Source organism: Bufo gargarizans, chromosome 11 (genome assembly GCF_014858855.1).
Source record: "Bufo gargarizans isolate SCDJY-AF-19 chromosome 11, ASM1485885v1, whole genome shotgun sequence".
Lineage (NCBI taxonomy): Eukaryota > Metazoa > Chordata > Amphibia > Anura > Bufonidae > Bufo > Bufo gargarizans.
The window spans coordinates 4,151,833-4,296,011 of record NC_058090.1 but is presented as its reverse complement, the minus strand read 5'-3'; the positions used below and the strand labels follow the sequence as shown (position 1 = coordinate 4,296,011).

Genomic DNA, 144,179 nt, shown 5'->3' with positions numbered 1-144,179 from the left:
AATGCTTACTGATCTTCAGTGGAATGCCACTGAACAGGAACAGTAAGACTGGTGTTATCCAGTATTGCAGAAAAATCCTAAGACAGGATTATTCTGCGAAGAGGGGAAGCTATGCATTCCCCAACACAGTGCTTCCATCTTAATAGAACATTTCCATGGAGTAGGACATAAACAGCATTGAGATACTCATGGGTAGGCCTTTCCCCACACCATGGGCAAGACGCCCCCTGGTAGTGCAGGAAGGGGAATTGGACCTGATCAGAGAGGAGTAATAATCTGATCAAGGTACTCAGTAAAACTGAAGAAAAAGTTGCTTGTAAGTCTCCTTCTCTTTCACAGGAACCAACCCATCCATTCCGGGTAAGCGACCAGGTGATGATCAAGATCTTAAAGAAGGGAAAGGAACCAGGAAGCTTCACCTACGGACCACCTACCGAGGTAGTCGCGATCACCAGAACAGCAGTCCTCACTGAACAGTCACCCACGTGGATCCACGCCACAAGGATTAAGTTGGTGAAGAAAAGAGAGGTACTAACGGGGGCAGACAGCCCTGACCTCCAACGAGGCCCAGAGGTACTAACGGAGGCAGACAGCCTTGACCTCGAAGAAGATACAGAAGGGGTACTAACGGAGGCAGACAGCCTTGACCCCCAACGAGATGACGCAGTCGGGAAATTCCTCGAGATGGCTGAAATATAGTGCCTTGATAATTGCAGTTTTGTGTCTCCTATTCATTGTCCCATGGCTGTGGAACAGACAGACATACCTGAAAACAGAATGCAGAGGGGAAGACAATCTGTGGAAGACAAAGGAGAACTTATGGCTGTACCTGGCCAAAACTCTGAACTTAACTGACTTGTCTCCGAACCACTATATCTGCATCTAACATTTTGGAGACATGTCTGGTAGCAGTCCCCACCCCAGTAGATGTATGGACGGGGCTCCTACGTTTCCAATGGAATGACACAGATTTGGAGGATCATGATGTTAAATATGGATATGTAAATCCTTATCATGCTTGTTATAACTGTCCTACATATGAGACTCTGCAAAGTAATATGATAGAAATAATTACAGGTCTTGTTACAGCCATAGAAATATGTTACAAGTTCTCCTGCGAGGAGAAACTATTGCCTCTCTGCATACAAGCAAAAATGCAGAATAAGACTAAACCAAATATTTGTGATAGAGATTTAGGTAGATAGTATCAGGAAAAAATATGCAATGTAATATTACAAAAACAGTACCATCCCTAGACAAACATGTACCTCTACCAACAGGATGGGTATTGGCCTGTGGGAATACTAGTTACACATACATACCGGCCAATATTACAGAGGGGCCCTGTACAATATCTAGGTCGACATTAGCAATGATACCACTATTCCCAGCAATGCAGACACGACACACGAGAGACACTTCCCTACAGTTACCAGAAAATTGTGATTATAATGTGAATCTCCTCTCTAGATCAGAATACATAAGTTTAGGGATGTCTTTGATAGGAGTACCAGGTTTGGCCATATATAACCACAGGACAATATCAAAACTTGCCTGTTTTATGGTAAAACAGATAAATGTCACTAGTGCAGTTCTGCAAGATATGCTGCTGGATATACAATCATATACAAAGGCTATCTTGCAGAATAGGGCAACTATTGACTATTTATTGCTCCAACATGGTATAGGATGCTCAGCGTTTGCAGGGATGTGTTGTTTCAATTTATCAGATCACTCCCGTGGAATAAAAGATAAAATAGGACAACTAGAAGAAATGATAAACAAGGTGGGTGGGACTGGCTTTTTGGCTGGATACCTGACTTTGGTCAAATAAGATATGTTTTAGGAGTGGTACTCGTCGTGATCGCTGCAATAGTGTGCCCTCTGATGTTGTCTACAGTGTGTGCCCTCCCTTCTTGCCATATGTAAAAATGTGGCCTAAAGAGGGGTACACTCAACATTCCTCTATACTCCGGTAGTGGTAGAAGAGGTAAACACAACCCCAACAAAGCCTGAGGATTATACTCCTGAAGGGTATATGGAATACCTAAAGGCTTACAAGCAAACCAAGGAAGAACAGTGAAAGTAAGAATTAGTCTTACCGGTAATGATGTTTCCAGGAGTCCGACATGACAGCACTACATGGAGGTTGTCTCCCCCGCCCACTATTGGGACAGGAAACAGAGAGGTTAAAAGCTCCCCCCCCCCCCCCCACCCACCTTCACCAGTGTTTTATAGATTATCACACAATAATGGGTATCATAGCACAAAAGAAACAAATTAACTAATAGGGAGGGAACTACCAGTGCTGTCATGTCGGACTCCTGGAAACATCATTACCGGTAAGACTAATTCTTACTTTCCAGGACGTCCTCCATGACAGCACTACATGGAGTAGGAATACCAAATTAATCCAATAACTAGGGAGGGACCGCAGCCTGAAGAACTTTCCGCCCAAAAGACTGGTCAACATTCCCTGACACATTTAATCTGTAATGCTTACAAAAGGTTTGGGAGCTTGCCCAGGTGGCCGCCTTACATATCTGTTCGATAGAAGCATTCGCATGCTCGGCCCATGAAGCCGAGACTGCTCTTGTAGAATGAGCCCTAACCTCTTGGGGACAGGGGAGCTCCTGGCTCTGATAGGCTTCTTTAATGACTATTTTAATCCATCTTGCCAATGTCGCTTTAGAAGCTTTCTTGCCTTTATTGCGGCCTGAGAATTGAACAAAGAGATTTGAGTCCAGTCTAAAAGTACTGGTAACGTCTAAGTAGGAAAGGAGGGAACGTCTGACGTCTAGAAGCTGGAACTCTTTCTCCCTTTCGGTCTTTGGATCTGTGTAGAAGGTTGGTAGTACAATTTCCTGGTTCCGGTGAAAGGAAGAAACTACCTTAGGTATAAAGGACGGGTCTAGCCTTAATATGACCCTATCTTCACAGATTGTAAGGTACGGCTCACGGATGGTGAGGGCCTGGATCTCCCCTAGCCTACGGGCTGATGTGATAGCTACTAAAAACATCATTTTTAAGGTTAGGTTTCTTAAGCTACTCTCGTGTAGGGGTTCAAAGGGTGGTTTTGTTAAGGCATTAAGCACTAGCGACAAGTCCCAAGGTGGAAACGGAGATCTTAGTGTTGGTCTAATCCGCGTGGTTGCCTTTAAGAACCTGCTTACCCATTGATTTTCTGACAGAGAGTAATTTAGAAACCAACTCAAGGCTGCAGTTTGCACCTTAAGGGTACTGGGCCTAAGACCCATGTTGAATCCTTCTTGGAGGAAATCAAGAATATCTCCCAGACTCGGGAGTAGGGGATTCTTCCCTCTCAGCGTCATCCAGGAGCAGAATTTCTTCCAGATTTTATTATAAAATCGCCGATGTCACCTGCTTATGGCCTCTCTGAATAGTGGCTATTACTTCGTCCGAGAACCCCTGTAATTTTAACAAGTCCCTTTCAGAAGCCACGCTGTTAACTTCAGCTTGTTTATTTCCAGGTTCCAGATTGGACCCTGATGCAGCAGGTCTGGTCTGAGAGGGAGAGGAATCGGTTCTTCTTGACTCAGAGAGGACAGGACCGGGAACCAGGCTTGTTTCGGCCAAAAGGGAGCTATGAAGATCACTTTGGACGATTCCCTGCTGATTTTTCTTAGGGCTACTGGAATCAGGGGGAAAGGAGGAAACGCATACGCTAGCTTCATGTCCCAGGACTGGGATAAAGCGTCTACTGCTGTGGGGTAATCGGCAGGGTTCCGGGAGAAGAAGGAGGTTGTTTGAGCATTCTCCCTTGAAGCAAAGAGGTCGATTTCTGGGTACCCCCATGAAGCTGTCAATTCTAGAAACACCTGTCTGTTCAGAGTCCACTCGTTTGGATCTATAAGGTGTCTGCTGAGGAAATCTGCCGACTGGTTTCTTGAACCCTGTAGGTGTACTGCAGAGATTGATAGCACATTCTCCTCGGCCCAGGAAAAAATTTTGTTTGTTAGACTCTGGAGAAGAGGGTATCTTGTACCTCCCTGATGTTTGAGGAAAGAGACCGCTGTCATGTTGTCTGATAGGATTCGTATGTTTTGTCCGCTTAGAAGATCCTGACTCTGTTTGAGAGTCTCCCACACGGCCTGAAGCTCTCTGAAGTTTGAAGACCTGTTCTTTATGGTCTGACTCCAGGTTGCTTGGTAGTAGTAGATTCCAACCTTTGCACCCCAACCCTGTTGGCTGGCATCTGTAGTTACTACGACGTATGGACTTAGATTCCAGGAGACGCCCTTTGACAGGTTACTTGATGTCTGCCACCAATCCAGGGATCTCCGAGCATTCTCCTTTATCAGGATCTTCCGGTCTATGGATCGGTGGTCACCGTCCCAGACCGACAGGATCATCTTCTGTAGGATCCTCGTGTGATGCTGACTCCACGGTACCGTAAATATGCAAGAAGTCATCAGGCCCAGGACGCTCATGGCGTTTCGGATGGTGCACACGGATTTTCCCTGAAACGTTTTCAATTTCCTGACAAGGTTCTGCTGCTTTTGAGGTGGAAGGAAAGACCTCTGTAGGTTCGAATCTAGCAGCGTTCCCAGGAAGATCTTCCTGGTCTCTGGTACTAGGTCCGACTTTTCCCAATTTATGATCCAGCCGAGATCCTGTAAGAGGGATATTGTTGTCTGTGTATGTGCTGCTAGAACTGGAGCAGAGTCTGCGGTTAGGAGAAGATCGTCTAGATCGGGTACAATCTTTATTCCCTTCAGTCTGAGAAAGGCCACTATCTCTATGACTAACTTTGTAAACACCCGGGGGGCTGTTGAAATCCCAAAGGGCAGGCACTGAAACTGATAATGGTTTACTTTCCCTGCTTCCCTTACCGTGAACCTTAGGAATTTTTGGTGGTCTGGATGTATTGGTACATGGTAATATGCATCTTTTAAGTCCAAGGTGCACATTACCGCTCCCTGAGAAATGAGGGGTGTTGTCGATCTTATCGATTCCATCTTGAAACGACGGTACTTTATGAAGACGTTTAGGGGCTTTAAGTTGATTATGGTTCTGAATGAACCATCTGGCTTTTTGACCAGGAATAACCTTGAATAGAAGCCCCTGCCTTCCTGACCCGCAGGGACACGAGTCACTGCACCCAGCTTCTTTAATTTTGTGACGTCTTTTAAAAGATTTTCCTGAGGTGTACCTCCTCCGTACCCTGTCAGCACAAATTTGTGTTGCGGAACAGACATAAACTCTATCCTGTATCCCTCCTGAATAATTTGGAGCACCCAAGGGTTCTGGGTTATTTGGCTCCATGCTGGGAGAAAAGATCTTAATCTTCCCCCGACTGGCCTGGCGTCATTGTTTGTCTTAAGCAGAAATCCTCTGCCCTTACCCCCTTTAGGATAGGACCATCTTCCCGATTTACCCTTATCTTTATACGTTTGGTTCTTTGGCTGAAATTTTTTCCGAAAAAAATGTGTCTTCCTAGTTTTTGTTTCAGGAAACCCTATCTTTTTATCTGAGGCCTTTTCAAGAATTTTGTCCAGGCTAGGGCCAAACACATATGATCCTGAAAATGGAATTGCACATAGTTTATTTTTTGAGGTGACATCACCAGACCAGTTCTTTAACCACAAAGCTCTTCTTGCGGTGTTTAGAAGGGCCCCACTTTTGGCTGCGAACCTGACTGACTCAGCCGAGGCGTCCGCTGTAAAGGCCGTTGCCATCTTCAGGAGTGGGATAGTCTCCAAGATGTCCTCCCTGGGAGTTCCCATTGACAAGTGATTCTCCAGCTGAGATAACCACAATAGTAAGGACCTAGCCACAGATGTGGCTGCAACGTTAGTGGAAATCAAGGCCGCAGAAGCCTCCCAAGATTTTCTCAGGAGACCGTCGGCCTTGCGGTCCATGTGGTCTTTCAGCTGGGAGGAGTCCTCAAATGGGATTGCTGTTTTCTTAGCTACCCTGGCGACCGGGGCGTCTATCTTTGGGATTTCCTCCCATAGTTTAGTGTCCTCTTTGTCAAAGGATGGACGACTTTTGAATTCTCTGGGAATAAAAAGCCTCTTTTCTACATCTTCCCACTCATCCAGGATCATCTGTTTTAGGCTGGAATTCAAAGGAAAAACTTTTTTCCGTTTAGTAATCAGGCCTGCAAACATTTCCTCCTGAATGGACCTCTTAGTTGGTTCGTCTGGGATATCCATGGTCTGTCTAACCGCAGTCAGAAGGGAATCCATATCCTCAGATGAGAAACAGTATTTGCGTTTCTCCTCGTGGGATGAGGAAGGTAAAGACTCTTCTTCCTCCTCCTCTCCTGAATATTCCATCTCTATAACCTCTGGGTCTGATTCCAAGGCTTCCCTAGGTCTTTTTATCCCAGTGGTCTGCTCAGCCACCTTAGGCGTTATTAAGGAGGAAACTGATGCTTTAACCTCTTCTTTAATGATGGCTCTAAGGTCTGTTAAAAGGGACGACTGTTCCTCTTTCATCATTTTGTTAATGCAATCCGCACAAAGTTTCTTTGTATACTACTCCTGAAGCCTTTTGCTGCAGATAGCGCATCTCTTAGGCTTCTTTTTAGCATCCACCTTTAAGGTAGGATCTTTTTCCCCCTAGGAGACATGATGATAGAAAACAGGCTATAATGCTTGCTAAACCTATCACCATACACCACCCTGCAGTGCTGGGTTTACTCACATGTCCCTGGGCAGGAGGGTCTGGGGACTGCTCTCTCATACTGGATGACTCCATGACTTGAGGGACTCACACTCAGCCCAACCAGACTTTAAATGCCACTGGCACTTACCCCTCCTGGAGTGGATGCTCCTCCCATTCCTTCCGGTCACTGCAGGGGTTCCGGATGGGACGCGAGGCCCAAACGCTAGGCCTCTAGCGTCCCTCGCCGCGGGGATCAAACACAGGGCGCCGCCATGCTGGATCCGGTGTCGGAGGTTACGCACATGCGCACTCCTTCACCGGCGCCTCGACGTCACTTCCGGATCAGCGCCGAAGCCGGAAGTAAAAAAAGGCGCTCCGGCTCCCGCGTCTCCCCTGGAGAGAGCATCCTGCAGCCCAGAGCCCCAGCGGGGTTGCGGCTACCATTCCCCAGCCCCTGCGAACCTCCTTCCCAGCAGTGAGCCGCATGACCCACAGGTACTGGAGGGGCTGGGAGGCTAAGGGACCCCAGCTTAAGGGTTTTAGCCCGGCGAGAAAAAATAGAAAAAGGGTTTAAAAAGGTCTGAAGAGAGACCCTCTCTCTGCCCTGTCCATTATTGGGACAGGAAAAAACACTGGAGAAGGTGGGTGGGGGGGGGGGAGCTTTTAACCTCTCTGTTTCCTGTCCCAATAGTGGGTGGGGGAGACAACCTCCATGTAGTGCTGTCATGGAGGACGTCCTGGAAAGAACCATATAGTATAAGGTATATATATAAGGTTCTAAAGAGGGGATTGATGGGGTATAAGTAACTCCATTTTGTCCTTTCAGCAACGTGTATTACGATTATATTTTGGCCAGTGCACTTCCAAAATCCCCCTTCCCCCCTTTGGAATGTGAGAAACCTCCTGTGCGGTTTCAAGATACCCATACATTCCTTAGTTCTTACCTTATAGGGTCATCTTGGCTCAAATGCACACTGGCCTATGTGTGTATACCTGATTGGTCAAATCCTGTTACTATGAGTCATCTAGTATGTTAATGCAGAGCTCATGTGTATTAATGCTATAGGTCAAACAAATGCTAACATATGATTGGATGTCAAGGAAGCTCAACCCCCTCTATTATAACTGTTTGCCAACTGTAAATAAACCATGTAACGGATCTCCTAGCACCCCGACCGGGTACCTCCGTCGATAGATGCTCCTAGTGCTTTCCGAGGACTCCAAGCACTCCACTTGACACCGTACGCACTGCAGACACCACAAACCGCCGAAGCTTGGTTGAGGTCTCACCGTCTCCTACCCACCCTGGACCTACGACAAGGCTCCAGGCTCCAGTGGGTGAACCTCTCCTAAAACCAGAGAGCAGGAACAGCTCTTACAAGAGCTAGTAGTAAAGCCAGGGGAGTATAGCAAATCTTCAGTATTGAGGGCTACCCGCCCGTATTTATGCAGGTGCCCATCTGGTGGACACGCCCCTAGGGGACCAGAAGGAAGACTGTGACACAGGACAGATACGTAGCAACTCAGGATACACAGACACAACACATCCCCACAATGGATCATGGTTTCCTCCTCTCTGCCCTGGAGACACCCGAGGAGCAATTCAATTATCTCTCAGGACAAAGGGAAATCGCCAATACACATGTGGAGACAACAGGACAGAAATCACCACCCAAACACACAATGTCACACCCCCACAGCAAACACAGACATTTAACATATCCCCAGATAGCTCAAGTCTGAGTGCATATCATTCGGTGAATGGCACTCAGACTACACGAATACAATAAAAGTAGCTATCTGGGTACCCTCACATAACAAAATACAATTCCAAAGACAGATTTAAGCTGTGTGGCCGGTCTGTCTTTTCCTTTAACCACTTCAGCCCCGCTAGCTGAAACCCCCTTCATGACCAGAGCACTTTTTACACTTCGGCACTACACTACTTTCACCGTTTATTGCTCGGTCATGCAACTTACCACCCAAATGAATTTTACCTCCTTTTCTTCTCACTAATAGAGCTTTCATTGGGTGGTATTTTATTGCTGCTGACATTTTTACTTTTTTTGTTATTAATCGAAATGTAACGATTTTTTTGCAAAAAAATGACATTTTTCACTTTCAGCTGTAAAATTTTGCAAAAAAAACGACATCCATATATAAATTTTTCGCTAAATTTATAGTTCTACATGTCTTTGATAAAAAAAAAATGTTTGGGCAAAAAAAAAATGGTTTGGGTAAAAGTTATAGCGTTTACAAACTATGGTACAAAAATGTGAATTTCCGCTTTTTGAAGCAGCTCTGACTTTCTGAGCACCTGTCATGATTCCTGAGGTTCTACAATGCCCAGACAGTAGAAAAACCCCGCAAATGACCCCATTTCGGAAAGTAGACACCCTAAGGTATTCGCTGATGGGCATAGTGAGTTCATAGAACTTTTTATTTTTTGTCACAAGTTAGCGGAAAATGATGATTTATTTTTTTTTCTCTTTTTTTCTTACAAAGTCTCATATTCCACTAACTTGCGACAAAAAATAAAAAATTCTAGGAACTCGCCATGCCCCTCACGGAATACCTTGGGGTGTCTTCTTTCCAAAATGGGGTCACTTGTGGGGTAGTTATACTGCCCTGGCAATTTAGGGGCCCAAATGTGTGAGAAGAACTTTGCAATCAAAATGTGTAAAAAATGACCGGTGAAATCCGAAAGGTGCACTTTGGAATATGTGCCCCTTTGCCCACCTAGGCTGCAAAAAAGTGTGACACATCTGGTATCGCCGTACTCAGGAGAAGTTGGGGAATGTGTTTTGGGGTGTCATTTTACATATACCCATGCTGGGTGAGAGAAATATCTTGGCAAAAGACAACTTTTCCAATTTTTTTTATACAAAGTTGGCATTTGACCAAGATATTTTTCTCACCCAGCATGGGTATATGTAAAATGACACCCTAAAACACATTCCCCAACTTCTCCTGAGTACGGCGATACCAGATGTGTCACACTTTTTTGCAGCCAAGGTGGGCAAAGGGGCACATATTCCAAAGTGCGCCTTTCGGATTTCGCAGGCCATTTTTTACACATTTTGATTGCAAAGTACTTCTCACACATATGGGCCCCTAAATTGCCAGGGCAGTATAACTACCCCACAAGTGACCCCATTTTGGAAAGAAGACACCCCAAGGTATTCCGTAAGGGGCATGGCGAGTTCCTAGAATTTTTTATTTTTTGTCGCAAGTTAGTGGAATATGAGACTTTGTAAGGAAAAAAGAAAAAAAAAGAAAAATCATCATTTTCCGCTAACTTGTGACAAAAAATAAAAAATTCTAGGAACTCGCCGTGCCCCTCACGGAATACCTTGGGGTGTCTTCTTTCCAAAATGGGGTCACTTGTGGCGTAGTTATACTGCCCTGGCAATTTAGGGGCCCAAATGTGTGAGAAGAACTTTGCAATCAAAATGTGTAAAAAATGGCCTGCGAAATCCGAAAGGCGCACTTTGGAATATGTGCCCCTTTGCCCACCTTGGCTGCAAAAAAGTGTGACACATCTGGTATCGCCGTACTCAGGAGAAGTTGGGGAATGTGTTTTGGGGTGTCATTTCACATATAACCATGCTGGGTGAGAGAAATATCTTGGCAAAAGATAACTTTTCCCATTTTTTTATACAAAGTTGGCATTTGACCAAGATATTTTTCTCACCCAGCATGGGTATATGTAAAATGACACCCCAAAACACATTCCCCAGCTTCTCCTGATTACGGCGATACCAGATGTGTCACACTTTTTTGCAGCCTAGATGCGCAAAGGTGCCCAAATTCCTTTTAGGAGGGCATTTTGAGACATTTGGATCCCAGACTTCTTCTCACAGGGCAGTATAAATACCCCACATGTGACCCCACTTTGGAAAGAAGACACCCCAAGGTATTCAATGAGGGGCCTGGCGAGTTCATAGAAATTTTTTTTTTTTTGCATAAGTGAGCGGAAATTGATTTTTTTTGTTTGTTTCTCACAAAGTCTCCCTTTCCGCTAACTTAGGACAAAAATTTCAATCTTTCATGGACTCAATATGCCCCTCACGGAATACCTTGGGGTGTCTTCTTTCCGAAATGGGGTCACATGTGGGGTATTTATACTGCCCTGGCTTTTTAGGGGCCCTAAAGCGTGAGAAGAAGTCTGGAATATAAATGTCTAAAAATGTTTACGCATTTGGATTCTGTGAGGGGTATGGCGAGTTCATGTGAGATTTTATTTTTTGACACAAGTTAGTGGAATATGAGACTTTGTAAGGAAAAACAAAAACAAACAAAAAATGTCCGCTAACTTGGGCCAAAAAAATGTCTGAATGGAGCCTTACAGGGGGGGGGGGGGGGGGTGATCAATGACAGGGGGGTGATCAATGACAGGGGGGTGATCACCCATATAGACTCCCTGATCACCCCCCTGTCACTGATCACCCCCTGTAAGGCTCCATTCAGACGTCCGCATGATTTTTACGGATCCATGGATACCAAAACACATGCGGACGTCTGAATGGAGCCTTACAGGGGGGTGATCAATGACAGGGGGTGATCAGGGAGTGTATATGGGTGATCACCCCTCTGTCATTGATCACCCCCTGTAAGGCTCCATTCAGACGTCCGCATGATTTTTACGGATCCATGGACACATGAATCGGATCCGCAAAACACATGCAGATGTCTGAATGGAGCCTTACAGGGGGGTGATCAATGACAGGGGGTGATCAGGGAGTGTATATGGGTGATCACCCCTCTGTCATTGATCACCCCCCTGTAAGGCTCCATTCAGACGTCCGTATGCGTTTTGCGGATCCATGGATACCAAAACACATGCGGACGTCTGAATGGAGCCTTACAGGGGGGTGATCAATGACAGGGGGTGATCAGGGAGTGTATATGGGTGATCACCCCTCTGTCATTGATCACCCCCTGTAAGGCTCCATTCAGACGTCCGCATGATTTTTACGGATCCATGGATCGGATCCACAAAACACATGCAGATGTCTGAATGGAGCCTTACAGGGGGGTGATCAATGACAGGGGGTGATCAGGGAGTGTATATGGGTGATCACCCCTCTGTCATTGATCACCCCCTGTAAGGCTCCATTCAGACGTCCGCATGATTTTTACGGATCCATGGATACCAAAACACATGCGGACGTCTGAATGGAGCCCTACAGGGGGGTGATCAATGACAGGGGGGTGATCAGGGAGTGTATATGGGTGATCACCCGCCTGTCATTGATCACCCCCCTGTAAGGCTCCATTCAGACGTCCGCATGTGTTTTGCGGATCCGATCCATGTATCCATGGATCCGTAAAAATCATGCGGACGTCTGAATGGAGCCTTACAGGGGGGTGATCAATGACAGAGTGGTGATCAATGCAGGGGGTGATCAGGGAATCTATATGGGTGATCACCCGCCTGTCATTGATCACCCCCCTGTAAGGCTCCATTCAGAAGTCCGTATGTGTTTTGCGGATCCGATCCATGTATCAGTGGATCCGTAAAAATCATGCGGATGTCTGAATGGAGCCTTACAGGGGGGTGATCAATGACAGAGGGGTGATCAATGACAGGGAAGTGATCAGGAAGTCTATATGCGTGATCACCCACTTGTCATTGATCACCCCCCTGTAAGGCTCCATTCAGACGTCCGTATGTGTTTTGCGGATCCGATCCATGTATCAGTGGATCCGTAAAAATCATGCGGATGTCTGAATGGAGCCTTACAGGGGGGTGATCAATGACAGAGGGGTGATCAATGACAGGGAAGTGATCAGGAAGTCTATATGCGTGATCACCCACTTGTCATTGATCACCCCCCTGTAAGGCTCCATTCAGACGTCCGTATGCGTTTTGCGGATCCGATCCATGTATCCGTGGATCCGTAAAAATCATACGGACGTCTGAACGGAGCCTGACAGGGGGGTGATCAATGACAGGGGGGGTGATCAATGACAGGGGGGTGATCAGGGAGTTTATATGGGGTGATCAGGGGTTCATAAAGGGTTAATAAGTGACGGGGGGGTGTAGTGTAGTGTAGTGTTTGGTGCGACTTTACTGACCTACCTGTGTCCTCTGGTGGTCGATCCTAACAAAAGGGACCACCAGAGGACCAGGTAGGAGGTATATTAGACGCTGTTATCAAAACAGCGTCTAATATACCTGTTAGGGGTTAAAAAATTCGGATCTCCAGCCTGCCAGCGAGCGATCGCCGCTGGCATGCTGGAGATCCACTCGCTTACCTTCCGTTCCTGTGAGCGCGCGCGCCTGTGTGCGCGCGTTCACAGGAAATCTCGGCTCTCGCGGGAGGACGCGTATATGCGTCCACCTAGAAGAGCAGGGCCGCCGGCAGGACGCAATCCTGCGTACGGCGGTCCTGTAGTGGTTAAAGTTAGTATGGGCCATAATCCTGAGGCAAGAGGCTGGTAAACAGGCCTCTCCAAAAACCCAGTGGCGAGGTTGGTTTCGCCACACATCTCCCCCTCCCAGGGAAGACTAACCAGATACCTGACCTCACGGTCAGTACCTGAGTTAGTCTGGCAGTCCAACCACAACCCAATACTGGACCTGTTGAATCTTGGGGCCTGGCTCTGTTCTGTATGTCCCCAGCTGTTGAGTGGGCATCTGCTACTCCTTGCTTCCTTGTTGCTCTCTAGCTTGGAGCTGTAGGTACTTGGTGGGCAGAGGCCGACTGCGCTCTGCCCCGATGCCAGCTCTTTCGCTGGGGTAGCCTGTGGAAAGTCAGCCTCTGGAGAAGAGGATAGGGGAGGGCAGAGGCCGACTGCGCTCTGCCCAGATGCCAGCTCTTCCGCTGGGATGTGGTCATGGAATCCTATCCCCAGGACCTTGTTGCAGATCGGCTGTGGAGAGGAGGAATCGCTTACCTCCTCCTCCTGGCATTCCTGCGGGGTTGGTGGGGGATCTGTACCGGCCGTCCAGTATCCCGGTAGGCCTGGTGCAGAGACTGCGGTCCCATCTGCACCATTGGAGTTAGGGGTGCTGTCCCCCTGTGGTTGGGGAGAGAGACCGGTTGTCTCCTCTCCCTTCAAAGTACACTGCCGCTGGGGCATGGAGACGATGCTCTCCTCTCCCTGCAAAACATACTGCCGCTGGGGAGCAGGACCAACTGTCCCTACTCCCTGAAACTCCGGCTGCCGTTGGGGATCTGGGCTGACTGCCCAGGATCCCTGTAGGGCCGGTGGAGAGATCTCGGTCCCATCTCCACCTGCCATATGGGTTTCCCCCCAGGACCAGTCTATGAGGTCCCCTACCTCTGTAGCTGATACTGAAGCAGGGGATACTTGAGTCGGGTCTTCCCAGTACACCTCCACAATATCCTTCCAGCTGAAGGGCTCTGGACATGGGTCTGACACTCTGCTCTCTCGCTGAGCCCTCTCAATGGAGTGGAAGAGATCTCGGTAGTCCTGCTCCAGTTCCCACTCCAGGGTTGCTAGGTGAGCCAGGTCTTTCTCTACCTCATGGGGGTCATCCCAATCCAGCCTAGCCTCCCTCCCGTAGAAAATGTTCTGAAGTCTGGACTGTGCAGGGCTCCCGAAGTCAGGCTCTGCAAAGGACTCCCATAACAAGCCAGGACCATAAAACTCCTCTCCCTCTGGCTTGTCATGCTCAGCTGCCCAGGGGGAATGTTGAATGACATGCCACCTTAGGGCCTGGTAAGCGTCCTCTAGCCAAAGCTCCTTACATACCAGGCTCTGGAGCTCTGTTACCCAGTCATCGAGGGGCTGCTCTCCCAAGAGACCCATCCGCATCGCCACACGCTTCTTTAGCTGCTGCTCATAACTGGGGAGACTCTCACCTCGCAGCCGCTAGGCATTTTCCAGGGCATCATACCAGACTTCCTTTCTGTCTGCATCCCTGTAGTCTGCGGCTGCCTCCTCCTCTTCGTCATAGAACGCTGTCCGAAGACTAGCCGATTCCATCCTGCTGTCGCCAGGGGCGCTGTACGGATACTAGCGTTGCCCTCAATATACTCCACGAACGGTGTCTCCGAGCTGCTTCTCCTCACACTAGGATGCCATCCCACTGCTTGCCACCAAATGTAACGGATCTCCTAGCACCCCGACCGGGTACCTCCGTCGATAGATGCTCCTAGTGCTTTCCGAGGACTCCAAGCACTCCACTTGACACCGTACGCACTGCAGACACCACGAACCGCCGAAGCTTGGTTGAGGTCTCACCGTCTCCTACCCACCCTGGACGTACGACAAGGCTCCAGGCTCCAGTGGGTGAACCTCTCCTAAAACCAGAGAGCAGGAACAGCTCTTACAAGAGCTAGTAGTAAAGCCAGGGGAGTATAGCAAATCTTCAGCGTATAGCAATCCCCCAGTGTTGATCAGTTACCCAAACACCAGCCTCAACATGATGAAGGATAAAACAGGAACACTTTATTGAGGGCTACCCGCCCGTATTTATGCAGGTCCCCATCTGGTGGACACGCCCCTAGGGGACCAGAAGGAAGACTGTGACACAGGACAGATACGTAGCAACTCAGGATACACAGACACAACACATCCCCACAATGGATCATGGTTTCCTCCTCTCTGCCCTGGAGACACCCGAGGAGCAATTCAATTATCTCTCAGGACAAAGGGAAATCGCCAATACACATGTGGAGACAACAGGACAGAAATCACCACCCAAACACACAATGTCACACCCCCACAGCAAACACAGACATTTAACATATCCCCAGATAGCTCAAGTCTGAGTGCATATCATTCGGTGAATGGCACTCAGACTACACAAATACAATAAAAGTAGCTATCTGGGTACCCTCACATAACAAAATACAATTCCAAAGACAGATTTAAGCTGTGCGGCCGGTCTGTCTTCTCCTTTAAAGTTAGTATGGGCCATAATCCTGAGGCAAGAGGCTGGTAAACAGGCCTCTCCAAAACCCAGTGGCGAGATTGGTTTCGCCACAAACCAGAATGGATTAGAACTAGACACGTGTTCAGTGTTATCTTATTCATTCTCCTGGTACCGGATAAGATTTAATTCAAGCTGATCACAGAAATCATGTGTCAGGGACACATTAGGCAAAGAGTCTATATTGCCTTACAATAAGGGGCACACTCCCACATGTATCCATAAACATACCGGACATCACCACACTATAAGGGGCACGCTCCCACATGTATCCATAAACATACTGGACAGCGTCACACTATAAGGGGCACGCTCCCACCTGTATACATAAACATACCTGACATCATCACACTGTAAGGGGCACGTTCCCACATGTATCCATAAACATACCTGACATCATCACATTGTAAGGGGCACGCTCCCACATGTATCCATAAACATACCGGACACCGTCACACTGTAAGGTGCACGCTCCCACATGTATCCATAAACATACCTGACATCATCACACTGTAAGGGGCACGCTCCCACAAGTATCCATAAACATACCTGATGGCATCACACTGTAAGGTGCACGCTCCCACATGTATCAATAAACATACCTGACATCATCACACTATAAGGGGCACGCTCCCACATGTATCCATAAACATACCTGATGGCATCACACTATAAGGGGCACGCTCCCACATGTATCCATAAACATACCAGACAGCGTCACACTGTAAGGGGCACGCTCCCACATATATCCATGAAAATACCCGAAATCACCACAAAAAAAGGGGCACGCTCCCACATTTATCCATAAACATACCGGACACCGTCACAATGTAAGGGGCACGCTCCCACATGTATCCATAAACATACCTGACATCATCACACTATAAGGGGCAGGCTCCTACATGTATCCATAAACATGCTGGACATCGTCACACTGTAAGGGACACGCTCCCACATGTATCCATAAACATACCTAACATCATCACACTATGAGGGGCACGCTGCCATATGTATCCATAAACATACCGGACACCGTCCCACTATAAGGGGCACGCTCCCACATGTTTCCATAAACATACCTGACATCATCATACTATAAGGGGCACGCTCCCACATATATCCATAAACATACCTGACATCATCACACTGTAAGGGGCACGCTCCCGCATGTATCCATAAACATACCTGAAATTATCATACTATAAGGGGCACGCTCCAACATGTATCCAAAAACATACCTGATGGCATCACACTGTAAGGGGCACGCTCCCACATGTATCCATAAACATACTAAACACCGTCACACGTATCCATAAACATACCTGACAGCATCACACTATAAGGGGCACGCTCCCACATGTATCCATAAACATACCGGACACTGTCACACTATAAGGGGCACGCTCCCACATGTATACATAAACATACCGGACAGCGTCACACTGTAAGGGGCACGCTCCCACATGTATCAAAAAACATACCTGACATCATCACACTGTAAGGGGCATGCTCCCACATACCCATAAACATACCTGACGGCATCACACTGTAAGGCCTCATGCACACGACCGTATTTTTTCACGGTCCTCAAAACAGGGTTCTGTTGGTCCGTGATCCGTTACCGTTTTTTCGTCCGTGGGTCTTCCTTGATTTTTGGAGGATCCACGGACATGAAAAAACAGTCGTTTTGGTGTCCGCCTGGCCATGCGAAGCCAAACGGATCCGTCCTGAATTACAATGCAAGTCAATGGGGACGGATCCGTTTGACGTTGACACAATATGGTGCAATTGCAAACGGATCCGTCCCCCATTGACTTTCAATGTAAAGTCAGGAGTCCCTTTTATACCATCGGATCGGAGTTTTCTCCAATCCGATGGTATATTTTAACTTGAAGCGTCCTCATCACCATGGGAACGCCTCTATGTTAGAATATACTGTCGTTTATGAGTTAGATCGTGAAACTCAAATCCGACAGTATATTCTAACACAGAGGCGTTCCCATGGTGGTGGGGATGCTTCAGGTTAGAATATACTAAAAGAACTGTGTACATGACTGCCCCTGCTGCAGCCCTTCCCCCCCCGCCCCCCTGTTTTTAACTCATTGGTGGCCAGTGCGGCCGGCCTCCCCTCCCCCCTGTAGTTAACTCTTTGTTGTCCAGTGCGGCCGGCCCCCCTCCCTCCCTTGTAGTTAACTCTTTGTTGTCCAGTGCGGCCGGCCCCCCCTCCCTCCCCTGTACTTAACTTGTTGGTGGCCAATGGGCCCCCCTCCCTCCCCTGTAGTTAACTCGTTGGTGGCCAGTGGGCCCTCTCCCCTCCCTCCTAATTAAAATCTCCCCCCTATAATTGGTGGCAGCGGAGAGTACTGATCGGAGTCCCAGTTTAATCGCTGGGGCTCCGATCGGTAACCATGGCAACCAGGACGCTACTGCTGTCCCGGTTGCCATGGTTACTTAGCAATTTGTAGAACCATTATACTTACCTGCGAGCTGCGATGTCTGCGTCCGGCCGGGAGCTCCTCCTACTGGTAAGTGACAGGTCATTAAGCAATGCGCCGCACAGACCTGTCACTTACCAGTAGGAGGAGCTCCCGGTCGGATGCAGACATCACAGCTCGCAGGTGGTAAGTATAATGGTTCTACAAATTGCTAAGTAACCATGGCAACCGGGACAGCAGTAGCATCCTGGTTGCCATGGTTACCGATCGGAGCCCCAGCGATTAAACTGGGACTCCGATCGGTACTCTCCGCTGCCACCAATGATAGGGGGGGGAGATTTTAATTAGGAGGGGGAGGGAGGGGAGAAGGCCCACTGGCCACCAACGAGTTAACTACAGGGGAAGGAGGGGGGCCGTACGCACTGGCCACCAACGAGTTAACTACAGGGGAGGGAGGGGGGCCCACTGGCCACCAACGAGTTAACTACAGGGGAGGGAGGGGGGGGGGCGGCCGCACTGGCCACCAATGTGTTAACTACAGGGGGGGGCACTGGCCACCAATGAGTTAACTACAGGGGAGGGAGGGGGGGGCGGCCGCACTGGCCACCAATGTGTTAACTACAGGGGGGGGCACTGGCCACCAATGAGTTAACTACAGGGGAGGGAGGGAGGGGGGGGCCGGCCGCACTGGCCACCAATGTGTTAACTACAGGGGGGGGGCCCACTGGCCACCAATGAGTTAACTACAGGGGGGGGAGGGAGGGGGGGGGGCCCACTGGCCACCAATGTGTTAACTACAGGGGGGGGGCTGCCATGTACACAGTTCTTTTAGTATATTCTAACCTGAAGCGTCCCCATCACCATGGGGACGCCTCTGTGTTAGAATATACTGTCGGTTCTGAGTTTTCACGAAGTGAAAACTCAGCTATGAAAAAGCTTTTATGTAGACGGATCTTCGGATCCGTCTGTATAAAAAGTAACCTACGGACACGGATGCCAATCTTGTGTGCATCCGTGTTCTTTCACGGACCCATTGACTTGAATGGGTCCGTGAACCGTTGTACGTCAAAAAAATAGGACAGGTCTTATTTTTTTGACGGACAGGATACACGTATCACGGTCTCGGCAGCAAAATGGTGCATTTTCCGATTTTTCCACGGACCCATTGAAAGTCAATGGGTCCGCGAAAAAAAACGGAAAACGGCACAACGGCCACGGATGCACACAACGGTCGTGTGCATGAGGCCTAAGGGGCACGCTCCCACATGCATACATAAACATCCCAGACACCGTCACACTGTAAGGTGCACACTCCCACAGGTTTCCATAAACATAGTTGACATCATCACACTATAAGGGGCACGGTCCCACATATATCCATAAACATACCTAACGGCATCAAACTGTAAGGGGCACACTCCCACATGTATCCATAAACATACCTGACATCATCACACTGCAAGGGGCACGCTCCCACATGTATCCATAAACATACCTGAAATCATCACACTATAAGGGGCACGCTCCAACATATATCCAAAAACATACCTGATGGCATCACACTGTAAGGGGAACGCTCCCACATGTATCCATAAACAAACTGAACACCGTCACACTATAAGGGGCATGCTCCCACATGTATCCATAAACATACCTGACATCATCACACTATATGGGGCACGGTCCCACATGTATCAATAAACATACCTGACATCATCACACTGTAAGAGGCACGCTCCCACATGTATCCATAAACATACCGGACAGCATCACACTGTAAGGGGCACGCTCCCACATGTATCAATAAACATACCTGACATCATCACACTATATGGGGCACGGTCCCACATGTATCAATAAACATACCTGACATCATCACACTGTAAGAGGCACGCTCCCACATATATCCATAAACATACCTGAAATCATCACACTATAACCCTGGGTTCACACCTGAGCGTTTTACAGCGCGTTCAAACGCGCTGTAAAACGCTTAAGACATGAAAACCAATGCTTCCCTATGGGAAGGGTTCACACCTGGGCGTTTTACAGCGCGTACGAACGCGCTGTAAAACGCCCGACGCTCAAACAAGTACTTGAGCTTCTTTGGGGCGTTTTGACGCGCGTTTGTGGCCATAGGACACTGCAGTCAATGACACAAACGCGCGTCAAACGCGCGTTTACTATTACAAAAAACGCGCATAAAAACGCGCGACAAAAACGCGCGCCCCAGGGTAAGGGGCACGCTCCCACATGTATCCAAAAACATACCTGATGGCATCACACTGTAAGGGACACGCTCCCACATGTATCCATAAACATACCTGACGGCATCACACTATAAGGGGCACGCTCCCACATGTATCCATAAACATACCGGACACCGTCACACTGTAAGGTGCACGCTCCCACATGTATCCATAAACATACCTGACATCATCACACTATATGGGGCACGGTCCCACATGTATCAATAAACATACCTGACATCATCACACTGTAAGAGGCACGCTCCCACATATATCCATAAACATACCTGACATCATCACACTGTAAGGGGCACGCTCCCACATGTATTCATAAACATACTGAACACCGTCACACTGTAATGGACATGCTCCCACATGTATCCATAAACATACCTGACAGCGTCACACTATAAGGGGCACGCTCCCACATGTATCCATAAACATACCGGACACCGTCACACTATAAGGGGCACGCTACCACATGTATCCATAAACATACTGGACAGCGTCACACTGTAAGGGGCACGCTCCCACATGTATCCATAAACATACTGAACACCGTCACACTGTAAGGGACACGCTCCCACATGTATCCATAAACATACCTGACGGCATCACACTATAAGGGGCACACTCCCACATGTATCCATAAACATACCGGACACCGTCACACTGTAAGGGGCATGCTCCCACATGTATCACTAAACATACCTGACATCATCACACTGTAAGGGGCACCCTCCTACATGTATCCATAAACATACCTGAAATCATCACTCTATAAGGGGCACGCTCCAACATGTATCCAAAAACATACCTGATGGCATCACACTGTAAGGGGCACGCTCCCATATGTATCCATAAACATACCGGACACCGTCACACTATAAGGGGCACGCTCCCACATATATCTATAAACATACCTGACATCATCACACTGTAAGGGGCACGCTCCCGCATGTATCCATACATAAACATACCTGAAATCACTACACTATAAGGGGCACGCAACCACATTAATCCATAAACATACCTGACGGCATCAAACTGTAAGGGGCACACTCCTACATGTATAAGCAAGATATTGTCTGCATTTGTGGGAGGGGAGGCTGATCACAAGGCTATTCATACGTACCTGTGGGCCCAGGCTGGCTGATTACTAGGCTATTTATAGGCACCTGTGGGCCCAGGCTGACGCTGATTCAGCTGATTTCACTACCTCTGAGTCAGCTCTAGGATACAGCAGCATGGTGTGGAGGCTCCTTACGGCTGGGCGACGGCAGAATGTCTCAGGAGAGCGCTGGTATTCATTGTAGGATCGGAGTTGTTTGCACGGGACCCACGCTGTGGTCAGCGACATGTAGCGCTCTGGGATGAAGCAGAGTTTGAGATCCTGGGGTCGGCAAGGGTAAGAAGCTGCTTCTCTGCAGCATGCAGTATTAGAGTCCGGCCGGCGGGGGGCGGCCCCCTAGGTGAGGGGGGGCACCCCCGCACCGGAGCACAATGCCAGGGAGCTGTGCGGCTACCCACGCGGTATGGGTGCCCAGCCGGCGGGGGGGGGGGGTCGGCTCCCTAGGTGAGGGGGGGCACTCCCGCACTGGTGCACTCTGCCAGGGAGCTGTGCGGCTCCCCACGCGGCACACGATTCAAACTGGCGGGGGGCGGGCCCCAGGGTAAAGGAAGGGCTCCCCCTGCCCCGGAGCACATTGTCAGGGAGCTGCGCTGCTCCCCATGCGGTACGAGTGTCCAGCTGGCGGTGGGTCGGCCCCTGGCTGAGGGGGGGGCTCCCTTGCACTGGTGCACTCTGCCAGGGAGCAGTGTGAGCTCCCCACACGGCTGTGTGTGAAGGTGCAGGGGACACCGTGTCCCCGCTCCTCATCTTCAATAAAGTCTGGTACGGGCCGCCGTGCCGTTAGTTAGGCAGGGATCAGGGGAAGGAGTACTAGGCTCGGTCAGGGGGAGCAGATCATAGGTGGTGGCTGGCTTCCTTCTGCCGGCCGTACATAAGGTTTCCAAGGGGGTTATTTAGGCACAGGGTGTTAGTTAGTCCATGCAGGTGATCTGCTTTATACCATGCTCTTCATGCTCATACTCAGAGCTGTGCCCATGCCATGTTTTTGGGCACCACTCGCATCCAGAGCTGCATGCACCCACTTGTTCTTGCATTATGTGTTGTACTCTGCTTCCACTTAAAGCTGCATTTCTTTTCATTGCTACATTATGATTACTCAGTATTCATACTAGGGCAACCAGCACACCGCTCTGGTGCTGCCCTTCCTATAGGTACGGCTGCTTTCTTTTCGGGCTTGCGTTTCTTTCCTCGGTGGTTTGTTGCATTCCATAGGTCTACTTTTCTGTTCACTTCGAAAAGGAGAGAGAGGAAAAAAATATAAAAAAATTTGTGGTGTTCTTTAGTCCTGCTATGCATTCACTTAGACTGGTCTCCTTTGCTTCTGGTTCGCGTTCACTCGGATTGGTCCCCTGCCCCAGTTAGCCAGATAGCTCCCTAGCGGTCAGTGGGCCAATAGGAGTAAGTTCCTACTATGTTTTCACAGTTGTTCATTCGTTTGTCACGACAAGGGTCTTCTCTTAGCGAACTGCAATGCCTCTGGCTCTTGTTTCTCTCCCATCTGTTTCAATTTCGCGGTTGGTTTAATGTTTCTTTCATGCACATGGTTCGGATCACTAATGTCTATGCATTTTCCTTTAGGTCTGGCTCATGTTGTAAAAGAAGAAGAAAGGAAAATCCAGTTTAGGGTTGCTGGGGTGGTAGGGTGTTTTGGGGGAGGTAGTTGTCCAGCAGGAAAAATAAATGCATTGACATATGTTAAAAAAACAAAACAAAAAAAAAACACAGCGTTTAGCCATACTTATACTTGGGTAGCAGGCTTTGGTTGGTGAGTGCAGCCTCCGTGTACTGTAGTATCGGGGGTGTTGAGATGAGCCACTTAGCGTTGGCGTCAGTCGGTGCTTACACACGCGTGGTTCAGTGGGTTACTTTCGTCATGCAGCGTCGGCAGGGGTTGTGAGGAGCGCTGTTAGGGTAGGGGTGCCGCAGCAGGGATACGTTTGGTCACCTATTTGTTATTACTTGTTTAGGTTTCAGTTCGGCCAGCTACTCTGCTGTGACACTGCTAGGGTAGGTTGCTTACATGGCCGCCAGGTGAGTTAGGCGTGATTCTCGCGTATGGGCTACCTTTTGTGCTTCTTGGGGTTGGCAGGGGTGGTTGAGGCCACCGTCCTGGGCATACGGATATGCAGCCCCACTTGGTGGCGCCTACTGTTGTGGCCACTGGGGGGGGGGGGGTTTGTAAAAAAATTAATAAAAAAATATATTTTTCTAGGCAGGTACTGCCAGGTCTGTCACATCTACAGACGCGTTATAAAGCCCTGCCACGACTGCAGGCATTAGTCTGTCACGACTGGAGACTCGTTATAAAGTCCTGCCACGACTGCAGGCATTAGGCCTCCTGCACACGACCGTTGTGTGCACCCATGGCCGTTGTGCTGTTTTCAGTATTTTTTTTGCGGACCCATTGACTTTCAATGGGTCTGTGGAAAAATCGGAAAATGCACCGTTTTGCAGCCGCATCCGTGATCCGTGTTTCCTGGCCGTGAAAAAAATATGACCTGTCCTTTTCACGGCCAACGGTTCACGGACCCATTCAAGTCAATGGGTCCATGAAAGAACACGGATGCACACAAGATTGGCATCCGTGTCCGTGATCCGTGGCCGTAGGTTACTTTTTATACAGACGGATCTGAAGATCCGTCTGCATAAAAGCTTTTTCATAGCTGAGTTTTCACTTTGTGAAAACTCAGAACCGACAGTATATTCTAACACAGAAGCGTCCCCATGGTGATGGGGACGCTTCAGGTTAGAATATACTAAAAGAACTGTGTACATGACTGCCCCCTGCTGCCCCCCCCCCCTGTAGTTAACACATTGGTGGCCAGTGGGCCCCCCCCCTGTAGTTAACACATTGGTGGCCAGTGCGGCCGCCCCCCCCCCTCCCTTGTAGTTAACTCGTTGGTGGCCAGTGGGCCCTCTCCCCTCCCTCCCCCTCCTAATTAAAATCTCCCCCCCTATCATTGGTGGCAGCGGAGAGTACCGATCGGAGTCCCAGTTTAATCGCTGGGGCTTCGATCGGTAACCATGGCAACCAGGACGCTACTGCAGTCCCGGTTGCCATGGTTACTTAGCAATTTGTAGAACCATTATACTTACCTGCGAGCTGCGATCTCTGCGTCCAGCCGGGAGCTCCTCCTACTGGTAAGTATAATGGTTCTACAAATTGCTAAGTAACCATGGCAACCGGGACAGCAGTAGCGTCCTGGTTGCCATGGTTACCGATCGGAGCCCCAGCGATTAAACTGGGACTCCGATCGGTACTCTCCGCTGCCACCAATGATAGGGGGGAGATTTTAATTAGGAGGGGGAGGGAGGGGAGAGGGCCCACTGACCACCAACGAGTTAACTACAGGGGAGGGAGGGGGGGCCCACTGGCCACCAATGAGTTAACTACAGGGGAGGGAGGGGGGGGGCACTGGCCACCAACGAGTTAATTACAGGGGAGGGAGGGGGCCCACTGGCCACCAATAAGTTAACTACAGGGGAGGGAGGGGGGGCGGCCGCACTGGCCACCAATGTGTTAACTACAGGGGGGGGCAGTCAGCAGGGGGCAGTCATGTACACAGTTATTTTAGTATATTCTAACCTGAAGCGTCCCCATCACCATGGGAACGCCTCTGTTAGAATATACTGTCGGATTTGAGTTTCACGATGTAACTCAAATCCGACGGTATATTCTAACATAGAGGCGTTCCCATGGTGATGGGGACGCTTCAAGTTAAAATATACCATCGGATTGGAGAAAACTCTGATCCTATGGTATATTTACTCCTGACTTTACATTGAAAGTCAATGGGGGACGGATCAGTTTGAAATTGCACCATATTGTGTCAACGTCAAACGGATCCGTCCCCATTGACTTGCATTGTAATTCAGGACGGATCCGTTTGGCTCTGCATGGCCAGGCGGACACCAAAACGACTTTTTTCATGTCCGTGGATCCTCCAAAAATCAAGACCCACAGACGAAAAAACGGTCACGGATGACGGAAAAACGGGACCCGTTTTTGCGGACCGCAAAAAAATACGGTCGTGTGCAGGAGGCCTAAGTCTGTCACGACTGCAGACTCGTTATAAAGTCCTGCCACAACTGCAGGCATTAGTCTGTCACGACTACAGACGCGATAAAAAATAAAATAATAATAAAAATAATAATAATAAAAAACGGCTATTCAGAGGCCTGGTGGGGCCATTGCATACAGTTTTAGGGGTAGCACGTGCTTAGAGCAGGTATGATTGTATGTTTTCTGATACCTGGTTTACATGCGGGGCGAGTGTCTGCAGTTGGCTCAAGCTATGCACGCTGTGTTTAAGTGATGGTAAATGTGGATCAATGGTCGATTAAAAAAAAAAAAAAAGCAGCACGTTCACGCCTGGGTAAACAGCAGAAGGTGCCAGGCGAATGCTGGCGCTCACGGTAGGATCGAACTTGCTGCACAGGACTCACACTGCGATCCGCGATTTGCAGTGTTCTGGGATGAAGGGGGGTGGGGCGCAAATAGTCGGATGTTAGTGGCTAGAATAGTTGCCCGGCCGTTTCGGGGCTTGGGGGGGGGGGGGGTATACGGTGTATATATAGGTATTGGTATGATAGATGCCTAAAATTAGGCAGGTATGAGCGGGGGAAAAAAATATATAAAAAAGTTGCATGTTTAACTGTCACCTGTTTTACATGTGGGGCGCACGTCCGCAGTTAGCGCCGGATATGCAAGGTGTCGGTAAATGTGTATCAGTGGTCTGTGTATGGGGGCACAAACAAGCAGATTTGGTCAAGGCATCTATAATTGAGTTCCGATGTTCTTGTATGTAAGTGTGTTTAATCTATGAACATTATTTTATGGGCAAGCATGTGTCAGCGGTTCCGTGCTATGTTTATAGGTGCACTATGTCTATCAATTGGCATTGCATCAGGGTTTATGTTCAACCATGTTATATCTTTCTTAGGCCTCATGCACACGACCGTTGTGTGCATCCGTGGCCGTTGTGCCGTTTTCCGTTTTTTTTCGCGGACCCATTGACTTTCAATGGGTCCGTGGAAAAATCGGAAAATGCACCGTTTTGCAGCCGAGGCCGTGATCCGTGTATCCTGTCCGTCAAAAAAATATGACCTGTCCTATTTTTTTGACGGACAACGGTTCACGGACCCATTCAAGTCAATGGGTCCGTGAAAGAACACGGATGCACACAAGATTGGCATCCGTGGCCGTAGGTTGCTTTCATACAGACGGATCCGAAGATCCGTCTGCATAAAAGCTTTTTCTGATCTAAGTTTTCACTTCGTGAAAACTCATTTCCGACAGTATATTCTAACACAGAAGCGTTCCCATGGTGATGGGGACGCTTCTAGTTAGAATACACTGCAAACTTGGTACAAGACTGCCCCCTGCTGCCTGGCACCACCCGATCTCTTACAGGGGGATATGATAGCACAATTAACCTCTTCAGGTGCGGCACCTAAAGGGGTTAATTGTACTATCATATTCTCCTGTAAGAGATCAGGGCTGCCAGGCAGCAGGGGGCAGACCCCCCCCTCCCCAGTTTGAATATCGTTGGTGGCACAGTGTACGCCCACCATCGCCCCCCCCCTTCCTCCCTCTATAGTTAAAAATCGTTGGTGGCACAGTGTGTGCCCACCATCGCACCCCCCTTCCTCCCTCTATAGTTAAAAATCGTTGGTGGCACAGTGTGTGCCCACCATCGCCCCCCCTTCCTCCCTCTATAGTTAAAAATCGTTGGTGGCACAGTGTGTGCCCATCGCCCCCCCCCCTTCCTCCCTCTATAGTTAAAAATCGTTGGTGGCACAGTGTGTGCCCACCATCGCCCCCCCCTTCCTCCCTCTATAGTTAAAAATCGTTGGTGGCACAGTGTGTGCCCATCGCCCCCCCCTTCCTCCCTCTATAGTTAAAAATCGTTGGTGGCACAGTGTGCGCCCACCATCGCCCCCCTCCATCTCCCTCCCCCCCCCCATCATTGGTGGCAGCGGAGTTCCGATCGGAGTCCCAGTTTAATCGCTGGGGCTCCGATCGGTAACCATGGCAACCAGGAAGCTACTGCAGCCCTGGTTGCCATGGTTACTTAGCAATAGTACAATAGTAGAAGATTCATACTTACCTGCTTGCTGCTGCGATGTCTGTGACCGGCCGGGAGCTCCTCCTACTGGTAAGTGACAGTTCTTTAGCAATGCACCGCACAGACCTTTCACTTACCAGTAGGTGGAGCTCCCGGCCGGTCAGACATCGCAGCAGCAGGCAGTTAAGTATGAATCTTCTACAATTGTACTATAGCTAAGTAACCATGGCAACCAGGGATGCAGTAGCTTCCTGGTTGCCATGGTTACCGATCGGAGCCCCAGCGATTAAACTGGGACTCCGATCGGAACTCCGCTGCCACCAATGATGGGGGGGGGGGGGGGAATGGGAGGCCGCACACTGCCACCAATGGTTGTTACTACTATAGAGAGAGGGGGGGCCGATGGTGGGTGCACACTGTGCCACCAATGATTTTTAACTATAGAGGGAGGAAGGGGGGGGCGATGGTGGGCACACACTGTGCCACCAACGATTTTTAACTATAGAGGAAGGAAGGGGGGGGCGATGGTGGGCGCACACTGTGCCACCAACGATATTCAAACTGGGGAGGGGGGGGTCTGCCCCCTGCTGCCTGGCAGCCCTGATCTCTTACAGGAGAATATGATAGTACAATTAACCCCTTTAGGTGCCGCACCTGAAGAGGTTAATTGTGCTATCATATCCCCCTGTAAGAGATCGGGTGGTGCCAGGCAGCAGGGGGCAGTCTTGTACCAAGTTTGCAGTGTATTCTAACCTGAAGCGTCCCCATCACCATGGGAACGCCTCTGTGTTAGAATATACTGTCGGAAATGAGTTTCACGAAGTAGCTCATATCCGACAGTATATTCTAACGTAGAGGCGTTCCCATGGTGATGGGGACGCTTCAAGTTATGTTCGGGTGTCCGCCTGGCCGTGCGGAGGCAAGCGGATCCGTCCAGACTTATAATGTAAGTCAATGGGGACGGATCCGTTTGAAGATGACACACTGTGGCTCAATTTTCAAACGGATCCGTCCCCATTGACTTGCATTGTAATTCAGGATGTATCCGTTTGGCTCCGCACGGCCAGGCGGACGCCAAAACGACTTTTTTTTCATGTCCGTGGATCCTCCAAAAATCAAGGAAGACCCACGGACGAGAAAACGGTCACGGATCACGGACCCACGGACCCCGTTTTTGCGGACCGTGAAAAAAAACTGTCGTGTGCATGAGGCCTTAGGCGAATACAAGGTGGTGCTCTGGTGACCATCATTGTAGAAAAAATAAAAAAAACTGCCATTAGTCTCTCACGCATGGCTTCTCTGTTTAAATTTTACACACAACTCCGCCATTTGAGGCTGGCTGCGTGGTCCCACAACAAGTAGGTTCCATGTCTTTTCTGCCTTCAGACCCGCTCGCATGGCTCGGTCATCTGTGGCTCGCAATACAATTTTTCTCGTGGTGGCTTGTGCCATTAGAGTCTCACTCACGTTATTGTTTTCTGACTTATTTTCTAGGTTGTTGGGTCTTCATTGTTTTCTTTATAAGCAGTCATCCCGAGCCTGCCTTTGCGGACACAATCTTCTCCCAGGCATGCTTACTTCATCTACAAACTCGGGCTGAGGGTGTCGGTGTCCGGCCTAAGTCCTGGGTATTGGTCTGTCTTCCAGTAGGAGGTACAGTAATAAGGCGCAGCTTACGAAGTCTGTCATGTCTTCTGACACGACAAGTCCTATCACGACTACAGGCACAGCATACATAGTTTATCACGACCTTAAGCATTTTCTGTCACAACTGCAGGTATGGTGTGTACGTTCTGTCCTTATTACAGGCAACATTGGCTCGTTAATCGAAATAGCCATGTATTCCTGTTTATGGTTCCCCAGGCCTGGTGGGTTTACACATTTCACTTAATCTACTATTACAGTAAAACGGCATACGCCATGTGCTAACTTTTGGGTCCTTAATAAAAAAAAATAAAAAAATAATAATAAAAATGTAGCCTGGGGAATAAGTAGAGGTGAAGTATTTTGCCACCAGTAACAGTCGGTGCCCGATCAGGGCCCTTGGTGGATGGTTGGAGTTCATTTAGGCCCTTCCAACAGATTCACCATTGTTTGTTTCAGTCTGCAGCTCCCAGGATTCAGACCTTCTCGTTGTATGGTCATGTTTTAGTGTACATAGGAGTAAATCATTTCTGGTTACCGGCCACTCTTTCAATCGCATCAGCATTAACCATCTCCAAGAACGATGTGCCGATGCACAAGACAAAGAGGTAAGGTAGATGGTAGTCACTGTGATATATACGGTATATTCCGCACCTTCATCGTGAAAGGTCTTTTCTGTTCAAAATTGGGTGTCGTAAAGGTATGTATATATTTACTCTAAAGTAAGGTCTGCTCTTTTTGGCCCCTTTAGGCTGCCCTACCACAGCAGTTATGGCATAACTCTACTGCTTGTTGTAGATAGGGTTAGATAGGTTAGGTTCACCTTCACACTATAAGGGGCACACTCCCACATAAATCCATGAACATACCTGAAATCACCACAAAAAAAGGGGCACGCTCCCACATTTATCCATAAACATGCCGGACACCGTCACACTGTAAGGGGCACGCTCCCACATGTATCTATAAACATAATGGACAGCGTCACACTGTAAGGGGCACGCTCCCAGATGTATCCATAAACATACCTGACATCACACTATAAGGGGCACGCTGCCATATGTATTCATAAACATACTGGACACCGTCACACTATAAGGCCTCTTTCACACGGGCGTCATGTTTTTTAGCCGGATGCGTTCAGGGTGCGTTCAGTTAAAAGCTTGCGATTTTTCAGGCGAGTGCTGTCAGTTCATTATACGTTTGGCTCGCGTTCTGTCGTTTTTCCCGTGCGTGTAACATCCGGATGGCATGCGTTTTTTCAACGCGCGTTAAAAAAAACTGATCAATCCACTACATTCACCTGTAACTGCACACACCATATAAATACCCCCATCATGCATTGTTTTGTTGGACAGCTCCATTTTTTGGTGGAGTGGTTTGTGTGTTGATTGGTGTGTGTGTGTTTGTTAGTGGATTTTCCTTTGCAGGATGTCCACTTTCACCCTGTCATCCACTGACCATGTGTTTTTGCACTGGCTGGTCTCCCGCTGTTTTGGCGAACAGCCAGAAATGCTTGAGGAGGAGCCGCGGAGGAAGCGCATGTGGGTGCATCCAATACTTTCGCTGCGTGCCAGCAAAGGTATCTTTGTTGGCTTGTACGCAGAGCTCCGTGCGCACCCTCCAAAGTTCTTCAATTATTGCCGCATGTCGGTGTCTACGTTTGATCGTCTGTTGGAGGAGTTGAGGCCTTCCTTAACTTTTCGGGACACCAATATGCGGCGGAGTGTGTCACCTGAAGAACGGCTTATTATTACTTTAAGGTAAGACTATATATATTTTCATACTAAATACTTATTTAATGCCACCCTGTTTTCCAATACATATTTTTTAGTTCAATGGCCTATGTATTCTAAAGTTTAAATATTATCTGCCTGAGTGCGTAAATGAAGTAGACCTGTATTGAAACTCCCTGATTTGTAGTGAGAAACTGTGTGTGGTTAGATTAGTCACACCAGAATCCAGTTCCGCAGGGGTTAATTATTCTAATGCAGCCTGTAATGATGAGGACACCTCACCTGTGTGTGTATATGTTAATTGTCTAGAACTTTATCAAGGTTTAAATGCTATTCCTTATTTACTTTGATATCAGAATATAAAATATTTGTTAACTAAATATACCACTATGTGCTTGTTTCATTTATATTTTCCAGCTACTTTTCCATTAAATAATGTCAAGTAATGTTGTCGATTTACCAACATATGCTATGAAAGTATCTAATTCCATTTTTTTTTCTTTGCAGATATCTGGCGACTGGTAATTCATTTTCGTGTTTGCATTTTGTTTTTCGAATGGGCACTTCCACAATTGCTGGCGTGGTACGGGCTACATGTGCCTCCATTTGGTTGACACTGAAGGCTTCAGTGCTGCCACAACCAACCAGGCAGCAGTGGCTTGATATAGCCCATGGCTTCCAGGAAAGGGCTCAATTTCCGAATTGTATTGGTGCCCTTGACGGGAAGCACATACGGGTTAAGAAGCCACCCAACTCAGGGTCCCAATACTATAATTATAAGCAGTTTTTCTCTGTAGTTTTGTTGGCCTTGGCTGACACAAACTACAGGTTTATCATTGTAGATATTGGGTCCTATGGAAGTTCTGCAGATGCTCGCATCTTCAGGGCTTCCAGAATGGGTCGCTGGCTTCAGTCCAACCAACTGGACGTACCACAGCCAGCAAACCTTCCTGGCTCTACTGGGCCACCTGCGCCTTATGTGGTCGTAGGGGACGAGGGATTTGCCCTTTCTAGCCACCTGATGCGTCCTTATCCTCGACGCGGTTTGGATGCCAAGAGGCGCAATTTTAATCGGTTAAGTAGAGCCAGAAGGTTTGTGGAGTGCACATTCGGCATTTTTTCAAATAAATGGCGTGTTTTCCAGTCGTCAATACAGCTGGCACCACAAAATGTCAATCAGGTCATCAAGGCATGTGTAGTGCTGCATAACTACATACGCACCTATGAGGCCACACCAGAAGAAGATGCCCAAGTGTACAGTACACCATCATCAAGAGACACTTTACTACTTGGACGATCTGTATATGCTGGACTCAGAGTGCGTGAATTTTTTTCGGATTATTTTATGTCCCCTATCGGTTCTTTTCCATTTCCACAGTAGTCGTCAATTCATGGACTTTTGTGTTTGGCAGTCTATTTTCATAACCAGGATGGTTTGAGTTTAGTTCAGTTTTGCTTTTTTGAAGTTAGGGACTCGCAAGATAATGAGGACCCTTGACGTGGGTTGCGAGCTTACATATTTTGCAAAAAGAGTCGAATCTACCTGGTAGGTGAAATATGTACTAATACCTCATTTCTCTATTACCTCCAAAACGTGGCAAAATTTCTCTAATTTGTCAAAATGGTTTTTTTTCGGTTTGAGGAAAATCCCATTGAGAGGATTGAAACGTCGCATGCTTGGTGAATAAAGTTTTTCATTTTTCCTACTACGTGGATGTGCTGCGGAATTCTTTTATTTTATGTCCCGTACGGGCAGTTTATACGCCTCCGTAGGATAAATAGTACAGAGAAGGACTACTTCAGGCAGGCCCATCAACTCAAAGATAGGCTGCTTGAGAGGGGATATTCCAAGAGAGACATCGCATCAGTGACGTATCGAGCGGCCCTCCGCCCTAGACATAGCCTACTTAGTGACCAGATCCACAAAGACAACGAAGATAGATTCACTTTCATCTTCAAGTTTAGTCCAGCGGCAGATATTGTCAAATGAGCGGTACTCAATAACTGGGATCTATTGAAGGGTGACCCTGGCATGGGGGATATAGCTTCCCAGCAACCATTAATCGCCTTTAGAAAATGTCACACCTTAAGAGATAGGTTAGTCCACAGTGTATTAGGGCGGATCCATCAGCCCAACTGGCTCCAAAGTAGGAGACCTCAAGGCAACTATAAATGTGGGACATGTTCTTTCTGCCCCTATAACTCACAGGGGAAATCCCTGTCTCTGGGGGGCGTCTTACATAGAGTCAATGATTTTATTACATGTCGCACCACCCATGTCGCTTATGTCATATCATGTACCTGTGGCAGGTTCTATATTGGAAAAACCATTAGGCCCCTGTTTGAGAGTATACGGGAACATCTTGGCTCCATCAGGACGGGACATGGTTCTCTGCGCCTTGTTGACCATGTACGCTCAACCCATAATGGTGATCCGTCGAGCCTCTCCTTTGCTGGGATAGAGGCGGTGGGCCCCATCCCAAGGGGTGGGGACCGCCACCGCCTTCTGTTGCAGCGGGAGGCTCGATGGATCATCAAAACGGGAGCCATGGGACCACACGGTCTAAATGACAAAAACGACATGGCTGTCTTCCTTTGAAATCTCTATTTTACACAGGTTAGGCAGCAATACATTTTACCATTTGCAAAGATTCTGCATACCCACTACAACCTGATTATTAGCTTTTCCAGGCGTTCATTTCTAATCTCTCTCACTTTGTCCTCTATGTGGAACCAGCTCCCATACAACAGTCTAAGTGTATGTCTCCCCTATTAGTGCACTCATTGTTCTCTCCTCTATGCTAGGGTAATTTGTCCCCTCCTTTTGACATAAGGGTGTGCTACAAAGTATCATGCTGCAGTAATCTGCAGCCAGTTTGTATAACACTGTAATGATCCCTTTCTGTTTGATTCATAGTGCGCACCTGGGGAGCGTCCATGGTCATCATAGTGATGACCTGGGTCAGCCCTTAAAAAGCACGTCAGTGCGCCTGCACATGAGCAGCGGTCCGAGGAAGCGCGACTTGCGCGAAACGGCCGTCACCGCCTAACACACCTGGACCTGTCCGCTCCCCAGCCAGTGCACACCAAGTCTACTTTGCTGTACCGCAAATAAAGCATCCAATCGACCCTGGTGAGTGCCGCGTGTCTATTACCTTCACTTCCGATCTTGTATACTTGCACCACGCTGAGCACCACATTACCTGAGTCCTCACAGCTGCGGGTCTTAGGAGTTCCCGATCACAAGAGGCGGGAGGGCGTTGCTAGTGGGAGCAGTGCCGCTGTCTTCCTCTGCTTTTCTCCTCCCCATTTGTTTGACATGTCTACTACAGCAGAGCACGCCCCAGATGAACAGTCAACCACCCCAGCCTCACCGGTTAGCCCGACCGAAGAAGCGGCTCACAACTTGCACATAGGCAGAGAGGGGGCGGAGGTCTTTTTCACGGTGTGTAATGATCGGGATCATGTCCTTTCCATGAGCACCCAGTCACTGAAGGCGAAGATTTTTCAACTAGCAGACAGGGAGGTCCGTCTGCTCTGGACTATTAAGTCCTTGACTTCCTACAAAGAGAGCAACCGCGTACCTCGCGGTTTACGAATATACAAAGAGATACATCAATATGAGGATGACGGGGAGTTTGTAGAGGCATGGAAACAAATGCATGCCGAGTTCTCCAGACAAATACTCAACTCAGTATTATTACGTAATGAGAGAGTATAAAGAGATCAGTCACGATCTGGAAAAGGCACATGCAGAACTCAAAATACGTATGACAGATTTGCAATATACGAACTTTGAAAAAAGGTTAAATAAAAAACTCACTGTGACACAAAGTGACATTAAAGAAAGGAAGAGAGACAAGTTTCTCCGTGATAAGAACGATTACGAAAGCGACAGAGTATTCGACTGGAATAAAAAACGTGGCCGTGCCCGTCGTAACCCGCGCCGCAACCGTAGTGACTTTTGGACGACCGACTCTGATTCTAGTCTATCCGAAAATGGAACAGTCGCCCCTCTCCCTTTGGGAAAAGAACCAGAAGGGGTCGAGGAGGGCGCAAGAGGAAGAAATCCCCAAGTCCGCAAGTCCACAAGAAGACGGCGACAAGTGACGTGGAAGCAGTAGAAGAACGCCAAGCATCTCCATTCACACAAGATTGTCCAAACCTTATCATCAATTTGACTACCTATGTGTTACCCCCGAGCTGTGTCTCACTCCTCCAAAGAGGATTGGGATACAGCTTAGTGGAACAATTTAATTTGGTCGACTTTGAGGTGGACTTATATAAGGCAATACGCAAACTATTCCTGAGGAAGATGTTCTCGGAACGCAGTTCAATCCACCCCCAGCCGTTACCAGGCGAGATCCCAGCATATATGACATGCACCGACTTCCACCTCCAGCACCGCTACGATACCGAGGAAATCTCTTGCATTCAGTTCTTAGCGGGTCTTGATAGTGAAAGCGTTCAGCCTTTGGAGCCTCCAGTGCCTTTTTCAGGTGGCATCAGGTCCACCTTTCTTCCCCCTATGCCGGCGGGCTCGGCGATCGACCTCTTTTACAAGAGAGTAATTAGGGATGTACGTGCACTGATATACCCGGTGGCACCCCCTAATATCACCAAAGAGGAAAAAGCAGCTTTACGCTGGCTTACAGGCCTTCAAGATGTAGTGATCAAACCCGCCGACAAGGGGGGAAACGTGGTCCTGATGACCAGAGCCTTCTATCTGGAGGAAGCCTCTAGACATCTGGGAGATACCAATGTTTATGAGAAACTAGGTGACAATCCTGTTCCACAGATACTTACTAGGATACGTTCTCTTCTCTCCAAGTACGTAGAGATACAATTTCTCCCTGCCACCATCCTGGATAAGTTAGTCCCCAAGTTTCCCAAGAATCCAGTCTGGTATTTTGTGCCGAAGGTACATAAATCGCTGTCCCATCCCCCGGGACGACCGATCGTCTCCGGTATGGGATCAGCCACTGAACCACTTTCGGGATACGTAGACTGGTTACTGAGGCCCCTTTTAAAAGGCACTCCCACGTACCTAAAGGACACCGGGGACTTCCTCCGTGCCCTTAACTCCCTTGAGTGGCAGGAGGAATTCCACCTTGTGTCCTTGGACGTGGAGAGCCTATATACTAGAATCCCACATGATGCAGGACTTAGAGCCATAGCGACGGTCCTCAGTAGCTCCAATAAGGGCAACACCTTTTCACAGTTTATTCAGGAGTCCCTCGACCTGATATTATCCAACAACGTCTTCCAATTTGGAAGTCAGTGGTACCGCCAGATACTAGGTACGGCGATGGGCACTCCGGTGTCGTGTACCTTCGCCAACCTGTATCTGGCGGTATTCGAAGAGACCTACGTCTTCTCCATACAGAACCCCTTCCTTAGATACATCCACCTTTACCTGCGGTACGTGGACGATGTGTTCCTGGTCTGGTCGGGCAGCGAAATTCAGTGTGTGCAGTTTGTGGAATATATCAATGATATTAACCAGATGAATATGAAATTTACCCTCAACTTCGGAGGTGACAGTCTAGAATTTCTGGACGTCAAGGTCTCCGTGGTGGATGGTATCCTACAGACCACAGGCTTTCGTAAGCCCACAGCCACCAATTCGCTGCTCCACCAGACCAGTTTCCATCCCCCTGCAGTTAAGGAAGCTGTCCCGTACGGGCAGTTTATACGCCTCCGTAGGATAAATAGTACAGAGAAGGACTACTTCAGGCAGGCCCATCAACTCAAAGATAGGCTGCTTGAGAGGGGATATTCCAAGAGAGACGTCACTGATGCGATGTATCGAGCGGCCCTCCGCCCTAGACATAGCCTACTTAGTGACCAGATCCACAAAGACAACGAAGATAGATTCACTTTCATCTTCAAGTTTAGTCCAGCGGCAGATATTGTCAAATGAGCGGTACTCAACAACTGGGACCTACTGAAGGGTGACCCTAGCATGGGAGACATAGCCTCCCAACGACCATTAATTGCCTTTAGAAAATGTCACACCTTAAGAGATAGGTTAGTCCACAGTACATTAGGACGGTCCCGACAGCCCAACTGGCTCCAAAGTAGGAGACCTCAAGGTAATTTTAAGTGTGGGATGTGTTCTTTCTGCCCCTACAACTCACAGGGGAAATCCCTGTCTCTGGGAGGCGTCATACACAGAGTGAATGACTTCATCACATGTCGCACCACCCACGTAGTTTACATCATATCTTGTACCTGTGGCAGGTTTTACATCGGTAAAACCATCAGGCCCCTATTTGAGCGCATACGGGAACACCTCGGCTCTATCAGGACAGGACATGGTTCTCCGCGCCTTGTTGACCACGTACGCTCAACCCACAATGGTGATCCATCGAGCCTCTCTTTTGCTGGGATAGAGGCGGTGGGCCCCATCCCTAGGGGTGGGGACCGCCACCGCCTTCTGTTGCAGCGGGAGGCTCGATGGATCATCAAAACGGGAGCCATGGGACCACACGGTCTAAATGACAAAAACGACATGGCTGTCTTCCTTTGAAATCTCTATTTTACACAGGTTAGGTAGCAATACATTTTACCATTTGCAAAGATTCTGCATACCCACTACAACCTGATTATTAGCTTTTCCAGGCGTTCATTTCTAATCTCTCTCACTTTGTCCTCTATGTGGAACCAGCTCCCATACAACAGTCTAAGTGTATGTCTCCCCTATTAGTGCACTCATTGTTCTCTCCTCTATGCTAGGGTAATTTGTCCCCTCCTTTTGACATAAGGGTGTGCTACAAAGTATCATGCTGCAGTAATCTGCAGCTAGTTTGTATAACACTGTAATGATCCCTTTCTGTTTGATTCATAGTGCGCACCTGGGGAGCGTCCATGGTCATCATAGTGATGACCTGGGTCAGCCCTTAAAAAGCACGTCAGTGCGCCTGCACATGAGCAGCGGTCCGAGGAAGCGCGACTTGCGCGAAACGGCCGTCACCGCCTAAACACACCTGGACCTGTCCGCTCCCCAGCCAGTGCACACCAAGTCTACTTTGCTGTACCGCAAATAAAGCATCCAATCGACCCTGGTGAGTGCCGCGTGTCTATTACCTTCACTTCCGATCTTGTATACTTGCACCACGCTGAGCACCACATTACCTGAGTCCTCACAGCCGCGGGTCTTAGGAGTTCCCGATCACAAGAGGCTGGAGGGCGTTGCTAGTGGGAGCAGTGCCGCTGTCTTCCTCTGCTTTTCTCCTCCCCATTTGTTCTTTTATTTTATGTTTTGTATGTATGTATAATAAAACAAACTCATTTACATTTATTATGACCAACATTTTGATGTAAGAAGCCCTAAAAATAAAAACTATTGAACCTCAGTGTTTGTGTGCCAAATTAACTTTTCATATGTGTCCTATGTGGTTACTAATGTCTAGTCCAAATGTACTAGCTATATATTGTGGTATGTGTATGCACAATAAAATAAAATCACACATTAGAAGCTTGAAAACAAAAATGTGTTTAATTTCACACAATATTAAAATAAAATCTGGGGTATATGAAAATAAATAAATGTATCAGCCAAAAATCCTACAAATTTACATATTGCCTTGATGGCGAACAAGATCCCTGATAAGGAGGGGCAGAATATTGTGAGGGTCCAGCCTGATTTGGACCTTGTCCCTCATAAGGAGCCCTGGAATATTGGCCCTGTGAAGGGGGGCCGGAATATTGGCCCTGGGAAGGAGCCCTTGAATATTGGGCCTGGGAAGGGGGGCCAAGGCATTGTGGTGGGCCAGCTCGACTGGGCGAGGGTCCCGGAGGACCATAGCTCGGCTCCCCCTGAATCTGGGGAACATATGGCGCCATTGGTGGCCCATAATGATCCCTTGGGGGGGGCATTTGTGGTTGGTCGGGGAATGGCTGGGAAACAGTGGGGTGTTTGGGGACAATTAGTTGCCCATAGCGGCGTAAATTTTCGAGTGTGTCATGCATGATCGAGGGATCAGGAAGGGAATTCGCTAGCTCCAGAACGATTTCTACGGAAGTTCTTGTCCGTAACAATCGTTCTGGAGGGAGCTGCCGCATATAATGGGCCAGACTACGGGCAAACATAACGTGATGATCCTCCTGCCGAGCCCGAGATAAATAATCCAAAACTTGGACATTCACGTTGGACTCGGCAGGGGGATTTGCCCGTCGTCTGGACCTGATGGGTAGAGCCAGAGGGAGGGGGGGGAATCAGCTCCTGATGCTGCAGGAGGCTGGGAAGGTGCTGGTGTTGGTCCCGGAAGACTCTCCTGCTGCCCAGCTGTCGTCTCCTCGTCACAGGCACTTGACAATTGGGGTGCAGATTCTTCTTCATCCTCCTCTAGGTTGTCCTCCGTTCTACAAAAGGATGAAAATATATAAACATGACGATTCGCCAAAAAACGATTAACATATTCCTGTCATGAGCTACACCATCTACATTTGTCACATAGTACTAACAGGCCCAACAAACCGAGGTTTCATTTTGGCTAACCATTCGGGGCTTGTGCCCCATATGTTTGGTCCAGTGCCCTGAATGTTATGCTGGATTGCTGATAGAATGTTAAGGAAATATTCCAGTGAATTTTTCCATTGATTGGAACTGGCCAACCCCCTGATCACCCCCCTTGTACTAGTTCCGCTACTTATCTGCTGCGATTGAGCACCGATGGCACAGAAGTGACTGAACTCATGCCAACGCAGCAGATAAGTAGCGGAACTAGTACAAGGGGGGTTGGGGGTTGATGTGGGGGTCGCCCAGATGGCTAGTCTCTTCGCAGTAGTTATTAAACCACTTTCAGCACTCACCCATTCGCTGAAGGGGGGACTGCTGAAAGGGGTTAATAACTAGTGTGATGCCCCCCTCCCCCCCGGGGATAGCGACATAGCTTCATGGGTGGAACTTTGATTCACGGGGGTGTTGGACAGTGGCCTTGTGCCTCAGATGTTTTCACACACTAGCAACTCCCCTGCCAACCTAAAATAGACATATGTGGTAATTGTGGTAATATAGATGTAGCAGGGATAACCCACACACTCAGAAATATAAGGTCTATACTCATGTATACTATCGTGTTAACTTTAACCAAAACAAGGAAACGAAAATTTGAAAATACATTTATTACACATCTTATGTCCCATAGAGCATGTGGGTTCATCCTGCTACATTATTTACGTACCATCAATCTTTACTCAACTTATCATTTAATCTCCTACTTTAGGTTAAGAAAGGAGCAATGCGAATGTTTGCTAGTGATAAATATGAAATTTCACATTGATCCATTCAAAACATTCACAGTATGTAAAAATTCCCCATACAGTGTGTATAGCTTATTGTGTAGAATGGACTTACGGACGCAGATCCATGACAGCGCGGAGGAACATTAGCTGCTCCTGGAAGAGGTACGGCCTTTTCTTGTGGAGACCAGCCCCGCTCCGCCCCTGCTTTCTCATTTCCTTGCGGAATTGGTCTCGGCAGCTCCGCCAACGATTCTTGACCTCTTCAACTGGTAATAGAAAGGCAATAAAGGAACATGGATCAATTTCTAAAGTGATAGGTAAACAAAGGTATAACAAGGCATATAGACTAGGGAGGACAACGTAGATCAAACATGTATACATTGTTAACTTACTTAAATTCCGGCGACTTTGCCCTTTGGTCGTTTGCCATATGGCTGCAAATAGATCCTGGGTAACCTCCTCCCAGGCAGCGTCCTTTTTATATGTCCTTTTTATATCGGTCCTGGTATTCCGAACAACGGAGATCCCAGAGGCAGGGCCTATCCTGCACCAGGACAATGAGCTTCTCAACATCCATGGCACGAGGATTTTTGGGCATGCTGCCGATAATTCGCTCCGCGAGGGCTTGAAATAGAACCAGCAAACTTCTCCCTCATGTGCTGCCAAAAACCACATGCAGACCGACACAGAGAAAAAAAACGCCTACTTCCTGTATTATATAGCCCAGGAGTGTTGCTAAGTGACTTCCGTCAAAAATAACTGAACGCAACGCATGTATATCCGGATGCCATCCGATTTGCACGCACCCCATTCACTTCTATGGGGCCTGCGTCACGTCAAAATCGGAAAATATAGAGCATGCTGCGATTTCAACTGAACGCACAAGTGATGCGTTAAAAACATCGCTCATGTGCACAGCCCCATAGAAATGAATGGGTCAGGATTTAGTGCGGGTGCCATACGTTCGCCGCACGGATCGCACCCGCACGGAAAACTCGCCCGTGTGAAAGGGGCCTAAGGGTCACGCTACCTCATGTATCTATAAACATACTGGACAGGGTCACACACTAAGGTACACGCTCCCACATGTTTCCATAAAAAGCTATCTGCAGACGGATCTGCGGAGCCGTCTGTGCGAAAGTAGCCTATGGACACGGATCAGACGCGGATGGCAATCTTGTTTGCCTCCTTGTTTTTTCACTGACCCATTGACTTGAATGGGTCCGTGAACCGTTGTCCGTCAAAAAAATAGGACAGGTCCTATTTTTTTGAAGGACAGGAAACATGGATCACGGACGCGGATGAACAACGGTGCATTTTCCAAGTTTTCAACGGACCCATTTAAAGTCAATGGGTCCGCAGAAAATCACGGAAAACGGAACAACTGACACGGATGCACACAACGGTCGTGTGCATGAGGCCTAAGGGGCACGCTCCCACATGTATCCATAAACATACCTGACGGCATCACACTGTAAAGGGCACGCTCCCATATGCATACATAAACATCCCGAACACCATCACACTGTAAGGGAAGCGCTCCCACATGTATCCATAAACATACCTGAAATTACCACACTATTAGGCCTCCTGCACACGACCGTTGTGTGCACCCGTGGCCGTTGTCCCGTTTAACGTGTTTTTCTGCGGTCCCATTGACTTTCAATGGGTCCGTGGAAAAATCGGAAACTGCACCGTTTGGCAGCCGCGTCCGTGATCCGTGTTTCCTGGCCGTGAAAAAAATAGGACCTGTCCTATTTTTTTCACGGCCAACGGTTCACGGACCCATTCAAGTCAATGGGTCCGTGAAAATCACGGATGCACACAAGATTGGCATCCGTGTCCGTGATCCGTGTCCGTTTTTTCCTATCATTTCAATGGCAAACTTGACTTAGATTTTTTTTTTCATTTTTCATGTCCGTGGATCCTCCAAAAATCACGGCAGACCCACAGAAGAAAAAACGGGCATGGATCACGGTACAACGGAACCACGTTTTGCGGGACGTTAAAAAATACTGTCGTGTGCAGGAGGCCTTTGGCCTCATGCACACGACCGTTTTTTTTTAAGGTCCGCAAAAACGGGGTCCGTAGGTCCGTGATCCGTGACCGTTTTTTCGTCCGTGGGTCTTCCTTGTTTTTTGGAGGATCCACGGACATGAAAAATGAAAAAAGAAATCTAAGTCAAGTTTGCCATTGAAATGATAGGAAAAAACGGACACGGATCACGGACACGGATGACAATCTTGTGTGCATCCGTGATTTTTCACGGACCCATTGACTTGAATGGGTCCGTGAACCGTTGGCCGTAAAAAAAATAGGACAGGTCATATTTTTTTCACGGCCAGGAAACACGTATCACGGATGCGGCTGCCAAACGGTGCATTTTCCGATTTTTCCACGGACCCATTGAAAGTCAATGGGTCCGTGAAAAAAAACGGAAAACGGCACAACGGCCACGGATGCACACAACGGTCGTGTGCATGAGGCCTTAGGTGCACGCTCCCAGATGTATCCATGAACATAGTTTAAATCATCACACTATAATGGGCAGACTCCCACATGTATCCATAAACATAACTGAAATCACCACACTGTAAGGGGCACGCTCCCACTTGTATCCATAAACATACCGGACAACGTCGCGCTACCTCATGTATCTATAAACATAGACAAAAAAAATCCACTGAAAAAACTAAGATAAAAACATCCTGCACGATATGATATGTGTAAGGCCGATTCATTGGCCTGTATTTGTGGGAGGGGCTGGGCTGCCTACTTCAACGGCCGGCACTCTCCCACAAATCGTACGACGTGCAGAGTTTTGCAGGAAGCGTGCGCTTGTACCTGGCATTTTCCTCCAGCAGGCAGGGTAAGTGGAGTCCGGTCGGCTGGCCTCTAGGTGAGTGGGGGCCACGCTCCGGACCGCATCGCTTCCTTCTTCCAGGCTGGGGGCGGACCGTAACGGAGGGCAGGCTCCCTCATCCACGGGGCTACGTTCTGGCCGTCATTCACCGGCGGGGGGGCGGAGCCGCGGCGGTGACTGCGCTCCCCTTCTCCCCCGTCCACAGGGCTCCCGAGTACTGCCCTCCTCCGGCGGGGGGGCGGAGTCACGACGGTGGCTGCGCTCCCCTCCTTCCCCGTTCGGAGGTCCCACAATGTTTCACATTACCAGCGCGGGGCGGGGCCCGTGATGGAGAGGGCCCCCCCCCTCTGATCTGGCCAGCGCCGCACTGCTTCCCCACGTGGTGGGCGGACTCAGCCGGCAGTGGGTCGGCCCCCAAATAAAGGGGGCACCCCCGCACTGGGCGCCCTGCCAGGGAGCGAGTGCGGTGCCACGTGGCATACATTTTGTCCAGTGAAAGGGGGGGCCGGGTCACATAAGGCCTCCCCCCTGTCCCGGCTCCCAGATGCCAGGGGGCTGCGCCGTTTCCCCACGTGGTGGGTGTGCCCAGCCGGCGGCGGGTCGGCCCCTCAAGCAAGGGGGGCACCCCTGCACTGGGCACCCTGCCAGGGAGCGGCGCGACCCCCCACGCGGCAACATCCATTGACCAGTGCGGCGGGGCCCGCGTTGATTCGGGGGCCCCCCTACACCGGTTCAGGCCAGAGGGCTACGCTACTCCCCACGCGGTAGAAGTGCTCAGCCGGCAGGTGGGTCGGCCCTGGGCGAAGGAGGGCACCCCCGCACTGGGCACTCTACCAGGGAGCTGCGCAGCCCTCCACGTGGCTCACGTACCGTGTTGGTGTGGGGCGGAGGCCATTGCGCAAGGGGGTCCCCCCATTCGGGTCCACGGTGCCAGGGAGCTCCGCGCTCCCCACGTGGTTATCGTGGAGGGATGCGGGGGGCGCATTGGCCACGCTCCGCATCTTCACTAAAGTCTGGCACGGGCCGCCGTGCCGCTTAGATAGGCAGGGATCCGTGACAACGCCAGGAACGGTCGGGGGGAAACATGTTAGCCAGCGACTAACTCCCTTCTACTGGGTTCTGGAACACAAGGTCCACTGTGAATTTGTCATCCACTACTTGGATGACTTTCTGCTGATCGAGAGGCCAAGGGCAGCCCCCCTAGGGTTGTGGAAATTGTTGAGGTGTTTTTCCCAGTTAGGTGTCCCGATCTCCCCCAAGAAAGTTGAGGGCCCGTCCACAGTTATCACCTTTCTGGGCATTGAACTAGACTCACAGGACATGTTAGCCAGATTACCTTCGGACAAATTAGTGAGAATCAGAAGTCATCCATAGGTTTGCAGTCACGACCGTGGTCACTAAGGCTGATTTACAGTCACTACTGGGCATGTTAAATTTCGCTATGCGCATCATTCCGCAGGGCAGATCGTTCATATCCCGCCTGTTGGCGCTCCGGGCCACGGCCCCGGAGCAGGACAGCCCAGTGTGTCTGGATAGTCAGGCCTTAGCTGATCTCCACATGTGGGACCAATTTCTTTGTCAGTGGAATGGGGTGTCCTTGTTCATTCCCGAGTTGTCGTGTCAATCTCCTGTAGTCTTCTCAGATGCGGCTGCAAGCTCAGGTTTTGCCGCTATTTTTGGCACCCACTGGGTCGCAGGCGAATGGCCTGCCGAGGTGAGACAGATCCCAGGTTTCCTCCACACCTCGGCACTGTTCGAACTGTACCCCATTGTGGTAGCTGCCCACATATGGGGCAATCATTGGGTAAATCAGTCTGTTTTGTTCGTGTCTGACAATACAGCAGTCATCCCATGTCATGTGTCTCTTAAGACGATTAGTGCAACTCTCCCTACATTACCATTTCCATGTCCATAGTGCGCATGTGCCAGGTTCGCAGATGGCAGATGTAGCGGGCGCTACCGTCCCTCCTCACGAATACTTAATCCTAGTGTGACCAATCACCTAGAGACGGCCCAATCCCTTTCCCCTAACACCACCAGGGCATATAACACCCGGTGGAAGGCGTTTTGCAAGAGGGAATGTCCTCAGGGGGAATCCAGTTTTGTAGAGTACATCCTGGCTTTCATTGGCTACTGCCACTCAGAACTCAAGCTCTCCCACAACACGGTGAGGTCATACTTGTCGGGAGTGCAACATTTCCTCTCCATCAGTCATCCCGAATGGGCATTGGTGTTCTCCATGCATGCCGTCAGAGCCGCACTTAAGGGTTTGAGCAAATGCGGGCCCCAAGGCCAAGTGCGTAGGCAGGCTGTCACCGGGCTCCTTTTCCGTAGACTGTCTGACGTCCTGGATAGAAATCCTTTTGGGGTTCTACCTAGCCTGGTGCTCAAATCCGCCATCTATCTGGCTTTCTATGGCTTCTTGAGGCCTGGGGAGTTCACTTGTTCTCCCAGCGGCAGCAGGTTTCTCACAGTCGGCCAGCTGGTCCAAAACGCCGAAGGTTACGTGCTGCTGCTGAGGACGTCTAAAACCTCACAGGTGGGCCCCCTAGTCCCGGTGTCCTATTTCCCTATGTCTCATCAATGGTGCCCCGTCACAGTTCTCCGTCAGCTACTATCAGCCTTGCCAGGGTCCGGCCCAAACAGTCCACTGTTGCCCTTTGGGGTGGCACCACTCACCACCCATCAGTTCGTGTCCCACGTACGCTCCCTAGTAGCCAACTTGGGCGGCGACCCCACCTCGATCTCGGGACATTCATTCCGCATAGGTGCAGCATCCGCGGCCTCCAAGAACCAGGTGCCAGCGCATGTCATTCAGAAATTAGGACGTTGGCGCTCCACGTGTTTTAACCGTTACATACCTCACCCCGAAACTGAAATGTCAATGGCTTTCCAGAGTCTGGTTTTGTAATTACGTTGTAATTACTCCTGCCAATCGGTATGCCTTTTTGCCCTCTTTCAGGCGTCCCTCCACGACGCGGTTGCGGCACAACTCTAACCGCTTAAGAGTAGGGTATCTCAGGTAGGACTCGGTACGTTCATGGTTGCCACGACCACAAACAAATGTGCGGATGTCCCTGGCCACATTATTGAAGAAAACCACAGAAATAAGATAATAATGCACTTGGTAAAGTAGATGCAAACATTATACATGGACAATGTCCTCACTCTGATATAATAATATCTGAGACACTTAGTCAATATATTTTGATCAAAACACTTTTAAGCCCGCCTACCAAGCGCCAAGGTGGTCTCAGGTCAGGCGGCTCCTACGCTAAACCTACCTAAGCCATTGGGCTTCTATGTTCAGGAGCGCGGACGCCGCACATATGGTGTGCTGCTCCTAGTCACCTCCATGTGCATCAAGCAACCAATGGGAGGAGGAGCCAGCACACCCATATGTACCACCTAATCAAGGCGCTCTATTGGATAGGAAGGGCAAAAGTGCAGAGGAATGCTACTCCCAAGAGTGAATAGGTGCGCATTCACACTTGGGAGTAGCATTCCTCTGCACTTTTGCCCTTTCTATCCAATAGAGCGCCTTGATTAGGTGGTACATATGGGTGTGCTGGCTCCTCCTCCCATTGGTTGCTTGATGCACATGGAGGTGACTAGGAGCAGCACACCATATGTGCGGCGTCCGCGCTCCTGAACATAGAAGCCCAATGGCTTAGGTAGGTTTAGCGTAGGAGCCGCCTGACCTGAGACCACCTTGGCGCTTGGTAGGCGGGCTTAGATGTGTTTTGATCAAAATATATTGACTAAGTGTCTCAGATATTATATCAGAGTGAGGACTTTGTCCATGTATAATGTTTGCATCTACTTTACTAAGTGCATTATTATGCTATTTCTGTGGTTTTTTATCCATAAACATACCTGACACCGTCACACTATAAGGGGCACACTCCCACATGTATCCATAAACATTCCTGACATCACACTAAGGGGCACGCTGCCACATGTATCCATAAACATACCGGACACTGTCACACTATAAAGGGCACACTCCCACATGTATCCATAAACATAAAGGACACCATCACACTACAAGGGGCACGCTCCCACGTGTCCATAAACATACCGGACACCTTCACACTGTAAGGTCCACGCTCCCACATGTATCCATAAACATACCGGACACCGTCACACTATAGGGGGCACGCTCTTACATGTATCCATAAACATTCCAGACTCGTCACACTGTAAGGGGCACGCTCCCACATGTATCCATAAACACACGACACCGTCACACTATAGGGGGCACGCTACCACATGTATCCATAAACATACCTGATATCACCACACTATAAGGGGCACGCTCCCACATGTATCCATAAACATACCTGAAATCGCTACACTATAAGGGGCACGCTCCCACATGTATCCATAAACCTACTGGACAGTGTCACACTGTAAGGGGCACGCTCCCACATGTATCCATAAACATACTGGACAGCGTCACACTGTAAGGGGCACGCTCCCACATGTATCCATAAACATACCTGACACCATCACACTGTAACGCCTCATGCACACGACCGTTTTTTTTTTTGCGGTCCGCAAAAACGGGTTCCGTAGTTCCGTGATCCGTGTCAGTTTTTTTTATTCCGTGGGTCTTCCTTGATTTTTGAAGGATCCACGGACATGAAGGAAAAAGTCGTTTTGGTGTCTGCCTGGCCGTGCGGAGCCAAACGGATCCGTCCTGACTTACAATGCAAGTCAATGGGGACGGATCCGTTTGACGTTGACACAATATGGTGCAATTGCAAACGGATCCGTCCCCCATTGACTTTCAATGTAAAGTCAGGAGTCCCTATTATACCATTGGATCAGTTTTTTCCAATCCGATGGTATATTTTAACTTGAAGCGTCCCCCTCACCATGGGAACGCCTCTTATGTTAAAATATACCATAGGATTTGAGTTATATTGTGAAAACTCAGATCCCACAGTATATTCTAACACAGAGGCGTTCCCATGGTGAAGGGGACGCTTCAAATTAAAATATACTAAGAACTGTGTACATGACTGCCCCTGCTGCCTGGCAGCACCTGATCTCTTACAGTGGGCTGTGATCCGCACAATTAACCCCTCAGGTGCCACACCTGAGGGGTTAATTGTCCGTATCGTAGCCCCCTGTAAGAGATCGGGTGCTGCCAGGCAGGAGGGGGCAGACCCCCCTCCCTCCCAGTTTTAAATTCATTAGTGGCCAGTGCGGCCACCCTCTCTCCCTCCCCTGTATTTAACTCATTGGTGGCCAGTGCGGCCTCCCCTCCCCCCCCACCCCCCCCCCATCATTTGTGGCAGCGGAGAGTTGCGATCGGAGTCCCAGTTTAATTGCTGGGGCTCAGATCAGTTACCATGGAAACCAGGACACTACTGCAGTCCTTGCTGTCATGGTTACTTAGCAATTTTAGAAGCAATATACTTACCTGCGCTCAGGGCCAGCCTTAGGCCTTTAGGCGCCCTGTGCGAGAAAGCTTTACAGCGCCCCTCAGTGACCACGCCCCTCAGTAACCACGCCCCTTCAGTGGTCACACCCATTTCTCCAATATCGGCTCCATTTAAAACCTTCCATTCCGTTAAGTCCCCAAAAAAGTGCAGCACCTTACCAATTCTGCTGACAATGGAGATAGGGTAGTGGTAGAAGGGGACAGGTAAAGGTAGATTTGGTGAGATGTTAGGTAGAGGAGAAGAAAACAGGTCTGTGCAGTGTCAGACAATACGTGAGGGGTAGTTTTACATCATGGCCGTTCTAACTCCTGCTAGAGCCACTGGTCACTACAGTATGTGTCACCATGCGCAGCCTATAATGGAGGGAGTGACCGATCGCTCATCATTATACCATTGTATGGAAGGTCTGAGGCATTGGCCAGGGCAGTATCTATGTCAATGGCTTCTGCGGGTTATAGCAGATACCTGCAGCTCCTGAATCCGCCTCTGGATAGCTTCCAGGCTGCTGCTTCGAAAATCAAGGAAACCAAGAGAGGTGAGGGCCTGAGCAGATGGACGGGCCGAGAGAGAGAGAGAGACAGGAGGAATAGAAAGTGAGAGGGAAAATAACCATAGGGAGCAGTGGTGAGCATGCACGACCTGTGACAGTAAGGACCTCTATGTATCTGCTAGGGCTGCAGCTAGATTATTTGAATAATGTCCTAGGAAGATCTGTTATGGAGAGGGGGATCTGTGGGTGGCGCTGTTATGGAGAGGGGGATCTGTGGGTGGCGCTGCTATGGAGAGGGGGATCTGTGGGTGGCGCTGCTATGGAGAGGGGGATCTGTGGGTGGCGCTGCTATGGAGAGGGGGATCTGTGGGTGGCGCTGCTATGGAGAGGGGGATCTGTGGGTGGCGCTGCTATGGAGAGGGGGATCTGTGGGTGGCGCTGCTATGGAGAGGGGGATCTGTGGGTGGCGCTGCTATGGAGAGGGGGATCTGTGGGTGGCGCTGCTATGGAGAAGGGGATCTGTGGGTGGCGCTGCTATGGAGAGGGGGATCTGTGGGTGGCGCTGCTATGGAGAGGGGGATCTGTGGGTGGCGCTGCTATGGAGAGGGGGATCTGTGGGTGGCGCTGTTATGGAGAGGGGGATCTGTGGGTGGCGCAGTTATGGAGAGGGGGATCTGTGGGTGGCGCTGCTATGGAGAGGGGGATCTGTGGGTGGCGCTGCTATGGAGAGGGGGATCTGTGGGTGGCGCTGCTATGGAGAGGGGGATCTGTGGGTGGCGCTGCTATGGAGAGGGGGATCTGTGGGTGGCGCTGCTATGGAGAGGGGGATCTGTGGGTGGCGCTGCTATGGAGAGGGGGATCTGTGGGTGGCGCTGCTATGGAGAGGGGGATCTGTGGGTGGCGCTGTTATGGAGAGGGGGATCTGTGGGTGGCGCAGTTATGGAGAGGGGGATCTGTGGGTGGCGCAGTTATGGAGAGGGGGATCTGTGGGTGGCGCTGCTATGGAGAGGGGGATCTGTGGGTGGCGCTGCTATGGAGAGGGGGATCTGTGGGTGGCGCTGCTATGGAGAGGGGGATCTGTGGGTGGCGCTGCTATGGAGAGGGGGATCTGTGCACTGTTATGGAGAGGGGGATATGTGCACTGTTATGGAGAGGGGGATCTGTCTATGGCACTGTTATGGAGAGGGGGATATGTGCACTGTTATGGAGAGGGGGATCTGTCTATGGCACTGTTATGGAGAGGGGGATATGTGCACTGTTATGGAGAGGGGGATATGTGCACTGTTATGGAGAGGGGGATATGTGCACTGTTAGGCCTCTTTCACACTACAGTATGTCCATTTCAGTGTTTTGCGGTCCGTTTTTCACGGATCCGTTGTTCCGTTTATTTGCTTCCGTTGTGGTTCCGTTTCCGTTCCGTTGTTCCGTTCCGTTTTTCCGTATGGCAAATACAGTATACAGTAATTACATAGAAAAAATTGGGCTGGGCATAACATTTTCAATAGATGGTTCAGAAAAAACGGAACGGAAACGGAAGACATACGGATGCATTTCCGTATGTGTTCAGTTTTTTTTGCGGACCCATTGACTTGAATGGAGCCACGGACCGTGATTTGCGGCCAAATATAGGACATGTTCTATCTTTCAACGGAACGGAAAAACGGAAATACGGAAACGGAATGCATACGGAACACATTCCGTTTTTTTTGCGGAACCATTGAAATGAATGGTTCCGTATACGGACCGTATACGGAACGCAAAAAACGGACCGCAAAACGGTAAAAAAAACGGTAGTGTGAAAGAGGCCTTATTGAGAGGGGGATCTGTGCACTGTTATGGGCATAACAGTGCACAGATTCCTTTCCCCATAACAGTGCACAGATTCCTTTCCCCATAACAGTGCACAGATTCCTTTCCCCATAACAGTGCACAGATTCCTTTCCCCATAACAGTGCACATATCCCCCCTCCCCATAGCAGTGCCATAGACAGATTTCCCCCTCCCCATAACAGCCCCGGCCCTGCTGCTCACAGCAGACTAATCACTTACTGCATCTTTATTTTACCTTACAATCGTGACGCTCCAGTAACAACTAACAGGCAGAGAGGAGGGCGGCGTAACGTCACTTACTCACGTGACGCACCTGCTCCGCCCACTTTATGAATGAAGGAGGCGGAGCAGGTGCGTCACGTGAGTAAGTGACGTTACGCCGCCCTCCTCTCTGCCTGTAGTTGTTACTGGAGCGTCACGATTGTAAGGTAAAATAAAGATGCAGCGACTTAAAGTAAACCGCCCGCCCGCATAGCAACGAATTGGCGATTATTCGATAACTGGATTTGTCGACAACGAATCCAGTTATCGATTATTATCGATTACATCGATTAATCGTTGCAGCCCTAGTATCTGCAGCACCGCATGCACGGCTCATCCTCTCACCTGAGGGGGTAGGATACCATCTTGCTTCCTCCAGGAGATTGTTGGAGTGGGGCTGCCTAGCGCTCTACAGTACAGCCGGGCGGTGTCCCCTTCTCTGACCTCTGTCCGCTCTGGGCTCACCTGGACGTCTGGCAAATTTCCATCTGCTAGCAAAGGAGTCAGGAGACGTCATTTAAATTCCCAATTCCCATAAAATATTAGGTAATAGCCCCCTCCCTCCCCTTTTCTTAGAGGCCTGGCAATCATAAAAGTTTTAAAACTAATACTATACATACATCTGCTGACCTGTGCTGTCTGTGGACTGTGGGAGTCTCACTCTCTGTTGTGGCTGCTGCTGCTGGCTGGCGCTCGCTCCGCCTCCTTCTCTCTCTGCCTGTGCGGCAGCTGCGGCCTGCGTCACACTCCAGCAGCCAGTCTGGTCTGCTCTGCTCTGCTCTGTCCAGGCAGCAGAGCGGAGCGCAGAGCAGCCGCGCGCCCCGCCCCCTCCTCACTCAGTCTCTAGTCCGGACCGTGACTGACTCATTCATGTTCATGTGCTGTAGATGGCCGGCGGGCGGCGGCGACAAAATATATTAATAGTAGTACAGTACTAGTAAGTAGTAGTACTGTACTGTAGTAGACAGACTTCACTTAGAGTTCGGCGGGCTGTGTCGGCCGCCCGGCGCCCCTGTTGCTATGGCGCCCTGTGCGGCCGCACAGCCCGCACACCCCAAAGGCCGGCCCTGCCTGCGCTGTCTGTGAACGGCCGGGCGCTCCTCCTACTGGTAAGTGACAGGTCTGTGCGGCGCATTGCCTATAGCACAGACCTGTCACTTACCAGTAGGAGGAGCGCCCGGCCGGTCAGACAGTGCAGGTAAGTATAATGCTTCTAAAATTGCTAAGTAACCATGGCAGCCAATACTGCAGTAGCGTCCTGGTTTCCATGCTAACCAATCGGAGCCCCAGCGATTAAACTGGGACTCCGATCGGAATTCTCCGCTGCCACCAATTATGGAGGGGTGGGGGGTGGGGGAGTTTTAATTAGGGGGGGGGGGGGAGGCTGCACTGGCCACCAATGAGTTAAATACAGGGGAGGGAGGGGGGGCCGCACTGGCCACCAATTAATTAAATACAGGGGAGGGAGGGGGTCTGCCCCATGCTGCCTGGCAGCACCCGATCTCTTACAGGGGGCTATGATATGCACAATAAACCCCTCAGGTGCTCTGCTACCTCAGGTTTGCTCGTTGGGGCTAAATACTTCGATTTATTTTCAACTTTGTTTGTTGGTAATAGGAGTTAGTTCCTGTAAATCTTACAAGTTTTACTTTGCTTTGTTCATCTCGTATGAAAAGTTACTTCAGCCGGTTTTCTGTAAAGGAAGAGTTACCTGGGCTGCACGTGACGTCACGTTTGGAGATCGGACGCAGCGTTTATTGTTTAGGCCTCTTGCTGTAGCTGTTCCTTGCCACGTGTCTCTCCCCGCTACCACCATCCTTAGACTTCACGTATTTCACTGCTCCATGTACTTAAAAACCCTGCCGCACTTTCATGCTCTGCTGTTATCCTGAGCGGCATTTACACTTTCGGCTTTTATTTCATGTCTTATGCTGCATCATCCCCTGAGGACGCCGAAGGTTCGGCGAAACATGTAGGGAAGCGGGAGCACTTACATTTTAGTGTCAGACCGAGCGCAGTGAGCCTCCATAGCAGAGATACACAGGCAACTAAATACAAAGCTGCTGTCAAGACATAGGAACTTGGGCAAGCCCTGAGAAAGTTATCAGGAGCTATCCCATTCAGTGGTGTATACTGAGAAGAGGTATACAAATATATACACAAGTCTCACCGCTCACTCTGAGGAGTTTTAAATAATAATTAGAGTGTTTATTATTTTTTAAACAGAAACAAAGATAAAAGTTTTATGTAATAAAAATAAAAAGCTAGTCAGTAGGTGATTTAAGCCACGCTTTGGTCGCATGACCCTTGAAAATTGTCTGTTATATATTTAAACAGCGTGGCCACCTCCTGTAGGACCCATTTAGTCTGTTGCATACATTATGCTGCATCCGCACGTCTTTACTGTCCAGCACTTTCCTACTCTTGGTTCGTATTCACTCAGATTGGTCTCACATTCAAGCTGCGTTCACCTGTTGGCTGTTACATCTCATTCCATACCCAGCCGACAGCTGGATCTGTATTACATGTTGTGTACTCGGCTTACAGCTGCTACTGTTACTCCATTTTTTCTCGGGACGCACCACCCTGGTGTTCACACCTTGCTCCACTCACAACCAGAGCTGCGTTCATGTGTCGACTGATATACCATGTTTGCTCTGCTCACTGTGAGAGCTGTGTTTACGCGTCCGCTGTCACAACATGTTCATACTAGGCTTGTTTCAGAGCTGCATTCACTTTCACTGTTACATCATGTTTATGCTCCACTCACATTTAGAGCTTCTGTTCTACCAATTTCATTCTCGGCCACACCCAGAGGTGCATTCACACTACGCTGTCAAATAATTTTTGCACTCCACCCTCGACCAGAGTTGCATTCATCAGTCTATCGATATATCAGGTTTACTCTACTCGCACCCAGAGCTGCGTTCGCACATCCTATGCTACTACAGGTTCTTTCCATGTCTGCTGTCGCATCAAGTTAATATTCCGTTCACATCCAAAGCTGCGTCCGCATGTCTGCTTTTACATCTTGTCCTATAATCCATTCCCATACTCAGAGCTGCGCCCATACCATGTTTTTTAGGTACCACTCACATCCAAAGCCCCATTTGTTGTTACATCATGTGTTGTACTCTGCTTCCACTCAAAGCTGCATTCTCCTGTTCATTGCTAAGTCATGGTTTTACTCAATAATCTCACCGGGTCAGTCTGCACCCACCTCTCTGGTACCTCTCTCCCGACAAACATAACTGCGTTCTTTTTAAGGCTTACATTCCTTTCCTCGGTCTGTTACATTCCATAGGCCTATTTTTCTTTTCACCTCAGGGAGAATTTTTTATTTTTTTTTGTCTTCTTTAACCCCTTAAAGGGCTTCTGTCAGTCCACTAAACCTTGTGGTTTTTTTTTTTTTTTTTTTTTTTTTTTTTTTTTAAATTGTTTAATAATAATCCATACACTGCGATCTCTGCATACATAAGTAAAATAATAATTTTCGCTCAGTAGAATTTGATAAAACGCTATTTTTATAATATGTAAATTACCTTGCTACCAGCAAGTAGGGCGGCTACTTGCTGGTAGCAGCCGCATCCTCCGATCCTAATGACGCCCCCTCCGCATTGTGATTGACAGGGCCAGGGAACGGAATCGTTCTCTGCTGGCCCTGCTTGTTTTCATTCAATATCTGGCGCCTGCGCCGCGGCCGTACCTATCTTCAATCTGCGCAGGCGCACTGAGAGGCGGCCACTCACTCGGCGCTCCATCCTCAATGCGCCTGCGCCGATTACGTCACATCTACACCCGGCACAGGTGCATTGAGGAGGCTACACCCGGCGCAGGCGTACCTGACGAAGGTACGCCGAAACGCGCATTGGGGTAGCGCCATCCTGGTTCTCCGTTCACACTTGGTCCCATATTGGTGAGTGTCTGATCACAGGTTCCCAGCCATGGCTATGTGCTGCCAATGTTGAGCTATCTCACTTGGTTCATCATTGTCGATTTATTGGTACATTGTTTACACATTTTTGTATGATCTATGTCCCTTGTACCATATTTTATGCACTACAGCCATGGCGGTCTGCCCACTTCTGATCTCCACTCACCCTTTATATTAAATAATTTTTCATGTCTATTTATGGGTTGGTCATTGTACCACACATTATTTGTTTTTCCCATATCTGCAGTAATACAATCGATAGATCTTTATATTTTGTGACCAGTGTGTCCATCCAGGGTGGCGCTCGTTTTCTCTTTCCCTGCTCCCTTAGGCTACTTTCACACTAGCGTTCGGGCGGATCCGTTCAGAACGGATCCGCCCATAATAATGCAGACGGAGGCTCCGTTCAGTACGGATCCGTCTGCATTATTTTAGCAAAAAAAAGCTAAGTGTGGAAATAGCCTGGGACGGATCCGTCCAGACTTTCAATGTAAAGTCAATGGGGGACGGATCCGCTTGAAGATTGAGCCACATTGTGGCATCTTCAAACGGATCCGTCCCCATTGACTTACATTGTAAGTCTGGACGGATCCGCACGCCTCCGCACGGCCAGGCGGACACCCGAACGCTGCAAGCAGCGTTCAGCTGTCCGCCTGTCCGTGCGGAGGCGAGCGGAGCGGAGGCTGAACGCCACCAGACTGATGCAGTCTGAGCGGATCCGCCTCCATTCAGACTGCATCAGGGGTGGACGGCTGCGTTCGGGTCCGCTCGTGAGCTCCTTCAAACGGAGCTCACGAACGGAATACCGAACGCTAGTGTGAAAGCAGCCTTACCCTGTCCTTGGCATTCACTATATGTGTGTTTTTTATCGTGAACTCAATAAAATCGTATATATTTTCCTAATTATTGGTACTCTAAGCTCCTTTCTTCTGTTTTCTGCTATTTCACCTTAAGGACTTGGCCATTTTTTGCAAATCTGACCAGTGTCCCTTTAAGTGCTCATACCCAAAATTTGGAAAAATTAGCAAATTTCAAAGTTTCAGTTTCTCTACTTCTGTAATACATAGTAATACCTCCAAAATTTGTGATGACTTTACATTCCCCATATGTCTACTTCATGTTTGGATTATTTTGGGAATGATATTTTATTTTTTGGGGATGTTACAAGGCTTAGAAGTTTAGAAGCAAATCTTGAAATTTTTCAGAAATTTACAAAAACCTAATTTTTAGGGACCACTACAGCTCTGAAGTCACTTTGCGAGGCTTACATAATAGAAACCGCCCAAAAATGACCCCATTATATAAACTACACCCCTCAAGGTATTCAAAACTGATTTTACAAACTTTGTTAACCCTTTAGGTGTTGCACAAGAGTTATTGACAAATGGGGATGAAATTTGAGAATTTCATTTTTTTGCCAAATTTTCCATTTTAACCCATTTTTTCCACTAACAAAGCAAGGGTTAACAGCCAAACAAGACTGTATATTTATTGCCCTGACTCTGCCGTTTACAGAAACACCCCATATGTGGCCGTAAACTACTGTACAGCCACACAGCGGGGCGTAGAGTGAAAGGTGCGCCGTATGGTTTTTGGAAGCCAGATTTTGCTGGACTGTTTTGTTGACACCATGTCCCATTTGAAGCCCCCTGATGCACCCCTAGAGTAGAAACTCCATAAAAGCGACCCCATCTAAGAAACTACACCCCTCAAGGTATTCAAAACTGATTTTACAAACTTTGTTAACCCTTTAGGTGTTGCACAAGATTTAATGGAAAATAGAGATACAATTTCAAAATTTCACTTTTTTGGCAGATTTTCCATTTTAATAATTTTTTTCAGTTACAAAGCAAGGGTTAACAGCCAAACAAAACTCATTATTTATGGCCCTAATTCTGTAGTTTACAGAAACACCCCATATGTGGCCGTAAACTGCTGTACGGGCACACGGCAGGGCGCAGAAGGAAAGGAATGCCATACGGTTTTTGGAAGGCAGATTTTGCTGGACTGGTTTTTTGACACCATGTCCCATTTGAAGCCCCCCTGATGCACCCCTAGAGTAGAAACTCCAAAAAAGTGACCCCATTTTAGAAACTACGGGATAGGGTGGCCGTTTTTTTGGTACTAGTTTAGGGTACGTATGATTTTCGGTTGCTCTATATTACACTTTTAGTGCGGCAAGGTAACAAGAAATAGCTTGGCACTTTTTTTTTTTTTTTTTGTTATTTACAACATTCATCTGACAGGTTAGATCATGTGGTAATTTTATAGAGCAGGTTGTCACGGACGCGGTGATACCTAATATGTATACAATTATTATTTTTTTTATTTATCTAAGTTTTATACAATGACTTCATTTTTAAAACCAAAAAAATGTTTGTCTCCATAGTCTAAAAGCCATAGTTTTTTCAGTTTTTGGGCGATTATCTTAAGTAGGGGCTCATTTTTTGCGGGATGAGATGACGGTTTGATTGGCACTATTTTGGGGTACATATGACTTTTTGATCGCTTGCTATTACACTTTTTGTGACGTAAGATGACAAAAAATTGCTTTTTTTACACCGTTTTTATTTTTTACGGTAGTCACCTGAGGGGTTAGGTCATGTGATATTTTTTATTTATGTAAGTTTTACACAATGATTTCATTTTTGAAACACAAAAAAAATCATGTTTTAGTGTTTCCATAGTCTAAGAGTCATAGTTTTTTCAGTTTTTCGGCGATTATCTTGGGTAGGGTATGATTTTTGCAGGATGAGATGACGGTTTGATTGGTACTATTTTGGCGTACATGCGGCTTTTTTTATCACTTTTATTACCTTTTTTGGGAAGTAAGGTGGGCAAAATTTCAATTTTCTCATAGTTTTAATTTATTTATTTTTATGGCGTTCACCGTGCGGGGAAAGTAACATGACCGTTTTATAGATCAGGTCGTTACGGACGCGGCAATACCTAATATGTGTAGTGTATTTTTTTTTATTCAGTGATAAATGTTTTTCTCTTAACTTTTTTTCACTTTTTTTTTTTTTTTTTTTGACCCAGACCCACTTGGTTCTTGAAGATCCAGTGGGTCTGATGTCTGTATAATACAGTACAGAACACTATATAGGGTTCTGTACTGTATTTTACTTACACTGAACAGATCTATGCTTTTAGCATAGATCTGTTCAGCACCATGGACAGCAGGACGCCTGAGCAGGCGTCCTGTTGCCATGGGAACCTTCCCCGTCTGCCACAACTTCGCAGACGGGGAAGGGTGAGCGGGGGGCTGTCAGGGGGCTCTCTCCCTCTATCAGGGGGCTGCAAAGGCACAGCAGCCCCCCAATGGGAGAGGGAGGGAGCTCCCTGACCGATGACAGATAACCTTTTCCATACCGCGGTCCGTACGGCTGCCGCACCGCCTGCGACACCCCCCCTGCACCTCCCACCCACATAAATCACGCAGGGGTGCAGGGGGGTTGCAAATCAGCATTTTGGGCATTTTAAAAGTTTCTGATCCCCACGGTCAGGGACCGCGGGGATCAGAAACTGCAGAAATCGCAGGTCTGAATTGACCTGCGGTTTTTCGGCGATCTCCGATACGGGGGTGTTGTGACAGAATGCCGGCTGAATGATTTCAGCCGGCATCTCGTTGCGATTAACCCCCGCGGCGCCGGAATGCCTATTTAAAGTTAGGACGTACCAGTACGCCCTAAGTCCTTAAGGACTCGGGAAATAGGGCGTACCGGTACGCCCTGCGTCCTTAAGGGGTTAATCCTGGTTCATATTCACTCAGACTGGTCTCCTTTATAAAAAAAAAACTTTCACTACTGCAGTCCGAGACGTCTGCCGCTTGTACACTGCCTGTACGTGTCTCCAGGACGAGTAAGCTCCTTCCCTCAGTCCATCCCCTCCACAGGGCTCCTCCGATCAGCGCTCATGTGTTTCCCTGCTTCCGGTCGCGGGGTCGGCGTGCGTTCCAGCGTGGAACGCATGTTGAGAACCACTGCTGGACTTGTGTGTTTTGAATTACAGGTGGTGTCCTGGTTAGTACTGTGTCATTGCTGCCCAAACTTACCGACGCTCGCTCCTTCCGGTTCCTCTATGTTTCCTCTATGCTTCCTACAGCGGCAGTTTGCAGATCAGGTTCACACACACTGACATCGCTCTTGATTGTGCCTTGCAGCTAAACCAGCTCCTCTATTCCTTGTTGTGGTTGCTAGGAGCTGGTCATACAGTGCAAAATCCTCACGTTGGAGCGCATGCTGGGCTGTGTTTTACATGAATACGACTCACCTGGGTTGGAAACACACAGCTTCAGCCTAGACACTATGCACAGTCACTGCACGCTGACCATTTGCCTGCTGTCATCTGTACTGATATGTAGTGGTAGCAGGGCCGTTCTGTATGTGTATGTTCATTTATTCATATGCTATGTTTTTTCCTGTTTCCCACTGGATCGCCCAGGCTCATACCTACCTCTGTCTCCTGGTTCGCCCAGGCTCATACCTACCTCTGTCTCCTGGTTCGCCCAGGCTCATACCTACCTCTGTCTCCTGGTTCGCCCAGGCTCATACCTACCTCTGTCTCCTGGTTCGCCCAGGCTCATACCTACCTCTGTCTCCTGGTTCGCCCAGGCTCATACCTACCTCTGTCTCCTGGTTCGCCCAGGCTCATACCTACCTCTGTCTCCTGGTTCGCCCAGGCTCATACCTACCTCTGTCTCCTGGTTCGCCCAGGCTCATACCTACCTCTGTCTCCTGGTTCGCCCAGGCTCATACCTACCTCTGTCTCCTGGATCGCCCAGGCTCATACCTACCTCTGTCTCCTGGATCGCCCAGGCTCATACCTACCTCTGTCTCCTGGATCGCCCAGGCTGTCATCTCCTCAGTTATTCCTCCTTCTGACTCGACTAGATTTTGTTCTCCTGGGAACGGGTACGTTCGGTTTATTTTTTATGTATTACCCCTGGTCCGTCCAGGCCCTGTTCTTCCTTCTCTGCATGGTACGTTCAGGTCTGGTCTCCCTGCATGTCTACTATTCCGGGGTTTTTCCAGGGTCTCCCGCTGTCGGCGGATCAGTCCAGGCTTAGCCTCCTAGCCATTACGATACTTCCCCATGCTTTCACACTCGTCTCACCCATGCCTGTCCCTTCCTGGTTTACTTTTTCCTGGCACTGCCAGGTCGGTCCTTCACCAGGCAACGTGGTGCGGTATTTCTGGGTCACCCACTTTTTTTCCAGGTGATGCCAGAAGCAGATCCCGCAGGGTCCCCTCTCCCAGCCTTCAATTCCCGGGTGATGGATTAGAGTCCCTCCTTTCTCACACCAGGAACCTGGTACAGCATTCCCTCTCCTCCAACACGGCCAGGAATTATCAAGCCGGCTATAAATAATATAAAGAATTCTCGGCCCCATGGCTTTGGGGGCCCGATGACTGCTTTGGCCCCATGGCTTCGGGGGCCCGATGACTGTTTTCAGTCATGCTGGGCTAATTGCCTGGTTGGTTGTCCATCTGTGCATCTGGGCTGATTTGACCCGTATGTATGTATCACATACATACCTGCTTCCCTAATTTCCTAATAATCCATGTTGATCGCTCACTTTATGTTTTGACCGCATACTGGTCCGGTTCGCCCTACTGCATCATTGTCATGTCTTAAGCAGATATTTTGTCTTGCTTTTTAATTGTTCATGCTTTTGTTCAGGTCCTGCTAGAGGAGGAACAAGTAGGGCAATTCCCTCTAGCATTTCAGTCTCTGATCGTAGTCTATCATATCTTGTCAACCAGGTCCCCGCGCAAAGTCTTTGCCTTTTTACCACGACCAGGAATTCATTTTCGCCGGTAGCTTCATTGCAATTGCATTTCCTCACTCATGGGAGGGCATAGACAGAATCTTGTATATTATGGCTTCGTAGCTTCTTTCCGCACTAACCTCACACTCCCTACAACCACGTTGAATCTGGTTTTTGGACAAAGTTCAGCATTTCCTCATGGTAGAAGATTCAGATAGTAGGTCGGTCTTCTCGTCTCAAGCGTTAAAACAATTCTCAGGGGCACACAGTAGAACGCGCAGACCACGGCTAGCAGATAGATGTTTTCTGGGGAACTATTCAAGGATTCTCTTCCCATCTACATAGTTCTTTTTGGCCCTCATTCCTGCATAGTCTAGGCAGTTAGGTTTCGGTCCCACGATCTCCTGAGGCTAGGGCATTGCCAGTACTCCTAGAACCAAAACTTGACAAGGTTAATTTGGTTTTCATGATCCATTTCACAACGTATTCCCATTCCTCCATTCCGCTTTGGGGCAGTATCCGCAATATTGAGCATCATGTCTCTGGCCTTGTCATCCACAAGATGGGTTGTAGGTCTCCTTCTGGCCTTGCCTCATACACCCCGAATTTTTCGCTCTAGATCCCTGACTCCTTGCAGTTGGCTTGGGGATTAGTTTGCAAATGCCATTCGAGTTCCTTTTCTACCCTACTTGGCTTGGTTTTTGCCCACTTATAGGCCTACCCACGATCATGGCTTAGGGCACACAACAAGCCATTTAGTCAGGTTAGCTAAGACACGCCTAGCTGGGTTAGGTTGTTCCCGTTGTTTCTCTCCCTAGGGTTCTTCGGACATCTCTTGGCCGTAGCCATGACCACAAATGATTTTGCAATGCGAAATATTGATGATATAGATAGTCGCTTGTTGCTGAATATAATAGTCGACTTATAGCCAGTCCTTTAACACATATGGATAGTAATAGCCAAAGTTCCAGGTATATGCAGCCTTGGATAGTTTATATGAACGGGGTTAACAATGTTTCAGCTGCTTGTGCGCACAGCGGCGTCCCGCTGTATTTGTATATAAGGCGATCGCTAAAGTGGGATATGCGCAATCTTACCAGAAGGTCTTTGTACTGGACGATAAGTCCTTGACTCGGCGTGCTTTCTTTTCAAATTCCGGTCTCAAGGGCTGTTTGTTCAAACTCTAATTTGGCGCCAATTGAATTGTTAGCTGCAAGTGGTCTTCATACCTTTCGTGTAGTAGTGGTTTCGTCCTTTGGCTATTCGTTGTTATAATAATGTCCAGACCTCCTCAGTTTGGCAGTATCCTTTTTCTTGGTGGGGGGATTAATACCAAACGCGTTTCGGGGATTTAAGACAATGACCCCTTCCTCAGTGGTTGACATCCCCCTGCTTATGCTCCACTTTTATAGTGGGTAAGGAGTGTGTAAAGAACTGGTCTGGAATACGAAATTTTTGGAGATTGGGATCTTTAGATGTTATTTCTAACTTAAAACATATATAAATGTTATTATTCTTGCATGCATTAGTCATCTTATACCTCTAAACAGAAAAGAATGCTACATAAATAGATAAAAGATGAACATATAAACAATTATATAAAAACGTTAGTGATGATAGCAATTAGTTACGTGAAAAATCTTTCATACAGTTATTAAGTACCTCCTTTGGGATCACATGGTATAAAAAACGCACCAGTATCGCATGCGATTTCAATGCGGATCCGGTGTGTTTTTTCTGGAGATTTGATATTACTCGATTCTTCAAGGGAATTTATTTTTAGCTCCCATCTGCCCAACAATAGTTTACAAAAATAGGAACATTACATTTTTCCAAAAAGGGGGCAACTTCTCATTATGTGGGTATTTCTTTATGGTATACTATACACTAATCAGTGTATAGTATACCATAAAGAAATACCCACATAATGAGAAGTTGCCCCCTTTTTGGAAAAATGTAATGTTCCTATTTTTGTAAACAATTGTTGGGCAGATGGGACCTAAAAATGAATTCCCTTGAAGAATCTTTGAGTAATATCAAATTTCCAGAAAAAACACACCGGATCCGCATTGAAATCGCATGCGATACTGGTGCGTTTTTTATACCATGTGATCCCAAAGGAGGTACTTAACCACTTCAGCCCCGCTAGGTGAAACCCCCTTCATGACCAGGCCACTTTTTACACTTCGGCACTACACTCCTTTCACCGTTTATCGCTCGGTCATGCAACTTACCACCCAAATGAATTTTACCTCCTTTTCTTCTCACTAATGGAGCTTTCATTTGGTGGTATTTTATTGCTGCTGACATTTTTACTTTTTTTGTTATTAATCAAAATGTAACGATTTTTTTGCAAAAAAATGACATTTTTCACTTTCAGCTGTGAAATTTTGCAAAAAAAAAACGACATCCATATATAAATTTTTCGCTAAATTTATAGTTCTGTCTTTGATAAAAAAAAATGTTTGGGCAAAAAAAAAATGGTTTGGGTAAAAGTTATAGCATTTACAAACTATGGTACAAAAATGTGAATTTCCGCTTTTTGAAACGGCTCTGATTTTCTGAGCACCTGTCATGTTTCCTGAGGTTCTACAATGCCCAAACAGTAGAAAACCCCCACAAATGACCCAATTTCGGAAAGTAGACACCCTAAGGTATTCGCTGATGGGCATAGTGAGTTCATAGAACTTTTTATTTTTTGTCACAAGTTAGCGGAAAATGATGATGATTTTTTTTTTTTTTTTTTCTTACAAAGTCTCATATTCCACTAACTTGCGACAAAAAATAAAAAATTCTAGGAACTCACCATGCCCCTCACAGAATACCTTGGGGTGTCTTCTTTCCAAAATGGGGTCACTTGTGGGGTAGTTATACTGCCCTGGCAATTTAGGGGCCCAAATGTGTGAGAAGAACTTTGCAATCAAAATGTGTAAGAAATGACCGGTGAAATCCGAAAGGTGCACTTTGGAATATGCGCCCCTTTGCCCACCTTGGCAGCAAAAAAGTGTCACACATGTGGTATCGCCGTACTCAGGAGAAGTTGGGGAATGTGTTTTGGGGTGTCATTTTACATATACCCATGCTGGGTGAGAGAAATATCTTGGCAAAAGATAACTTTTCCCATTTTTTTATACAAAGTTGGCATTTGACCAAGATATTTTTCTCACCCAGCATGGGTATATGTAAAATGACACCCCAAAACACATTCCCCAACTTTTCCTGAGTACGGCGATACCAGATGTGTCACACTTTTTTGCTGCCAAGGTGGGCAAAGGGGCACATATTCCAAAGTGCACCTTTCGGATTTTGCAGGGCATTTTTTACACATTTTGATTGCAAAGTTCTTCTCACACATTTGGGCCCCTAAATTGCCAGGGCAGTATAACTACGCCACAAGTGACCCCATTTTGGAAAGAAGACACCCTAAGGTATTCCGTGAGGGGCACTGCGAGTTCCTAGAATTTTTTATTTTTTGTCACAAGTTAGCGGAAAATGATGATTTTTTTTTTTTTCTCTTTTTTCCTTACAAAGTCTCATATTCCACTAACTTGCGACAAAAAATAAAAAATTCTAGGAACTCGCCATGCCCCTCACGGAATACCTTGGGGTGTCTTCTTTCCAAAATGGGGTCACTTGTGGCGTAGTTATACTGCCCTGGCAATTTAGGGGCCCAAATGTGTGAGAAGTACTTTGCAATCAAAATCTGTAAAAAATGACCGGTGAAATCCGAAAGGTGCACTTTGGAATATGTGCCCCTTTGCCCACCTTGGCATCAAAAAAGCGTCACACATCTGGTATCGCCGTACTCAGGAGAAGTTGGGGAATGTGTTTTGGGCTGTCATTTTACATATACCCATGCTGGGTGAGAGAAATATCTTGGCAAAAGACAACTTTTCCAATTTTTTTATACAAAGTTGGCATTTGACCAAGATATTTTTCTCACCCAGCATGGGTATATGTAAAATGACACCCCAAAACACATTGCCCAACTTCTCCTGAGTACGGCGATACCAGATGTGTCACACTTTTTTGCTGCCAAGGTGGGCAAAGGGGCACATATTCCAAAGTGCACCTTTCGGATTTTGCAGGGCATTTTTTACACATTTTGATTGCAAAGTTCTTCTCACACATTTGGGCCCCTAAATTGCCAGGGCAGTATAACTACCCCACAAGTGACCCCATTTTGGAAAGAAGACATCCCAAGGTATTCCGTGAGGGGCATGGCGAGTTCCTAGAATTTTTTATTTTTTGTCGCAAGTTAGTGGAATATGAGACTCTGTAAGGAAAAAAGAAAAAAAAAGAAAAATCATCATTTTCCGCTAAATTGTGACAAAAAATAAAAAATTCTAGGAACTCGCCGTGCCCCCCACGGAATACTTTGGGTTGTCTTCTTTCCAAAATGGGGTCACTTGTGGCGTAGTTATACTGCCCTGGCAATTTAGGGGCCCAAATGTGTAAGAAGTACCTTGAAATCAAAATGTGTAAAAAATGGCCTGCGAAATCCGAAAGGTGCCCCTTTGCCCACCTTGGCTGCAAAAAAGTGTCACACATCTGGTATCGCCGTACTCAGGAGAAGTTGGGCAATGTGTTTTGGGGGGTCATTTTACATATACCCATGCTGGGTGAGAGAAATATCTTGGCAAAAGACAACTTTTCCCATTTTTTTATACAAAGTTGGCATTTGACCAAGATATTTTTCTCACCCAGCATGGGTATATGTAAAATGACCCCCCAAAACACATTGCCCAACTTCTCCTGAGTACGGCGATACCACATGTGTGACACTTTTTTGCAGCCTAGATGCGCAAAGGGGCCCAAATTCCTTTTAGGAGGGCATTTTTAGACATTTGGATCCCAGACTTCTTCTCACACTTTCGGGCCCCTAAAAAGCCAGGGCAGTATAAATACCCCACATGTGACCCCACTTTGGAAAGAAGACACCCCAAGGTATTCAATGAGGGGCATGGCGAGTTCCTAGAATTTTTTTTTTTTTTTGCATAAGTTAGCGGATATTGATTTTTTTTGTTTTTTTTCTCACAAAGTCTCACTTTCCGCTAACTTAGGACAAAAATTTCAATCTTTCATGGACTCAATATGCCCCTCACGGAATACCTTGGGGTGTCTTCTTTCCGAAATGGGGTCACATGTGGGGTATTTATACTGCCCTGGCTTTTTAGGGGCCCTAAAGCGTGAGAAGAAGTCTGGAATATAAATGTCTAAAAATGTTTACGCATTTGGATTCAGTGAGGGGTATGGTGAGTTCATGTGAGATTTTATTTTTTGACACAAGTTAGTGGAATATGAGACTTAGTAAGAAAAAACAAACAAAAAATTTCCGCTAACTTGTGCCAAAAAAAATGTCTGAATGGAGCCTTACCAGGGGGGGAGTGATCAATGACAGGGGGGTGATCAATGACAGGGGGGTGATCACCCATATAGACTCCCTGATCACCCCCCTATCATTGATCACCCCCCCTGTAAGGCTCCATTCAGACATCCGCATGATTTTTTACGGATCCATGGATACATGGATCGGATCCACAGAACGCATGCGGACGTCTGAATGGAGCCTTACAGGGGGGTTATCAATGACAGGGGGTGATCAGGGTAATCAGGGTGATCACCCCCCTGTCACTGATCACCCCCCCTGTAAGGCTCCATTCAGACATCCGCATGATTTTTTACGGATCCATGGATCGGATCCACAGACCGCCTGCGGACGTCTGAATGGAGCCTTACAGGGGGGTTATCAATGACAGGGGGTGATCAGGGTGATCACCCCCCTGTCACTGATCACCCCCCCTGTAAGGCTCCATTCAGACGTCCGCATGATTTTTACGGATCCATGGATACATGGATCGGATCCGTAAAAATCATGCGGACGTCTGAATGGAGCCTTACAGGGGGGTGATCAATGACAGGGGGTGATCAGGGAGTGTATATGGGTGATCACCCGCCTGTCATTGATCACCCCCCTGTAAGGCTCCATTCAGACGTCCGCATGATTTTTACGGATCCATGGATACATGGATCGGATCCGTAAAAATCATGCGGACGTCTGAATGGAGCCTTACAGGGGGGTGATCAATGACAGGGGGGTGATCAGGGAGTGTATATGGGTGATCACCCGCCTGTCATTGATCACCCCCCTGTAAGGCTCCATTCAGACGTCCGCATGATTTTTACGGATCCATGGATACATGGATCGGATCCGTAAAAATCATGCGGACGTCTGAATGGAGCCTTACAGGGGGGTGATCAATGACAGGGGGGTGATCAATGACAGGGGGTGATCAGGGAGTGTATATGGGTGATCACCCGCCTGTCATTGATCACCCCCCTGTAAGGCTCCATTCAGACGTCCGCATGATTTTTACGGATCCATGGATACATGGATCGGATCCGTAAAAATCATGCGGACGTCTGAACGGAGCCTGACAGGGGGGTGATCAATGACAGGGCGGTGATCAATGACAGGGGGGTGATCAGGGAGTTTATATGGGGTGATCATGGGTGATCAGGGGTTTATAAGGGGTTAATAAGTGACGGGGGGGGGTGTAGTGTAGTGTGGTGTTTGGTGGGACTGTACTGACCTACCTGAGTCGATCCTAACAAAAGGGACCACCAGAGGACCAGGTAGGAGGTATATTAGACGCTGTTATGAAAACAGCGTCTAATATACCTGTTAGGGGTTAAAAAATTCGGATCTCCAGCCTGCCAGCGAGCGATCGCCGCTGGCAGGCTGGAGATCCACTCGCTTACCTTCCGTTCCTGTGAGCGCGCGCGCCTGTGCGCGTTCACAGGAAATCTCGCGTCTCGCGAGAAGACGCGTATATGCGTCCAGGAGGAATAAAGCAACCACCTCCCGGACGCATATACGCGTACAGCGGTCGGGAGGTGGTTAAAGAGGACCTTTCACCTGGAAAAACATTGTGAACTAAGTATCCTGACATATACAGCGGCACCCTGGGATCTCACTGCACTTACTATTATCCCTGGGCGCCGCTCTGTTCTCCCGTTATGTCCTCCTGTATCTTCACTCAGTAAGTTATAGTAGGCGGAGTCTGCCATTGTTCTGCTGGGCGTCTCCTCCTCCTAGGCTGTAACGCTGGCCAATCGCAGTGCAGAGCTCACAGCCTGGGAGGTTTTTTTCTCCCAGGCTGTGAGCTCTGCACTGCGATTGGCCAGCGTTACAGCCTAGGAGGAGGAGACGCCCAGCAGAACAAGGGCAGTCTCCGCCTACTATAACTTACTGAGCGAAGATACCGGAGGACATAACGGGAGAACAGAGCGGCGCCCAAAGATAATAGCAAGTGCAGTGAGATCCCTGGGCGCCGCTGTATATGTCAGGATACTTAGTTCACAATGTTTTTTTCCAGGTGAAAGGTCCTCTTTAAATGAATAAAATACAAGTATAGTCTATACAATATTCTGCTTGGCTTCTCCTGTTGTATACCATGCTGTCTGCAGATTACACTGCATTCTTATGGTTTAAGATCTTGAAGTTTTTTGGACCTGGCTTTGGAAGCTGCATGTGAGGAACAACCTAAAGTGCAGTAACTCAGAGAAAAGGGTTGTCCCTGGAAGACGTGTAAAGGCCTGCTGGAAAACACGGAGCGCTTTCTTCTTCATTGTTCCTTTAACCAGAATCTGTCAGCAGTTTTGACCACACTAAACTGCTAACTGCACTAGGTAGGAGCTGAGGCGAGCAGGTCAAAACATACATTTTGCAGAGCTTGTATTACAATCTGAATATGATTTTTAATTCTGTCTGATTCTGCTCCTTAAATGCACTGCGCGGTGCTCTTTGCATGGGTGACAGCAGTAGGGGCTCTAAAGAAGCACAATGCAGAGAGCACAGTGAAAGACTGCTTTTAGTGCACTTGTAGAAGCAGAATCTTCCAGAATAAAACTTCATATTCACACAAGTCTTGATAATAAAACCTCCACAAATAGTATGCCTCGGTTGGTCTCTCCAGTCACTACTTAGTGCTGTCAGCAGTTTAGCATGCTTAAAACTGTTGACAGACTCCCTTTAATTCGGGGGTTCGCAAAAGACTGGGTGCCATTGGCTGGCGTAGGTTGGAGTCTCTCTTATACAGAATCGCCATATAGAGAATTCAAAAGCCTTAATGGTAGGGTGCACTTTATTTTTAGTCAACTTAGGTTAGGTTCACATCTGTGTTCAGTAAATCCGGCACTCTTTTTATGCAAACTATCAGAATGAACAAATCCAACATAGCTGGACCCCCATTCACTATAATGGAATGCATTGGGTTTCTGGCATGAAAGTCAGCTTTCTGACGGAAAAATACAGCTGTATGGGAGCTGAGCTAAAGTAACCCAGTAGGGTAACTACACTCTGAACAGACCTGTGCTTCCCGTTCCATTCAAAGTGCTACTTCTAGTGCCAGAGGCTGCAGGAAACAGCTGATCAGTGGAAGTGTGTACAATCAGGCCTTCACGAATCGGATACTCATTCATCAGTATTAGGAGCCTGGAAAAGCCCTTTAAGATTTCATCAATTTGTATTTGCACATAGGGCACATTTCCCCTCACCAATTACATAATGCGATAAGACATTATTTTATATGCTGCTACTTTTTTTTATTGAGTTTTTAAAAATTTTATAAAAAATTATTATACCAAAAAAAAGCATAAAATAAAGCAAGGAACAGAAATGTCTTCTTACCCCCTCAGTGCCATGTGCAAGATGACCACTCCATCTTATGTACCAAGACCAAAGCCAAAACAGATCATGGGTCGTTGAGAGATCAATAACAACTTAGCTTAAAGGTTTTTTTTTCACTATGACCCCTTCTAGACTACTTTCACACTAGTGTTTTTGCTGGATCCGGCAGGGTTCAGCAAAAACGCTTCTGTTACTGATAATACAACCATCTGCATCCGTTATGAACAGATCCGGTTGTATTATCTTTAACATAGAGGGGCAAAGGTTTAAAAGTAATATAAGGAAGTATTACTTTACTGAGAGAGTAGTGGATGCATGGAATAGCGTTCCCGCAGAAGTGTTAGCTGCAAATACAGTGAAAGAGATTAAGCATGCATGGGGTAGGCATAAGGCCATCCTTCATATAACATGGGGCCAGGGACTATTCATAGTATTCAGTATACTGGGCAGACTAGATGGGCCAAATGGTTCTTATCTGCCGACACATTCTATGTTTCCATAGCCAAGACGGATCCGTCATGAACTCCACTGAAAGTCAATGGGGGACGGATCCATTTTCTATTGTGTCAAAGTTAAACGGATCAGACACCATTCATTTGCATTGTGGGTCATGACGGATCCGTCTTGCTCGGTTTGCTCTCCAGTATGGGAATGCAACCAAATCGAACGGAATGCATTTTTCAGCATTCCGTTCTGTTCAGTTACGTTTTGTCCCTATTGACAATTAATGGGGACAAAATGGAAGAGTTTTTTCCGGTATTGAGACCCTATGACGGATCTCAATACTGGAAAATAGAAACGATAGTGTGAAAGTAGCCGTATAAACCATTGGTTCTTTATTGGATACTATAGCTGTAAACAGTACACAGCAGTGAGGCAGAAGTGTCCAACAAAGACCGGATGGTTTAAGGAGATACAGAAGAAATAGGCAGTAAAGTGAAACATGTCTTCTGGATGAATCCTCCCTCCCAAGAATCCCAGCTGACCACTGGTTTGCAGAGAATCATGGGACCACAGGGGACCAGGATTTGAGTTATATTCCTTGGTAGGATGACTGCTACCTGCATCTTACTCATCGGATTGTCCTTGGGGCACTGTGTCGCTTATAAGGGTTTAATAATATCATATAATGGGGCTCGGGGGTCAGTTCCCTTTTTTGGGCCATCAATGATGGAAAGTAGCAAATAAAACTAATAAATACTATTTACAACAGCAGGAGGGACAGCTTTGTGGCAATAGGGGAAGTACTGGAAACAGAGCCACTCGAGTGAATGTTAATGCAACACATTTATATGGACTATTGAAAGAAACAACCCCGTGGGAACTGTCTCAGTACATAAAGAGCACTGGAGAGGCACAGTGATGGGGGTTATAGGCAAAGGGTCGAATACAATCCAAGTATATAAGGCACTGACTGATACAGGGCAAAGTGGTAAAGGACGTGGGATTATGAAAACCGTAGGCTGTTTAGAATGAGCGGCGCTATAAACCCCAGCAAGGCTTCTACTGGCAGTGCCTGTTAGAGTATGAGACGTTTTGGTGGGCTGGATAATAATAGTAATGTCTGGGATGGAATGTAATCCTCTCGATCTCTCCCGCCACCCAAGGTCTTATCTACAGAACGTGCATCTAAGATCTTGGATTAAAAGGTTTAACAGTATCACTGAATAAATAATAAGTCCAATCTTATTCACTCTCTGGCAATGGACAGTGGAAATGTTTTCCTTCACAATTCTATGAATCATCATTATCCTGCGACCATGCGCTTTAAAAGTCTTGTTGTCAGAGCAGCAGGAAATTGGGGGCGCTCCTTAGAACTCTGCTTGCTGTTATCATCCGCCAGTGTCAAGTCTAGAGTCCCAGCCTCCACCATCTGACAAGAGAGGCATGAAGTCCGAAGGGCCGGCTCAGAGTGGGAACTTGAGGGGTGGCTGCGTCAGTTGGGGAAGCAGGAGCTGAAGGAAGAAAAGCTGAGGGAAGCTGATATTAGGAGGTGGTGTTTACTCTTCTGTCCAGTTCTATTACTTTTGTCACTTCATTTTGTCCAAAATCCGAATGGAACCTGAAGGAGAAAGAATAATCAGCACACACAAAACTTTCATACTGCACCCCAATATTCTACCGTGTAATGTGTTCTCTGCACCCCTCATCTCTGCTGCACCGCTCCCCTCTATTCTGCTATATATTGTGCCTCCTGCACCCCTAATCTCTCCTGAATGGTTCCCTCTCCTGAACGGTCTTTCTCCTGTATGGCTAGGTCTATTCTGCTATATATTTTGCCCCCTGCACCCCTCTTCTCTTCCATCCATTCTGTTATATGCGGTGCATTTGGAAAGTCTTTAGACCCTCTCAGTTTTTTCACATTTTGATATGTTGTGGCCTTGTGCAAAAATAAAAAAAAAGTTCAAGTTTTTCCTCCATCATTCTGCAGTCAATACTCCATAATGACAAAGTGAAAACAGAATGTCCAAAATCGTTCCTAATTTATTTAAAAAAAAAAAAAAAGATCTTGCAGTGACATAAGTTTTCAGACTCCTTACTCAGAACTTAGTTGAAGAAACTTTGCCAGCGATTACAGCCTCCAGTCTTCTTGGGTATAATGTTTCAAGGATTACACACCTAGATTTGGGGATTTTCTGTAATCTTCTCTGCAGATCCACCAAGCCATCAGGTTGGGTGGGGACCATCAGTGTACAACCATTTTCAGGTCTCTTCAGAGGTGTTTGATTGGGTTCCAGTTGGGGTTCTGGCTGGGTCACTCAAAAACATTCACAGAGTTGTCCCTAAGCCACTCCTGTGTTGTCTTGGCTGTCTGACTTGACTGAGTCATTGTCCTGTTGGAAGGAGACCCTACGGCCTAGTCTGAGGTCCAGATATATTTTCATTAAGAATATTTCTCCATTCAGCTTCCCAGTCCACAAGTAAAATGAAGCAACATTGCTCTGACCATAAAGTGGCTTCTTTTATTTAGTCCACAATGTGCAAGAACAGGACAGGAGGAATAAAACAGGAGAGTAATCAGCCAATGGGCATTTTGCATCTCCAGACACTTTCTCAAGGTCCGGTCTCATAAGCCGCTTGCTCTCCTCTTGTATTCCTCTCATTCTGTTCTTGCACATTGTGGAATAAACAAAAGAAGACACTTTATGATGAGTGCCATGTTGCTTCATTTTACTTGTGAATTGATCTATGGACCCATCTTCACACATTGAGCACCACTGGACTTTGTATGGCCCTGACTACCTACACGGAACATTGTGAACAGTCTCAGTGGAGGATAGTCCCAACTATATATTTCTTCTATTTTGGATTGAACCATTTAGATTTCCATCCACTCTGACCCGTTTCCCTGTCCCAGCTACTGAAAAACACCCCCACGGCATGATGCTGCTTCTACCATGCTTCACTTTAGGGATAATTTTGGGAAAGTTATGAGCAGTGCCAGGTTTCCTCCAGATCTGATACTTAGAATTGAGGCCAAAAGGTTAAATCTTGGATTCCTCAGAGCAGACCATCTTGTTTCTTACTGTCTTGATAGTCCTTTAGGTGCTTTTTTGCAAGCTTTCATTTTTAATTTTTTTATTTTTTACTAAGGAGAGGCTTCTTCTGGTCACTCTTCTATAAATCCCAGATTGATGGAATGCTGCAGTGATGGTGGACCTTCTGGCAGTTTCTACCATGTGTACCCATTCTCTTTGGAGCTTAGCCAGTGTGACCATTAGGTTTTTGCTCACATCTCTTACCAAGGCTCTTTTTCCCAGATTACCTCAGTTTAGTGAAGCAGCCAGCTCTATGAAGAGTCCTGGTTGTTCCAAAAATCTTCCTTGTATGAATTATAGAGGCCATTGTGCTCTTGGGAACTTTTCAGTGTACTTTCTTAAAATCTGTGCCTTCACACAATTCTTTCTCTGAGCTTTACAGGCAGTTCTTTCCTCCTCATGGCTTGGCTTTTGCTCTGTGATGCATTGTCAGTTGTGAGATCTTATATAGACAGGGATGTCTCTTTCCAAATCACATCCAATCAATTGAAATTAGAGAGAAATTAGTAGAAACATCTCAAAGAAGATGCAGAGAAATGAGAGTCTCCAGAGCTAAATTTCAAGTGTCATAGCAAAGTGTCTGAATACTTATGTCCATGCAAAATTTTTGTTTTTCCTTTTTAATAAAGTTGCAAATGTTTCTAGAATTCTGTTTCCACTTTCTCAATTTGAAGTACTGAGGGGAGATTGATGGGGGAAAACAAAAGTTTAAATTTTTTTGCACAAGGCGAAACATAAAATGGTCTCAAGACTTTCTAAATGCATTGCATGTTGTGTTCTCTGGTACCTCTGATCTCTGCTGTACTCTTCTATATTCTGCTATGCATATTGTTCTCCCTGCACCCCTCATCTCACCTGTACCACTGCCCTCCATTCTGCTATATATTGTGCCTCTGCACCCCTAATCTCTGCTGCACTGCTCCATTCTCTTCTGCTATATATTGAGCACTGCTTCCCTCTATTCTGCTATATGTTGTGCCTCCTGCACTGCTCCCCTCTATTCTGCTACATATTGTGTGCACTGCTTCCCTCTATTCTGCTATATGTTGTGCCTCTGCACCCCTCATCTCTGCTGTACTGCTCCCCCTCTATTCTGCTACATATTGTGTGCACTGCTCCCCTCTATTCTGCTATAAATTGTGCCTCTGTACCCCACATCTCTTCTGTACCCCCTCTATTCTTCCATATATTATGCACACTGCTCCCCTCTATTCAGCTACATAATGGGCACTGCACCACTCTGCACAGCTTCCATTGGTGTACCCCAATCCTCTGCGCTCACCTATGCCGTACTGCTGGATCCAGGCTGCTGTCATTGGACAGTGTGTGTGGCTTCTCCTGTGAAAGGCTGAGCTCCTCTTCTGTGGCTCTGTGATGCTGAGAGATGATTTCTTTGCTCCTCTCCCAGGAGTCAGGAGAATCCACTGTAACTGCAGAGCTATACAACTCTTCCCACCCATGATGCTCCTCGAAGGAAAGGATGCTTCTAGATCTCACTATGAGAGAAACCATTCATGGTCATTGCTGAGGAAATAGACTGAGACTTCTTCACAGGCCATACACATCTGAAGACGGGCACTCACCTATCGATGCTGCGTATGACTCCTGCACTGAATGCACAATTGGCTCTGGTAACGTCTTGGTGGCTGATGGGTATGGGTCAAAAGTCTGCGTAAAACTGCCAAAAATGACTGCAAAGCACAAGACAACCACCTGAAGGGGTACAAAACAATAGAAGGCGTCAGGCAAGGAAGTGAGTATTTTTCTGAAGTCATATAGTGACGTTTGGACAGATTTACATGATAAGCCAATTGTGGAGGTCCTCATATTACCCCTGCAAATAAAAACATTACATCAGAGGGTGAGCCAATCTCGACTCCACCATCTATTGTATCCATATGGAGAACTTGCAGAATGTGGGTGAAGTTCATTGCAAGATAAGCGCTCTAACCTGCTGTTTGCATCTGCTTCACAGATACTGAATGGAGCGCATGCTCAGCTGCTGCTCCACCAAAACTCCTCCTCACTGGGGTCGTGCAGTACGGAGGAGTGGGTTAGTGCTCGGATTCTTGTCTTTCTTTTGGTGGTTTGTAGAGCTTTTGCAGCTAATACCTAATAACTAATGTGAAGAAGGGGTTAATAATGATATCCAACAGCCATGGCTGCCTACGGTGGTTTAGTGGGTAATGTCTTTATATGGTTATTATAATGCTTGGTAAACTAATTAATGGTAGGGGTCTCTTGTAGGAAAGTGTACCTATAATTCTAAGCTATGAATCCAGAATTCTTTATTGGAGCTCTAATTCCTCCGTTCACACAGCCAGCACTAAAGGGAGCTCGCTGCATCTGGATTCAGGCTGGAGTCACACCTAGACATTTTGGAGCACTTTTAATTGGGACAACTGTAGTCCAAAGCATTTTAACAGACTTGTATGCAATATTGTGCACTGTAGCGGTCACACAATAGTTCAAATTAATTAAAAGTGCAACAAAAAGTCTAGGTGTAGCTCCAACCTTCTAAAGCTCCACTTAAGCTCAATGAATTCCAATGCAATGGGTTCCCCCTAGTGGTGGCAGGAAGAATATTTAAGCTACATACACGCACGTGGAATTGTTGTGGATTTTTTCCACAGTAATTCTTCAAGAATCTGTAGGGAAATCAGCAGCAAATCTGCACTAAAGCATGCAGATCTGCCTGTGGGTTTTACCTGCGGACAGAGGAGGAGCTGACGAGAAAATAAAAAGAGAAGACTACTCCCCTCCCATGGGGACTACCTTGCTCCCATGCCAGTCTCTTTATAATCCAGGCTCCTGTGATCATGTATTGTTGCATATGATGTCTGCAGCATTCACACAGTATAAGGCATCATCACAGGAGACCAGGTTATACACAGAGCAGCATGGAAGGAAATAACCATGGAAAATAAATATTTTTTTAAATAATGTATTTATTATTTAGCATGTGCATTTTTTAATGCTGATCTTCAGCAAACTTGCATCCGCCATTTTAAAATCTCCCCATGCATGAAATCTGCTCCAGATCCACGACATGAGTCGGCATGCTGTGGATTTAAAAATCCATTCTGCAGGTCAAATTAAGCATGGAACATTTCTGCACTATGTAGGTGAGATTTTGAAAGACTGCACATAATGCACACCATGTAAAGGTGGTCAGGGGGTTCCTGCGCACTTCCCAAGTCTGTATTCCAGACAGCGTTGGACTGGGGTGCCTAGGGCCTACTGGTAAAATTCATTCTGGGGGCCCACTATGGACCTGCATGCAAATACTACCTGCGCACATAGCGGCAGGCAGCAATAAGATGCTCAGGATGATTGATTATGAAAGTCACTGCAACAACTTCAAGAAGGCAGGTTCCTGGGGAAAGAGGATACAAGTTGGCCTGCTTCTGTATCTAGAAGTCATCTCAGCCACCTGGTGCATCTATAATAATAAACCAGGAAGTTTTTAAATAATCTACCCAGCTTTTACATGGATTTAGGCTAGTTAAGATGCTGTGCTGGGGGACTGTGGGCTCAACTTTGTCAGGGGCCCATCGGGGGATTCACCTATTCCCCAGTGGGCCAGTCTGAGCCCGATTCCAGACGTGTTTTCCATCAGAGTACCCGTATGATGCTGTGAGTTCAGATCAGTAAACCAGTTGTCAGACCGGTCACACGTCTGGAATCCAGACTTGTGAATAGACGAACTGCCCACAGGGTATAATACTCAACTGGGCAGGCTCAATTTTTCAACAAGCCACAACATGGCAGTTTTCTATTGTTCCTGCATGCTCAAGATGGACATGTAACAATTAGATCAGCACGTAAGCTAAAGCACACGGAAACCCCACGGCCCTGACAGATCTAGTTACGTTAGATTTAGCATGGCCCAGATAAACAACGTAATGGAAACCATAGTCAGGTGAGGAAGAGTGGCAGCAAACGATTGTTAAAAAGAATTCTGTCTCCTTCCAGGAATCATAAGGGGATTCCAAGGTGATGATAGACTAGGTGATGACTCTCTCGTGTGATGGTATCAAAGTATCTAGTCTAAAGGAACCAGTACAGCCCCCATAGGAATCATGTCCCTGCTGTTCAAATTCTATGGCTGCATAACAATATGGTAGCGGCAACGTCTTATTCTTGAGACATCATGTGACCGGATTGTCCTAGAGCTCTGGTGCAGTACACTGATTTATGCAAACATCTTCATAGGTACATGATAAAATTCTGCCTGCCTTCCAACGCCACTAGGGGAAGCTCAACACATATAGACCATATCTGTTTTGAGGTCCGCAAATCGTGGATCCACAAAATATGGGTGTGGTCTGTGTGCATCCCGCATTTTTCACAGCACCCACTGAAAAGAAAAGCTTATTCTTGTGAAACAGCTGCAGACAGCACAAGGATGACATCCGTGTGCTGTCTGTTTTTTTTGCAGACCCATATGTGCAGACCCTTGGTGTGCAGACCCTTGGTCCATGTGCGAACCGCAAAAAATGCAAATCAGACACGGACCAAAAATACAGTTGTGTACATGAGGCCTTATACTGTTCAAATTGTTCTCAATAAAAAAAAAAAAAATGTATGCAGTGAGCTCCCTCTAATGGTGGCAGTAAAAAGGGAAAACAATTAAAGGAATGTAAATATGTTTGGTGAAGAAGTCAAGTTGCGCAGCCATTCACTCACCATGAGGCAGGTACTTGTTTGGGTGCTGGCGGCTTTATATGAGTGGGATACTTTGCCGGCCACCATTGCCTGTAGACGCTGTAGCTGTTGTAAGAGGGTCCTGAGAAATAAAACACAATTTTAGGAGGGGTTTAGTATATCCTACCTATATTAACGGGCAGAGTCTTAGATTTGTTTCACATAAGATCCACAAGGCTAAAAGGTGTGTACCCAATAGTAAACCCCTATACTGCAAAGAATTGTGTCATCCACATAGATCAGCTCATACAAAGGGGGAGATATAGGGAAAAATATTGAAGTATTGTCTCACCTGTTAGTGGATTCTAAGACTTCCACTTTCTTGCGCAGGTCGTTATTTTCAGAGGAACAATTCTCAACCCTATTGAAGGAAGACAATGTAAGGGAAGTCAGCATAAGAAACGGGGTTGAGATCTGGTGGTGATGAAATGGAAATCTGGATGACCCACAATTTATAGTCCCCATTATAGCTCCCATATGGGTTGTCATCAGGCTTTCCCTGACTCCTGGGTGGCACATATGCCTAGCTAAACATTATGTGTCAGCAGAGAACATAGTAGGTTGCCATTCAAGTGTCTCAGAAAGCTATGCATTTTCCATTTAGGAACCTGGGAAAGTGAGATGCTCCATGATAAGTGCCATAATGGCTGCCACCCAGCTTTCCCAGAAACGGCTAGGGCAGCCAGGGCTGATGAAATGTCGTTTTACCTTTTCTCCAGGCTGTCCATATATTCTTTCTTTTTTCTGCGACTTTCCTGGGCAGAGATCTAAAAAGATACAATGTATGTATATCAAGCAAAAGCTGGAGTCAGGGGGCACACCAAATTAATTTGAAACCATATAAAACGAGAGAAAGCAAAACCGCATACAAAGGCTACACATCCTGATATTAAATTCTATAATTTATTTAGAAACACAAAGCCAAAAATTAAAAACATTGTATACAATTACAACATTTGTGTTAGAATGGACAATACGTCCAACACACATACCTATAGTCACCAAGTCCTAAATAGGGACACATATAAGCTGCCAAAGGAGTAAAAAATTCAGGATATATAATAAATATGATATCAAAATGGTTCAAATACTCATCGAATGTAGAGATAGGCGGACATGGTGTAGAGGTAAAACGCCCCACACGTATCGCCGGATCAACCAGCTTCCTCGGGGGTCTCTGAGACAAAGCAATTGTGCCCAAAGTATATATACACATTAATAATTCAAAGAAAATAATAGTCTGTTTGAGAGTAAATTGAGGGAGGCAAGAAGGTGTGGTGATGGTAAATTGATGTCCCCGGTGCAGAGCCCACATCGCCGCACTATAAAGCAAGATGGCGCTACCCTAGATAGGCCAGCATGTTTAGACAGAATCACGCAAAATGGCATCGAACCGGAAGTATGAACACAATGCGTTCCATACACCGGAAATATATCTAAATTGTTAGTATGCGCATGCGCTAAACAACAATGATGCACTCCAAATACAGGAAGTGCACTCAGGATTGCATAATAGATAATATATAGAGGTATATTAGCATACATATGCAAAAAATAACGATGGTATGTTCCACAATGCGCCCTATATGTAGACAATGCAACCAAAGTTGTTTTTCGTCCATTACAAAAAATACATTGTATTTATTTATTTATGGTGTGAACACATGATTGATATTTTGGACCACCACTATTATGTTGATATATATATATATATTATTTTTGTATTTAGATTTCGAATTTTGGTATACAAAGGTATTTATTATCATATTTTTTAATTATTCACCAACATGATGATTATTACCAAATTTTCTATATTTTTTTGTAATGAACGAAAACAATTGCTTTCTCTCAGAGACCCCTGAGGAAGCTGGTTGATCCGGCGATACGCGTGGGGCGTTATACCTCTACACCATGTCCGCCTATCTCTACATTCGATGAGTATTTGTACCATTTTGAATTTATATTTATTATAGATCATGAATTTTGTACTCCTTTGGCGGCTTATATGAGTCCCTATTTAGGACTTATATGACTATAGGTATGTGTGTTGGACGTATTGTCGGTCCCAACACAATGTTGTAATTATATACAATGTTTTTAATTTTTGGCTTTGTGTTTCTAAATAAATTATTGAATTTAATATCAAGATGTGTAGCCTTTGTATGCGGTTATGCTTTCTCTCATTTTATACAATGTTTGTATATATTACTGAAACTGGCACTCTATCAGCTGGCGCTTTTAATGGGGGCAATCCAGCTGTCATTATGTGGGCGTGTCCAGCTATTAGGGGAGGAGTTTATGAGAAGAGTGGTGGTTCTGCCTTTTCTACAGTTTTTTTTTTTTTTTAGAGTGGTACCTGTGCATCACTGTACAGACCAATGGTCCAGAAATCAAGATAATCTAGCATGGGCCAAACCAAAGGCCTGAATCTAGCTTGGGGCAAAATAGAAAGCCTGAACCTAGCATGGGGAAAAATAGTCCCATGTGAGAGGCAAATGTATGTAACCTGACAGAGATGGCTCCTATGCATTGTGAGATAATCATGGGTAATACTAATAATATAGTACACTAACTTTACATAGGGTCCTATAGTGGGGCCTTTTACATTGCTTCAATGAGTGGCACTGATATCCCTGCGGCAAGTGCCGACATTGAAACTACCGATTACAAGACTGAATGCAAGGCTGTGGTAGCCATGTAGGCCTATATAAGCCACTGCCGACCCGTAATGCATGTATACATATTTATCAGTGCAGTGATGATCTCATTACAGTGTGATGTAACCCCTTAGATGCTGGGAAAGCTTTATCTCTAACTCTGCACTTTAGTCCTAAAACCTCCTACCAGATCTACCCCCATATAGTGATAGACAAGCAGAGGTTCTGTACCTTGTTCTTGATCTTCCTGCGGATTTTCTTAAGAGCCTTCTCTTCAGCCTTAGTGAGTGGCAGTTTAGTGGGAATGGGGTATCCTTCAGCCACTAGCGTTCTTTTCTCTTCTTCCGTGAGGATGAGGGGTCCAGTGCCCTGCAGTTTCTGCAAATAAAACTTTCTGTAAACCCCAAGGACAGGCTTTGCATTAAACCCCTTCTATTAAAAAAAATATATATAATATGTCTGCAATGTCTGTTACCTGAAGTGGCACTGTTTGCTTATTACTACACCAAAGTCTATAGGAAATGTTTGCATGTACACCCATTGTATGCCAGAGTAAGATCAATAGGTTGGTCCTGTCCAGAGATGTAGTCATGGGTATACTGTCTATAATATATTGGACCTTTATAGACGTCTGAGCCTAATTTTTCTGCTACAACGCTCCAAATCCCTACATAGACAGAAATATATAAGATAACGTTCCACTAAAAGCAGCACCCCCAAAGACAGAGTTTCACTGCTTTAGTTGAATTCAATAGTAAATCCACATGCAGCATGCTCCCCCTAGTGGGGACTGCAGGACGGTAGAATTGTGTCATATAACGGTATAGCGCAGGCATGCTCAACCTGCGGCCCTCCAGCTGTTGCAAAACTACAACTCCCAGCATGCCCTAACAGCCTACAGCTATCAGCCTACAGCAGGGCATTGTGGGAGTTGTAGTTTTACAACAGCTGGAGGGCCGCAGGTTGAACATGCCTGGACTATAGCGGTTTGAAGGGGAGCGGTGGATCTGCGGCTCTGAATCAGAAAAACAGAGCTCCAAAGCTTATAACTATAGATCATTAACGTAATCAACACATGGGGGGTACTATCTCTCCTTGGGGAGAGAGCGCCTTAGTCGGCGTGAGGAGACTTATAGGCCATACATGCTCCTCTGGAATTCTGGGAAGAAAGGGATGTAAATGAGCTCACAGTGATCACAGAAATGAAATCTGTAAAGTTGGAAGCTCACTTTAAGTAACATGACACAACAAACGCTGGAACCTATGGACTCAATGGAGCATCAGATTTCAAGCTACACTACAACATGGATGCTATTGATCGGTGTTATCAGCCTTGCTACTAGCACATCTTTTCAGAAGAGACTTTGGACTCCATGATTGCACCCAGGACAGTGGCGTCACCCCTTGCTCCACTAGCAAGATATACACAGAAATGTGGCTGCCTTGTGAAAACTACAGTCCCGGGTAAACAATAGATTACATATCATGAAATAATTGGTTTAAAATTACCAACTCAGCTCTGCTACACCTGTGGTTGCTGTATCACAGGGGACTTACATGGGGAGCAGTGAGCAGAGGAGAATTGGATAGCGCTGATGGACTGCGAAGAGTTCCTTTGTTTCCAGACTGTGACTGGACAGGGCTGGAGGGTGGAAGGGATCTGCTGGGGCTTTGGCCTCCTTCAGAGTCGCTTCCATGACTGCTGGGAGGAGTCGGAGGCAGCTGTAGACCATCGGGTGAGGTAGCTGTAGGGAGGGAGGAATAGGTAAGTAGAGTAAAGATGATCCAACTGGAAGAAACTTGGGGACATGGAGAGGATCGCACCTTCTTTAGGACACAGGTTCAGGAACTGATCCACCTCATGGGGCTCCAGTTTAATCTGTGGCATGGACTTTGGGCTCAGAGGCTTGTACTGCAATGATACAATAGGGCAGATATTAGAAACATCAGTGAGATGAGGTCACACATTGTAATACAGAGGTGCTGGATTAGGGGATATCATGCACAATCAGATGGCACAGCTTATTGACACTCGTACCCCGTTTAAACTGATGAGAGCGGACAAAGTCCCTGCTCTGACAGCACAGACTTCAGTGACACACGGGTGGATGCCAGCACATTTGTCTTGGACTTTACCATCATCGTAAGTTGTGAAACATACGGGAAAAGGCGGATATCGATAGTCTTCAGGAGCCAACAAATACCTGGGAAATGCCAGACTATCAGGTAAAGTACTGCTAATCCAGTATGGAGCCATTTCTGTCACATACCAGATTATCAGGTTTTCTTGACCATAAAGCACTTTTGTAGGACGTTTGGCGGCAAGTCAGACAGTCCGCCATGAGACTAAACATTTATATGCAGGTTATATTTTTACCTGACCTTATTGTACCCACAAGAGATAAGCAGATCCACATTTCTCCACCAGTCACTTATCTCCAGGTTCTATTAAAGGGGTTGTGCCAAGTATTAAAGTTATCCCCTCTACACTGGTGATGGCTACCTCTTGGATCCCAAGAATGGGGTCATGTTCCTCTGTCCTGATGGAGCGGCATGAACTGCCACACAATTCATTCTGTACAGAACAACTGGAAATAGCCATGTGGAAGTGCACGAGGTGACAATAGGTGTGACATGGCACTTACCTGGTCTGTCTCTGGCAGTTGTGGCAGTACTTCCACCTCAAGAGGTGTTGTCACTGTGTTGGTGATAAGGGTAACAGAAGGAGCCAAGCCTGGACTTTCTACAGGAACTTCCATCTTAACTTTGGTAGGAGTGAGCTGCCCTCCAAGGCACCAGTCCTCACTTGTAAGATCCCCTTTGGAAAAGAATATATGATTAGAATGGGAGAGGACAGTGCAATAATTATAATGACCCCTGCCACAGCAATGTATAAGCCACTCAGGGTCTGCAGAAAGCACAGTGACAACACATATAAGTAATGATCTTTCCATAAAATAACAGATCTAGTGCACCCTTCTTAGAACAAGCTGTCACGTCCCTCAGTTTTTCCACCTGGAAATGTGTGGATACATTTCCAGAGGGAATAACAGAGGAGTGGCACAATACACAGTTCTTATAAATGTTCAAAGCAATGCATGGTTTGAGCAGCTCTGACCTGCCAAGGATTCCACTGTTGAAGCACGGAACAGCTCCTTCACCCGAAATGGGAGCAAATACAGAAGTATGTGGAAAGAAAGTTTTGTCCAGCTTGTCTTTGTGGTAATCCAAAGGCTCTTTATTCAATGATCAATATAAAAACATTCAGGTACAAGAATGCAAAGTCAATGACTTTGCATTCTTGTGCCTGGATGTTTTTATATTGATCACTGAATAAAGAGCCTTTGGATTACCACAAAGACAAGCTGGACAAAACTTTCTTTCCACATACAGTTCTTATAAACAATGCTCCAGAAACGACATGTCAGAAGAGGTGAAGGGTACTCTTTAAATCAAGGGCCTCTCCCCGATTATGAGGATAAGCGGTTTATATCCAGCTACACAGAGCATGTAGTGTTTATCGAGAGATAGGTTTCATATCTTCATGAGGCGAACAATGGGATGACATTCAGAAACCCTGAAATGTGTCACACTTCTGGCTGACCCACATACTCTCACAAACCTCTACCACCATGGGACAAAGCACTAAGGACCTGACAGCCATCCAGCAAGGAAGGAATTAGACATTTGGCCTGTAAGGTGTGATCTTGACGTCAGCAGGACACACCACCTTATGGCTTCCGGGTGTTTCTGTCCAGAGACTTTAACCCTTGTCTGATCCTTCAATGTTCTTAGGTACAATATCTATATACATTGGCGGAAGCATCTCCTGCATTGCTTCTCAGGGAAAGTGTCAGGTTATCCAAACATAAAAGACCAGCTATACCTGTAATGTCTGCCCTTTCCCTGCCTTCAGCTCCAGGAAATAACACCAACTTGTTCCTTGTCACTAGCAAACATCACGGATGGTTACATTCTCCACTCACTCTGTCAAACTGATTTTTTCATTTCCTGATGTTCAAATGACCATGGGCCCCTTTAGCAAAACATAAAAAAGGGGCGCCAATGAGACCAGACTAATATTTACAGAGTCCAGGATAAGGCGCTGTTCAGGTCTCTTTCTTCAGTGTCTATTTGGTAATTTGCTGGATGTTGAATAAGGCATTGGTGTACATTTTGGCCAAAGCGTAATAAGCCACTCACCACGTCAAGGTCGCCTTCATGAGTGGTCCCTAACACTAGTTCCTACCTGTTATGGGCCATGACAGCCACACAGGGCAGAGTGCTGGTTGCAGAGTGCGATTGCATTTTGTGTTTTTGCGTTTGTATCTGTATTTCGCCATAGCAATCTGCACATGCATAGGGTTGTGCGGGCTGAATCCCCCATATTTTTTCTTTGTAGTATATATTGGAGGCGTGGCGATCTCCAAGCAGTCATGCACACCTGACCAGTTAGTATGCCCTGGAGGCTGGTTTTAAAGTCAGTATAAAACTGAGTCTGCTTATATAGCACCTACCAGTAGTCATTTGGCTCCAGGAGAAGTATATAGTGGGCTCAGCATGCATGTTGGATCCGATGAAAGCTGTAATGGCACCGGACGGGGTTAAAAGCAGAGCTTGGCGTGCATGCTGTACCTACACTCCCTGGACTTTGTGTGGCTGTCATGGCCCATAACAGGTAGGGACCACACGGTGACCTTGCTGTGGTGAGTGGCTTATTACGCTTTGGCCAAAATGTACACCAATGCCTTATTCAACATCCAGCTTAAAGGCAGGGCAGAGTGCTGGCTGCAGTGTGCGATTGCATTTGTGTTTTTGCGTTTGTATCTGTATTTCGCCATAGCAATCTGCACCTGCATAGGGTTGTGCGGGCTGAATCCCCCATATTTTTTCTATTTGGTAATTGTTTGACTACAGGAAGCTTACATTCATTATTTCACAATATTTCACCTCAGGCCCCGCTTATCACACCCCAAGTATAGGAGCCCTATATTCATTATTTCACAATATTTCACCTCAGGCCCCGCTTATCACACCCCAAGTATAGGAGCCTTCGATTCATTGGGGCCACAATATTTCCCCTCAGGCCCTGCTTATCACACCAAAGTATAGGAGCCTTATATTCATTATTTCACAATATTTCACCTCAGGCTCTGCTTATCACACCCCAATTATAGGACCCTTACATTCATTGGGGCCACATTATTTCACCTCAGTCTCCACTTATCACACCCCAACTTACAGCAATCATACCGGTGACAAGATCATACATGAGGCCAGAATGACCATGAGGTACTTGCAGTATATTCCTCTTACACCAAACAGCACCACCACCCCATACAAAATAATTATTATTTATACCATCACTAAAGTTGTCATCTGAAGATCCATGAGTGAAGGGCGACTGTGGGCGTGAATCTCCACATAGGGAGTAACTATGTTCTGCCTTAATCATGGGAGATGGAGAACTCGGATTATCCACTTCCATCATTTCATATTTCTCTGTCAGGAAAGGGTCCTCAATGAGTTGTCCAATGGCATCTAACAGGGCTGTGTCATCGAGGAGCTCCGAGAAGTGCTGTGAAAGATAAAAACAGAAGTTAGGCCTCTCATATTATTACTAGGCAACAATAGTATTACTCACATGACTAGGCAGGGCAGATATTTTGGGAACGCTACGACAATCACAGTTACTAACGTCCACCTCAAAACCGATTGGGAATCATTATCGTACAAACAAGGGATATCACCCAACTTTGCCAGACTCGTAAACATTACAATTTTCAATACATTGATACAAGAAGAGAGAGTATGGTAGTTACCCAGCATTTCTGGAGATGGATATAGTTGAGATATAAGATGTATATAATGACAGGACAGCACTACAATAGTGGGAAAAGACAATTTGGGACAGTGTTTATAGTTTGGGTGACAGGGGGTATGGGGGGATGTAAACAGGCCACCAGTAGTTCGGCCTAGACCTCCCAAGAGGACCACAGCAAGTGACAAGCATCACAGTGTAAACAGGATGACTTCTAGCCGAGTAATGTGAATACTGCAAGGGAAGCAAAAAGTTCTCTGTAAAACATCTTAAAGGCCCCATATAAACACAAAACATAAGAGATCAAGATCCTGGACCAATCTGGTAGCCGTGACAATACAATGTGCTCTGGGTACTCCTTTTCTTTGGTGACTATGTCACCACCGTGTCACTTATGATACAGACGACCCTACACAGGGAGATCAGGACATTTTAGGTTGTTTTTTTTTTTTCCTGAGCTTCCTTTTAAGTCGGTTCTGCTATTTTCAGCAGCTGACACCCTCCAACTTCCTGAAAAAAAAGACTCCCTGAAGTTACTGAAGTATGGTGGACACTAGTGAACAATGCAAGTATATGAAGCTATATCTCTGGAGAACCTTCTGGGCTAGGAAGCACTGCGGCATCAAATGTCCTCATGCATTTTCTCCTAGGAAATGTAGATTACAATCAATACGGCTGCCATTACTAGTAAGGTAGTAATGAACCCTGTAGAAGGCATACTGTCACCCAGCTTTCCCAGGAAGAGACAGAACTGCTGAATGACTGTATAATGATTTCATTGTTTTGGTGATGGGACGCAGGGTAGGACAGGATGCTACCAGGCCTCCCCTCCCTCCTAAGTAAACAACAGTCTCCGGCCCTCTCCCCAGCTGAGCACATCCCATATGGATGTCCAAATACAAACGCCCATTGTGTGTACAGTACAGGCAAAGCGGAGTGTGAACTTGTCATGAACCAGCCGCCCATCAGTGTGAAATGCCTCTGCAAACACATATGTACAAAGACGCAGTGCGGGGCTACGGGCATCTCCCATCAGCCTCTGGGGTGCGGACAGTTTATTTTTCTAACTGGTATTCAATGCAACAATTCAAAGGTTTGTACAAACCACTTACTAGGTCGTAAAGACACCGCCATAAGGGCAACTCTTCAGAAATGTCCACCAGGGGAGGGGGGCTACTGGATGAGCAGGCAAATCAGTGTCCTGATTATAATGACGGTGTCTGTATTTAGGGGGATATGGTCTGGGTTCTTCATTTATTTAGAGGGACTTTACTAGTTTTGTTGGTCTGGGGCCTATATTTGGGGTGTGATGAAAGGGGTCAAGTGCACTACTTGTGACTCAAAGCCGTACGTTTGGAGTGTCACATATAAATGCTCAGGCAATTTAAAGGGGTCATCAATATCAAATCGGTGAGGTCCAACTTCTGGCACCCCGGTCGATCTGATATCCTGAGGATAGGTCATCAATATCTGAAAAAACACAACCTCTTTAAATGTACTGCAATACGGTATCACACTTCTCGAAAGTTGTGAGTGTGCATGTATTCTCAATGGGTGAGAAGTCTCTGGAGGTGGCTTATCTCCCCAAAAATAAGAGGATCTTAAAATCCAACTGCTCTATGATTATCTCCCAGGGATTACATCTAATCCATGCCCCCCATCATCATCAGTACAACCTCCAGGAACACTTACTGCACCGCTATATTTTTCCATTGTACGCTGTTGATTTAAAGTCTAGCGTCCCTTTAATTTCTGAACGGCCCCTTTAAAAATGGAAAAAGGAGAGGGTGATCTGTCAGTTTAAATTTTATGAGACTTAAAGGGGTTTTCTGAGATTTTGATACTGATGACCTATCTTCTGAATAGGTCATCAGTATCTAATTGGTGGGGTCCAACACCTGGGACCCCTGCCGATCAGATGTTTGAGAAGGCAGCAGTGCTCCTCTGTTTTCCCTAGGCCAGCAACATCACGTTCATCATTCATGTGGCCTAGGAGCAGCTCAGTCCTATAGAAGTGCATGGGGCTGAGTGCGATACAGCTCTGTGCTTGGTGAGCTGACGGAAGGCCGCAGTGCTCACAGAAACGCTGGTGCCTTCTCAAAACAGCTCATCGGCAGAGGGTCCCAGGTGTTGGACCCCCACCCATCAGATACCGATGACCTTTACCCAGAGAATAGGTCATCAGTAAAAAAAAAAAAAAAAAAAAAAAAAACTCTCAGAAAACCCTTTTAACCCTTTCCTGCAAGAAAAGTAATAAAGAAAGAGACATCTGCAGCAGCGACAGAGTTAAAAGGTCAGATCCACAGAAGAAAAGTAAATCCAGACAGTTACGTGGAGTAACCACATATCCAGACAAACACTCCAAGTCTGAAACCTGATCAGTTTTCCATGACTCATGGCACATTTTCTGACAAAAAAAAAAAAATTGGAATCTGCAGGAATGTGGGGAAAGGCGGATAATGCCAGGATATCTCCTTGGAAACAGTTGGATCTGGCATATGAATGGGGTGACACTTTCTAATATACTTTGAGTGTCAATTCTTCATCACTTTCATGAGGTCGCTGCTTGTTGTCAGTGAGTGGAAACAAGTGACTGTGAACTGGAAATTGCAATTGAAGAGGAAAGGGATGGGAAGAGAGGAGGACGACAGAGACCATAACAGCCCCATGATGCCAGGCAATATGGTGTCCAGGATGAGGTTTGAGTACAGGCAGGCAGGGCCAGAGAGGAGAGATGAGGACCAGATGTTTGTGGCTGCTCATACTTTCCACATTGTGGATTACACAGAGTCGGGCAGCATTGCATCATCCGCACATACAGCCCCCATTCTCCCTCCTTGATAACATAGGCAGGAACAGAGTCTGATTTATTTTCCAGCCGAGGGTCCCCTGACCAAATCCACATTCTCATTACTGTGTCTACTGAGATCCTTACTGGCCATGGACCAAAGGGAGCCCCGGGCTCAGTGTTGACTAGAGCAGCAGGGGGCGAAAAGGAAAAGTAAGCAGCCCCTGGTAGGTGACCTGCCCCTCAGAACGCTGACAATCACCTGTCTTGGTAATCTCTGCACTGCCAGGTCATATGGTCACCCACGACCCAAGCTCCCATATATTAGGATGGAGTCTACCATGAGAAGGCCAAAACGGGACACATTTCAAAATATCTGTCACATACAGGTTAACCCAAAACAGAGGCCGGTCAGGTCATTGAGTTGGCAACATCTCAAGATGGCGATGATGCTGGAGTGGTAATGTCACCACACTTAGCCTCACCATGACTTGAGGACTACTTGTTCTAGCAGGTCAGCAGCCATTTTGTCCTCCGAAAAGATCTTCATACTGCTTTTTAATTTCTTATCGGTGGATGGCAGATGAATATGACTTATTCGCAAGGGTGATGTTCCCATCAGACTAGATACCCACTGTTTTTACAGAGCACTGGACAACTGTATTCACTAAATGGCCATTAACTACGTCCTGTCCTCCTGACGCCTTGCTTTTTCCCATCAGGGCTTCAGAAGAGTGTCATGACAGCGGCAAGGCTGAAATTGGCGCTTGCCCCTCATGGTGTCATTGAGATACGTTTTTATGTTATGGCCATGTTCCCCCCCCCCCCCCCCCTTCTCTTTTCTCTCCTTGTTTTTCTCCTCAGGTGAAGCTGGCAACTGGACGGCAGGTGATTGGCTCAGGAGGGTTGCTGTCCGGTTGCTGGGCTTAGGCTATTTTTAACCTGAATCAAGGATTGGCCAGGAGGTTTTGTGGCGGGAACTGGACCACTATTTAAGGCTGGTCACTCACCTGGGTCCTGGCTGTTGGAATCTTCAAGCAAGAAGGAAGCATCCCCTGCCCGCCCTCCCAGTTTATGTTGCGGTCTTGTTGAATATGGGGGGGGGGGGGGGGGGGGGGGTTAGTCGCCCAGTCTTTTGGGTGGACGGATATTAACTTAAGGAATTGTTAGGTATTTATTTAATTTAAACTCGGTATGATTAATTTATTGTGGAAATATTTATTGGTTAACCCCCAGATTTAATAAAGACCGCGGCCTTATTTATCCACAGTTGGTTGTCTGTCGTTATTATAGGAATTAGTTATCGATTGTGACACCATGGGACTAACTTACTGACTCCGAATTTCTACGAGCACAATCAATTCTATGTCACCCTGACTGAATTTTTTGAAAACTTTCAAACCCACTAGATGAGCATTATTATGGTACTGGAATGCAGTTCTAATCTTACCCTAGAATTTGGGAGGGCAGGGCGGGGGAAGGGGTTAAGCTAGCCTCTAAGCCTCGCCATATCACTGAACTACAGTTTTATATTCCAAGCCTAGAGGTACGTAGACAAGTCTCAGCGTTATCCAGACTCGCTGAGCGCAGAAATGCGAGCCCAGGTGTTACCTGGAAGGATAAAAGTACAAAGAGGAGGGGGGATGGCATGCCAGCCGAGGACGAGAGATACCTGAAGGCTCACACACTCTCTCTTTACGGAATGCTGATGGAATTTGCTTTTTTTCCTTCTAGGAGGACACAAAGCAAGCAAAGTCGACAAGAAGGTCAATTTTGCTGTTAGTTTGCGCCTTCCGACAACTTTGACAGAATGCATTATTTATTTATTTATTATACACACTTATATAGCGCTACTAATTCCGCAGCGCTTTACAGACATTATCATCCAACTGTCCCCAATGGGGCTCACAATCTAAGTTCCCTATCAGTATGTCTTTGGAGTGTGGGAGGAAACCGGAGTACCCGGAGGAAACCCACGCAAACACGGGGAGAACATACAAACTCCATGCAGATGTTGCCCTTGGTCGGATTCGAACCTAGGACCCCAGCGCTGCAAGGCACCAGTGCTAACCACTGAGCCACCGTGCTGCCCAATTTATCATATAAATGCAAAAGTTTCAGCTAAAGCTAAAGTTTCTAACTAATAAACTGTATCTTATTACATTGCTATATATGCAGTTATCTAATAGAGAAAGTGTGGGTTCTTCAAAGGTTGGTGGCAGCTCCTGAAGAAGTTTCATATCTGCCTTATATTATTCTGGAAAACTAGAACTTACAGAGCCATGCCCACAATCCCCCACAATACAGCATTGGCAAGTCATAGAGTGGGAGACCCGGGCTCAGTACCCCCTCTAAGTGCCATAGTGAAGAGTTACTCTGTAATGGTCATCCTAGGCAAGGGTTAATGTGACAGGTAAAATGTGGCGGTCCCCTTTGTCGGGTATTAATTTCATCTAAGATATGAAATCATAAAAAAATTATGATTTAATATTTTTATGAAATATGGAAAATGAAAAATGAAAAATTTTAATTGGCGGACATATAAACGCCAGTTCTTTTATTGATGAGCTCTAAAGTTAATTTGTGCAGCTAATGAAACAGGGTGCAATTAATTATACAAAATATAATTTATTATAAATACAAGCAGAAAACATGGCATTCAAATGAATACAAAGATAATATCAAAATTGACCATAAGATGGTGACACCTTATGTAAAGTCTTACAGCTCCTATCAGTCATCTTTGCAGTGGGCTCTATAATTGTAGGGCTACTTTCACACTGGCGTCTTGGCTTTCAGTTTGTGAGATCCGTTCAGGGCTCTCAGAAGTGGTCCAAAACGGATCAGGTTTGCCCTAATGCATTCTGAATGGAAAAGGATCCGCTCAGAATGCATCAGTTTGCCCCCGATCAGTCACCATTCCACTCTGGAGGCGGACACCAAAACGCTGCCTGCAGCGTTTTGCTGTCCGACTGACGAAACGGAGCGAGACGGATCCGTTCTGGCCCACAATGTAAGTCAATGGGGACAGATATGTTTTCTCTGACACAATCTGGCACAATAGAAAACGGATCCGTCTCACGTTGACTTTCAATGGTGTTCAAGACAAATCCTTCTTGGCTATATAAGACATAATACAACCGGATCCGTTCATGACGGATGCATGCGGTTGTATTATTGTAACGGAAGCGATTTTGCCGATCCATGACGGACCCGCACAGACACTGCAGCAGTGCTAAACTGCAACATTTCTTTAACGTGGTGTTCCCAGTTATAGCAGTTTATTTACACCATACGCCATAAATGCCCGATGGATAAGGGTCCCAGTGAATGAAGATAAGGGGGGGTCCAATGACTTCTATCCACCTAGTCCCTCACCCAGGTGCACTCTCCATACAGTTCACACAGTGTCACGGCAGCACGGTGGCTCAGTGGTTAGCAACATCTGCATGGAGTTTGTATGTTCTCCCCGTGTTTGTGTGGGTTTTCTCCGGTTTCCTCCCACACGCAGAAGACAGACTGATAGGGACCTTAGATTGTGAGCCCCATTGGGGACAGCTTGATGCTAATGTCTGTAAAGCGCTGCAGAATATAGTAGCGCTATATAAGTGCATATAATAAATAAATAAAATAACCCCCCCCCCCCTCCACTGAAGCCCTGTGCAAATTCAATACATGCTTAATATGGAAATACCCTTTTAATTCAGCACCAACAACATTTAGGAGCTGCTTTATCAGATATTCTGGATTATCAGGCAGTAAATAAAACTCGCTTGTAAAGTTCGAGAACCTTCATGGACACAAAATCTGCAACCATAAAAAGTTCCTAATTCACATAATATTGTGGTTCTTTGCTGCAGAAATGAGTACCGGATTATCAAATGCCAGATTAAAGGAATTTTACTGTGTGTGTGTATACTGAACAGACTTAAAATTCCAATGGCCGGATCTCTAGGACCTCGCTGCACACAGATGAGCAGGATTTTGTCCTTGATCAGGAAATCAGTCTCTTGTGTATGGAGGCTGCCAGGTCCAGCCGGCATTAAACAACATCTGGAGTCCATCACAGGAGAACCCCTCCCAGCAAGGAATGACTCCAGTTGGCCGCAAAGCTGGGGGTGCGACATTCAAATAAAACAATCACTGCATAGACTACCGGCCTCAGAGACACAGGGCAGAGGAGTGCACATTATTTGGGGGAGTTTCCCTTTAAATTCCCTATGACTAGATAGATAGACAGAGTGAGTCAATGGGGGAGATTTATCAAACTGGTGTAAAGTTGCCCATAGCAACCAATGATTTATATATATTTTTTTTTTTTTGCATTCCCGACCTTGATCAAGATTTTGTGTGGTCCTGGACTGCCCCGAACCGGTACAGCAGTAATATTTAGACTCTGTATAGCGCTTTTATTAGATAACTTTATATATGGAACCATTGGTAACTGTATGTCTGGTATTAGAGCATTTACTTTGGTATTACGGGATTCTGCTGCTTAGGTGGTTGTATGGAGATGCTGATATACGGATATCATACTGTATGGCGCTTTAGAAATTGACCTATTGTATGTATCGTATGATTACAGTGAACCATTTCGCATGGGGGAGACTGCAAACATAGCGGATATGCCATTCAGAGCTATAGGCGAGCCAAAACATTATTTTTTTTTGCAAGAACTGTAATGACGTCACCCAACTTTCTCAGACATTCAGCTAAGAAAGGTGTGAACAGTTTGAGGCCTCCAGTGCAGCCACATTATAGAGATCTGCTTTCCATCAGTGTTTCATGTGTATAGTGGCGCTGCCATCATTATAGGCCCCAACCAGTAACAAAACACGGGCCTTGCGGGGGGTGAAGTGTTAATTACGCCTGGAATGAATAGGCCTACTGAAAGCGGTTTTCCAGGAACTTTACTCATAAATGCGGTATCATCTTCCACAGGCAGCGAAGGATTAATTGGCGATATTTGTAATCCCTGCCTAGGACGCAGCAGGGGCTCCAGCGGTGAGCTAATGAACATCCAACCTGCGTCATTAATAATCCATTTTATTGTTGGTTAGAGTGGTTTCCAAGAAATGGGTAAACAGCAGTATGGCTGCCAATCCAGAGGTTGTTACCTAGCTTTCCCAAGCCCCTGAAAGGCAGATCTATTTATATATGAAAAAGCAGCATGGCTGTCCTACAACATAACTAGACATAGTTGCCAGGGCTCTAGGAAAGCTAGGTGGCAGTCAGAATTTGACCACTTTCGGTGGTATAACTAAGTGTAAGAGTTGGATAATTCTAATAGCATAGAATAGGAAGCAGTGACCCATTACAATGACAGGACACTAAAAACGGATAGGCTCTACCCTGGGGTTAAAATGGCTGGTCACATCACACCATGTTCTTCCTAGAAAACCTTTTTGCATAACACTAACACCCTCATGTATGTAAAGCTGTGGAAAGAAAAACAGAAATTCACCGCTCCTGAGGTGTATTTGATATAAACGCACAGTTCTATACAGTCATATCTGTAAAAAATGTGCTGGCCCTTTAAGAAGGCAGCAAGTATTGTAAGCCAGTCAGCAATTATCTGAACTTTTGGATTCCATGTGTGGGCTGTTAAAGTCCACAGCGGGTCAGAATGTAAAAAACAGAAACGAGAAGCAGACTTACTCCATATGGGGCCACAAAGGGTGTTCAGGGGAAGACGATGGAAGTAAAGGGGTACCAAAGCTACCATGTGCCCTCCTAAGTGGCAGAAGAGCCTTAGGGCTCTCTGTGAGGCACCAGGGCTCGGGAACAACAAATTCAATTTCTGCTTACAAAGGGAAAGTTTTTAAAGACATCATGATTGTGATATCATCAGTCAAACAAATCCTTAAAGGGGTTGTCCATGTAAAAAAATGGATTACAGGTTGTCCTGCTGCTGGTACCTCCCACAATAAGCCATAAGCGTTGGGGGCAGTATTATATATTTTATTTACTTGAGCAATGGCTGTACTTGCGTGAAACGTGACAACTATTCTGATCCTGACATATATTCAGAGCAGCTGTCACTTTCCTTCTATTCCTCATATACAGTGCATTTATTGAGTAGAGGTCCACAATAAGTACATGAGAAAGCTCCTACAAAGAGTGGGCTCTATCCTGAGGCATGATGGGAACACATTTTTTTTACCGAAACCTATTTTTTAATAGGTCTGTAAGGAACTTTTATGGATTATAGAAGTTTATAACAACTGGGAGCCGAATTACTCTTCAGGCTAAAAAGTTGTTTCTTATGTAGTTTTTTTGAGTCGGGGCCAGAAGTAGATCCAGAAGAAGTTCTCCTTTTTTTTTTTTATTTCTCATTCCCCCTGAATGCACTCGTGGCTTTGGCTTAAAGGCTTACATTTTTTTTTAATAAAAACATGTGTGATTCCAGCCTTAAAAAGTCAATACAGCAGTATCTGTGGATGACAGCTACATGTCATCTGGTTATTGCTGTATCTGCAGAATCAGAGCCAAATCCAATACGGTTCATGGTGACCTTAATTTCCTATGTCAGAGTCCATAGCGGAGGCGCAGGGTTGCATAATGGCCCTTTAGCAGGAATTCCAGATTGAAAACAGACACAACCAGGTATGCAGTGAACACCGTTAGTGGTAGGGGGTGGGGGATGTATTACAAGACACCCAGGTAAAAAAAAGTGGACTACTATTAGGGCAGGTTGAATGGATCATCAACATTGAAGCATTACAAGTGTTAAAGGTAAATTGTAATCTGACACCATAAACGGGTAGACCCTGTCCCAGAACTTGATTGTTCATGCATGACAACCTGATGGGAAACCAATGGGAAATATAGAGACCTACAATCTCTCTTAATTAATTTTGGGCCCCATGAACCAGATGCACACAGGGTCACTCCTTCCATTATCCCCCTATAAGCCCCAACAGAGGCTCAAATTTTTGTTCTTGTGCAGGGCCTCATTTAGCTATCTGGCCTTACTCTACAAGCGCGTGTTTTTAATATTTCCCAAAAAGTACAGTAACATTTCTGAATAATTTAACCAAGGACAACAGTTCTAGTGTATTCACATGCAAAGGAGTTTTTACTTAAGCATCGGCGTCATTTTTCTTGGCAACTGTCTATAATGGTGTTGTCCAGTTTGTCAGCCCTTAGAGACCCCTGGAGCTGGCCAAGGATTGAAAGGGCTTACAGAAAATGGTATTAATGTTGAGTCACTTTGCATATGTCTAGCTAGCACGATGGAGTGCAGTGTGAAGTTTCCAGAAAGCCAAACGTCCTGTGGGCCAAACTGGATGACTTAACCAGAAAAACAAACTATGGTGGGGCCTGGATGTGATCTGAAAATGCAGCCACAAAAAATTAACTCCCTCTGCTCTCAAAATGAGAGGCTTTTTAATAAAGTAGGTTGACTAATGCCAAACAACAGGGACTTTATTTCTAGAAGATACTCATAGTCCTGCAGATACATCAGCCTCTGTTGGGTGATATGACCATGCTAGAGACTTTTCATACACGTTATCTACAAATCTAGTGTCCATCTCTTGGTATCCTCCATCTTCAGCTGGGGACTCAAAGGACTCAAAGATTCCTTCTAGGGTTGGGCCGTCAACCCCAGACAAACAACCCATGCAGATTTTTTTTTCAAAATGGAGACTGACCTTAAAAGTATATTACTACTATGATGCCACCACAGAACCCAAGAGCGGCAGTGCTTTATATCGTTTTATAGATGCATAGTCAATTTGAACACTTCTGCAGAAGCTTTGTGAGGATGGCAGGCTAACAAAAAAGAGGTCTGCCAGACAGACATAATGCATTCCTCATGGAGGAGGGGAAGAGACTTTCATGGAGCCAAACACACCTCATCTATTGTATGCCACAAAGCCTGCTTGATTTGACAATGTAACTATAAAAGGTGTTGTCCACTTTTTTTTTTTTAAACCAAAAGCAGGACCTGTCAAGGGAACTATACTTATCAGTTCCCTGTCACTGGGTTTCAGTTCTGGGGTCCTGGCCAGTCCCAGCATGTAAACTTAGTTCAGGGATGGGGTCACATATGCCCTGCAGCCAAAGGCTCACTTCTGGGGCATGCAACCCTGTTCCTGAAGGAAGTTTACATGCAGGGATCGAAAGTGCTGCAAAGATGGAGCTCGGGATCCACTGAGCTAAAACCTAGTGGTAGGGAAAAGGTAAGTATAAATTGCTTGACAGGTCAACAGGTGAAGATATGAGGAAGATTTAGAGAAAAAAAAAAAAAAACAACATGGACAATACCTTTAATACCTAGGCACTACTTTCTAAATTTCATTTAAAATGATATCAAATATAAATAACAAATTTACAGTCCATGTTGTAACTGGAGTTTTCCAAAAAATTACATTACAAAAGTTATGCACAATTATTTTGTGTGGCCAGTAATAACTGTTTGGGGCCTGAAGTGACCTCTCCAAGGGCACCCTACCGATTTCCAACTAAATATATTATAGTACAGGTCTATGTAACAGGACTTGTTAGCATAGAGAATGTGGAGAAGATTTAAATGCCAGGCTCCTAATTAACCTGCCAGGTACTGCTAATGCCACATGACTAATCACCCAAGGGGAACTGACATTTCAATTGTCTGTCACTGAACTAATCCCATTCAGTACGCCAGAGTGTCTGTACACATGGAAAATGTCAACTAAAGGGAACGCACGTGGACACTGACGTAAACATGGAGCGTGAAATACATACAGGAGACCACACACTCTTGTTTGCCCCTCTGGGCAAAGTACCATGAAGAGTCCGCTTTATGCTTCCAAAATGGTTGTTGAAAACACAACATTCACAAAAAACTAAAAAACTAAACAAAGGCAAGTTATGGTTATGAAACACATGCCTGACTTAGTAGAAGACAGAAACCCACAAGTTGTCCACCTAGAATCAAGTGCAAACCGGAGGCCTTACAACTACTGTGCAGTTGACAAGATCACTGCAAAAGGTTGGTGCTTGGTATAACACATACAGAAGGTCTGGATTATCTAAATCGGGCATGCTCAAGCTGCGGTCCTCCAGCTGTTGTAAAACTACAACTCCCACAATGCCCTGCTGTAGGCTGTTCAGGCATGCTGGGAGTTGTAGTTTTGCAACAGCTGGAGGGCCACAGGTTGGAGCATGCCTGATCTAAATCCCTAGAACCCGGCACCTGAAGGGGTCACAGGGGAGCATATGTAAAACATAGGTTGGGTGTGGCCATTGAGATACTGTGGTGAGAAATTCTGTTAATTCTTAGGATAGGCCATAATTGCTTGATTGGTGGGACATTCATGGCCTATCCTCAGATAAGCCATCAGTGTTTTAGTCTTGAAAGGACCCTTTAAATAGAGACCTAGGAAGGTGATATCGGGTGGAAATGTACAACACTGGTCCAGAAATGTATGATTTGGAAAGCAACAGAAATACTTTAAAAATAGCTAAATGCAATAAATCAAGGACTCAAAGAGAAACAGCTGATAATAAAACTTCTAGGCTGAATCATTAAAACCTAGGTCTGACCATAAGATCTAAACAATATGAAGAAATGACAGGACACCACCAGTCTCATTGTTTACTTCAAGGGCTGGCAATACTAGAGTGACTAAAACCTCCCCTCCTCCCCAAGCCCTCCAAGCCCTCCAAGTGCTGGGGAAAGAACGGTCGCATCTGGCAGCCATTAGTGATCAGCCCCAACTCAAACATCTGTATTTTGTTTGGCTATTTTTCAACTTTCTTCCCATCCTCCACCAGAAACAGTGACTCAGACTGAAAAAGTTTACAAGAAGAAAAATACAGATGTCTTGGCCAAACTGTCCATCAGGGGGTCAAGAGGAGAGTAGTAAATACCTAGATCAGGAAACCAAACTATGCTGAGGTAAAGCTCTAGGGTAGAATTATAGAAGATATTAAATATCTACCATGATAAAAAAAAAAAAAAATGAGAAGCGACCACGTATATGTCACAGACTGTGACCTTTAAAAGATTTCCCAGAATCAACACTTGAACACTTGTCTTCGATCCATAAGATAGGTGATGTGTCTGATCACTATGGGTGCTACTGATGGGACAGACATCCACCTGAGCAGCAGACGTGCATGAATGCTGCCACTCCATTCACTGTGATAGGAACTGATGGAGATAGTCTCTTGTTTGATCTCATCTTTCATGTGGATCAGAATTGTGGGTGATCAGAAACACATCACACTGTGTAAATATGGATATCCTGACGACAATAATAAAAGTGTATGCGCCAAATGATTGTTCGGACACATGCAGTGCCAATAACTGCTCCATGTAAATGAAGCTAAATGATGAGAGCCAACTGAGATGCTATATCATGAACTGGAACTTACTTTAATGGCCAAAAAAGGTCCCTTAGACCCTCACCACAAGACACATCTATGAAAAACCTTGTGAATACTTGTAAAGTTCATTGAGCCTACCATTAGAAGCCAAGATAGTCAAGCTGCTGTTTAACTATATGGCGTTGTTTTCAGAACTTTATAGACCTGCTGTGAAAGTCTAGTCGTTCCATGGAACTATACACATGAAAAAGGGGTATACATACATAATACAGACAACTGCAATAAGGCTACTTTCACACTAGCGTTCGTCGGTCCGCTCGTGAGCTCCGTTTGAAGGAGCTCACGAGCGGACCCGAACGCCTCAGTCCAGCCCTGATGCAGTCTGAATAGGCGTTCAGCCTCCGCTCCTGATGCAGTCTGAATGGGCGTTCAGCCTCCGCTCCGCTCGCCTCCGCACGGCCAGGCGGACAGCTGAACGCTGCAAGCAGCGTTCAGCTGTCCGCCTGGCCGTGCGGAGGCGAGCGGATCCGTTCAGACTTACAATGTAAGTCAATGGGAACGGATCCGCTTGAAGATGACACCATATGGCTCAATCTTCAAGCGGATCCGTCCCCCATTGACTTTACATTGAAAGTCTGAACGGATCCGTCCCAGGCATCTTGCGCACTTAGAAATTTTTCTAAGTTATTAATGCAGACGGATCCGTACTGAACGGAGCCTCCGTCTGCATTAATATGATCGGATCCATTCAGAACGGATCCGATCAAGCGCTAGTGTGAAAGTAGCCTAAGCATGAACAAGACTAGTTACAAACTGCTACAGAAGGAGAGAGGGTCCTGCCTGCAAGGGCTTACAATCTACAAGATCTAGTGTATATCCAGCTGAAGACATTGAGATTTACTCAGAACCCGCACAAGATCTACCTGCAGATCCTGATCTACTCGTTGTCTACTTTGGGTAGAATCATGACGAGAGGACTCTACACTGGAAGACTTAAAGGGTTTCTACCATCTCATTTTGACCTAATTAGCTTTCAGACACTAGCGATCTGCTAGTGTCTGATCTACCTAACAATGCTATTGTCAGACCTTTGTGTGGATCCGTTTCACAAAAAAACGAATATGATATGCTAATGAGCCTCTAGGTGCTATGGGGGCGTCTTTTCAGCACCTAGAGGCTCTGTCGCAGCGTGCGTCTGTATTCGGCGCAATGACTGTCTGAACGCTCCCTGCGCCGGCATCTCCACTGCGCCATCTGTTCCTCGGAGCACTCTGACGTAATCGGCGCAGGCATAGTGGAGATGTCTGTGCAGGGAGCAGTCAGACATTCACTACGCCTGCGCCGAATACAGACGCGCACGGCACAGGCGCGAGAATTAGTCCGCTGGCTGAGATGGAGGATGGCATTCTAGAGATGGACGGGCTTGACGGACGAGCGGGGCGGCATACAGTGTGAGTAGACAGAGCCTCTAGGTGCTGAAAAGACGCCCCCATAGCACCTAGAGGCTTCATTAGCATATCAATAAAAGTTCGTTTTTTAGTGAAACGGATCCACACAAAGGTCTGAGAATAGCATTGTTAGGTAGATCAGACACTAGCAGATCGCTACTAGTGTCTGAGAGCTAATTAGGTCAAAATGAGGTGGTAGAAATCCTTCAAGACTAAAATCAACCAGGGGAAGTGAGAGAATTGAAAACAAAAGATGCACAGTTTATAGGGAACCCGTCATCAACTTTATGCTGACCTCACTGAGGGCAGCATAAAATAGTGACAGAAATGCTGATGTCAGCAGTATGTCACTCATGAGCTAAAAGTAAGTGGTTGCTGAGAACCAGCCTCATAACCATTACAGCTCAGGCCTAGAAAAGAGTCACATCTACCTGAGAAGAGTCCTGGTTATTCCTAATCTCCTGCCCACCTGCTGATGATTGGCAGTTCTCTCCTAGAGAGGAAGGGAGAAAACTAGGTAGAAGACGGTCAGTCATCAGCAGATGGGCGAGGAGAGCAGGATATTATGAATAACCATGGACTCTCTTAAGAGGCCATGACTCTTTTCCAGGCCCAGGCTGCAATAATTGTGATGTTGGTTCTCGGCAACCCCTTATTTTTAACTTTTAAATGGCAGACCTCTGAAATCAACTCACCTGTCTCTTCTTTATGCTGCCGTTACTATGGGCAACATAAAGTTGATGACAGGTTCCCTTTAAAATAAAAAAAAATAAAAAAGTGACGAGGAAAATGTGGGATTCCCGTGTCATAATTTGCATGCCAATGCCATCTCCTGTACTTCCAGCTAGCTACATCCCAGATTACTTGCGGGAAGATAGGGACACCTACCATGGCCTTTGTCTCAAATTCCAATCTTTAACCATACAGGAACTCATCCCAATACCTGGCCTGCTAGATAAGGAGATAATCAGGCAGGCTCTTAATGGAAAGGAGATATCCTTTCTGGCACAACGTCATACAGAAAGCCTGTGCCAGACAATTGACACAACATCCTCCTCCAGACGTCTCTTATAAGAGTTTGAGAGAACAGCTATAGCTAAAAACCCATCTATTAGGAAATTGTCATACCTTCAAGCTCACCTTGGTCACTGTAGCCCTTTTACTAAAAAAACTGAATTTTTGTGTGCTTGGGAGAGAGCTAGGTATTTCTCTGTCCAACTCTGAAATTAGTGTTCTGCAAAAGTCTTCTGGTTTTTCGTCTTGCATTAGATTACAGGAGAACCACTATAAAGTACTAGAGGATACCATACTCCTGAATAGTTTCAAGCACATTAGTCGACTGATAATGGTATTTGTTGCCGATGTGTGAAAGACAGGATCTCTCCCACAGATGGTGGAATTGTCCCTTGATTAAACCTTATTGGCATCAGATACAGCTATCCATTTGGAAGGTCTGCTCAGTGGACATCTCTCTTAGCGAAGTAGGACAACACATTTTCCCTTACCAGATCTAATCTAGCCACGCACCTGATTGCTGCAGCTAAATCCCTGGTCCCTCTTTTATTGGAGGCAAGTGATTCCATCTTCTTTCCAAGATTGGGTGGGTAAGGTCAGTTTGAAGAAACAAGTTTCAAAAACTTTGGGTTCCTTGGCTCTCAACATTCCCAAAACCCTAAAGCTTTCTCCCCAAATAAAGGAAATACTGGGCAGACATTCTACCGACTCTCTCCCTGTTGCCTCCCCAGCCATAAAAGCCACTAGCCATCTTCCTCCCTTTCCTTTTATCGTAATCTCTATCTTTTTCCATCTCCTGTTATATTTTAAGATTACGGCTACGTTCACACGACATGAAAAACGGAAACACTGTTAGTTTTTCACTGCCCTTTTTGCATCCATTTTCTATTACTTTTACTCACCTTATCCACATGCAGGAACAGTCGTTCCTCACTTGATGCAGAAGGACCAGTGCTTCCAGCGCGATGACGTCACCATGCTCTTCCAGCGATCACGCTGAAAGAGGATCAACTGTCTCTGCTTGTGCAAGTGGAGAGGTGATTCATCTTTTATAATTTTTATTTTAACCCTTAAAACGCTATTTTTCACTAGTGTACCCCTTTTTTAACGGCTGTTAAACGGGTGTATTCCAGTAAGCGGCCATTAAAAAATTTCTTATTGATTTCAATGGGGCCTGTCAGGCGGTGAAACTGGCCAAAAATAGGACGTCCTATTTTTTGATGGATGCTATTCACCGGCCATAAAATAAAAAAAGTCCATCTGAATAGTCCCATTACAAAAACAGCTATCACACGTCCGTTTTTCACGTGTGAATGTAGCTCAACACTTGCAATTTGTATGAAGACTGAAGATACCATGTTGTGTCAGCACTGTGGATTGCCTACTCCCATCCTCCTATCCTCCCTCACGTTTATTCACTGCTTCTCATGTCATTGGATGCATTTTCATGCACTACAGTAGCTCGCTCTAGGTTATTATTATATCCATGTTGCGTTTTTCTTCAGGCCCCATGTCTAGGACGCTGTGAGTTCCAGCCCCACCGCGGGTCTACTCACTTGTACTCACAGCATCATTTGAGTACGGGACAGTAGACCGGCAGTTGGGCTGGAACTCACAGCATCATAGATCACTACAGTGCAATGAGTTCATCTCACATGAACTGTGGTGGGTCCAGGAAACGTGGCCATAACGTGGACCACATACAGCCATGTGAATGCAGTGTTGGGATGAGGTACAGTTTAGAAAGTTGTACTCCATCCTGAACTGTTCTTTGGAAAGTACAAACTTGCTAACTATGCAAATACCACAAAGAAAATGCTAAAGTGAAAAAATGCTACAACTCAGGTAAGACAAAAAAAAAAAAAAACAGGAGACAGATTTTAGCACAACATTTACAAGTGCAACTTGCAACTACATTCCCCCTCCAAGTCGGATTGATGCAGTCCGTATATAGCTGCAGCATAGGAGGACTTTCTATTCTAAGGGAAAGTCCATTAGTCTCAGAGGGAGAGCGGACTATTTGCAGGATTAGATCTGATAGGAGAAATGAACAAATACTGATCTTTAGACTCGGGTACAAAGACAACAGACAGGAAAGTAATGAAAATAATCCAACTGCCTGTTAACAAAAACATTAAAAAAAAAAAAAAAAAAAAAAAAAAAAAGTGAAAGGCTCTTTTAACAAGCGCCCACTGACTTGTATGTATATCCTTGATTGCTGTTAGTTCGGGGGGAAAATTGCCCCATGTAAGGAAGCTTTCTTTTTACGCAAGCTGTGAAGGAGCGCCGGTAGGCCACATGTAATTTGCTTGTACATGGCCTGATGCAGACTGGCGTTCCCATCAGCCGATCATCAGCCCATGTAAAGGGTCTTAGGGTATGCTCATATAGCATTTTTTACATGGATTTCGGCCTGTTTTATGCAACATGAAAAATATTTAAAAAAAAAAAAACAAAACAAAAAAAAACGTTGTCACGGTTTCCAGACCGAAATGAAAGCAAGTATCCACATGTGGATCCACAGGATGATCTGTGCATTTTCAGACGGTTCCCACAGCAAATACAGATTGGATTTTTCCATGTAGATTGCTCCATGTAGACATACTGTACCTTAAAAGGGGAATACCTTATCCCCTATCCACAGGGTCCCCCACGGAGCGGCAGGTCGGACATGCGTGCTGCTGCTCCAGTCATTTCTATGGGAACTCTGGAGATAGGCGAGTGCTGTACTCGGCTTTCTCATAGAAATGAATAGATAAGTCGTGCGCATTCCCAACGGGTCGCTCAATTCATTGCCCCTAGATTGGGGCATAACTGGTTTGAGATTTAGGGATCTGGAAAGGCTGTAACAATGGCCATATTGGGTGTCATCCAGCTTTCTCACAAATAGATGCAACAGAAGAAGAAAAAAGGAAGTCTTGTGAAATGTAACATATACCAGAATACAGAGAGAGCACCGCACAGAAATTCTGCGGCTCGTAGGGACTTTCAATGAGTCTTTGTTGTCTGAATTACCCTTTTACAGTAGCCCAGCCCCAAAAGTGAGGGTGCTGGCACCCACAGAACACTGGTCCTCCTGTATGGAGACAACAGGGTCTTTGATGGTGGTTTAAGGGAAAGTGACAACCAACTTGAGCAGTTCTGCCCTGACTGAAGGGCCTGGTAGCAATTTTCAGTTTTCCATACATGGCTTATTATGCACTTCAGTCCTCAGGAGCATTTCCCTTAGAAATACAAGTCGTAGTCACTGCGGTCTCCTGCAAAGCTGATGGGCGACAACCACTACAGTGGCCTTACAGGGCATATGGATGTCATTAAAGAGGACCCGTCGCCTCTCCTGATATGTCTGGTTTTAGTACGGTAACTACTTGCATTCTCCATGTAATAATTATGGAGCATCTATTCTTAAGACTGTGTTGTGCTATTCTTTTATTATTCCTACTAGAAACTATGAGTGAATTGTTAGCAGTTTGTAATAAAAGGTCCAGATGGGTGTTACCAGTTGGGGGGTGTCAGCACTAGTGTTGAGCGAACTTGTGTTTTAAGTTCGGCGTCTAAAGTTCGGGTTATCGAAGAATCGCGTTATGGATTCTAAATTCCATTATGGTCTGTGGTAGCGGAATCCACAATGCGATTCTTCGATAACCCGAACCCGAACTTTAGACGCCGTACTTAAAACACAAGTTCGCTAAACACTAGTCAGCATTGATTGTACAGCATCAGACTGACACAGGGACAGTCTCCTAACTGGTAACACCCATCTGGACCTTCATTGCAAACCGCTAACAAATTCATAAAATTAATAAGAATAGGTGCTCCAAAATTTTTATTACAAGGGGAATGCAATAAAAGGGGTCGAGCAAGAAAAGAAAATGGCCCCGGCAGACACGGCTCTTCATTTGAATGGAGGAAAGATAGGATAAAAGCTAATTGACAGGGGTTTCTCAAGGCGATCAGCTGATTACAAGGTTGGCTTTATGAGACAACCCCTTTAAGAGTTGTCACCCAACTTTCCACAGTGTCACCCAACTTTCCACAGATCATAAACATCAGGTGTCTAGCGTCCGTAGAAAATCCATCCGTGAAGAAACCCTGTTTGGTCCGTGTGTCTGTTTTTTGCCCTTTGTGTGTCATCCATATACCATGGACACTGCTCAGATGAAAATTAATTTCCAGAACATCTCCCACCAATGATCGGTGAAACACTGACAGATGTATAAGTCTAGGACGTATAGACTTTAATGGTCATGTTTGGTTTGCAACGTGGACAAAGTAGTGCATGTCTCCATAATGAGTAAACACATTAAAATCAATAGGTACGTGTGTTGTCTGTGGAAAATGCAGATAGCACACGTCCATGAAAAACACAAGTGTGAACAAGGCCTAACCGCACTGTCTGTCTGCAGAGTCGCATTCCATACAGATGTAACATTAGTAATCCACTCGGGGGGCTGCTGTTTACAATTAATATAGCTGGACAGATGACTTTCCTCCAGCGCAATGAGACAAGTTGGGGGCCATTTTTAACGCATTCCAGTGAAATTTAAAAGGAACCAAACAAATGCCAAAAAATGGAAGGTTCCCACAATGGGAATGGGGGGAGGCAGAAAATGTCCAGCCCACCCTGAGTCAGATGGAAGGATTCTGGCGAAGCTAGGTCACAGTTTCCCATGGAAGGAATTAATGTAGGATGCAGGAAATCTGAAACCTCTGTCAACTGGAATCCTTTCTTAAAGAGATATGGATTGTAAAGTCTTGATATGCGGTGCACATCAATACAGGCTAGTGTTCCCTGTTGTCAGCCATTTTTAGACAGGGGTTGGAAGGGGAAGAGGTTGACTTTAAAGTTCTTCAATGGAAAGCCCTCAAAAATCCCCCAGTGAGCACTTTATGTAACGTATCTCTGGAGGGACCCCTTTAATGACAACCTTGTGCCCCTCAGAATGGTCACGGTTACTGCTCGGGTTGTCGACTCCTGTACTGCTGCATCAATGGGCGAGTTTACCATTCTGGGGTGTGGAAAACCCGAATGACAACCCTTGTAGGAGCTGCAGTCACTGACGAACCTCCAAAAACATTTCCACCATGATGTGTGGCATGAGTATAAAATGATATTCCAGCATTTCCAGGTATATCTGCTCCTGGGAAAGCTGAATGGCTACCAAAGGAGGTTTTCTAGCAGTCCTGAATGTCAGATCGGTCTAGCGCCACAGTCTGGTCTCCACCTGCTTCTTGTTGCTGCATACTTAGGAGGATCCACCATTCAGGAGTTTGGGAAAGCTGGGTGGCGCCTGAAATAGATGCAGATTCCTGACCCTGTCAGAGCCGCGGGGTTGCAGCGTGACCTTGACTGACCAGATGTGATAAAACAAGTATAGGCCAAACCAAAGGTGGCAAATAAATAACAACCTAGGCCGTTAAGACTTTGCCTGAGGGTAAGGGACCACGATAACAGAAATCCTGCATAGACCCACACTGCGGAAATGTCTGTATTCGAGGATAAGCCAAGATTCCAGTCAGTCTGCAGCTGGAAAGTCACTTGAGGTAAAAGAAGGGGGAGAGGAATGTGCAGAACCCTTCACAAAGTCCAGCCATATAGTGCCAAGCACATCCAGGACCTGGCAAAGGAGAAAGAACAGCTGCCCACAACAGCCAATCAGTTCTCTTCCCTCATATTCTAACCAGCTCTCAAAGATATAAGCTGGAATCTGATTGGCTGCTGTGGACAACGGCTCAACACTACCCCGAATCGGCAATTATATACAAGTCTTATGGGCTCAGTCATATTGGACTCACGGATAAGCAGAGACTCCCGGACTTCTGGAGGAGAAGGCAAATTAAGCTGGGTGCAACATCTGAGACCTGTATTCATGTGGTCTGGGGTCTGTATTTCTCAGCTTTCTCTACCCAGGGGTGGGCAACATGAGGCATTTCTTTGAGAGTTCAGAAAAAAATCAGACAGACAAAGTACGCATGCTGGGAGTTGTAGTTTCACAACAGCTGGAGTGCCGCAGGTTGCCCATCCCTGCTAGGCAGAGTGACGACATGTTCATGTGTCACGTGGCCTAGGAGCAGCTCAGCCCATTGAAGTGAATGGGGCTGAGCACGATACCAAGCACAGTGCTGTGCTTGGCGAGCTGCGAGAAGGCTGCGGTGTTCACAGGAGAGCTGGTGCCCTCTCAAACAGCCCAGGTGTCGGACCCCCACAATCAGATACTGATGACCTATCCTGAGGATAAGTCATCAGTATACAAATCTTAGAAAACCCCTTTAAATATCCCTATTTTGACTTTTGAAATGTTGGCAAGTATGGGTCTGGGATCTGTATGTGCTTATGGGTCTGGGGTTTGCAGGGTCTTTATTAGTTTAGGTGGTCAGATCTGATCATACATGGCGGCCCTACTGGGTGTCACCCAGCTTTCCCAGAATAAGAATAACTGAAAAACGGACAGACGAGAATCATCTAAGCTGTTGTATTTCATAGGGATTTTACACCCCCCGCGCACATTTCAGTTTTGTCATTTCATTATAAACAATACACTTATCTCTTCACTAGCGGAACAGAAGCTGGGCGTGAAGGGGCTCTTTGTCGGATGGTTGCCCCCTTCCCCCACACACAGATCCAGTGTATGCTGAGATATATATTTAGCTATGTTATTATAAGGCTCTTATTCCGCCTGGCACCAACCCCGCAGACACTGTTACAACTACACTGCTCTTTGTGGCTGAGGTGAAAGAAACCAGTTATTAAATGGATTGTCCTTTATTTAAAAGAAGAAAATTAAAGGGAAATCGTCTGAATAAAAAAATTATAATAATAATAATATATTACTAAAAAACAATAATCATACTTCCCCTGACTTTATGCACATAGCTTCTAGAACTTTATTTCTGCAGGAATTTGTGTCATGCTCCGCCCACCCTATGTATAGGTGGATGAACTACACTCAGGACAGACAGGCTCCCTATAGCATAGGGGGGTCCAGCAATACTGTAAATAGTAGGGAGTGCCCGACACCCCGAGGGAAAACTAAACATTCAGTTACCCATTTTCACAGTGTTTAAAACCAATACGTACTGTATGTGGTATACCGTAGAGCATCAGTGGTGCCAACAGCATCTGCTCTAGTGATGCTCTAGTCATCTGCAGACGGAAGCTGTCCCAGATCAGATTTCAAAGGGTTAGTAACAAAACAGAGGCCCAGCCGCCCATCCAGCCGTGTGCCCCTATAAACTTGGCAAGAAGTAAAGCTCTAGGACTAGTAACCACTAGACATATTTTACCGGAAGCAGTTATTTTGTAGACCTCAGATAAGGGCGAGGTGCAGGAGATAACACCATGCAGTTACTGTATGATAGTAGCTAGAGATGAGCGAATTTCCGCTTATGAAATTCGCTCACACTTCGTTTGGTGAATTGCGTTATGGATTCCGTTACCACGGACCATAACGCAATTCTATGACGGAATGCCTGTTATAATAGAAGTCTATGGGCTGCATAACGGATCCGTCCCGTTTCCGTTATGCGTCTCTAGTAGCCAGCATGTTATAATAATATGTGTAGGATCCGTATATAATATGTCATGATAGGTCTCCCCTATAGTCGGGGCCTTGAAGAAAGTACAAAGGTGTCATTCCTCAGAGCCTGGTACAGGGGCCCGGCGGCTCCTGGTACCAGAATGATCCTTTCCAGACATTCTGTAGCGTGGCCAAGAATTCCACAGCAGTGAATTTAGGCTGACTACATCTACAGGGTGAGCGGTGGACAAGCAAAGACATGCAGGGTTAAAGAAAGTAAATACCTACTGCTCATACTAAACTAACAAAAAAACCTGGTGAATCCGCTATGCCTGGTAATGTGGCATTGGGCAAAAGTCACTCCAGAAATTGCTCGATGGTCTTGTGGACCAGTGATGGCCATCCTGACCACACAGCCTGCTCTGTCTTCAATAATTAAAGTGGTTCAGGGTGAGGGCTGCCAAAGAAGCGGTCCCCTATTTATTACCTCAAAATGTTTGAATGGGAATTTTACAAAAAGTGTCTCTGTGGTCTCCATGGTAACAGACTACAAACAATCCCTGTGTAGTCTCACCCAGCAGTAGTTGGGGATCAATTATTAAGGGACTTGCAACTATAGTTATAATATTAGTCGCAAGTTCTATTTTCTACCTGCTGTGCAACTAAATTTAGTCGCACGGCCAGTTTTACGTCGTGTTTGGCAGTTGGGCGGGGTGGAGGCCTGTCGGGGGCCATGATGGGACTCCGGCAACTGCAAAATTACTAACATTCACGCTTGAAAACAGGCAACAGGGGCTGGAGTAGTTTTTCTTTCCAGGTGCACGGACTGCCTTAGATGAGCCTTTATTCGCCTCGGCATAAATTAGCCCATCTTACAGCAGTATGGAGGGAGGGGGACAAGGATAGGACCGTTCTTTTAGGGGCCGGCCCTTCCGTTCCGCAAAATGTGGAACGCACATGGCCAGTATGCGTGTTTTGTGGGTGGATCTGCAATTTGTGGACCGCAAAACACCCAACGGTCGTGCGCATGAGCCCAAAACCAGTAGTGGAACCTACAGAGAAAAAGGTATAATAGAAAAAAGTGTGCTTCTTCTGTGTTTGGCTTCCAAATACGGACCATGTGAAGGAGGCCAAAAAGCAAGGGATGGATGGGAAAAAAGGGTTTGGGGGGTATTCCGTAACCATGGAAACATGGGTGATATGAATGAGGGTCCTATTATCCATCCTTGGTGGGAGAGCATGTAACAAGTGCTGTCATTTTCAGGTTTCCTTCATTACCCTTTACTTCAACGGAGCCAATGGAGGCCGAGAGGGAGCAGGACCCCTCGATCTCAGAATCAATGGGGATCCCAGAGGCCAAACTGCCACCAATCAAATTTTGTGCCCAGGTGTGCCTGATGTATCATAAAAAGTAAATCAATAAAAGAAAAAACGTTCATATATGTTGTATGGAGGAGGGGGGGGGGGGTGTTCCTGGAATACAAAGGAAAACACAAACATGATGGTTTGCTGGAAAGGTCATTGCTTCACCTCGGAGCAGATGCGTTGACCTTCTCAGTAAATCCTGTTTATCAGTCCTCCCAACCCTGAGGGTTACAGATTACCTCCCCTTCAGGTCCCACCCAGCATTAGAATGCAGAAAGCTGACAACTGGAAACCTATCCATCCCTAATTGTGGGCCCTCCTCTGGGCAAGCCTGTCACTATGAATATATACACTTTGGACAATATCCTATATAACTAAGCTCATCTCAGTGTCCTCCAGAGATCACCTACAAGCTGTAGGGGAACCATGTTCCCTGCAGCGCACCCACAGGACAAATCGAGCATTACACGGTTCCTATATGAATCAATGGGCTGTCTATGTAATGTATGGACGTTCCGGGTTCTCCATCAAGAGTGGTTCTTTATAGGTGGTCTCTGCTCCAGCTGAATGAAGGTCCTGAATGAAGGGAACCCACAATTATCTCAGCATGCACTAATAGGGTACAAGAAAATCAGGTTTACGGTTTTATATAAATAAAGCTTCATAGTGAAAGGTCCTGCAACTTTCTAATACTCTTTTCAAGATCTCTGCTTTCAGTCAGTGAATGGGAATAGTTATTCACATCCAGAAGCTGAAAACCTGTATAGACCTAACAACAGCCAAGAGTCTTCTGCAATTGTATCCAGGGTAGACAATCCTCTGTGAACTGAGCACCCTGGACTGTAGGCTGATACACTGTAGCAAACTATCACAACAGAAAAGAGATTTGTGCTGCTATCAGCCTCCAAATGTAAACCAAAATGTCCTAGTCACTGACTGCAAACAGAGATCTTGACAATAGCAACTGGCACGCGAAAGGGAATGTATGAAAGCTGTACACAGTAAGGCCTCCTGCACACGAACGTGTGCCCCCGATGGTCGTGCTGCAATGCACGAACACCGACTGTGGGGCAGCCGCAGCGGATCGCGACCCATTCACTTTAATGGGTCCGCGATCCGCCTGTTCCGCAAAAAGATAGGACATGTTTTATCTTTTTGCGGAACGGAAGTATGGGACAAAACCCCAGGGAAGCACTCCGTAGTGCTTCCGGAGGGTGCCGTGCTTCCGTTCCGCATCTCCGGCTTTGCGGAACCATTGAAGTGAATGGGTCCGCATCTGTGATGCGGAATACACACGGAACAGTGCCTGTGTATTGCAGATCCGCAATATGCCAACGGGATACCTACGGTTGTGTGCAGGAGGCCTAAGGGAGATTTTCAAACTGGTGCAAAGGAAAAGTGCTTTAGTTGCACATAGAAACCAATCAGATTCCACCTTTCAGTTCCCAAAGGAGCTCTGAAAAGTAAAAAGTGGAATCTGATTGGTTGCTGGGGGCAACTAAGCCGGTTTTCCTTTACACCAGCTTTGATAAATCTCCAACTCCAGTGTTTCTGGTGCAAATGTTTGCACAAGCGGTGGTTTGCACAAAAAGCAACCTTTGGGCATTTTAGGTCGATTACGTGTTTTTGTAAGAGGCTGAAGAAGCAACAAATTTATTAAGATGCCATTTAATAAATTCATCAGCTCCGACTCCACAGGACTTTTTACCAAGACTGACGTATGAAATCAGTCTTAGTAAATGTGCACCAAAGCATGTTAGAAATTGGGATGTATGAACTACAAGGATGAAAGGGTCAGTCCTGTAAACTGTCAGGGTTGCTAGGATACGTGCAGTTACCGGAGGTGCGTGACAACTTGACAACCCCTCGTCCCACATTCATTTCTACCCAAGGCTGGAACCACCGGAGAATTTATTTCAGCATGTACTGATGCACTTTTACATATTTCTGGAGTTCCCCTTTAAGTTCTGAAACTGCTGCCTACATCTGATGTAAATTAGATGCAGCAGCTGCTCCAATTTACAGCACCTAGCCTCAAAGTACACCTGCTGACAAGTAGTTGTAACTGAGGAACAAGTACAAAGCGACATCTACAAAACCGGTCCTAAGGGTCTAGGAGGGTAACCGGCAACGCAGGGCAAAAAGGGTGGAAAAGTCGACCACTTTGGAGAGAAATTTTTAACGAAACTTTTTTTAAAATTCCAAAAAGAGCAGTGAAAAACTTTAACGGTTTCAGATGTGTCACCTCCCCTCCCCCCCCCCCCCCATTCCCATAATCACAGCTGTGCTCATACATGTTGGCCCCTATCCAGATGCGGAGCGTTAGAACATCTGCACTGTCCGCCCTTTAAGGATTTGGATGTAGACATTGGGAAGCACCGGAGAATATGTTGGAGGTGAATAAGACCCCCCAAAAAATTAAGGTGAACCCCCCAAATGAATCCTATAATTAAAAATAAAGTCGGTGACTACCTCACCCCACTATGTGCTGTGACGGACAGGAATAAAATAACTTTATTAGCTATTTTGTTTCCTTACCGTATTATAGAGCGAGTCGCTCTCGGCCACCTCGGACAGCTCACTCAGTTTACGGTCCCATTGTATGACAGGGTCTCCGCTCTCCAGTATCTCCATGGTCTTCTCGATAAGCAACACAAAGAGTTAATTGCAAGTGGGATGTGAAGAGTATAGATTACTAGGATACAAAATACTGACGTGCAGTTTAAAGGGACTGGAGGAATAAGAAGTTTTGGCAATGCAGGGGTCTCCAGTATCTGTTTGGAGGGCAGTGGCAGTGTTGCTATGGAAAATCGGGTGATTACAGTGGCTTCAATCCAGTGTGAGGGTCTGTAAGGTCCAGTGGGAGGTCAGGGTAATAAAAGTCAGTGCACAGCTGAAGGAAGCTCCTTCCTCAACGTTCAGGATCAGACTGACAGCCTCACTCAGTCCACGCCCGCCCTCCTGGACACAAGACACGCCCCCTATGCGTCTCGTCCACTCACCATCCGCTGTCATCCCTGACGCTTTACTCTCAGCCAATCAGCGAGCTCTCTGTGCCCCTAGGGAAAACGCAGCTGTAGTTCACTGGAATGTGGGCTGGGCTACTTTTGCTTGATAACTCCGCCAGCCAATCAGAGGAAGCCGTGAGCGTTAAACCCGGTACTAAAAAAGCTTTCGTAGAATTGACTGACGTCCCAAGAGACCAATAGGGAAGAGATGAAAGATGGCGCGTCCAATGAGATAAGGACAAGAATATCAGCGCAGCCAACACAGAGTGGTCTTGCCCCCACGTGGAGCTGCTCAGCTGTGTTATTCTAGTGCTGCTTCCTATCATTTCTGGACGGGTTGTTACAAGCAGAGCCCTAGAATGTTATACATTATGTGGTGAAATAACAGCAATATTAATAATCCTGCATTCAATTGCATAATACAGTACTATTAATAATAGTGATACCCAGCTTGTTATGATAATGAGGATTACTAGTAATATCACAATAATAATATGCAATAATGATAAATGGTCTATAATAATGATGTACATAACTAGCGGTGACACCACACACTACGCCCAACTGGGTTCGGTCTGCCTCATCCCTATGCTGCAGGGTGGTGTCGCTCACAAGGCCCACAATAACTGACGGGTGGACTGGGGACTTAAAGTGGAAATTTAAAGGGATTGTCTCACGCCACCAAACGGCATTTATCATGTAGAGAAAGTCACTTACTAATGTGTTGTGATTGTCCAGATTGCTTCCTTTGCTGGCTGAATTTATTTTTCCATCTCATGATACACTGCTCGTATCTATGGTTACGACCACCCTGCAATCCATCAGTGGTGGTCATGCTTACACATTATAAGAAAAAAGTGCTGGACTATGTGTGGTCTCACGGTCCTGGGCACCAGAGAGCCGGGCGATTATTCCTATAATGTACAAGCACGTCCACCACCGTTGGATTGTAGGGTGGTCGTAACCCTGGAAACAAGCAGTGTATAATGTGATGGAAAAATGAATCCAGCCAGCAAAGGAGGCAATATGGAGAATCACAATACATTAGTAAGTGTTCTGTATTAACTTTCTCTACATAATCAATGCCATTTGCTGAAGCGAGACAACCCCTTTAAAGTGGCCCTGTAAAAACTGGGAACTATTAAAGTTTTTTGGGGGTATTTTAATATTGATGACTAAAGTTGAGCGAAACGAGCTTCATATGCGTCATCCGAAGTCGCTTCTTTCAAAACTTCAAAATAATTTTTAAAGGGAACCTGTCACCTCCAACAAACATCTCAAGCCGGCAGCAGTACCTGAGAGTAGCCAGCAGCGTGTTTGTAACGATCATTTTCCTCCTGCAGGCAGATGAAGCAAAAGCTGTAAAAACGTTCTTTAATCCCCTGCCCGGCGAGCTTATCTAGTCAGGCTTGAAGTCATGGAGGCAGCGGCTCCAAGTCACAATAACCACGCCCCCTTCGCTGTGATTGACAGTGCTTATGCACGACAGTTTGGCTGGCTTTGCCGAACTGCCGGCTGTCAGTCACAGCGAAGGGGCAGGGAAGGGGGCGTGGTTATTGTGACTTGAAGCAAGGAGGCCGCTGCCTCCATGACTTCAAGCCTGACTAGAGAAGCGCATCGGGCAGGGGATTAAAGAACGTTTTTACAGCTTTTGCTTCATCTGCTTGCAGGAAGAAAATGATCGTTACAAACACGCTGCTGGCTACTCTCAGGTACTGCTGCCGGCTTGGGATGTTTGTTGGAGGTGACAGGTTCCCTTTAAAAAGTTTTAAAGTGGTTTTTCACAAACGAATCTCCGTACAGTATTAGAATGTATGGGTTACGATGAGCCAAAGTAAGTTATTGGCAAAGTCGCGCGTGACTTTGTTGAATAACTTTGGTCATTGATTTTTACTGTGAAAAACCACTTTAAATCTTGGAACGAACTCGGCTTCGGTTCCGAGGTACCAGTCGTAACCAAAGCCGAGTTCAGTTTCAAGTTTTTAAGTGGTTTTCCAATTACCAAAGTTATTCAACGAAGTCACGCGCGACTTTCTGAATAACTAACTTCGGCTCATCGGAGCCCACGCGTTCTAATACTGTACAGTATTATTACGAAATTTTGAACGAAGCATCCGAAGCTCGCTTTCCTGAACATTGTTGATGACCTATCCTCCGACACCCAGCACCCCCGGCGATCAGCTGGTTGAAGACAAGGCCGCGCTCTCTGCTCACAGTCGACTTGAGTGAGCAGGTGTAATTACAAGAAGCCATCCCATGCATTTCAATTGCTTTTGCCAATGTCGATAGCGAGCAGGTAAACAATGAAGGGAGGGCTGCGCTAGCACGGAGCGCGGCCTTCACTTCAATCAGCTGATCAGTGTGGGTGCCTGGTGTCGGACCCCTGCCAATCTGATATTGATGACTAAGGCCTCATGCACACGACCGTTTTTTTTAAGGTCCGCAAAAACGGGGTCCGTAGGTCCGTGATCCGTTTTTCCGTCCGTGGGTCTTCCTTGTTTTTTGGAGGATCCACGGACATGAAAAATGAAAAAAAAATCTAAGTCAAGTTTGCCATTGAAATGATAGGAAAAAACGGACACGGATCATGGACGCGGATGACAATCTTGTGTGCATCCGTGATTTTTCATGGACCCATTGACTTGAATGGGTCCGTGAACCGTTGGCCATGAAAAAAAATAGGACAGGTCATATTTTTTTCACGGCCAGGAAACACGGATCACAGATGCGGCTGCCAAACGGTGCATTTTCCGATTTTTCCACGGACCCATTGAAAGTCAATGGGTCCGCGAAAAAAAACGGCACAACGGCCACGGATGCACACAATGGTCGTGTGCATGAGGCCTTATCCTGAGGATAGGTCATCAATATTACAATCCTGGAAAACCCCTTAAATGTGGCCCCATGTTATAGACATATCCAGATTGACAGAAGGTGTCATCAGCAGCACAAAAATACCACAGTGCAACACAAAATACTTCCCCAGCAGCCCTAAACAGTAGCACAAAATACCACTCCAAAAGCTGCCTCTCTGCAGTGGCTAGCATCAGTTGCCAGTTTCTGTCCACCTGTACCTCCTCCACAAGGGCGGACACTGACCACAGAGGGCTTCTGTGCAAAGAATGTGCCTGGGCCCCCTCTCCCCTCACTGCTTTGTGGCAAGAGGCAGGGGTGCACTTAGCCTTTCTGCTGCCAGAGGCAAAAATTGAAACGGCGCCCTCCCCCATGCCAAATTCTTAACCTAACCCCCTCCCTCCAGTCCTACTGTTAAAGACATACTTGAAAACCATTACATACAGCGCTACATACCTCTTGAATCCAGTGATGTCTCCGCTGATGTAGATGTCCTCTTTCCTCATCTTCTCCATTCAGACCAGACCACCATGATGACTTCTTTCAGCCATCTCTTGTCTCTGCAAAGTTTAAGAAAAAATGATAAATAAATAAAATAACAAACTAACAAAATAAAAATAACTGCACCCAAGAAATAGTATTTCTGACACTAATAGTGTATCTATAATGGCCCCCCCAAAAAATGCGCTAAGCTGATACTGTGTTTGGATGACCCCCACAGTAATAGTGCTCCCCAAAGTCCTACCAATAGAAATAATAATCTGCCAGCGTGCATTCTGTGTTAATACTGTTCCCAGGAGTAATAATGTTCCTATTGTGCCCCAAAAGTAATAATGCCCTCATGTGTGCCAGTAGAAAAATGCCCCCTTATAATGCACCAGTGTGACAGATCCTCAGTTACGACAGTGCAGAGCGGCCCAGAGGAGACCAGGGATGAGGCATGAGTACAGCACTCACAGCGCTTCACTCCCTGCCTCCTGCAGACTAGTGAGCGCTTCCAAAATGGAAGCGATCACTAGTATTCAAGAATGGGCCCCCTTCCCACCCAGGGCACCTGTGCAGCTGAAACGGCTGCATAGGTGGTCTGTCCGCCCCTTGTCCCTAATTAATATACAGAGTGAGATGCAGGCCACAGCACCATGCCAGCCCTAGCACCTTCAGTATGCTGCCTGATCTTTCAGCGCTACCATACAGGATGTCCCCTCTGATGTATCATATAGAAGAAACCGCAGCACTCTCCTGTCTTCAATTCAGTGGAATTTATTTCACCAGCAAAAAAAAAAATGCAACGTTTCAACCGTAAAGGTCTTTCTCAAGCAACAAAACTTGTTGCTTGAGAAAGACCTTTACGGTCAAAACGTCGCATTTTTTTTGCTGGTGAAATAAATTCCACTGAATTGAAGACAGGAGAGTGCTGCGGTTTCTTCTATATGACGCATCCAAGGGGGAACTTCTGACTGGCTCCCAACACAGCTGGCACCACCACAAGATAAGACTTAAATTTTTCGTTGTGCTGTTATACGCATTTTTTCCTATGATCCCCTCTGATGTAGACATTCTGTTTCATCATTCTACGGTTGAATTCAGGAAGAGGACCGACCAGGTAGATAAGTGCCTGGTATTCCCGGCATTAATTAACGCTGAGAATGTCAGAACATTATGTACCCAGCTGGAGAAGGACTTGGGCGTACAACTAGGCATCGGCCCATAGGGAATCTTCTTAGTAGGGTCTACGGCCAGTCTACCCTTGGTGTTTGCAGTCCAAGTGTAAGGTCCTGATCTCTTCACACTCACACTGGGAGGAGCAGAGCCACAAACTGACACTAGACATAGATGCAGAATAAACATTATAAAGGTTCGACTATTAAACCTCGCAAGGGGTAAAAAAAATATATAGCAACACACAGAGTTCTTTACCTCTCAGATGGACTGAGAAGCACTTACAGTAGCTTGTAAAAAGTTCAACTCTGTGGGGTGGCACACGAATTGCGGGCACCCTAAGAACCCTCTCAATTTCTGAGGGCATGCAGCAATTCCTTCTTTTACTTCCTTACTTCTCTCTTGTACTCTATGTGGTTTTTCCCCATCAAATAGGTTTATTCCATATCTACTTAACTGCAGGCCCTATCCATCCACACCAGATCTGTCAGTAACTCCCACCCCAACTAACTAGCCCTGCACCCCATACTGTGAGCATGGTGACCTTCCTTCCGAAGTAACCTTCTTAGTCCTATACCAACACAATGGTTATCTAGGGCAGCATGCCTCCCCCCATGAATTTTCATATTATAGCACTGCCACCTTGACAGTTAGTGGGATCATTGCACAAATGTTTTCATTTGAGGTTGGTACTTTTTTTGTGTGGCCTTATTTTCTGATCATTCACCCCTACATGGTCTAACTGCCTGAATCAGATAGATCCTCAGATGGTGGCTATACTGGTTTAACGCTTAGCTGGTACAACTGAGAAAAGACTGAATAGAATTTTCTAACTTCTTGAGGGAAGATGAAGGGCCAGATTTATCATCACTCTGACAGCTCACTCCACTTTCACATATTGCTAAAGTCAGTTTTAGCCAAGTCAGATTTATGAACAGCCCTTTAAGGCCTCTTTCACACTTGCGTTGTCCGGATCCGGCGTGTACTCCACTTGCCGGAATTACACGCCGGATCCGGAAAAACGCAAGTGTACTGAAAGCATTTGAAGACGGATCCGTCTTCAAAATGCTTTCAGTGTTACTATGGCACCCAGGACGCTATTAAAGTCCTGGTTGCCATAGTAGTAGTGGGGAGCGGGGGAGCGGCATACTTACCATCCGTGCGGCTCCCGGGGCGCTCCAGAATGACGTCAGAGCGCCCCAGGCGCATGGATGACGTGTACATGCGATCACGTGATCCATGCGCTTGGGGCGCCCTGACGTCACTCTGGAGCGCCCCGGGAGCCGCACGGATGGTAAGTATGCTGCTCCCCGCTCCCCACTACACTTTACTATGGCTGCCAGGACTTTAGCGTCCCGGCAGCCATGGTAACCATTGAGAAAAAGCTAAACGTCGCATCCGGCAATGCGCCGAAACGACGTTTAGCTTAAGGCCGGATCCGGATCAATGCCTTTCATTGGGCATTCATTCCGGATCCGGCCTTGCGGCAAGTGTTCCGGATTTTTGGCCGGAGCAAAAAGCGCAGCATGCTGCGCTATTTGCTGCGGCCAAAAAACGTTCCGTTCCGGAACGGAAGACATCCTGATGCATCCTGAAGGACGGACTGTCCATTCAGAATGCATTAGGAAAATCCTGATCAGTATTCTTCCGGCATAGAGCCCCGACGACGGAACTCTATGCCGGAAGACTATAACGCAGGTGTGAAAGAGCCCTTAGACTGTAATAAATGTGGTTTGACGGTAGCAGTTTATCCGTCAGTAAGCAGCTTTACAAAAGTCGCACATCTTTACGAAAAAGTCGCACGTCTTTACGAAAAAGTCGCATGTTCTATTAAAAAGTCTCATAAGATAAGCATGGTCCTCACTGGAGGGAAATTGCAAATTTTTTTGTGACTTTTTTGCGACTTTTTTGCGACTTTTTAAATAGTCACAATAGTAAATCTGTCTAGAGATTAATTTACATAAGAAAACACGCCCACTTTCAGAAAACTGGCGAGCATAGTGCAGAGCAGAAAAAGTCGCAAATTTTTGCGCAGTTTTAGTGATTGCGCAAAAATTTGCGACTTTTTCACTCCATAATTATTCTGACTTGAGCTAATGATAAATCTGGCCCGAAGTCTTGACAACATTTGTGGTGATGTATACAGTGGTGGAAGGCGTGTCTATCCCATCCAGGTACCTCAGCTGGGTGAGATAAAGAAAATCCAGAAAGCTGCCGGGGTTTCAGCAAAGCTTAGTTTGCCGAGACAGTTTTGTTTATGTTTTGTTCTGGGCTGGATTTTATTTGGACTGGTGGATAGGTTTGGTAGTGGGATATGTCAGTCCACACCCTTCCAGTAAGGGTGTTGTCTTTTGCCGGAGGTTATCGCAGTTGAGGCCTGCTGTAATCAAGGAGGGATAAAATCAACCCTCTTTGTGTCAGTCTGAGGAGAGAAGTCTTGGAAACAGAGGCTCTGGGTGGTCTCAGCTAGGAGGGCTGTGGGGCCACGAGGCTACGTGTAGCCCGATCTCTTCCCTGTATGTATTTGTGTTCGATGAGTGGACCTGCTAAGGTCTGTACCTTGAAGCCCTGTGTATAAGCTGTGCTTAGAGGTGAGTCAGGGAAGCGAACCATGTATTAGTTAGAGCTCAGACGGGCAGGTGTTTATTTTCATGCTTATGTTTGTGCGGGTGCTAAAGTGCCACAATAAAGCACCAGTTCGGACATTAAATCCTGTTGTCTGCAAAGAATTCTGTGATTGCGACCCCCAGAGAGCGAGCGATCCCTTACACATTTTACACCATGACTTTATTAAGTGTGACTTCAGGAATCAGGTCACAATTAGCATCTCTAGATCACATTCATAGTAAAATGTGGTCATTTTTTTTAGAACACTGATTAGTAACCTGCTGAGCTTTATCCAGCTCTGTTAAAGGAGGTCATAGACATTAGATACTTGCTCCAAGCAACTGCCCCCAAGTCCTTAAAAATGGAATTAGATGAACCAATAATCGCTCAGATTATCGGTAATGACCGTTTCTGCAAACGCTTGTTTCCAATAATCTGGCCATCTAAATGTGCTCCCGATCACCCGATTAACGAGCAAAACGCTTGTTCATCGGGTGATCCTGTCGTTCGTGCAGGCACCACCAATTATCGTTTTTGGTCGGCAGATCGTGTTGTCTAAAGAGTGATCTGTTAATCACCAATAGGTCAAATGCTGCTACAGTTGCTGTAACTGGGATACTCTATTCTTATTATATAAATACCGCACAAAAAAAGAGTAGATTCACGTCCCATAGATTAAAAATATATAATGTTTATTAAAAAATTCACAAATCAAAAATTAACCGAACATAATCATATAAAATAACAAAATAATGAGCATATAGTGAAAATATCCAATTAGAGGCGCCACCTGACCAGAATATGTACAGCTAAGGGTAGTGAATCGATAGAGTAATGCTGGACAGAGAGTAAGGTCTAGTGAACATGCTATACACTGAGTTTGAAAGAGAGAACCACCCTCTGAAGATATCTCAATGTGCTCACAACAAACCACACTCTCTGAACATCATAGATCGAGGTTAAGTCATAATAAGATATCTGGAAAGATAACTAGAGATGAAAAGCAATAGTCATACCAGTTACTGTCAGGACAGGTGGACGCTATCTCCTCGACGTACGTTTCGCCGTTCTGCTTCCTCAGGAGGAGTGATCTGCCGCCCAGAAACCATAATTCTGTACGGGGATAAGGGATGGGAATAGCGATTCCTTGTCCTCATACTGTCAAGGAGATCGCTGCATGTAAATGCGCTCTCGCCTTCACTGAGCGAGCAGCCGACTGTCGTGAAGAAACGCTTCCTTCCCAACAATTGGCCACTCCATCGGCCCGTCTAAACCCACCTTTAGGATACAGCTACATGACACTCTCCGCAGTGGCCATTTGAAGGTACATGCACACGACCGTATGTGTTTTGCGGTCCGCAAAAAAAACAGATGACATCCGTTTTTTTTTGCGGATCCATTGTAACAATGCCTAAAATAGACAAGAATAGGACATGTTCTATTTTCTTTGAGGGGCTACGGAATGGACATACCTATGCGGACAGCACAGGGTGTGCTGTCCGCATTTTTTGCTGACCCATTGAAATTAATGGGTCCGCATCCTATCCTCAAAAAAAAACGGAACGGACACAAAGTACGTTCATGTGCATGTAGCCAAAGGGGTATTACTTTTCCTAAAATCAAGTTCAAATGTTTGACAATGCTAATAAAATAAATAAAAAAAACTGTCACCGATACTGCAGTGTCACCAACTAGATGGGAACCATAGGCGGTGTGGGGCACTCCAGTGATCTCAACTAGGGATGAGCGAAGCAAGCTTCAGAGGGTACATCCGATATAAAAAAATTGTTATAATAGTGTACGGAGATTAGTCTCCGTGGAGTATTGGATTGTATGGGCTACGATGAGCTGAAGTAAGTTATTCACGAAGTCACGAGAGACTTTGTTTAATAACCTCAGTGATTGATTATTACAGTGAAAACCCACTTCAAAACTTGGAACCAAACTCGGATTCGGTTCAGAGTGGTACCTTGAAACTGAAGCCGAGTTCGGTTCCAAGGTTTTTCACTGTAATAATCAATTACCGAAGCTATTCAATGAAGTCGCGCGACTTCCTGAATAACTTACTTTGGCTCATCGGAGCCCATACATTCTAATACTGTATGGAGACGAATCTCCGTACAGTATTAGAATTAATTTTTTAGCAAAGAGACTTCGGATGTGGCATCCAAAGTCGCTTTGCTCATCTCTAATCTCAACGTATAGGAATGGTGCCAAACAAAAAAACTAAGGGGGAGATTTATCAAACTGGTGTAAAGTAGAACTGGCTTAGTTGCCCAAAGCAACCAATCAGATTCCACCTTTCATTTTCCAAAGGAGCTGTGAAAAATGAAATGTGGAATCTGGTTGGTTGCTATGGGCAACTGAGTCTGTTCTACTTTGCACCAGTTTGATAAATCTCCACCTAAGTGTATTAGAATTATTTATTTTAAATAAGTGTTTTCTGGGACTTAGATATTGATGACCTATCCTCCTGTGTCCCCTCTGATCAGCATTGTTGTCGTCAGCTGCCGGCACCAGAAGCAGAAGGCCCTGTACAGTGGCCATGATTGGGTATCGCACCATGCTCAGTGATCTCATCTGTCGTTCTAAATTTATAGAATTATAGAGCTATATCTCCCTCTAGACCAGGGGTCAGCAACCTCCGGCACTCCAGCTGTGGTGAAATGACAGCTCCCAGCATGCACACTTGCTTGGCTGTTTTTTAAACGCTCATAGAAGTGAATGGAGCATGCGGGGAGTTGTGGTTTCACAACAGCTGGAGTGAGGGAAGTTGCTGACACCTGCTGTAAACAGTAGAGAATAAAATTGTAGAGCGTTACATACCATGTATACGCTCCTCAACATTGAAATTTCAACATCAAGAATGAAAAGTCGTGGATTTATGTAAATCACAGGATCGGTAGGTGTGATAAAAAAATAAAATAATATTCAGAACATCTGGATTTATTCAGTATTGAGTATGGATGCCACGAGCACAAATACACGCATTTACACTCCAAAGTGCGTTAAGAGAATTGAAACTATGGAATGATGTGGTTATAAAAGGAGCAGACAAAGGAGGCAATATTGTAATCTGGCCCCGTGTAGCATATGAAAAAGAAGCTTGGTGTCAACTAAACGACCGTAAGTGTTATAGGAGGATGACATTCAACCCAACCCTCAAATATAGGCATGAGCTGAGTGTCATTTTGGAGAAAGGAGTAGATGAGGGTGTCATTACGAAACAACAGATGTCCTTTCTACTAATAGAACATCCGGTGACTCCAACAATGTATTTTTTACCGAAAGTACATAAAAACATGCAACATCCTCCTTGGAGGCCAATTGTTTCAGGGATGAATAGTATAAATGATGTTGTAAATATATTGAACACCATTTGCATCCCTTGGTTGAAGAATTGTCTTCATATTTGAAGGACACGACTGACGTGCTTTGGAAAATTGAGGATCTGCATCTAGAACCAGATATGCTACTGGCCACCTGTGACATGGAGTCACTGTATACCTCCCATTACTCTATCAATAAAGGTATTTTTATAAGTCACGTTCATTCTCTATACTTTACTTGATCTGACCCAGAAACGTGATTCTGTTGAATCTTTTTGGATCCTGTTTGTTTAATAAATGTCACTGTATACCTCCATTAAACACAAAGACGGACTGAGAGCGACTAACTTTTATCTACAGACTTCCAATATGCCTTCCAAAAAACTTGAGTTTATCATGGCCCTACTTGAATTCGTGTCAACACATAGTTTCTTCTTGTTTGGAGGTCTCCATTTCCTACAGCTCCAGGAGACAGCGATGGGGGCGTCTTGTGCACTTTTTGAGATACAGTCAATAGACTTGCGTAATAGATTCCAGGCCCGTAACTATACGGAAAGATCAGTTGAAAGGGCTTATAGACGGGCAAGTCTAGCTAGACGCTCAAATCTGTTACAAGATAAGAAATTGAGGGAGACTGTGGAGGAGGTCAGATTTATAACAACATTCAATAACAAGAGTAAGGAGATCACCAATATATTAGCCAGACATTGGGAGATTCTAAAGCTTGACCCATGTCTGAAAGACAAACTAAAAGAGCATCCAAGCATCACCTTTAGAAGGGAAAAAAAATTAAGAGACCACCTAGTGAAGAGCCATTATGTAGCACGCTCTCCAAACTTGTTTGGATCAAGAGGCCCACGGTGGGGGAACAAACAATGTGGGAGATGCATAGCTTGTGTGAATATGGACAGAAGTGAGACCTTTTGGGATGCGACAGATCACATATCCCATTGATTGTACAACGATAGGGGTGATCTACTGGGCTGTATGTCCCTGCAAGAAAATTTATGTGGGGATGACCTCTTGTCAGTTCAAAAAGCGGATTCGTGAGCACGTTTTATCATCTGAAGCCGCCAAGGAGGTGACTGATGTACAACTGCTAACAACAATACCAAGGCATTTCAAACCAGAGCACGCCTGTGATGGATCAGCCTTACGCTTCAGAGGGATTGATCATGTAATGATCTCCCAAAGAGGTGGCAACTGGAAGAAACTGCTGGCCCAACGAGAGACACGCTGGATATACACTCTGAAAACTATGGCCCCTTTGGGATTAAACGACTATAACAGCTATGTTCCATTTTTATAGATTATCACCCAATTTGCTTCGAATAACCAGGATCATCGTAGAACCACCAGGTAGGACGGGTTCTTTTAACTGTTGACTGTTGTTTGTTGATTAAATATTGTGTCTTTTTTAACAGTTGCCCTCTGTGTAGCTTTTCTTTCTTGGTTAGCTACATGGTGGTTCTAATGTACATTATTATTGATCACCACATATGTCTTTCTTTGCTTTTCAGTTTTGAATATTATAATAGTATCTACCTCAGAATATGGATCGATTGGCCGATGGATTGATGTGACCAGACTACATGGCATCATGCACACACAGCATCAGGAGTTGGCAGAGGAGTGGGGATGTCTGATGTGGTTCTGACACCTCCCACTGATGGAAATTTGAGATCATAGATGTATATTAATCATCAATTTAATTATATGGGTTATAGGAACCAGATGTGGACTCTGCGAATGTAGTTTGTGGCATTATATGATATACATATGATTCAATTTAAGAATTACAAAGGGTGCACTTGTATTCTGATACCACCATTCTTTGTTCACTGAGCACTTGCACATAGCACTTTATCACTCTGTTTGTTCTCCTCCTCATTTTTTTCTGTTTTCTTTTGCTCTTACATGCACTCGCACTTTACAGAATGATGGTATCAGAACAGACAATTGATATAATTTTTTGAAATGTGTTTTTTGAGAGATTGCATGGTGTCAGTGGGATAAGATGAATGGGGTTGTCCCTTTCCCATTATATATATTAGGATGTATTAGGATGAAGTATGACCAACAAGTCATGATGCATTATCTTTTAGTTGCACATGCCTAGCTGGTCTCCTCTATACACATATACACTACTTATGGGCATAGTTATGCTCATTTTCTGAAGGGTGTCTTTTGCAGGCACGCTCAAAATGGGATAGACTTTGGTTGTGAATAACTAGTATTAATTGGCATGTACATATATATTCATATACGTGCCATATTTTATGGATATTATGTATTACTGTTCTATAATTATATATATATATATATATATATATATATATATTTATTTGTCCTAATTTGCACTCAATCGAGGGTTTTTCACATTATGAACTATATGGAGCAGTGCTGCACTATATTGACATTGCACTATATTGATATTGATTTATGTTAGGTTTCTGACAATCAAGGGGTTTCTGATTATATATACATTGACTAATATCTGATAATGGTCTGTTTTAATAATTTTGATCTATCTTCCCTGAGAAGTCCGATTATGGAATGTAGATGGGCCAATATGGAGTGTCTAGGTTCCTCTGAATGATTGGAGTATGGAAGGAGCAGCATACAGGGTACCTAGCGGTGGTTAACTGATCATGTAACCCTCCTTGTGACCCGGTCGCCATGGGACATGCCGCGCTGTTGTTTCGACGCGGCTTGTTGCGCCGCATGATGTCATCATGTGGCCCTATTGCTTCCGGGGGGCGGGTTGTGATGCGGATCACGTGGCAGTTATATGAACGATATGGGATTGAATTTCTAATAAAACGTATTCGCCCTGTTCCGCAACAGATGCCGGGATGATCACTTATAAGGTCTGTGGACAGTTATGTATATATACAAATGGAGTATCTGTGTGTATGTTGAAATGAGTCATGTGACCGGTCATGTGACTCGCTCACCATTGGATGGGCTGCGCTGTGTTACGTAGATGCGGAGGGCTCTGTCGCACGGCATTGACGTATGCAATCTTGCTGGGCTTGGCGGACAGATGACGTGGCAGCGGTGAGAATGACATTTGATTGGACTGTAGGACACGCATTGCCTCCACCTCCTCGTGAGTGACTTATTTGCATGATAGTGTGATTGTGGACGGCTGTGTAGGAGTGTAGCCATTGGTTGAGGTCAAACTGAAGGAGTATATACGAGGGGATTGTGGATGAGTGGCGTATGTCCCAAGAGGAAGCGTGAAGCGAAACGATCGTCAGGCGGCTGCTTCAGACTAGAGTCAGTAAGATATGTGATTTGTTGTACTTTGTGTACTTTTTTCTCCCCTTGCAGTTTCTTTTTTTGTAGGGGTGCACGCATGGTTGCGGTGTATTGTCATTGATACCCTGGGTGCACTTTGCCATATGAGCCCCACTCATCTGATACTGCTTAATTCTGGGGGGATACTAGTCCCTTATGGTCTGGAGCTCTCTCTGTTTTTATACAATTTTTGTAACACTGCCGTGTTCCCATGACTGCTGCTTTTTTATACTTTTTATTGATGTATTGTAAATGGATGTCTAATAAATGAACTTATTGATTATAATTATTTGTGTGGAAGCTTTTTAAGCATTTTAGGTGATATACTCCTTGGCATGCTTAGTTATTAATGGTTGTTCTGCCATGCTGGATGCCCTTGGGTTCACAAATCGTCAAGATCTGCTGTTGGCACCACCTTTTGCAATTGTCAACCAATGATGTCCTAGATGTGCTCAATGCGAGACAAGTCTGGAGACGCTACTGGCCATGGTAGCACTTTTAGGCCACTCGGGATGCTCACAGTACAATGAGCTTCCTGAAGACTAGAAGGGTCCAGCTACCGTACATTATGACACTTCATAATCCCAGGAGTAGGACCAGTGTGATGTTCTCTTGTGAAGGCCTCCTTATGGCGTTGCCCACGTGATCTCCAGAACAGTCACCAGCTATCATTGCATGTGAGATAAAAGCGGGATTCATCATTGTAGAGGACAGACCTTCATTGCCATCTTGCTGTGCACCATCATAGCCTTTGAGAGGTGAGGTGTGTGAGGTCATTGGAACACCTGTAGCTGGACATCTGGCTCTCAACCCAATGTTATGCAAATGCCCTCTGATGGTTTGTGTAGACACTGTTTGCCACCCTAGGTTTTGGATATGACTTTCAGTTGCGGTAAGGCTACTTTCACACTTGCGTTCGGGGTTCCGCTTGTGAGTTCCGTTTGAAGGCTCTCACAAGAGGCCCCGAACGGATCCGTACAGCCCCAATACATTCTGAGTGGATGCGGATCCGCTCAGAATGCATCAGTCTGGCACCGTTTGGCCTCCGCTCCGCTCAGCAGGCGGACACCTGAACGCTGCTTTCAGCGTTCGGGTGTCCGCCTGGCCGTGCGGAGCCAAACGGATCCGTCCAGACTTACAATGTAAGTCAATGGGGACGGATCCGTTTGAAGTTGACACAATATGGCTCAATTTCCTTTCAATGTAAAGTCTGGACGGATCCGTCTGAATAACTTTCAGACTTAGATTTTTTTTTAAAATATAATGCAGATGGATCCGTTCTGATCCCATCGTCTGCATTATAGGAGCGGATCCGTCTGTGCAGACACCAGACGGATCCGCTCCGAACGCAAGTGTGAAAGTAGCCTAAAGAAGGGCACTATGCACCATTCGTCCAATCAGACAATACATTTGTGCAGAGATTTGCCTCTGTGCACCTCTTTCTATCATTCCAGTTTGTCGTTGTTCTCCCAACCACCAGGACACACAATGTTGAACAGTGCTGACATCTTGGCCTAGCCACATAGCAATCTGCCATAATATAATAAACCAAGGTGTCTCAGTTCTGTCCCTCTCAGTTTGCAACAAGTGGTGATGGACGCCAATAAACAGGGGCGAGGTTTTAAGTGGCTATAAAGTTTGCTTTCAATCTGGCTTTTGTCCTCTCACATGCCAAAGATTGGAGCTAGGTGCTTGAAAATTTGATAATCTGTTTCCTGAGTTTACATAACATTACGGCATGTGCTTTTTGGTGCTCCAATTTCTGTGTTGAGGGGTATATCTCTGGGGCTATATGTAAGGGACTATTTTCTATGCAGGGCAGGAAGGGGTTAACATGTGCTGTGGGAGATGCAGGTATGGTCCTTCAAATGTGTGAGTGAAAAACAGTTTTACATTTGTTGGATACCACCTTTAAGTAATCATTATGTATATGGCTAGATTAAAGCAGGTATGGATACTTTTGCAAACGAGTCCAATAGAAAAAAATGAAGTAAGATCTCCTATTTTGGTGATTACCATATATGCTTCTGAATTTAAACTACTGAGGACAATTGACAACAGCAGGCATAATCAGGCCTCAGAGACTCAGTTTTGCTATTTTAAGGAATTGTATATGTGTGATATTTTAGTGTGCATTATTGCTAATTTTATTATGGTTTTATGCAACATGTTGTAATATTTAAAGTGTGATATAAATAATTTTCAGACACTATTCTATCCAATTTGTCTATTTGATGCCTGATATTGAGTGACGCCCAACTCTATTCAAAGATCTCCTATTTTGTGTCTACAGCTATGTGTCTCCATGGTAACAGACTACAAATAAATCCAGAGTGTAGTCTGATCCTGCAGTTACGGTATATGTTGCCCCTTTCCTGCTCCCTCTCCTACTGCCTGTCGGCTATCTAGATTAGAGGGCAGGTGGAGGAGGGTAACACATAACTACCGAATCAGAACACATACAGGGGTTGTATGTAGCCTGTAACCATGGAGACACATAGATCTGTATAGGAGATTTTGTCAAGCAACTCTATTTCCATTAAGTAGTATAAGGTTGGATGGTACTCCAATTTGATTGCGTGGGTAATAGGAGATGGTTCCCAAACCAGATAATGATAGAATTTAGACTCCTGTACTCCACTTGGTTTTCAAGAATAATGCTTTTATTAGTTACATTTGCGCTACAGCCTGATAGATTCTGCATTTATGTTGTGTACAAGGTAAATCCCTTTTAGGACACCCGGCAACAGTTTCTTATACTGCCTGTATCGTTTGCTCGAGTCAGAAGTGAAGTTCTGTATGCAGTTTTTCTCCTTAACATTACTTCCCCTAGTTGGAATCTGCCTATTTCCGTACATTGCGACTGAAAACATCGACCCAACGCCAACTCAGACCTCCACACATCATCCATGACCTCCCACATAATTCTTGGATTATAGCTCCTCCTACTACACTTTTTTATGATGCTTCCGTCGAGAGTAATTTTGTCATGGTCTTATCCAGACAGACATGCGTTCTTTGCAATAGGTTATATCGATATTGCCATTTATTATTAAACCTATATATTATGTAATGTATGACTACAGCTGTGTACTTATTGTGAAATTCTTATATGCCTTTCCATTTGTACTGAAGAAGGCTATAAGCCGAAAAACGTTTTTTTTTTTACTGGAACCGCACACTAATAAAAGCATTATTCTTGAAAACCAAGTGGAGTACAGGAGTCTAAATTCTATCTATTTCCATTAAGTTGCTTAATTTATATAGTACATGCAGTGAAGCAATAAAATGACATACCATTATAATCAATTAACAGGAACATAAAGGTTTGTTGACTCTCTCCAGGGGAATGCAGCAAGGCGTAGACAGTGAAAAGCTACATAAATACACTATGTAAAGGCAAGTGATAGTGAAATGAGACAGTGTGAGAAGTACAATAGGAATGTAAATGTCTCTGCCTGGTGTGAACAGTGGATTTGGACAGCTGGGAGCGGCACAGCTCTCCCGAAATAATCTCCTGCTTTTCAAAGGGAAGGCAGCGGCATCCCACAGGACACTGGAAGCCCGTATTCCAGGTCAGACAAGATAGTTCTGTCTATTATTGGATACACTGCACAGATTACTTTGTCCTGGAATCTATGCAGAAATGTGAGATTCAGATTAACTCAGCTGACATCACATTAAACCGCATGTAAAGGGGATTTCCATAGTGATTAGATATTAACACCTTAGTGACCAGCCTGTTTTGGGCCTTACTTTTTCTGTCTATGTAGCTGTATGAGGGCTTGTTTTTTTTGCGGGACAAGTTGTAGTTTTTAATGGCGCCATTTTGGGGTACACATAACTTTCTTATTAACTTTTATCAACTCTTTTCAGTTTTCACGTTAAAATAATAAATGATATCTTTATTCAGTAGGTCAGCACAATTACAGCGATACAAAATACATATATATATTTTTTTTACGTTTTACTACTTTTGTGCAATAAAACCACTTTTTAAAAAGAAAAGAAAATCTTTTGGCATCGCTGCATCCCAAAGCTCATAACTTTAAAAAAAAAAAATTCTATGGAGTTGTGTATTGATTTTTGTGGGACGACTTGTAGTTTTCATTGGTATCATTTTGGGGGTAAGTAACACTTTTTGATCGCTTGCTATTAAGTTTTTTTGATGGTGACTAAGCAAAAATTAGCAATTCTTTTTTTTTTTTTTTTAATGGCATGTGGGTTGTGACGGGGAGATTGTTTTGTTTCTTATTTTTTTTTAACCACTTAATAGTCCCACAAGAGGACTATAACAGGCAATCTTTTGATTGCTTTTAAATTATAATTATAATCTATAGTGCATTGCATTTTTATGTTAGTGCTTTACTGACATTGACCAGCAGGCCAGAGAGGTGCAACCTGCCGGAGAGCACTCAAGACTGGCTTGGGGCCTATACCAGGTCCCAGCTTTCTTATACATACATTGGCACCCTGCAATCTCTTTTGTTGTGTGCCAATGGGAGACTGATGGAGTCCGCTCCCTCTGTCACCACGTACATGCGGCTGCTGTCATTGCCCATGCAATGTAGGGGGTTAATCGGAACTCCTGTCGGTCTGGGCTCTTAGAGCAGGAGCATGGTTCTCATGTGAGAGCCGAGTTCCAGCTCTTCGCTGCATGGGGAACCCGTGCATCACTTAAACCTGGCCTTTAGTGACCTCCGTAAAAAGGCGTATGAGTGGTGACTAAAGGGTTAACAAGTTGATGTCTATGAAGACTCTGTGTTAATGCACCCCACACCCCCACCATTAGGATCCCTACTCACATGAATGTTGCGACTTCTCTATCCAAATGTTTGCATAGACACATAGCTGTGGTTCACCTGATTGAAATGCAGTTTTCTTTTGTTGATCCGACGCACCGTTCCTGGGTTATGATCCTTGCTCTTAATATGCAAAGTAGGCCTTTGGTGCAAGAGAGAAGTTGATGTGAAAATGCCTAAAATACATCAAGTGCTATTTCATCCTGTTGCATTTTTTCAATGAAGCCAGAAAGAAAAAAACACCATCTAATGAACAAAAATAGCAGTACCAAAAAAAAAAAAAAAACATTTGTGTATCCTGCGTTTCATGCTGCATTTCACACACAGCATCAGCTAACATCTCAAACGTTTCAACAAATATATGCTGCAAAATGCTCAAAAGTGCAGAAACATGTTCAAAAAGTGTGAAAACATCTTAAAGGATTGATGTAAATAAAACTATATCATTATACAGTGAACAATTCTGCAGTTTTCAATTCATCAACACGATCATTAATTTTGCTTGTTAAAAGTGCAATTCTACTACTTCTCACAGCTGGGCGTTTGCTACAATTGTAACCAGGCTAGACAGTCCATTGTGAGCTATCCTGGACTCTAGATGGAAACATTGTGCCCGATGGTATCTCACTGTCCTGTACCCCAAGTGTCAAAGTGGTCTTGTCCAGTATCCCAAGTGTCAGTGTGGTCTTCTCCAGTACCCCAAGTGTTATTGTGGTCTAGTCCTGTACCCCAAGTGTTAGTGTGGTCTTCTCCGATACCCAAAGTGTCAGTGTGGTTTTGTCCTGTACCACAAGTGTGAGACATTTTCTTGTACCCAAGTGTCAGTGTAATTTCCATATAACCCAATTGTCAGTGTGGTCTTGTCCAGTACACCAAGTGTCAGTGTGGGCTTGTCCAGTGCACCAAGTGTCAGTGTGGTCTTGTCCTGTACCCGAAGTTTCAGTGTGGTCTTGTCCTGTACCCCAAGTGTCAGTGTGGTCTTGTCCTGTACCCCAAGTGTCATTGTGGTCTAGTCCTGTACCCCAAGTGTCAGTGTGGTCTTGTCCTGTACCCCAAGTGTCAGTGTGGTCTTGTCCTGTACCCCAAGTGTCATTGTGGTCTAGTCCTGTACCCCAAGTGTTAGTGTGGTCTTTTCCGATACCCAAAGTATCAGCGTGCTCTTGTCCTGTACCACAAGTGTCAGCGTGGTCTTGTCCTGTACCCCAAGTGTCAGTATGCCATTGTCCTTTACCCCAAGTGTCAGTGTGGTCTTGTCCTTTACCCCTAGTGTCAGTGCGGTCTTGTCATGTACCACAAGTGTCAGTGTGGTTTTGTCCTGTACCACAAGTGTGAGACATTTTCTTGTACCCAAGTGTCAGTTTAATTTCCATATAACCCAATTGTCAGTGTGGTCTTCTCCGGTACCCCAAGTGTCAGTGTGGGCTTGTCCAGTACACCAAGTGTCAGTGTGGTCTTCTCCGGTACCCCAAGTGTCAGTGTGGTCCTCTCCGGTACCACAAGTGTCAGTGTGATCTTATCCTGTACCACAAGTGTCAGTGTGGTCTTGTCCTGTACCCCAAGTGCCAGTGTGTCATTGTTAAGCACCCCAATTGTTATCAGCCAAACGATCATTCACAATCATTGTGGAAACCCAGCCTGGTGAGTAAGAAGATACACCAGGATTCATTTTACATATTCTATTTTTCGTTCTTTTTATATAAAATAAGCAGTGCCATATGTGTCTGGTGGCCACTGATCTTCCCATGCTTCATGCACGCTCAGCCAATCTGATGTTAGTGAGGTCAGCCATTATCATATGTCAGAACTGATCTTTCTCATAATTTCACATTGAACTTCTATATCATTTCTTCTCCATTTTCAAGATCTCTACTTGCCGTGAGTGTACGTTTTTACAATGAGCCTAAAAAATGTCCTGACCATTATGGCTGTAACTTAAAGCTCCTGAGCCCCAGAGCTCTGACTTCGAATAGGCCATTTATAATAAGGATATTTTCCTATGTAGTGGAGTGGCCTGTTATATCTGCCCCCCCCCCCCCCCCCATGTAGATTTGCCCCCTGCCGTCCATGTTCTAATCATAGAAAGTGGCAGAACTTTATACCATACAATAATTGAAGGGGTTGTCTGATCTCGGTTAATAACCCACAGTAGGAGTTACGGAAATGGAGTGGCTGGCGCTCCACTGTTTCCAGAACTCCCTAGACAGTGAATGGGAGCTACACACACAGCATAGCCTAACATACCATTTATGATTGGATGCCCATTCATTATAACTACGGCCAAGTTTCAATTGACTCGATATACTAAGCTATAACTAATTTGACATTTTGGGTGGAAATCCCCTTTAAGAACATTTTTTGGTTGATAAACCAATGAGCTGGTGAATAGAGCGTCTCATATAGGATACGGAGAGCTTTTACTTACCGGTATATTTGTATTATTTTAATTTGTTCATTATTCATGGAAATGGAGACCACAAAGCACAAACTGGTAAATTTAGTAAAATCCTGATCATGACAGGGCTCCTTGTCGGCGGCCTGGCTGGTATTATTTCACAGAATTTGGAGGATCACTGGCCCCTGTGTAAGCTGAGAGACGGGTATAAATAGAACACTGTGCTGCTAAGCCGTCTTACATAATTGTGAATACCTCTTACAAGTAAAGTCCTCTGTACAGACCCCCCTCCTCTCTGCTCTTCCTGTTAACACCCCACCTCAAACCTTCTTCAGGTAGGAGACCTCACTGACCCTGATCCTTCAGTACACAAGGCAAGGAAACACTGTTCTCCTATTCTGCTCCCTGCAGAGCCCGGCCTCGTACAATGGCTCCTGTGTTGTGCGTTACCTGCTGTCTGAAACGTCCCTTCTGCAGGATTTACGTCACATTTCTAGTTTTCATTATTTTATAGACATATATGGACTTTGGGTGTCATTTACTAACATCCCTATGCCAGTTTTTGGCATAAAAAAGTAGCAAGACCCCTTTTTGCGATTTTTTTTTTTAAAATGCCAATATTTTGTGGCATGGGTGTTTATACACTGCTCTTGCCACTTCGGAGTGGTGGGTGCAGGGCCAGAACATCAGTCCAGGTAAATTTACTAATAATTACGCCTGGAAAATGGAGTAAGAGAGGAGTGAAAACTACTTCAGTTAGTGGTTGGAGTAGTTTTCAGTCCAGACGCATGGACTGCCAAAAGTGTACTTACTGCGCCTCATCATAAATTAGGCGCCTCTCCTGGCAGCTATCACAGACTGGCATAAAAAGACGATCTTTGATAAATGACCTCCTTTATCTTAAAATGAAAACACATCTAACTGGCAAATTTTATTTTCTAGAAAAATCTGATTTAAGCCTCATGCACAAGACTGTGGGCCAGATTTATCATTAGCTCAAGTCAGAATAATGGAGTGAAAAAGCCGCAAAAAAATGCGCAAACGCTAAAATTCTGAAAGTGGCGTGTTTTCTTATGTAAATGAATCTCTAGACAGATTTACTAATGGGACTATTTAAAAAGTCGCAAAAAAATGCGCAATTTCACTCCAGTGAGGACCATGCTTATCTTATAAGACTTTTTAATAGAACATGCAACTTTTTCGTAAAGACGTGCGACTTTTTCGTAAAGACGTGCGACTTTTGTAAAGCTGCTTACTGATGGATAAACTGCTACCGTCAAACCATATTTATTACAGTCTTAAAGGGCCGATCATAAATCTGACTTGGCTAAAACTGACTTTAGCCATATGTGAAAGTGGAGTGAGCTGTCAGAGTCATGATAAATCTGGCCCTGTATTTTTGGTCTGCATCCGATCCACATTTTTTGCGAATCCCAAGCTGACCCATTCACTTCTATAGGGCAGCAAAAAATGCAGGCAGCAAACGGATGTCATCTGTGTGCTGTCTGCATCCATTCCTCAAATTATGGAACATGCCCTATTTATGGACAAGAATGTAATAGGGATTGAGGAAAGTGCGGGATTCACGTGGTCAGTATCTGTTTTTTGTGGCTCTGCGGATTGTGTACTGCAAAATACATTGGGTCATGTGCATCAGGCCTAATGCAGCAGGCGGAAGGACACAGTGTTTACCGGTGACTGTCTGGTTGCTATGGATACACTGCCTAACAACTACAGCCTTTATATGGAGTTGTCAGACAGTCTTCCATATGCAATCTCTTTACAGGGACATCCAGATGTCCCCACATTGCCTACAGATGGAGGCCCACTACTTCAGGCTTGTAGAGGCTATCTGTCAGGATCCATATTGGTCCCAGGGTTACCTACTGATGAGGTAATTAGGGAAGGTGCAGTGGGTGAGACGTGTAGATACATCACACAAAGGTGCCGCCACTGGGCATCACCCATCCTAGTAATTTAGAGATTTTCACTCTGCATATATATTTTGAGGCTATTATCGTACACCAGATTAATCAGGGCATTGACCTGACATAACGAAATGACATGCCGCTGACGTAAAATCGTCTACAAGGAGAACACTCCCGAGAAAGTTAACCGTGTCCCTCCCAGGAAAGTTTGCTTTGTTTGACGTACACAGGAACATCCTAGGCAAACACAGGTTTATTGCACGGAGTGAACTGCAAAGACGAAAATAATGTACCCAGGAAGCAGCTAGCTAATGGATCAGGTCATACAAATGATTGCAGAACAGTGCAACCAATAGATCCGTAGAAAGTGATGCTTTGCGTACATGGCCTCCCCTTCAGTTAGTTTTGTCTCTAGAGTCCGCAAATGTGAAATTAAGACCTTGGAATATATTGTGAGTAGCTGTATTCACTTTGGGGGTCATCTATTATCAGAAATACACCTATATTAGGTGTATTTCTGGCGCAGATTGCGGCACAAAGTTTATTTGCACAACAATCTGTGACATTTCCCCGCTCAAGACAAGTCTAAAAAAAAGTGGGTGTGGTTTGGGCGGGGAAGGGGAGGGGCAACCAGGCCAGTCTCATTCATCATTTTCTATGGCTGTTTTAGGTGTAGAAAATGGTCTAAATTTCAGCCAGCTCGGAAGCTGTATTACATTTAGAACTGGTGCCAGCCCCTCTCCAGAACTTCGGAGGATCCACCGCCAGCTAAAGGGCTTATTAAGATCGGTGTCTAAAACTTTTCTCCATGGAAACCATCAGCAAGCTGTTGTTGACTGATCTTTATTCTATGTCTACAGTTTGTGAAACTCCTTTACACCTGACTAGAAGATTGTTAAAGGAAATTTGTCACCAATTTATTTTTCCTGCCAGTTAAAACCTAGATAGCATATACTTTTTTTCTAATCTATTTTTATCTTCTGATAGTAGATTTTCTTTATTCTATTTCCTGAACGTGATTATGGGGGCTGCCATCTTGCCTAAGTTGTTGTTATAACAACATAAGGAAAGAATAGATAAGCTTTGACAATCACCTATTGTGAATGGCGGATTTCGTCTTATCTGTCATTCTAATCCTGTCTGTAATGATATCAGTAATTACCGTATATCAGTAAAGTGATCTGTACAGACCAAGATGTTGCGCCTATTTATTAGGCTTAGTGGCCAGTGTGAAAACTGCAGGAATTTATAGTTTTTGTATAATATATATATATATATATATATACACACACACACATACTCAGACATACATGGAATATTGTATATAGATAGTGACATGGAAAATTAAAAATAACATCCTCAAAAATTCTTTAAAAATATGTTAAGCATAAAAATATGATTTAAACGTGATTTATGTCATTTTATGATGGCACATTTCCTTTAAGACTACTTTCACACTAGTGTTTTTGCTGGATCCGGCAGAGTTCAGCAAAAACGCTTCTGTTGCTGATAATACAACCATCTGCATCCGTTATGAAGGATCCGTTTGTATTATCTTTAACATAGCCAAGATGGATCCGTCATGAACTCCATTGAAAGTCAATGGGGGCCGTATCCGTTTTCTATTGTGGCAGAGAAAACAGATCGGTCCCCATTGACTTGCATTGTGGGTCATGACGGATCCGTCATGAACTCCATTGAAAGCCAATGGAGGACGGATCCGTTTTTTATTGTGGCAGATTATGTCAGAGAAAACGGATCAGTCTTGCTCTGCATCTCAGGACGGAAAGCAAACTACATGTTGCGGTTTGCTATCCGGTATGGGAACGCAACAGAACAGAATGCATTCTGGAGAATTCCGTTCTGTTCAGTTTTGTCCCCATTGACAATGAATGGGGACACAACGGAAGCGTTTTTCTCCAGTATTGAGCCCCTATGACGGATCTCAATACCGGAAAACTAAAACGCTAGTGTGAAAGTAGCCTAAGGGAGAACCAGAAATTTTTCTAATTACAAAATAATTATATTAGCACATCTTTCTTCCTGAAGATGATTTTTTTACTGGTCCACGTGAATTTTATATACATTTACATGACAGTTCAATAATTCAGAAAGTCTGATAACTCAGCATCTGTTCAATCTCATTGATACAGACTGAAGGAAGTTTATTGTATTGTAACACTACTTGGATTTCACTGTGTTAATGAGTTGAGTGAAAAATGAAAGCCACCTTAAGATCCATCAGCAGCATTTATCATGCTTGTTGATGGTTTCCACGTAACTTTTTATTTCTTTACCTAATAAGGGAATATGTGAAGGCAACAATAAGAATGGGTCTACACAGTGCGGCCTCACAAGAGCATGAGGTTAATGGGTGACAATCATGTCACCAGAATCACCAAAAATCCAGCAGCCATGTCTGGGGTTACAGTCACTGCAACTTCTGAGTTGCATCGAGATTCCGTTCCCCCTGTAATGCTACTTTCACACTCGCGTTTTGGCTTTCCGTTTGTGAGATCCGTCATGGGCTCTCACAAGAGGTCCGAAACAGATCAGTTTTGCCCTAATGCATTCTGAATGGAAAAGGATCCGCTCAGAATGCATTAGTTTGCATCAGTTCATCTCATCTGGAGGCGGACATCAAAACGCTTCCTGCAGCGTTTTACTGTCCGCCTGACGAAGTGGAGCCAAGTTTTCTCTGGCATAATAGAAAACAGAACCGTCTCCCATAGACTTTCAATGGAGTCCATGACGGATCTGTCTATGTTAAAGATAATACAAACGGATCTGCTCATGACGAATGCATGCGGTTGTATTATTGTAACGGATTACATGACGGATCCGCCCAAAACACGAGTGTGAAAGTAGCCTAAGACTGTACATAGAGATCTTTGGTCACGCATTGGGTTTTGAGGCAAAGATCACCATGCTGCCCCATCCTATAGGTGGTGAAGGTATGATACATATCTGCTATATTCCACATTTACTGACTATACAGCCATGTAGTGAAAGGCTGAGCTTCACTGACCTGGAGAAAGAGATACAAAGAAAGAAAAGGAATTGGGGGAGGCTCCTGCTTGGTCTTCTAAGGCCCCATTCACGCAACTATATTTTTGGTCCCAGCAGACTGTGTGCTGTCCGCATCCATATATCTGTTGCGCAGCTCTGCAAAAAAGACCGAGCATGTCCTATTCTTGGCATGTTTCTGAAAAAAATACCCATTTTTTGGCGCAGAATATTTTAAGTACTCATATGCCAATTAGCCATAGGCTATATTAATTCTGTTTGTGGCCTATCATCTAAAAAGTAACGTTTATTTTTTACATTAAAAATACAAATAACCAAAATAAATTTTGTGTTGGTGTTTCAAAAAGCCTTATTGTGACAAAAAAATATTCAAAGCTCATATGTGTTGTTATTTCTGTTTTCTTTATTTTTTTTTGTCTTATTTTTTTGAGTACTTGAGATAGTAATATATCTGTTCTGTGTGTATACACTATTTCTATTATTTTTCTACACAAAAATAATAGAAATAATGTGAAAAGAAAATCTATCTATAGTGTATACACACAGAATAGATATATTACTATCTCAAGTAATCAGTAAAATAAGAAGACAAAGAAAGAAAGAAAACAGAATAAACACATACAGTGAGGAACAGAAGTATTGAACACCCTGAGATTTTGCAAGTTCTCCCACTTAGATATCATGGAGAGGCTGAAATTCACATTGTAGGTGCATTCCCAGAATAAAAAAAAAATAACAAATTCAGGAAATCACATTGTATGATTTTTAAAGAATGTATTTGTCTTGCACTGCTGAACATAAGTATTTGAACACCTGAGAAGCAGCAAGAACTCTGGCTCTCAAAGACCTGTTACTGTGCCTTTAAAAAGTCCACCTCTAACTCCACTCATTAATCTAACTCAGTAGCACCTGTCTGAGCTCTCTAAAGACACCTGTCCACCCCACAGTCAGTCAGACACTAACTACTACCATGGGCAAGACCAAAGAGCTGTGAAAAGACACCATAGTCTCAACAAGGCTGGAAAGGGCTACGGGGCAGAAAATGGAAGAGGCTAAAGACGACTGTCAGTCTCCCTCGGACTGGGGCTCCATGCAAGATCTCACCTCGTGGGGTATCATTGATGATAAGAAAGGTGAGGAATCAGCCCAGAACTACAAGGAAGGAGCTGGTCAATGACATGAAGAGAGCTGGGACCACAGTTTCAAAGGTCACTGTTGGTAGAACACTATGTCGTCATGGTTTCAAATATATGCATTGCACGAAAGGTTCCCCTGCTCCAGTCAACACATGTCCAGGCCCGTCTGAAGTTTGCCAATGACCATCTGGGTGATTCAGAGGAGGCATGGGAGAAAGTCATGTGGTCAGATGAGAACAAAGTAGAACTTTTTGGTCTAAACTTCACTCCTCGTGTTTAGAGGAAAAAGGATGAGTTTCATCCCAAGAACAACATCCCTACTGTGAAGCATGGGGGTGGTAACATCATGCTTTGGGGTGCTTTTCTGTGAAGGGGACAGGATGACCGCAATGGGGCCATTTATTGTGAGATTTTGAGCAACAACCTCCTTCCCTCAGTCAGAGCATTGAAGATGGGTCGCGGCTGGGCCTTCCAACATGACAACGACCCGAAGCACACAGCCAGGATAACCAAGGAGTGGCTCCGTAAGAAACATATCAAGGTTCTGGAGTGGCCTAGCCAGTCTCCAGACCTAAATCCAATAGAACATCTTTGGAGGGAGCTGAAACTCTGTGTTGCTCAGCGACAGCCCCGAAACCTGACAGATCTAGAGGAGATCTGTGTGGTGGAGTGGGCCAAAATCCCTGCTGCAGTGTGTGCGACCTGGTCAAGAACTACAGGAAATGTTTGACCTCTGTAATTGCAAACAAAGGCTTCTGTACCAAATAATAACACTGATTTTCTGAGGTGTTCAAATACTTATGTTCAGCAGTGCAGGACAAATACATTCTTTAAAAATCATACAATGGGATTTCATGAATTTTCTTTTTAAGTTCTGTTTCTCAGAGTGGGAATGTACCTACAATGTGAATTTCAGACCCCTCCATGATTTCTAAGTGGGAGAACTGCATTGTTCTTGTATACTTTGCATTTCAACTTCTCACCCTTTTCAAGATGTTAGCTGTCAGTGAATGGAACAATGTGTGCTTACATTAGCAAGCAGAAATCCCCGTTCAACCAACAGAATAATGCATAACTTATTATAAAGATTGAATGTAGCAAGCCCTGCATTGTGTTCTCAACCTCTGATCATAACTAGTGATGAGCGGCAGGGGCATTATTCGAATTCGCGATATTTCGCGAATATTTGGGCGAATATTCGCCATATATTCGAGAATTCGTGAATTCATGATCTCCAGGCATTATTTTCTTGATTGCGAAAATTCGCATTTAAATTTTCGCATAAAAATTCGCATGAACTGGTATTTTCCCCAAAAAATGAATATTTGCAATTACGAATATATTTTGCGATATTCGAAATATTCGCGAATTCTCGAAGTGCCGATATTTGCGATTAAAATTCGCAATTCGAATAGTTGTGATCAACACTAATCATAACCAGCCGTTTTCATTCACTAACCGCAAGCAGAGATTTTGAGAACGGCTTGTATTGCAGCTCAGCTCCACTGAAACGAATGAGGCTGTTACAATGCTGCCTAAAACAAAAACGGTCTTTGTTGTCAATAGCAACAAATTAGCATTTTTCATTCTTCTCTTTCAAGCTGTGCTGTAACTGGTTGCTATGGGCAACAAAGACCGTTTTCCTTTTAGACAATTTTCGTAACCTGCCCCAAAGTGTATTAGACAGTCGCAGAACTTGCGGCTTCATTTACGTAAAACTGGAAAATCTCTTTAAAAAGGGACTGTGCAGGATTAGAGAGAGATACGGCTACTTTAGAAACAGCACCACACATGTCCACAGGTTGTGCCTGGTATTGCAGCTCAGCTCCACTGAAGTGAATGAGTTACAATGCCAGCCAAAGCCTGTGGAAAAAGTCAGGCGTATTTAGAAGAAATCAGCCATGTATTTATTTGGGATATGGAGTTCCCCTTTAAGTGTAGCCCTGACTGGTGACAACAGGTACAGTGCTGTACATTTACAGACCGTCTCTAAATAGTCGCCTGGATTAAAAGTAATTTTGTGGTTCACCACAAATTCAAATAAGGGCGTTTAATAAAGTATAATTGTCCTGGGTGTGCGGAGGATGTTTGTCAAAAAGAATGAATGCTCCGGTGATTAAAATGACAGGACTTTATGTTTACATAGAGAAAGTACAAGAACAACAGCCCTACACCAGTGGCATAACTCCCAGCATTTGTCCGGTCACGCTGGGAGTTGTAGTTACATGAGAGCTGGAGAGCCACAGGTTGGAGTCTAAATGTTAAGTATGATCTAAGGACATTTCTCAGTTATTTTTGTTCCCTGGATAGCCGGGTGACAGCCAATAAGACCTCTTTTACTGCTCTTAAAGGGGTTGGCACAAAGCTTTCCAAGTGTCCTGAATGGCGTTAGCCTAGTTATTCATCACTACAGGAGTGGGGCATATACACTAATTGGACAAAAGTATTGGGACACCTAGAGGAGCTTTTAGGACATCCCATTCTAAAGCCATAGGCATTAATATGGAGTTACTCCCACCCTTTGCAGCTAAAACAACTGCCAATCTTATGAGAAGGCTTTCTACAAGATTTTGGAGTTGGTCTGTGGGAATTTTTCCCCATTCATCCAAAAGTACATTTGCAAAGTTGGACACTGATGCTGGACGAGAGGGCCTGCCAGGCTCACAATCTCCGTTCTAGATCATCCCAAAGGTGTTTGATGGGGTGGAGGTCAGTGCTTTGTGTGGACCACATCCATATCACCCAACCATACCTTTATGGACCTTCCTTTGTGCACTTGACACAGTCATGTTGGAACAGAAAAGGGCCTTTCCCAAACTGTTTTCACAAAGTTAGGAGCATACAATTGTCCAAAATGTCATGTTACGCTGGAGCATTAAGGGTGCCTGCACACAACAGTGAAAAAAACCTGAAATTTTTCATGGTTTTTCAACCATGTGTGCATCCATTTTCTGTCCGTCTGTCTTTAATGGCAGTTTTGCATCCATTTTTCATGGCCATTAAAAATATGCATGAAAAACTGATGATATTTATTAAAAAAAAAGTCAATGAAAATCCAAATCCCTGCAGTGCCCTCAGTATACATAATGTCCCCCAGCAGTAATAATGCCTCCCATAGTGGCCCCAGCAATAATAATATCCACCATGGTGGCCCATAATGCCCCAGCAGAAATAATATACCCCATGGTGGTCCATAATGCTCCCCATAGTGGTCCCGGCAGTAATCATATCTCGCATAGTGGCGCCAGCAGTAATAATATCCACCATGGTGGCCCATAACGTCCCCCATAGTTGCCACAGCAGAAATAATATACCCCATGGGGGTCCATAATGCACTAGCAGTAATAATATCCACCATGGTGGCCCATAACGTCCCCCATAATGGCCCCAGCAGAAATAATATACCCCATAGTGGACCATAATGCCCTAGCAGAAATAATATCCACCATGGTGGTCCATAATGCCCCCCATAGTGGTCCCGGCAGTAATCATATCTCCCATAGTGGCCCCAGCAGTAATAATGTCCCCCATAGTGGCCTCAGCAGTAATAATGTCCCCCATAGTGGTCTTAAGCTGTAATGTTTCTTTTTAGTAAAAAAATAAAAACATATCACT

The 144,179-nt window shown here is 45.7% G+C and overlaps 1 protein-coding gene across 1 annotated transcript; it reads right to left on the bottom strand.

Annotated features, from left to right (window-relative positions):
* Positions 1–69,797: 69,797 nt before the first annotated feature.
* CREB3L2 (cAMP responsive element binding protein 3 like 2) lies at positions 69,798–113,464 on the bottom strand. The gene is made up of 12 exons (XM_044271795.1): positions 113,059–113,464; positions 85,612–85,828; positions 82,896–83,068; positions 82,075–82,162; positions 81,808–81,995; positions 80,482–80,628; positions 78,302–78,360; positions 77,886–77,954; positions 77,576–77,675; positions 74,470–74,599; positions 74,169–74,382; positions 69,798–71,409 (listed from the first exon to the last, which is right to left on the bottom strand). Exons 1-12 carry the CDS (start codon positions 113,152–113,154, stop codon positions 71,334–71,336), a joined length of 1,557 nt encoding a protein of 518 aa, XP_044127730.1. The 5' UTR covers positions 113,155–113,464; the 3' UTR covers positions 69,798–71,333.
* Between the last annotated feature and the right edge of the window lie 30,715 nt (positions 113,465–144,179).

What these genes read in the sequence shown, in the direction of transcription:
- CREB3L2 (XM_044271795.1), bottom strand. Translation starts at nt 113,154, where the DNA reads ATGGAGATACTGGAGAGCGGAGACCCTGTCATACAATGGGACCGTAAA. An exon ending in AACTGCCAGAGACAGACCAG is followed by an intron (nt 82,163 to 82,895) that starts GTAAGTGCCATG and finishes GTATCATTGCAG; the next exon opens with TACAAGCCTCTGAGCCCAAA. An exon ending in ATGGACAGCCTGGAGAAAAG is followed by an intron (nt 77,955 to 78,301) that starts GTAAAACGACAT and finishes TTCCTTCAATAG; the next exon opens with GGTTGAGAATTGTTCCTCTG.